Here is a 114431-nt window from a genome sequence, read left to right as displayed (position 1 = left end):
TAGAAAGAAAACCTAAAACTATTCTGAAGTGGCCTTCTGTGTTTCTTTAACACAGGAATACACTTACTGGCAGTTCAGGTGCACCAGGTGTGCCTAGTGAAGTGGCCAGTGAGTGGATCGTAAATCCTAAAAGCACAACACTAATCAGCCATAATGAGACATTGAAGGAACATAGAAAAAGAACCATGAAACGGAACATGAACAGATTAAAAATTACCTCAAAAAGACAAAAAAAAATCCAAAGAAGAAATGCACAAAATATGATGCAAAAATTACCTAAATGAGAGAAAAGCACAAATGAATGAGGTATAAAACACCCATAAAGAGTTGTAAAGGGTTGTAAAATGAACAAAAGACTCCAGGTGTTCTACATGTGAAAAAATAAATACTACAGAATAGTTGTAAATGAATAATGATAAAAGCAAGAAAATGTGACTGAAATCTGTCAAAATAAAACGCTACTGGCAGTAACTGGTGCCACATTTTTAGGATGAGTCTTTGCCTTTTAGTTTGGGTCCAGACACCTATTCTTTTATAATCTGTCCAGCCAGTTTTGAGATAGAAAGAAATATGAGTTTGCAGCAAAATGGCAATTACGTCAAAACAAAATGCTGTTTACACCTCTGATGACACTCCAAACTGCCATTCCACCCAAGTGACACTATAAATAAGATTCCTACAGCAAAACTGAGGTGATTTTAACCTTAACAAATTTTCACTAAAACTGTTTGCTCAGGCATCTTTTTCTGGCTGCTGCCATCTTGTTATAAGTGCTTAAAAGTTGGCTACATAATGGTGCTCCAACAGCTGTCAGCAGACACGAAATAAGGAGAGTTCATGGCCTCGTCTTCTAACCAAAGCTGTTGTTTGACTTTATTTATACGTGGCATTTACCTGGGCTGCTGGACCGATGTTTCATGAACCGACAGATTTTGTAAGACAGTTGCAATCAAAATGATTCAACCCCCACTGCAAATTAGGTTTATTGGCAAAATGTAAAAACTGGAAGCTGTTTGCAATAAACAAATCAAATAAGAACAATTGAAATAGCTCAACCCAACTAATATTACAAGTGGTTTCTCTGAATACAACACAAAATGCAACTTTTAATGACCACTGCCGACTGAAAATTATTCAATCCCTCCATGACAAGCATCTTTACGACTTAGTAGAGCACCCTTTTGCTCTTATGACCTGCTGCAAACGTGATGCATAGCCAGACACCAGCTTCTGGCAGCGTTCCTGGGGAATCTTAGCCCATTCTTCATGGGCAAAGTTCTCCGTTTCACTAATGTTCTTGGGTTTGCGTGGTGCAACCGCCTTTTTCAAATCCCACCAGAGATTTTCATGGGGGTTTAAATCAGGTGACTGCGATGTCCACTCATATCTTCCAGGACTTCTTCTGAAACCAGGCCTTGATGGACTTTGCTGCATGCTTGGGATCATTATCCTGATGGAAGGTCCAAGCTGCACCTTTATCACAGAGGGACATTTACTCCCAGGATTTTCCGATACTCGACTGAATCATCATGCCCTCCACACGCTGCAGGTTTCCAGTGCCGGAGGAGGCAAAGCAGCCCCAGAGCATCACTGAGCCACTGCCATGCTTCACTGTAGGCAGGGTGTTTTTTTCAGCGTATGCTTCATTTTATTCTCCTCCAGACACACCGCTGATCCATAGGTCTGCAAAGTTTTGTTTTATCGCTCCACAGAACAGAATCCCCAAATCTCTTTGGCTTATTTATATAGTTTTTTTTTAGCAAACTAGAGTGGATTCTTTTTATGCTTTTGGGTCAGTAGCTGTGTACATCTTGAAGTTCGGGCATAGAGCCCTTGGCCTTACTGTGGAAACTGAAACCTCAGTGCCTTTTGCCACCAAGTCTTGCTGTCAGTCGAGGGTTTTTGACCACCTCCCTCCTCAGGACTCTGGTAGCAGCTTAGGATTAGCTTAAGATAGCTTCCTCTTCCTGCCATGTCCAGGTAAAGTAGCCACTGTTCCTGTAACTTTAAACTTGGGAACTATGCTTCCAACTGTATCTCTAGGAACATTCAGTGCTTTTGCTATCTGTTTGTATCCTTTTCCCTGTTTATGCAATGCAATGATCTCTCCTCGGAATTGTTTGGACAATTCTCTTTGCGTAGCCATATCGCTAACATGCAATCCAACCTTACCATAAACAAACTTGGTAATTGAGGTGTTCTATCTCAAGCGCACCTGATACAACTAATGCAGACCTTGATTGGTTACATCAGGGGCCTGTACTACGAAGCGGGATTTGGGGTTAGCGAGGTAACTTCAGGTTTAACCCTGGGTTTTCAGGACTACGACGGTGGTTCACTTCTTATCGGGGTATATCGCCATGGTAACTTATGCTGAACAGCTAACCTGCTCCGGAGCAGGTTATGTTCGAAATACAGATCGCTGGGTATAAAAGCACCGCCCACTGACCAATCAGCTCTCTTGGAAAATGGCATGCCCTTTCGAAGAGAATCCAGTGGAGCTCGGTGCGCGGATCGTGAGAGGATCCCTCCGATCTTCTTCTTGTAATTTTTTTTTCTGTTTGCTGCAAGTAATGTCAATGCTATTTCATTGTGCTTTTGTATACTGATATCATCCTAAAACAGAGAGTGATAGAAACACTAAAGCCTTGTACTTGTTGTACTTCTAAGATATGAAAGTGAGCCTACTTACCGCTTTGAATTATGTTTTTATATTTATTTTTTATTTGCTCCCATGTGCGTTTCACTCCGCTGGGGTTGCAGCTGAAGGAATGAGGCTACAATTGTCATACACGCCATACGAATACATCTAAGCAACACATGCATTTAACAGAATAGACAACTGTAATTATAGTCAGATCTACTTATGCCCTAATGATGGGGCAGTGATGTTTATATCCCTATGAACTTACGCATTTATACAGTGAGCGATCTTTTGCCAGCTGTCTTTCCTGCATTTTGCAGCTGCAACTGTGTTGCTTTTTGCCTGTATTATATGCCTATATTCATCATATTTCCGTAAAATTATTGTTTGCTCTTCGCTACTGAAATAAGCGGCTCTGACAGCGGACTTCTCCATGCTTGCGATTGGTCATGCGCTGAAAACACCGCCCCTTTTATGTGCACGCGCTCATATCCAGATTGGAGAAACCTGGGTTGATATACCGAGTTGATAACCACCGTCGTGTGACCGCTTAGCGTGATTGCAATTGTCCGGGTTAGTGAATCTGGATAAGGAAAAGATATCCTGGGTATGTTGAACTTGCTTCGTAGTACAGGCCCCTGGTTTGCTTGGGACCACACCTGATTGGCAAATGTTTGCTCTTGAGAGGAATGTTATTTAGGGGGGTTTGGAGATGGCAGTGATCATTAAAATTGGCATTTTGTGTTGAATTCAGAGAAACCCCTTGTCGCATTAGTTGTTTAGAACTGTTCCAATTTTTCTTATTTGATTTGATTATTTCAAACAGCTTCCAGTTTGTACATTTTGCCTATAAACCTGATTTGCAGTGGGGGTTGAATCATTTTGATTGCAACTGTAAACGACAGAACTATGTGTGGTGGATCTTTTCCAGCCAGGACACACTTGAAAAAGAGTGTCCTGGCCAAGACAGTCACCAGTTAAGAGCACAAGAGTTGCAAAACACATATGATAACAACAAAATATAATATATATAATAAGATATTCAAAAATACTTTATTAATCCCGAAGGAAAATACGAAACACCAACAATGTAATAAAAGACTGCCAACAACAAGGTCTGCAATTACTACTTATTTTAGACCTTTAAAGGTTTCAACGGTCATTGTTATCAGCAACGAGAAGTGGATGTATGTAGAATATTCAAATTACTTTTAAAATCGTGAAATGAAACCAGATTCTTAAGGTGTGTGCCTACATATTAAGTGTACAAGGTGTATCCAATAAAGTGGCCAGTGATTGCATACTAACATTTTATAAGGTTCAAAGTTAATTTGAATTGATCCATAAAGCCATAAAAGATAGAATGACTAAAAAGTTCTAAGAGGTCATGCACATTAGAAATAAAAAAAAATCTCATCATCTGTCAAACAAAATCAGTCTATCTGAAACACAAAAGAGTAAGATTCAGATTCAGATTCAGATTACTTTATAAATCCGTTTGGGAGGTTCCCTCAGGGAAATTGACATCTCCATCTCACACACACAGCACTGTCATTTACAGATCAAACACCCCAAAAGCCAAACACCCATATAAAGATAAAAAAATAAAAATAAAGATAAAAAATAGAAATAAAAGGTAAAAACGAAAATAAAAATAAAAATTGCAGTGCCATAAAATAATTATATGGCTAGAAAAAGTGTTGTGTAATTTTGCACAAGTTATTGCACTGTCCTGGTTATTGCACACTGACTGAACCCCCACATAATTAACCAATTATATCAAATATCCTCACAATCTAGAGCTGTGCTCTTTTTTCCGTTCTCTGTGAAATACAGATGGTTATATATGGAGAAGCAGATATTCCCTTTTCTTTGGCTGATTTATTTTACCTCTTTTCTTATCATTTTATTTCATTGTATTTGTTATTTAATGTTTAATGAGTCTTGCTGTTTTGAATGTTGATGTAAAGCACTTTGAATTACCTTGTGTGGAATTGTGCTATACAAATAAACTTGCCTTGAATGAATGAATGAATGAATGAATGAATGAATGAATGAATGAATGAATGAATGAATGAATGAAAGCTTTATTCCGAACATGAGAAAACATAAAAACAACACACAAGTCAAAATAGACAAAACAACAAAAAAAACAATGTTACCATGTCTGAAAAGGAGTAGAAAGAAGCATGTGCTTATTTAATCCTACCCCTTCTCCCTTCTCAGTAATTATCAATCCTCAGTTGATTTCAATATCCTGTCTTAACACATTCACAAACTACTGCATTTATTGTGTGCCAACACCTCATGAATACACATAGTTACATATTTACATTACATATGTACATATTTACAAACAAAGAAAATGAATAATGTAAGTAAACAAGTGACTAAATGATCTGTGGAAAGACCGTGTGATTGTCAAATCCCTTCATCCTCCCTGTACCCTGTGAAAACCATCTTTTTGTACCGCTGTTTGAACCGGCTCATGCTTGGACATTGCTTGAGCTCCGCACCCAAATTGTTCCACAACTTCACTCCACATATGGAAATGGTAAATGTCTTTAGTGTTGTGCGGACACAAAGATGTTTTAAATTGTTCTCCCCTCTCAAATTATAATCCCCATCTCTGTTAAAAAAACAACAATTTTTGAATATATCGCAATCGATAAGATAAGGATAATTTAATAGCATTTAATAGAGCGGTGTAATAACGTATAAATAATAAAAATCAAAAAATAGTCTGATAGACTGTTTAATATACAACACATGACTTAATTTGGAATACAAAGAACCAACTTGACTATGACTATGCTATGTAAAATGTGAATTAACTTTTATTAGTAACTTTGGTAAGTTTAAGATTTCAATTCATAAATAACATCGATGGAGGGGGGCCCAAAAATCACAGTCTGCCTAGTGTAGTCCATTTATTTAATCCGGCAAAGTGTAATACTTTCTTGGAATAATGCCTTTTAGTTGACTTTGCATCAGCCAATCTGTACTGTCATGAAACTGTACCTGATCCTATGCAATTCTTCTAATAAATTCTTCAATCCACGGTGAATTGAAGAATTTAAATCAGGGGGGATGGTGGATTATCCACCATCCCCCCTGATTTTCTTTTACAACTCGAGTACTGCTTGTCACCCTTGCCTCGCCGTGACCTCCGTGGTCGGGGTAGGACGTGCAGCTGGCCCCGCCCCCCGCCCCTAAGCCCCGCCCCCGGGCTACGTCACGGCTGTATCTGGTGTGGTTGTGTGCGGTCTGGCTGTGGTTTGTTCCAGGTCTGGCCGCCTTGATAACGACACACTTCGGACGCAATTTCACCGCGCAGAGATGGGAATTACGCCGACATGGCTCTGAAACAAACCGCCCTCACGCTGCTCGCCCTGCTGGGGTCGGCGGCCGTCGGCCACGGTGAGTGTTGACGGCGGCAGCCGGGCTGCTTTTGTCTCGCCGCCTTTCCCCGGACCGGGCTGAGCCTGTTGTCGCCTAAAGGCTGATTTATGGTTCCGCGTAGGGTTACGGCGTAGGGTACGCGGCGACGCGCACCGTACGGCGTAGGCTCTGCGTTGGTGTAACGCGGGACCATAAATCAGCCTTAATCGTCATGGCGGTGTGTGTGTGTATGTATTGCCGCGTTCCATTTGTCCTCGGAAGTGGGGATTTCCTAGTTCCCAGTTGGATTTTTCAACTGGAACGCCCCTCGAAGTGGGATTTCCCACTGGGAAAGTGGGAGAGTCTTCACCATCCCCGAGTTCACATTCCAAGATGGCTGCCCCGGTTGTAAACAGTAGAAGAGAGCTCTGTAAAAATTCGTAGCACTTCATTCTAGTTTTGGTCACACTAAATCAGTCGTATACAAGTATTGTTCGGCATATATATGCTGCTATAGTGTAATTTACATTTTTCATGTGGTATATGCGAACTACAAACTTGTTTACCTACTTTGTAACTGGAACGCTGATAACTCGGCTGTGACGTCATTCCCAGTTCCGAGTTCCGACTTCCGAGGTAAATGGAACGCAGCATATGTATGTGTGTGTGTCGGAGGTTTGGGCTAGCTCAAAACCACCAAAACCAAAAGCCACTTCCAGTTTGTTATTAATTTTGATTTATGTCGAGTAACAAACCGAAGCGAGGCAGCAGTGAGCAGCTAAACTACAACAGCACGGCGGTGTTATTGTGTGTGTTTCCAGCAGCTAACGCCTGCTAGCCGACTAGATCAAGTTAATGCTGTTGTTTTGACTGGTTGAGGTGTTGATATATACCGATTTACAGTTCTCGTTTGATGCTGGAGTTAATCTTTGGGCGGCTGATATGGAAACATATTTACAAAACAGTAACAGCGCTGGCCTGTGTTATCGCTGCTCTGGGACGGCGTGTGATGATGATGAAGATGATGATGATGGTGGCTGCTTCAGCACACGCAGTGAGAGCAGTCAGTGCTTTAAAAACCCCCGTGTAAACGGGCCTCTGAATGAATATCCATCCTGCTTTGTGCATGAAATGTGTTTTTTTTATTTGATTTTGATTTGATCTTTATTCATCTTGAACAAAACAATAAAAAAAAACACACCATACATCAACAACATTAATAAAGCACAACCAGTTTTGTTCAAGAAGGGACAGGAAGAAGCAAATGCTTATCTAGTCCGGCCGCTTCTTGCAATATAAGAATATCCGATATATAAAAGAATAATAATAGCAATTACAATAATAATAATAACAACAATAATACATATATTCAGTATATACCCTTCTTCTTGACATATAAAAGTATGTCAATATAAAAGTAATAAAAGACAAGTGAGTCAATAATAAAAGTAGCTAAAACGAAAGGCATCAAGCACAGTAGAGAAGAAAAAAAGTCAATGAAAAAAACAAAAACAATAACCATAATAAAAGTACCGGTAGCTGAAAAAGAAAGAAAAGCATCATGCACAGAAGAAAAAAAGACAATGAAAAAAATAAAAAATCATGGTCATTATAACATCAAATGTTGGTAGTTCAGTATGAGAATCTGCTTATAGCAGCGTTTGAATAGCCCGATGTTCTTGCAGACCTTCACACTTTCATCAAGATTGTTCCAGAGTGTTATACCATACACTGAAATGCACATCTTTTTCAATGTAGTATGAGCCATTGTCTGTTTAAAAGTGTGTTTATTCCGTAAATCATGAATACTTGAGGGTAAACACTGGCAGCTTTTGCCATCGCTGCCCATTTACAAGGAGAGAAAAGGCTGCTCACTGGCCTCCAGCTGAAAGTGAATGCTGGCACAGGGAGTCAGCAGCCGCTCATTCAGCCGCCCAGACACAAGTCAGAGTTGAAGTCTGGGTTCATTGTGATGGAAATGTCTAGTGGGGTCTTTTCACGAGCCGGTTATGGGTCCTGCTTCAGTCTGAATCTTCACACCCCCCACCACCCCTCCATCTGCTCACAGCAGCTGATACCTGATTCTGCACTGCATCCTCACATTGTTCCATATTAAATCTCTTGTTTAGATGTGATTCACGTTTATTATATACACACACACGTGACGAATTAGACAGGTTTTGCCCTTATCTTATCTCAACCTGCCACAAATAAACTTAGGCAAGGCAAGTTTATTCATATTGCACAATTCAACACAAGGTAATTCAAAGTGCTTTACATCAACATTAAAAGCGGCAAGAGATTATCAATCAATCAATTACTTTATTTGTCCCCAAGGTGGTGATTAGACAGTAAATAACAAATAAAATGAAATAAAATTATGAGAAAAGAAGGTCAAATAATAAAAAGCACAAGTTGCTGAAAACTAAGGGCAGTAGAGTACCGCAGGTACACATCTCATTCGCGGTTTTCAGAAAGTATTTAATTTAAGAGTTCGCTTAAATACCAAATAAATTAAATTAAATGATAAGAAAAGAGGTAAAATAATAAAAAGCACAAGTTGTTAAAAATAAGGGAAATAGAGTACAGCAGGTAAGTATTTAATTTACGAGTATGTTTCAGTAAACAGTAATGTTTTTAGGCCTGATTTAAAGGAGCTGACAGTTGGAGCAGGAAGTTTGTTCCACAGGTGAGGAGCAGAATAACTGAACGCTGCCTCACCTTGCTTGGTTCTGGTTCTTGGGAACCACAACAAACCAGATCCAGATGAACCTCAGGGGTCTGGGTGCTTCATAGGGAACTAACAGATCCAGCATGTATTTTGGTCATAGTAACCTAACTTTCAAAAATATCTGGATTGTATGGTCATCCTTTAAACTGTTTTTTTTTTTTAACCGTTGAGTCATCCTTCCAATAACCCTACAAAATATATTCCTCCTCTGCTTAGTTTAGAAAAGAGTGTAGTTCACCAAGGTTGGTCTGGTCATATAAGTCATGGTGTGAAAATGATAACACCTGGGTGGCTTGTTTGTTTGACTGGGTGACTCCAGCTTTAACAGTGATATGCGAGGGTGAGAGTGGGGGTGGGTTTGAGGGGAAACCGACAGAGGGTGATGATGGATTTGTCCAGCTGGTGGGTGTCTGTTGTGTGAGGGGCCCACGAGTCTGTCTCAAGTCATAGTTTCACACCGCATAATAGGACGCACCGTGCAAGGGCTGAAACCAGACTAACCTGAATGTTGCTGAGCAGATTCCAGGCCTCGTACCAGTGTTTTTATGAGAATATGGTTTGATAAATCTGTCACGTGTTGTTGACTCCATGCGGATTAGTTCTCGTTGGTGTTATGGGCGTTGCAGGCCTGTCCTGTGTGACACAGCCTATGTGAATTGAATACATCAGCAATGTGATATGGGCACTGTCAACTACCTTGCTGCAAGGTAGCGTGCTATCCTCCTTTTCTCTCTCCATTCTATATCTGTCTTGTATAAAAGGCCTAGTGCTTTGTCAGAATTGAATCTGCACTTTATCCGTGGTTCCAGTTCTGCTTTCATTTACACTTTGCCTCCAGGGTGCTGAACAAAGCATTAGGTTGGGTTGCTTCTCATCCCTAGGTTGAAGGGAAAGGTCTGTGTGCATGGATCTCTGCTATCTCTTGAATGTAGCCCACTAGTTCAGAGTTTTGTCATTCCCTAATGTTTCTTCTGTGTAAACAAAACTCAGGCTGAACACAAGTCCATTTTCTTTTCAATTCATACAAGGGCCTCGGTTTTGGAGAAATAAAATTCCCAGTAGGTGCAATTTAATGGTAGATTTGATATGAAACTGTTTATATGGTGAAAGTGTGAGATAGTCAGATTGGAACATGTGCACACCTGCCCATTAAGTCAGAGCCAAGGGAATGTACAAAGAGAGTGTAACGCATTGGGTTCAAAGGTGTGTGTCTGTAAGCAAAAGAGTTTGGGCAGGTTTGAAATGAGGAATTTGTATCGCTGTTTGCCTTAAGGTAGAAAATTGTTGTTTTTTTTTCGCGGTTTCTCTATTTTCACATGGATAGATGTTTGGCTGCTCCAGCCCTGTAGCTAAATTGTGGTTAAAATTAATTTCGAGCACAATTTCTGTAAATGTTATAATGCATCGTGGCCCAGGCACCTTTTTTTTGGTTTGTTGACCAAGACTTTCTATAATATAGTTGAACCAGTTGGGGTCAGGTTGAGTCTGGGGTTTTCCCTCCATAATGACCGGTATTGTTAATGACCTTTGTTGGCCTGGAGGCACATAGCCCTAATTGCTACAGCAGACTGCATAGCCTCCAACTGACCCAGCTTTGTCATTACCAATGTTAGACCACGGTTAATTACTGCCAACTGACAGACTACCCTCTTCGCCATTCATTTATTTTAAAGGTTGTTTTTTTTATCAGTAGAAAATAATTTTAGTACCATATTTTAAATGTACATTTAACTAGTTTTAGTAGACTTTGTAGCTAATTATGTTCATGTTTGTGGGACTAAACCGTAAACATCTGTTTTGGTTTTGATTAGTTTTGCCCTAGAATATTCATTTTATGTGCTCAGTTTGCCAATACTTCATTGTGCTTTGATTAGTGTTGTTAAGGGTTTGTCTGGACATCCATCCTAATTTTTCTCCTCATCATTACAAACAATTACTGTTGTTAATCTGGATCCAATGTTTGCTTTCCAAGGACCAACACCAATTGACACAGAAGAAACTGACTCTGTGCACCATTGGATAAGCGTTCAACCAAACAGAGAAATAAAGCACGTGGCAGCTGCTAACTTGGTTGTTTAGGGTAGTGGCATTTGGACACCCTTGTATGCGTCGTAGTATATACCCCACACTGATCCGCTGTGATTGATTTGATGCTTAAAAAATAGTTTGGAATGGAAGCGGTACCAAATTAATTTAATTAAAGAGAGATTCTTCACAAAGGCAAATGGGTGTGACTGACCAGGCTAATCTTGGGTAGAGCTGCTGGTTAGAGCGAGATGGAGTTTAAGTAACTAAGAGATTCCAGAAAGTAGTGACAGAGAAAAGTAGCAGTCAAGAGCCCAAACGAGAGTTAATCGAGAACAGGCGGCCAGACCTGGAACACAAGTGTAAGTGGCTTAACTTCCACTCATACATGGGGAACTCCTATGAGCCAAAAATTTGTAAAAGTTCCTATGTGCCACTAGGTTTAAAGAATTTTAGTTGCCAGATATATTTTGCTGCAAGTACATTTGATGAAGTTTACAATAAAATAATAAAACAATCGATGGACTGGCCTTGTTGGTATAATATGCCAATAAAGAGGTCCAGCTGGGGGCTTTCTCTCAATCACTACCATTGTGATGTATGTTTAAAAAAAGAAACAAAAACACAAGTAGCATCCCTTATGCTTACCTATTGGGGGGTCTTTGTTTGCTGTTCCTGTCTGGTGAGTATACCCCGAACTCTCCCTAATGGAAATACACCCATTAGTTCAGCCTGAATTTGTTGTTGTCATGAGCAAAGACATCTGAATGTGGAGAATTTCTCCATTTTGAGTTATAAAGGCATGTATATTTGGATAGTATTTCATTAGTAGTTAAATGTTGTAAATTCAACCTCACTTTTAAAATGTGGCATAATTGTTTTTTATCTTTTCAGTCATAATAATAATAAATATGTCCTAACTTTCATATAAGCCATCAATGGTGGGTTGTGTTACCATAAGCATTAACATAAATCACTTATAATAATAATTTTACTTCAGTTTGGAACACTTACATTAATTTGTTCGCAACAAAATAATGTTGAAGTATGATAGCTCATTTGTCAGAAGTTTTGTCAAACAGCTTTTATACTAAAGTTAAATGGTAGCTGCATTGATTTGTTGAACTGCAATATGAACTTAAGCATCACGGAGGCAGCAGCTTTGATCAATTGAGCACCTGCAGCAAGTCCAAAATAACCCCACACTCTCCTTTGTTTGCCTTTGATCCCATCCACGACAACAGACAGACAGGATGGGACGTAGCCTACAGGGTGGTGGTTGTTAGATATTGTAGAAGCAGCTTCATCCCCAGGGACTTCACTTTAGAATCAGATCAGTAATATGACCCTGAGATGCAGACAAAGGTAATGACTTTCCTCCTTCCCCTTGCATTGATTAGGACACGGCTGTGGTGTGTGCTTGTTGGAGTTGGCCTGTGTGTGTTACGCTCGCACTGTCTGGTGGCGTCTGCTTGTCTTGATCAGCTCTCAGTCTGGTATCTGTATGGATCTAATTTCAGCGAGTGCATTTTGGTAATGGTGCTCTCCCCCCATACATAAGCACGCACTGACAGTCTCAGACTGCTCACTCACCCACATGAAACATTTGTGTAATCTGCTGTGATACTGCAACCAAGTTCAGTGTATTTTTCTGTAGATTTTATGACGTTATCTTACTTAAAAAGTTCACCGTTGTTTTGACAGGGCTGCTCTGCATGAGTACGTTTTGAACAATTGGCGAACACTTTCATCAAACTTACTGGGTCAAGTTGTTTGTAATGGGACTATGATGTGGTTTTTCTTTGGTCCAAGTTAAGGCGATGCTGTTAAAGGCAACAATGTTTTATTAATCCTGTCCTCACAATGTCTGCCGTTTCCTGTTCCAACATGAAAGGAATGATAGGAACTTAATAGTAGCAGCTCATTCGAAGTGCTCCATTTCCCGTGTTTTCTCCGTCTTTCCTCCTCCCTCTTGTAAGTCAAAGTCTAGACTGGGTTTTAATGACGATCACAGCTGGTCACTTGGGTATGCTGGAATCACTGCTGGGGAGGGGGTTGAGTCCTACTCGTTACCCCTTTCCCTGCACCTCCCCTGTATTGTCATGACTTGATGGGGGGAGCACCAGCCCCCAATTCTGTCTGGCTCAGCAGTCCCCAAATATTGGTGGTGGTACTGGTAAACCCAGACTGTCCCCTGTGCTTCCCCCATCCCCCAGCGCCGCTCCATGCAGAAGTGCAATCTGCTCTTTGTTCCTGGAGGGCCAGTCCAATCCCTCCTCATGTCGCCGTAATCTCCAAACAAAGGACCAGTGTAAAGACCACCAGTTATGTGGATACAAGAGCAGAGTTCGCTGAAAACTACACACGCTTGGCATCAACTCATCGGTGTGTACTTAGGATTGATGTTCTTTCAAGTCTAGCTTTGCAACACTTTAGCTCTGAATCCAGAGAGATATGCAGAGCAGTGTGCAAACGCATGACATTTGAATAAATGCTGGTGACCCATGAGTTCCTGTTTGATTCAGTTATGTACCAGAGCCCTGTTATGCATGACTTTCATTTTGATTTTATTTGAGGTCTCATTTTCACATCATCTTATCCTTTTTCCTTCTTTTTAAGCCTATGTTGTACTATACACACATACATACACACACACTCACTCACAGCATGGGGTTACACATACACACACCAGTCAATGTTTGGACCCCTTTTAATTCCTCATTCTGTAAAGTGTTGAAAATAATCCTTGGATATCTTGACCTAACTTTGCACAAGATCATGTGGCCTTTTGAAGTCAAAGCATAACAGAGCCGAGCTTTCAAGTGTTGTTTTTTTTTTTTTTTGGTCAAATTTTGAACTATTTTGAACAACTTCAGAACAGGACGACCACAAAAAGAAACAAAAAACAAAGTAAAAATATTTAGTTTTGATGGCGAGAAGGAACCCCAAGCGACACAGAAATGTTGATGGTTGCAAACATAAGTGTTGTAGGGGTACTGGTGTTGTATGTGATCTGTATTATGATTAACGGCATTGATCAAACTGTACTAACTTTGCATCTGAAAAGAATTTCCCTATTTTATGCAGTTTGTCTGGGAATGCCTTGGAGGTATCAGTCTTTGTAAATCGTGTTTATGAAAAGACGTTAAAGAACCAATTAGATTAGCTGGTTAAGAAGACTCCCTCCCTAACCTGAGCTTGTAGATGCGGCAGCAGCGCTGTCGTCACATCTATTGCCACAGCAACAAGAGACAACTTGTCCTCCACCCCATCTAGTCTCACTCTGACCTAGTTGTCAACGTATCTACACACAGTCGAGCTAACACTCTGTGCTAACCACAACAAACTCTTTCTCTCTGTCGAGGTGCACATAATACATGTGTGCCAGGCAAAGGCAGGCAACGGTGCCAAGTAGTGAGAAGTATGCTGCTTTATGAAATGCTATTTTCTACAGGGCTAAAATTCTGAATGTCCAGTCTACACCCCCACATTCATTCAAGCACATTCAGTTATGTCAGTGAGAGATGTTGCAACAGCAGTTGGAACTTGTAGTCTTCTGCAGAGGGAGATGGGCTCACCAGACATGGTCTTTTTCACCAGACATGGTCTCCACACCAGAAACGTGTCTTTTGCTGGGTTTTGCTGCATTTTTACCTTCATTCCACACTGGGATGAGTTGATTTAGATGCATTTCATTTATACGGCTGCAAATTGCATTTTTTTTTTCCCGCATTATAGTTTACATTAGAGGTGGGTGCAATTAATCGATGTGTCGATGCATCGCGGTGCGTCACGTGACGATTTGTAACCGATTATGGTCCAGTAAAAAAAAAAAATATTATTATTTTTTTTTTTTTTAAGTATCCTATCCAGATTCCAGACTGAATAAGCTGCGGAATCATTTCATTTTCAAGAATGCACATTTCTTATTATTAACTTGAAATATGGCAGATATGTTCACACTAAATAAATTTGATGGAAGTACATATCTTGTTTACTTGAATTAATGAACTCATTAAATCCAGGGCTTGACAGTTTTCAGTGTTTTCCGCCAATAGAGGGGGCTCTCATGCAAGTGCAGCTTTCCCTGGTCAAAGTTAAGTAAGTCAAAGAGCACATGTTTACATAGTCATAAAATAAATTATTTTGTGTCTTTGAAAAATACATGTCAAATGTTCAAAAAACCTTGTTATTTACTTAATGAGTGTTGTTAGAGGAACTGAGTTAATTGATTGGCTATTTATTTACAAATGTAGCCACAGATGAAGACAAAATCAATCTTGTATGGAAAAAAAGCATTGAAAATCACAATAATCGAAGAATCGTGGCACCAATAATCGAATCGAATCGACAATCGTTATAATCGAAGAATCGAAGAATCGAAGCTCCAATAATCGAAATCGAATCGAATCGTGAGGTACCCTTGTTTGCACACCCCTAGTTTACGTTTGCCGGAAGTTATGCACAATCACAAGATGAAATTCCTGTCCTGCCTTTTAATGAAAAGATAGATTTGCAATAAACCCACGTCTTGGTACCATTCATGGCAGGGTTGATAATCAAATGTGTCTGTTTTCAGACATGTTTGGTTTCCTTCCGAAGCTTCTGTCTCGGTCTGTGGACCATCTGTCTTGCCACACACTGTCTTCATGGTGGAAGTGCTGGATTGTTGATTTCAGATGGTGTTCCTCTCACAACAGAAAAACCAATGCCACACATTGGTGCAATATGCTTGTCAAAAGAATTCAAATTAAAGCTTTCTGTGGTTGGCTGTAATGTTGGCTGTAAGTCTTTGGAGGAGAAAAACTTTCTCCCAAACACGTTTCTTTTTAAACGTGTCTCTCTCTCTCTCTCTCTCTCTCTCTCTCTCTCTCTCTCTCTCTCTCTCTCTCTCTCTCTCTCTCTCTCGTGAGGATGGATTTATCAAAACTACTTGTGTCTCGAGTCACTTTCTATTGATTGATGTGTTCCTGAGGAGAAGACAGAGTACCAAAGAAGGGGCCTTCTAGAAAGACGTTACCAAGAAAAAACATAACTCAACATTGTAACTTACGGCTGTTCTCCCGCCATCCGTTTTATTTATCTGAACCATTTTGCTCCATTAACTCAGAAGATTAGTGTGATGTGGCACAGCCGGGACTTGTTTTTCTGTCTTTATCAGGCCCGGCCTGCCTCACCTCTGTAATCTCCAGGAAATTCCTTCTGCATGCGAGCTTTAGTGAATTTGGACACACTTAAAGTTCCTGCCACTTTCCCGCTCGCCTCCTGAGAAACAAGTCAAGCATTCAAACGCTGAACAGATGACAAATATTACCTCAAGTATTCCACATTTCCAGGCACTATCAGTGAACAAGCATAGACACATCAGCGTACACGCCATATCAAAAAAATGCTCCCACGCAGAATAGACCCATATGTGGTAAAGTTTGACGTAAGACTCCTATGACACCAGAGTTTGTGGTTTTGGCCATTTGGATCTGACTTGCCGATGAGTCCATCAGCATATCGGTCAGTTTGAGAATTATAAATATAGAATCGTGCTGACAGTGCTGTTTAAAAATGTGTCTAAATGTGCTGATAGTTTTTACAGTGGGCCAAATTGAATCAAAAGGAACATTGGTGAGCTAATCTGTTCAAAGGAGCCCTTAGCATAAAAGACTATGGATTAGTGGAATCTTGCCACTTTTAAAATCCTTTGTTTCCTCCTGGCCATGCGTTGTCAGTGGTTCAACCAGTGTTGGAAGTTTTTTTGTTTTTATGGGGGGTTTTTTGGAGAAGAATGATTGAAATTCCTCTCTTTTCTCCTTGTGTGTGTGTGTGTTGTTATTTTGTTCTCCATACAGCAGCCTTGCCTTTTGCTTAAATCCACACTGATTAGTCTAGAGTGCTCTAGCTTTGTTTCCACCAAGGATCAATTCCTGGCCTGACAGACCTCATTCACAGCCCCGTTGTAAGAGATTTTTCTCATGTTTTAAAAGGTAAAAGTGACTCTAATGTACCGTGGTAGCAGCGAACCTCAAGAGGAAGCCCTCATGCTGACCGTCCCCTAAATAAGAAGCATGTGTGCTATGACTCAAAATCACATTTCACTCCAAATCTAATCAGTTTGCCGTTTCTTGCTCTGAGTTGTCCAACCACCTCTGGTTCTGTTTTTCTATGTGGCGTATGTGTGCAGACTTCCTGGCACTGACCTCATTTAAATGTGTAGATGGACCACCACAGTTCAGTGGTTCCATTGTGCTATTTTCTTTTTATTTTTTATGGCTCCCTGTGCAGGAGTGCGCTATGTTTTAAATAAAACTTCTGTCTTATTAGCTTGAAAGGTGGTGGCTGTGTGTGTGGCTGTTAGGAACACAGGAGAGAGGAATGAAGCAGAATGCTGCATTGGGGATTTGGCAGGAGCCGGCGACCCTTGTTGGGTTTCACTTGGTGTGTCCCACTGGGCAGGTCTGTCTCCACCCTGCATGTTTGGGTTCATCTGCAGTGAGAGATCTGGTTTCAGGGCCGCCGGGGCATCTGACTGCTCTTGTCGAACTCGTAGGGTCTGTGTCTACACATCATGAAATGCCTTCATTTGAACTTGACACGCTTTGTGTTCAAACTGTAGGGTAAGCTCGCCCCCTGCTGGACAGAAGTGGGTCTGCACATATGCTTGTTTCTTTTTTGTTTGTTTTTTTCTTCTAGCTCAGGGGTCGGCAACCCGCGGCTCTTTAGTGCTGCCCTAGTGGCTCCTGGAGCTTTTTCAATAATTTTTCACCTTTTTTTTCCTTTTTTTCCCCTTTTTCTTCTTTTTTGCTTCTTTTTTTTCTTCCTTTTTTTCTCTTTCTTTTCTCTTTTTTTTCTCTAGTTTTCCTTTTTTTCTTTCTTTTCTTGTTTTTTTTTGTTGCTTTTTTCTTCTTTTTTTCCTTTTTTTTTCCCTTTTTTCTTTTTTTCTTCCTTTTTTTTCTCTTTCTTTGTCTTTATTTTCTCCTTTTTTCTCAGTTTTCTCTTTTTTTCCTTTTTTTTTCTTTCTTTTCTTGTTTTTTTTTCTTTTTTCTTCTTTCTTTCCTTTTTCCACTTTTTTTTCTTCCTTTTTCCTTTCCTTTTTAATCTCGACATTTCCACTTTTTTCTCAACATTTGAACTTTTTTCTCGAGATTGTACTTCAACATTAATCTCAACATTTTGACTTTTTTCTCTAAATTTTGACTTTTTTCTCCACATTTTGACTTTTTTTTCGACATTTCTCCTTTCACCATTTGTCTTCATTCTAAGGCTTTAATTTTTTACGGCTCCAGACATATTCGTTTTTTGTGTTTTTGGTCCAATATGGCTCTTTCAACATTTTGGGTTGCCGACCCCTGTTCTAGCTGATGTCAGTTATCCAATGACTAATTTACATAACATGTCTTCTGTTTCAGCTTTACGTTGTAACTGTACAACCTGTGAGAAGGCGGGCTATGAGTGTGAAACAGATGGCGCCTGCATGGCGTCGACTTACTACCACCAGGGGAAGGAGCAGCACATGCGCATCTGCATCAACCAGGACAACCTCGTCCCCCCCGGACAGCCGTTCTACTGTCTAAGTGCTGAAGGCTTCTTCAACACCCACTGCTGCTACGTAGATTACTGCAACAGTATTGACCTGAAAGTCCCAGGTGAAGAGCACTCGCCAAACATCAGTAGCAACGTCTTTCAGTCTGTTGATTGTGAATTAATGAGCTTTGCTCTCGTTGTTTCTTGTTTGCCTTTTAGTTCCGACGAAGGTTGGGAACTGGTCAGGCCCGGGAAGCAACTGGGGACCAGTGGAGCTGGTGGCGGTCATCGCAGGGCCCGTGTTCCTGCTCTTTGTGCTGCTGATGGTCGGCGTGTTCCTGTTCCAGTATCACCAGAGGGCCTACAGCCACAGACAGAGGCTGGAGGTGGAAGACCCCTCCTGCGACCATCTGTATTTGGCAAAGGACAAGACGCTGCAAGATCTTATTTATGACATGTCCACCTCAGGGTCCGGCTCAGGTCAGTACATGGTGCCTGCCTAACGTGTCAGAATGAAATTGTTATTTTTATTTCCCCTTTAATTTCTCATGTTTCATCTAGTGATGCACCGAATGTTCGGTAACCGAAATTGTTCGGCCGAAAATAGCAAAAAAAACACTTTGGGTGTTCGGTGGAATAAGTGGGGAAAAAACGAACAATTTATAACGGTAATATATAATAAGCAAACATGTCAGCACGTCAGATCATTAGTTGGATGTGGTGAAAAAACAGAGGACACGAGAAATGATCCAGGCTGAGTTGGATTTGGAAAAGCCGCTTGGTGATGGAGACGTCACGGGACGCACAGCCCAGGAGATCGGGGAGAGAGCGCAGAGAAAAGGGCCCGTACTACCGATGCAGTGGCGAACCCTCACTGTCTGATATGACGAGATCCTCCAAGAAAATAACCCAGATTTTTACAATTATTATACAAGGCTTCAAATTGTGGAGATCAGCCCCACCGCGACCCGATTAACTGGATTTGAACGTGAGAAAATGAAAAAGGATTATGAGAAAAAATACAATAAGTACAGTAAGACAAATTGTGACTGACGGGTATTTCACTGCACATTTATTTGATTTATGCAATGGTGAAAAAATTGGCAAAATATATGAAAAACTGCGAAGAACCATTGTTCGGTATTATTCGGTCAAGTGTTTATTATTATTTTCGGTTTCGGCCACAAATTTTCATTTCGGTGCATCACTAGTTTCATCAGAAGAAAAGATAATCGAGCGTGCGTTTTACTCATTTACACATTTCTGTATCTTTGCTGTTCCCTGCAGGATTGCCCCTGTTCGTGCAGCGGACGGTGGCCAGGACCATTGTGCTGCAGGAGATCATAGGAAAGGGTCGTTTTGGTGAGGTTTGGCGAGGGAAGTGGAGGGGAGGTGATGTGGCAGTGAAGATCTTCTCATCCAGAGAGGAACGCTCCTGGTTCCGAGAGGCGGAGATCTACCAGACAATCATGCTTCGGCACGAGAACATTCTGGGATTCATTGCAGCTGACAACAAAGGTGAGGAGGATCGGGATGATTGTCACCTTTCACATTTATCTCTTTTCAATCCAGTACGTCTATATTCTATATGACAAGTTGAAGTAAGTTTGGTTAAAATTATACTAAAAAGTTTCAGGTAGATGGAGACTAACGCTGTTTGACTCTGCTTATAAAAAGTTAAAGTAAATTGTTCATTAATCAAGAGTCAATTTTTTTTTCTCTCTTCTCCTAAGACAACGGCACATGGACGCAGCTGTGGCTGGTGTCAGACTATCATGAGCACGGCTCTCTCTTTGACTACCTGAACCGCTACTCCGTCACCATCGAGGGCATGATCAAACTTGCACTTTCAGCTGCAAGTGGCCTGGCACATTTACACATGGAGATCCTCGGCACTCAGGGTGAGATGAACTGACTACATAACTGGAATGAAACAGACGCTGCAGCAACTCGCTCCTGATGCAGGTGTAATGTTTTATCTTTTTCCCCTGCAGGTAAGCCAGGCATTGCTCATCGTGACCTGAAATCTAAAAATATTCTCGTCAAGAAGAACGGCACATGTGCCATAGCTGACCTGGGACTGGCAGTCCGCCACGAGTCCATCACAGACACGATCGATATAGCACCGAACCAGCGCGTGGGCACCAAGAGGTAAGTGTTTCCGTTCTCATTATATCATTGTGGATCTGAAGGTTCTCCCCCAAGTCGTGCAAGGTTAACCTGTTTATTAAGTATTTTTCTGTAAAAAAAAGACAAAAATCAGTAGTCAATAGCTTCCAATTTATTTATGTATATATAAATTGATGGTTCTTTGCAAGTTTTGGGCATTACTCAGATACAGGAATGTCTGCGCTGTTTCTGATTTGTTACTATTCCATCCATCCAGGTATATGGCCCCAGAAGTCCTAGATGAAACCATCAACATGAAACACTTTGATTCCTTCAAGTGTGCTGACATTTATGCTCTGGGCCTGGTGTACTGGGAGATTGCCCGTCGCTGCAACGCAGGAGGTAAGATTACAACCGGTAGCGATGGATGAATCCGTCTAATGAACACAAACGTGAATTCAGAGACTCAGGAGGCTTCTCCTTCTCGTACCGCAGGTATCCACGAGGAGTACCAGCTGCCCTACTATGACCTGGTGCCGTCCGATCCTTCCATAGAGGAAATGAGGAAGGTTGTGTGTGACCAGAAACTGAGGCCTAATGTGCCAAACTGGTGGCAGAGCTACGAGGTATTTCACGCCATGTATATCGACAGCTGTACTGGTAGTTTTCTAAAAATATGTTCATGGGTTATATAGGGAATCTGTTGGGCCTAATTCATCTGGCAGTACAGGATGTTCTGAGTACAAACGGTTTATTTCTAAACCCGTGTTGTAGTGGAGAATGAAAAGTCTTGCGTTGTTATAATTGAATGTTCCTTTATTGGTTCAGATGTCGGAAAAAGATTAAGGAAAATTCTTCTTCTTTTTTTTTTTTTTTTTTTACTTCCAGTAACATAAAAAAGCTTAAATCCTTAAAGCAGCCAAATGTAACTTTCAGCTTTTGTTGAGTTTGGCGGCTCCTTTGGACAAAAGCGGTACTGCTTTACCAGTAGTGTGGAAGGGTTCCTACTAGGGCTGGGCGATATGGACCAAAAGTCATATCTCGATATTTTCTAGCTGAATGGCGATACTCGATATATATCTCGATATTTTTTCTGTGCCATAATTGGGGTTTCCACCAAAGCATTATAGCATAGCATCTCTGTTAGCTTCATTTTTTTCTGAGGCAAACCCTTAAAAAAACAGTCAGTTTTAATACAAAGCCTCGTGCCAAATGTCACACAGGTACCTTTATTAACAGAGGTCTGCACAATATCAAAATGTATAAAACAAATGAAATAAAAATAAACTGCCTGAGTATATAGAATAAAAATGCTTCTTGAATAAAATAAAACAAATATCCCTTTCCTGCACAACAAGTAAATGAAAATACACTGTACAATAACAGGAAGACTTTTCAACTGAGGTTGATAGTTGTGCAAATAACAAAACATTTGTGCAAATCTCAAATAAAACATTCAAGTAAATTTGTCACAAAATAAGCTATATCAAAATCATAATTATTTTTTTTTTTTAAATCGATATAAACAATATTTTCTCGTACCATATCGCGTTTGAAAATATATCGATATATATTAAAATCTCGATATATCGCCCAGCCCTAGTTCCTACCATCCACCTCAAAGTTACATAGTGCCAGTGAAGGCTATACAGACCCCTCAGACCATGACAGAGGTGTCATTAAACCTGTTGGAAGTTGATGTACCATCACAATGACTCTGGAAATATTATATTAAGGTGAAAAAGTTACATTGTGCTGCTTTAACCCCAGAAACACCTTTCTTGCATAGAAGCAGCTTGAAATGAAATGTACGTTTTCCCGTTTCATTAACCTGCTCCACGTGCTCTGTGCAGTCGCTGCGTGTGATGGGGAAGATCATGCGGGAGTGCTGGTACGCCAACGGAGCGGCCAGACTGACAGCTCTGCGCATCAAGAAGACTCTGTCTCAGCTCAGCGTGGAGGAGGACATCAAGATGTGAGCGGCCAGGCGACGCTGGAGACGCACAACCTGACCACACTCCCATAGGAAAGAAATACTAAAGACAGACTGCAAATGAAAACCCTGCCAGTTTTAAAGCCACACTCCAAGTTGTGACAAGGCCTACCTCACCTTTTTAGCCAAAACTACTGAAAATCACCCCTCCCCGTCCTGACATCGCCCCCCCCCCCCCGACTCCCTTTGCTCCTTGTCTCTCCTCTCTGTTGTTCTGACCCCCCTCCTTCTCCACGGGCCACAACACACTTCAGCACTACCACTGTTAATATCATGACACCCTCTTATTTCCCAGGGCAGGAATCACCACTATTGTACAGTGACAGAATTATTATTGGTGTTATTTTTTACTTTGTTCCATGCCAGTCTAAACTTCCCTAAAAGTCCGGCGTGGTGTGGTTTTGAAGCATATGAATAATGCTTCACCTTCTGTTGGCCATGCAACATCTCGCCATCGCTGCAAGTGTGTGTGGGAGGGGAGGGGAAGGGAGGGCGGGGGAAACGAGGCTGAAGCACTGTTTCTATACATGTCCGTGTGTGTAAAGGTGTCTGAACTACTAGCATGTTTCTAAGACGCCAACATGTGATCTGGTATGGGCTAGTTCATTAGACAAAAAAAAATACAAAATACAAAAAAAACAGGGGGGAGGGTCTCATTTGAAGCATGAACAGCCATTGTGCTTTTTTCTTTTCTTTTCTTTTTTTTTTTTTGTTGAAACACTCCCCCCTCCTGAATATCCTACATACAGAAATGAGTTGCACTCAACTGTAACTTCCGCATGTGTGAGATCTGCAGGTATCACATGATGGATGTGGTGAAGTCTTGGCGTTACGTTTGAAATGTGGCAGGGATAATGTTTGGGATGGTTTTATTTTAATTTATTTGTTCATAGTTTATATTTCGTATTGATGAACACTGTGAGACGAGATGCGACAAACCAGAATCCTGATATATTTAAAAAAGAAAAAAAAAAAATTTTGGTGTTGTAGTTCAGTCCGAGTCCTGACCCTCTTTCAGACGTTAGATTAAAGGGTTGTTGCATTCATGTAGTGAAATACTCAGTTTAAATATGAATGTAGCCGTGACCCCGTCGGTGACAGGCAACAACATTGTGAACACTAAGCAAATACGAGGCAAATGAAATCGCAATGAAAAATAGTTTTGGGTTTTTTTTTACGTTTATGTAAAGACATGATGGGTTTTCTTCTGACTTCAACATTAAGACACTACTGATGATGGGTACATATGATTTGTATATAAAACATGCAATTATTTTTATTTTTTTTTGTCCCTTGTATGCCACAAGCACGCGTGTGACATTTGAATGGAAAGTTTGATTGGATGGTACTTTTTCAGAGGTCTGTTTTTAATCCGTCTGCATGGTTTCCAACTGTGCCAGAAAATCTGCTGGAATGTGTTTTTCACTTGCTCCTCTCATGGCAATTTGGTGGTACTACTGATCCCAGAACCTTTTTGCTACAACCTCTGTTTATTTTATTGTGTTTTTTCTTTCTTTCCTTTTTATAAATATTATGTATAGATTGTTGGAATTGCTTAGCGAGCTCTTTTTAGAGCTCACCAATGCAGGTATGTTTCTACATTTGTCCTCTGGGTGTGAACTCCTCATCGACACTGGAATACACAAGAGCATCATGTAAACCTTGAATCTTAATACTGCCACTGGCTATTTATCCAGGAATCCAAACAACCGTTGACAACTCGCAGAGAGAACAGTTCGCTGTGAATCATAGCCAAGACGTTCTTGCAAAAATGACGCTGCATGTTTCCATTTTTTTTTTTTTTTTATATCGTCTGCAGCTTCGAGTCTTTGTGCAGACTGGACTATGAAGGTATTACACTGATATTTGTCAGCTTTTGAGCTCCACACTGTTGCGTCCACATGCCTGTTAGTTCATGTTAGGTAAGCCATCACTTGATCCACAATCCATGTGTCATATTTAGTATCCATTTTGCATGCTGTCTCAAACACTGGGTCCTCTGCACTGAGGTCGATTAACTTAAAGAGAAGTGTTAATTTTTCTTTTCTTTTGTTTTCCTTTGGCTGTGTACCCCAGAAATGTTGATCCTACTGTTGACTTGGTTATTGGTTCAGCAGGCAGAGTGTAGCTTGGAACAGGGAAGGTCGGGGATGTAGGAGGCTACACTCAGTTACACCAAAATTGTCACAACACTCCTGTCCATGCTTGGTTTGTTACCATGGATATGTGACCATCACGTTCATATATGATACTTCAAAGATAATGTAATTTTTATTTCTTTTTCTTTCTCCCTGGATAAGTTCAAAGGTGTATATAGATATACAATAAATTCCTCTTTTTCTTACCTGTGATTTCATCTGCTGTTCATTCTCGACTTCGTGGGTGTAGTTACAGAACGATGACCCAGGTATAAACGGGTTTTGTTTTTCTCTGAGACCTGTTGTGAAGATTGATGCATTCAATTTGAACAAGATATTAAAGTTGGGACCACGCAAGGGACGTTATTAACTTTTTATATTCCACATGTTCACTTTTTACTCATGTTTTCCCTGGATTCAGCTTTTTACAGCATTTTTGTGTTTTTCCTTTTGGAACAAGTAAACATGAAGTTGACAAACATGAATAGTTTAAAAACATATAGTCCTTTTAAAAGTTATTATAGCCACGGCCACTTCATTAGTCTTTCCATGTAAGTTCAACGATGCATCAAATGACCACGCTCCTTTCGCAAACCAGGTAATCTTGGCTGTATCGACACGAGCAGAGGATGGAAGATGTTCACCTTAGCAGCATTTTTATCTACAGATGGAAGATGCCAGTAGCTTATTTAATCCACTATGAGATCAAGAGTTCAGAATGTATTTGTAACAATTTCCTGTGACCATGCAACTAAAGAAAAGAATTTCAAAGTAATAGCATTTATCCATACAGTTCACCTGCCTGATGTCTTAACCCTGTGATGCCTGATCTATGAAATAATGCAATGGGAAATATATATATATGTGTGTATATTATACATTGATATTATAAAAAAAACACCCCCAGTATTTATTTCTAAGCTCTGCCAATTTATTTTCCAAATTTTTAATTGTATAAAACTTGTTAATTATGTGGTGCTGCAAAGGTCTCAAATGTATCAAATATACATCAGGCACAAAGGTGCTATGGTATTCGGTGTTTTCATAGACACCATTTATTAATCCTTTCACGGGTTCGGACCAGGTTTACTCATCACCAGACTCAAGTACGAGGGCAGGAGAAGAAGAAAAAAAAGTATTTAAAATGCATTTTATTTTCCTTTCCAAGAAACAAAAAGCAGACAAAGAAATAAGATGAAGGGCAAAGGGATTGGGAAACCAGTATATAAAGAGATGCTACCTCTGGCATCCTGAAAAAAAATATGTACAATTCAAAAGAATATCCATACAAAACATGCCACATACAATAAAAAGGATCATATTTATTCATATTCCCTAAAAGTATCTCTGCTGTACAGATGCAACATCTTTTTTTTCTTTTTCTTTAAAAAGGTGAGGTTAAAAAAAACCTTCAATTTGAGCAAACTTTATTAAATTATAAGATATGCAGAGAACTTAAATTAAGATTTAGCGAAGTTAAAAATCATTTAGATTAAAATCCAGTGAGCGTCATAATGTCTCGTCATGGTCTTCCCTTGAAATAGAAACATATCAAAAAATATATATATTTATATATATATATATATTTATATATCACTGTTTCGGATACTTGATCAATATCTACCACTTTAGAGAAGTTCTCTGTTATACTATGAGAGTGCAATTCATTACCAGGTTAAGTATGGGATTAACTTTAAGTATTACATCATAACATATATTAGGCCAAGTAACCATTTCACAAGGTTTACCAACACATTCACTTCTATAGGGAAGATATTCAAAAAGCAAACCACTAACAATATCGTAGGGAATTCAAGATTTTCCATTCAAGACTATATTTATCCAATTGTGACCGATTAAGGGACAGGTTTTGGTAATCAACAAGCAGTAGCATAAATAAAACAAAAAATAAACACAAACAATATTACATAAATACAAATGCTATGCACCATTGTACTGCTTTATGCAAGAAGTGATTTTTTTTATTTTTTGTTTTTTAAGTCTAATTAATGACTCTCCACATAAATCCAAAACAGTCCAGTAATCACTTCAGCTCCTCGTCGTGATTGATTGGAGAACCCCAGACGTTGTCCTCTTGCCTATTTCAACATACTTGTCTCTGAGAGCTTATAGCAAAAAACACTAATAGAAAAACAGGTAAATGCAAAACACTCTGGTTCTTATACATAAAGATATTAGTTTACCATTTTACATATATTTATATTTATGTACAGCTTTTTATTTGTGTTAAAATGATATCCAGTGGTTGATTTTTTTTTCCTCTGCCTACTTTTTTATCTGCACTTTTGATTACAAAGGGGCTGGATAAAGAGTTGCTGTCCCCTAATGCATATGCTATATTTACAGTTTATACAACTTTGCATTTTTAAAAATCATATGAGGTCTTAGGTTAGGGGGGAGGGGAAACATAGTAGTATGGGAAGTTGGAGTTTTAGTAAAGCTCCCTTTAAAGACTTCTGTTTTCTTTTTTTATTTTTCAATCATCTTATACAGAAATGAAAACAAATGCCCTTTTTTTCCAATGAGTCTTTCCCTGCCACCAGTTCAGCCACTTATAGACAGTACCAGCACTAGAAAAAGCACACTACTGAGGAAGTAGAAACACTGTAGCCTGTGCTCTGGCAGAAAGAAGGCTTTACTACAGTAAAGATAAACAACAGTCCATTAAATATGAGAGGAAGAGGCATGATGAAAAGTTTTAGGTTGAGTCGGGGGGGGGATAAAAAGCATTACGTGGGATAGTAGTCGTGCATCCACTAGCTCCTTTTCAACAAAACCACCATCTGACAGATACTTGGGTTCATTTTGTTCTTCATAATTTTCTTCAAATATTAAACAATCCTTGAGCCAGTCGTTTAAGACTGTTACTGTCTCACAAAAAAACCCAAAATGTCGGATGGTGTTGTGCTTCCACACAGCTAAACAGCATGATTCTGAGATGTATAAGAAGAAAAAGAGAGAAGAAACAAAAAAAACAAAAAAAAAATGTTACATCAACATCCAGGATGACTCGGTGACATGATGCCCAGTAAGCTTCTGATTGTGATTTTAATGCAATATCTTATCAAAACTGTTTCTACATTTCCTCTGTATAAATAATTCATGTGTAATAATTAGGTTGGCTCATTATTGTAAATCATCACCAGCATAGAGTAGATAGAGCAAACCTGCTGCTTTAGATTCCCTGCTCGTCCGAGAGGGCTAAGCCCAGAAACCCCCCCTGCCCCCCCACAGAGTAAATCCACAGTAGCAGTTAACAGTTTTTTTTCCTCTCGTTTCTCTTTTTGTATTTTTTTTTTTTCCTATTTTTTTTTTTTTTTTTGGTGTATGTTTTTGTTTTAATACAAAGCAGTCACTTCCCGCTAAATCAGTGAGGTAGACTGGGTCAACATAACCCACCTTGGGACTCTGAACAGTCAGAACATCTGGTGCCATTGGAGCCACAGACGTATAGCATCTCAGATTTTAGATCACTTTGAATCTTTTTCTTTTTCCTCCATTGATCATGTGTGGTTCTTAACGCCGAACCACACCGAGATTGTCTAGCTACCCAATATCCATGTTGTCGTCATGATTTATCAATGACTCGATGGGGAAAAGTGCCGTTTCTGGGAGGTGGGAGGGAGGGGGGAGGGTGTGGTTGGGTGGGACGGGAAATAGGTCCAAGTCAAAACATAAATATGCATCCTTAGATCATTCTTAGTATTTTAACATGGCTTTTCTGTTGAAGCTCCGGGTGAGCTCTGTACTAACAAGTACTGATATTAGAGGGTCAGAATCATTTGGTTGATGTTCAGAATTGTTTTCCAGCCACTGCAAGCTTATTGACAGTAAAACAGTCAGAAGGGGAAAAGGGTTTTGGCTGAGGAAAAGGTGATTCACTAGTCCAAGCATGAAAGTTAATCCCACCATCAATCTGCTGTTGATGTGAGGTGGTCTCTTCTTTTTTTGTATTGATTAATGCTCTTCAGACCTTTGGCTACAGGTGTCAACACTTTAGTCTTCCAATAGCGGAGGACAGCCTTCCTCCATGTCTTTCAAAACAGCTTATGCACTGGCTATTGTAGGATTCAAAGGCTTTGGCGCAGGAGTGTTCTGGTACCAGTGAGGGCAGTTCTCCAGTTTTCCTTTCTCCTGGTTAATTCATCCACTTCCGGCAATTCCAGGCTCCACAATGGCAAGGGATCTTGTGCTGATCATCCTCAAAATCGAACTGGTAGTCATAAGTCAGCTGGAATAAGGAAACGGGGACAGTTAAAAGCTGCTAACTTTCAGACAGATGTATTATAAGTGGCACAAAAAGCAGTTTGCAGTTTCTTGTCCCACAGCACCTCTTCTCCCTTGGGGATTCGGCGGCTGGAAATGATGATGATCTTGTCTTCTTTGTCAAATGTTACAACCTCAGCAACACAGTTAGGGGCACAGGAATGGTTGACATAGCTTGGAAAGGAGAGGGGGAAAAAAAGGTTTGAATAAAATCTTACAAACACAAAATTAAAAATCTGGAAAGCGTTCACTAATCAATACTTACCGAGCCGGGCCACCTGTTAGAGTGGCATCAATCACTTGCTCGTTGTTGATGCGGAACATATAGATCCCACGGTTCTACGAGAAAGAGATTTATACACACTTTTTAGTGTTTGTGTACACACAAAACTAGGGCTGCAGCTATCAAATATTTTAGTAATCGAGTATTCTACAGAAAATTCCATCGATTAATCGGATAAAACATATTTTTGTTAGCAATTATAAATATACATAAGATGTTAGATGTTAATTGACATCACTAAGACTAAATTATATAATACAGTAGGGTCATGGCTGTGCGTTTTAAAAACCCTGAACTTACAACAGTTGACCAAATTCACTGCCTTCACTTCAAACTAAGGATCTTACCAAGAAATGTTCTTATTTCTAACCTAAAAATGCCACTACACCTGATAACACACATAACTTAAAAGGTTAGGTGTTTTTCCCACGTGTTTCAATTGAACTTTCATTTGTGTCAAGCAAATTTTAAGTTCTAGTTACGGTAAGTTTTAAGTTAAAGTCTTTAAGATTTGGAGTTTTGGCAGTGTTCAAAATAAAATTATGAGACTGCTGTATTGGAGCACATTTTCTTTTAGTTAAAACTGTAGCAGGAACAGATGTTTAGAGGAACCTATGCATGTACCGGGTGAAGGCTGATTTATGGTTCCGCGTTACACCCTACGGCGTAGGCTCTGCGTCGATTTAACGCGGAACCATAAATCAGGCTTTAGAGGGGGAACATATAGGAGAACGGACCAGAAGAATATAGACTGGATTAAAAATAAAAGTTTAGCACAGAGCTACATGTGTCTCCCGTCTGGGTCCTTGCAGACTGTCTGAGCATGGCGTGTTACAAAAACCAAACATATCCGCCGCCTCTTTCTTCTTCCTTTACGTGCGCGGCGTCAGCGCGTTGTGCCGCATTAAATGTAGTCCGGGCGAAATACCAGCTTTGAGCTGGCAAAATTAAACAACTCCTCGAGGCAGAGAAAATTCCTCGATCATTTTTTGTAATCGAATTACTCGAATTATTCGAGGAATCGTTTCAGCCCTACACAAAACTCATTTCTTTTTTCTCCTCAACCCCGTGGGACGTTTGTGCTTCTCTGTACCTGGGACTCGTAGATCTTCTCGCGGCGGTTGGCCACCTCGTTGCGTATGACCGTACCGATGTACTCGATGACCATGGTGTGCTTCTCCAGGTCCTTGGCGGCGTACAGCCCCAGGCCCTGGATGCGAGAGCGTGCCAGATACACGTTGTTCTTCCACTCGGTCTTCAGACGGCGATACTGGGAGGACTTGGAGTGGACAAACTGCTTGCTGTAGGGCGTGTTGAGCTCTCCGGTGAAGGTGCTCTGGTAGGCCTTTGACACACTGGTGCTGTTTAGCGTGTGAGGCCTTGAGACGGAGAAAGAAACACTCCAGCTGTGGTTACATTAAAAAGAGTTATATATTTGCATCAGATATGTTCATGAATCTTTTCTAAACTCCATATTGGAACATGTAGAGCTGTTCTCCTTTAAACTCAATAACTTCACAGGTGTTTTCATATGTAAATCAACGGTTCTCTTCAGTAACACTGATTATTGATAAAATAGCCCTTTACCTCTTGCACTGTGTGGGGACCTTGGGCTCAGATCGAGCACAGCCGGTGGGATTAATCATGAGAGGGAGCTCCATCAGAGGATGTCGGCCATATCGGAACTGGTAGTTCTGGCAGTTCTCCACTCCAGGCAGCTAAAAGACAACAACATCCCTTTAGTGTCTAATATATGTTTTCTAAATGATGCAATTTCACTCAAATGAACAAGGACGTATGAATAAATACTTACAGACTCAGTGATTCGCATGACGGCATGAACTGTGAGTCCGTACATCTCCTCCCCCTTCACATTTTCAGTGAACAGCTTCAACATGGATGATTCATCCCGGAGCATCGCCACCTGCTGAACAATCCTGGTCCAGATCCCTAAAGACCAAGTGGCAGACGGTTAGTGAGTCATTAGGCAACAGTTTTGTTTTCCAACCACAACGTTAAAAGATATTGTAGCAGAGATGGGGAGAGCAGAGTTCCTACCGTCTGGAGTCGGGTCGCGGTACTGCAGATCCTCCATGCCGTGCTCCAGCACGCGCACTTCAAACAGCGGGCGGCTCTCGTCCTCGCTGATGCGGCAGCGGTAGCGGCATCGCTTGTTCGGCACCCGGGTGCTCCAGTAGATGCGTGTGGCTTCGTAGCCGACGGGAAAGATGGCGGTGGGCGAGTGGAAGTTGGCCATTTGAGAGGGGAGTAACTGGCCGATGGCGTGAAAGATGAGACCCCCGACGCGGAACAGGTGGATACGGTCACCTCGCTGTAAGATGCTGGCGATCTGCTTCACCTCGTCACGTTCGATGTAAACACGGCGCAAAACCGCAAATGTGCTGAGTTCGTCGTCACTGGGGCCCTTCAGCTTATGCTGCGTGCACAACATGGTCTTATCCTTGAAGAACATGCACCGTGCCCGGATGGCACAGGCGAAGTGGTACACGTTTGGGCAGCGTAATCTATTGCAGCTGTTGGTGGCGCCAGTCTTCTGGCAATATGCACAAAGAGTCCGAAGTCCACGACGCAGGGCGACCTCCACGTTGATGAGGGCGCCCCCCTGTGTCTCGTACACCTCTGTGGACCACAGAGCACAGTTAAGGTGCACCCAGAGATCCACGTCGATGTTGAGCAGACGTGCGGGCCCGTCTGTGGCTCCGTCCCCTTCGTCGTGGCAGAAGCAGCACTTGCGTTTGTCCCGAGGCAGCTTTTCAGGCCGAAGAGTAATCCGCAGGCGTTCCATCAACTCAGACACCTCTCGGCTGTTCTCTTTCTTTGACCCGCCCTTGCGTATCGTCAGGACAATCTGAAGACGCTTCCAGCGAATCCCTTTCCATTTTTTCACCTTGGGTTGAACAATCTCTTCGTCAGGTGAGAGAGGCCTGCGCTGCTTGATAGCCTTAAGGGAAGACTCAATGGTGCTGAGACTGTCTTTAGGAGATGGGGTTAGCACAATGATAGTTTCCTCCTCCTTAATAGTAAGAGTTGGAAGATCCTCAGCAGATGCAGAAGAGTCAGGATGTGCAGCAGTGACGGCCTCTGTACATTCTGATCCTGGATCAGCAGCTAACTCCTCAGCAGGAACTTCAGGCTCTGGGACATTTGCTGGTTGAGGGACTTCAATGGGAGTATCAGCTTCCTGTTCACGCTTGATCTTCATCTTGGCCTCAATGGGACTGGAGGGAGGGGGCGTCGGAGATGCTGGCTTTTTGGAAGACTCAGACCCGCTCGCTGTTGCAGGTAAAGACGGGGGAGGCTGAGGAGGCAACGGGGATGGGGGTGGAGACTCTTCTACTGGTATGATAGGAAGGTGGCGTACATCCAAATCGCTTACATTGGTTGTGTAACAGTGCTGCACTGGCTTTTCCTCGTTCTCTGGGAATTCCTGCGTTAACAACAAATAATTATATGGTTTGTAATTAAAAAAAAACAAAAAGAAAGAAAAATACCGTATTTTCTGGACTATAAGCCGCTACTTTTTTCATAGGTTTTGAACCATGCGGCTTATACAAAGGTGCAGCTATTCTGTGGATTTTTTCTTCCATCGCTAGGGGGAGTGCTAACCGGAATTAGAATAAAAGCTAAGACAAAATAAATGCAAAGAAGAATACGCTACTTCTTCTTTAGCAGATAGAAGTAGAAGCAGATTTCAAACAGATAAATAGATAAATAAATAGCGGTTATTTTCTCTTGGTTCTGTCCACTTTTAATCAGCAAAGTTGCTGCCGTGTTAAAAGACACTGTTATGAAAGGATCTATCTAGGTACAAACATGTACATCATTTACAGTTCAAAATCCTTCTGTACATGTAATAAATATCTAATCTAACAACATAAATATTTGCGGCTTGCATATCTTTTTTTTTTTTTAAATAGAGCGGATGCGGCTTATATACAGGTGCGGCTTATAGTCCAGAAAATACGGTAATTGTTCAAGAGACCCACAACTACTAACCTGTTTGACAAGTGACAAAATGTCCACTTGTTTCTTGAGTGTACAGCCTGGTAGAGAGACATCAAACTGCCTGAGCCACTCGTCCTGACTGGGTGAAGCACCATCTTTAGCGCAAAGTGTTCCTAGAAAAAAAAAAAAGAAGCACATAAACATTAGTCTGAAACCACTTTCACACAGCAGTCCCTTATAAAGCTGCACCGATGATCCTCTCTTCATTTGGCCAGCTCTGCATTCACAGTGATACCACAAAGGTGCAATATTCCCTCCCCGTGTGTGCCCTCTCAACACACACAGCCCCTTTCCTCTACTTTGTGCTCCACAGTCAACAACAACAACCAGTTGTGCCTTTCAGCATTGCCAGTTGATATCGCTTTCCTTTTGGCTGCATTACGGCTCCGTTATTCCCCCCCAAGGTGGACCAGGGTCATAAGAGTGGTCAAACCAAATGTTAAGCCTTTCCTCCTCTGTGTAAGTTACCCAGCACTGGGCGGATTAAAGGTGAAACAGGGACGGGACGAACGGGCGGTATTATGGATCGGGCCTTTGTTTGATAGGATAAAGTCACAGTGATCACTACTCCAGATACAAAAATGTGCTCCTGAACTGCTCAACTAAAAAGGCTCACACATGACTTGGTGAGACAGGCTGTCACAAAAAGTGTCTACACAGATTTGCTCTCTGAATAATAACTTAACTATTACACACTGCTGCACAAACACTGAAATAGACATCATTATCATTTTTCATCATTACATTACAACTTTTGGTTATTTTTTTGTTTATCCCCAAAAAAGGAATGTTTTTTTGGACACGAGAATAACTGGTGCCATGTTTTTGCCTTTAAATATGTTTAAAGGTATGAAAACATTAAAGTGTAAGGTTATAATTGCATAAATTGTCTATATTTCATTACTTTATATACTGTCTTGGGGTTACATTTGCAAAAAATGCTAAAAACCAAATGCTCAAAAATTAAAAACCAAAATAGACCAAAAATGGAACAAATAAAAACGGAATGTGGGAAAAAATAAAACCGATTTCATCCGTCTCTGTTTCCTCCCTGGAACTGTTTGGTAATTCTAACCCACGATGTTTCTGAAAGCAGTTCTATCAGCATTCTGGGAGCTGATTGGTCCTTACAGCATCATTAGCTGCCAATACTTGCTGTTGAATCTCAATATAATACTAGTATTAATATGTTGCATAACTACAGTCATATAATTCATGCAACAGCTCAAAAAACATTTTTTAATAACACTAACAAATCAATATCAGAATCGAAATCGAATCAAATCTTGATAATCGATTCTGAATCGAATAGATTATTGACATTTGAATCGATCCCCAGCCCTACACTGAAACAATCGCAACATGCCCACCTGATTGACCAGGTCCTTTTTCCGGCCCATCCACTCCAGGCATGTCAGGGTTTTGGGGAGGAAATGTGACCTCGTAGGAACCTGGCATCCGAATGTTCAGCAGCTGGGCCATTGCCATCATTACGTGGTTAAGTTTCTGGGAAGAGAGATGTCAGTTTATTGTTGTGCTAATATGCATGGCGGTAGGATTAAAAACGGCATAATGACATTGCGGCTCGGTACCTTGGCTGCAGCAGAAGACATTGTGAAGGTAACAGACACCTCATTGCTTTTAGTTTTGTCCCAGTGGTTGGCTGTGGAAACCGCCTTGCCGTCGAGTGCTTCAAATGGTTTATTTTCCGGGAATGCTGTTGGAGAAAAAAGGCGTAGATGACATTTTCATTAACCGGTAGTGACCGAAAAAACAAAAAAAAACAACAAAAGGGTTTAAAATAAAACGATACTTCAACAGCTGAGGGAAAAACAACACATGCTATTGTGGTGATGCGTCCTCGTAACTCAGCAATCACTGGGAAAGTTCAAATGATGTCCACAAAAATGTTATGGTCAGGTCTGGGACATACAATGAGAATGTTGTGACGTACCTGGTATGGCAGTGCGAGGAATAAGGGGTATGATGGGAGATATCGCTCTGTCTGTCTCCTCCTCCTTAGGCTCCCGCAGGTGAGGGAAACGTGGCACTTCTCCTACATTACTTTCAGGTGATGATGCTGGAATGATGCTTTCTGAAGCATCCTCGTCATCACTTTCCATCCTGTTAAAGAAAAGTTCTTTATTTCCAGCAATGTTGAATAAAATGAATATATTGTGCATGACAGAAAGCTCGGGACACTTGTTTTAATGTACCTGATGTCCTCGTTCTGGTTATGTGGTGGGGTGGGGAGCGCTGCTAGAATGTCTACACTCTTGACCTCCTCTGTAACAGAATCTGCAAATAAATTGTAGTGTTATAATGGATCTAAAATACTGGATGTTTGAGAATATTTAAGCTGCAGTTATACAAAGAAATTCACCCATTGGCTCCTCTGCTGTCTCTGCGTCTTTCTGACCCTCAGAAAGATCCTCCCCAGGAGTCACTCCATTCAGCAGCTTGTGCTGTACAGACGGTGGTGGAGTCGGTGGCAGGGAAGACGGGGGTGTTGGGGGGTTGCTAAGGTTGCTCTGGAAAAGATACAATTTACAAACTATTTGTCCACCAGACTTTTTACACTTTTTTTAAGGCTTAGTATTAAAAGTGGTATTGGTCCGAATGGCTCGACATTGTTGAAGAAATATACGCCATGGAAAAATTGACTTTTTGTTTGAGAATTAGAGGAAGGGATTTTGCTCAAAAGTGGCAAAAATGGTGTACATTTAAGGTCAAATCCCAGCCATGCCCTTAAAGGGAAAGAAAAGAATGGCAAAATATTACATCTCCCCCAGGTAGTTATGTTATGATTGTTACTATCATTTTTTATTTTTATTATTATTAATTTTTTTTTCTCTTTCCTCTCTGTGTAACTTGAAAAAGACAAAATAAAAAGTATTAAAAAAAAAAGTGGTATTGGTCCAAAACAAAATGTGATGATCCAATTATACCTTTGTGAGTAGCTGAGAGTAGTAGTCTGGGATATTGTCCAGCACTGCATTTCCAAACGATCCTTTGAGCTGAGCTTTGCCGTTAGCGGGGCTGCTTCCGAAAGGAGCAAACAGATCCAGACTGGCAGTGATTGAAGGCTCCATCAAGGGGAGCAAAGAGAGGCCCTGCAAAATAAATGTCCGTTAGTCTACTTGATAAACAACTACTTTACAGAACATCAGTGGCAAAGGAAGAGAAATACATCTCGGATATCTTTTCACCTGTTTGAGTTGCTTTATTAGGGCTTCAGCACTCTTTCCAACCTCCTCCTTCTTATTTTTCTTCCTTGAGTTAGTCCCTCTGTCTCCATTTGCCTTATTTGTACGCTTTGGCTTTTGTACAGGAGGCCTTTTTGTTATGGACTGTAAATCCTGTGAAAGTTAAGACAAATGAGGGTTTTTAGGCCACAAACGACATTAAGGTTAGATAAAGTAAAAACACCTAAGAAAAAACATACCTCCATATTTCGTGGAGTCCCTTGAAGTTTCTGTTCAAGCATTGCCAGTTTGCTGTTGATGTGTCCATTGATCTCATTGTGGATGCCTTCAGTGGGTCTTTGTGCACCAAGTTGAAGATTCTTGGTTTTCAGAAGTTTTTGTAGCAGTTGCTGTCCAGTCTCAGATCTAGGACCTTGGGTCTCGTTTCCAGTATTGATAAAGCTAGTGTTGTTCCCAGTACCAACCGTTTCGCCCGTCGCTTCTCGTTTTACAGCTTCAGGATGGGCCTCTGCCGCACCATCACACTGAACTTCCCTTGGCTCCTGTTTTATGTTCTGTATCGTCAGCTTGCAAAACTCCCCTTGTTGTGTATGAGGAAACTGGCTTTCTGTAACCTGCTGCAACTGCTGCTGAACATTCACACCTTTCTCCGGCCCATTGGGGATAACTGAAGTAGACTCGGACGTTTCACTTCCTGGTGTCTGAGTTTCTATTTTCAGACCTGGACATTCAAGTGGAGTCTTGGCTCGAGGTGACCTGAGTGGGGATGCCTTGGCTTGGCTGTACGGACTCCCCCTTCCCGCTCTACTGTCGGCCATGGAAGGGGAAGACACGTGGGATGAGTGGGGTGAGGCTGGGTGGGCTGGGCTCATGCCGAAAGGAACTCTGGGGGAATATGCGTGGGAGGGAGAGCCCTGCACACGGCCCGCTGCAGCTGCCATTAGTGCTTGTTGGTTGTGATTAGGGGTGGGTGGACGCATGACTTGGTTCACTGTGTGCCGTGGATCCCCAGGAGAATTGGGTAATGGTTGACGTGGAGATACCGACCTCACCATGCGGCCCTGGTCCATAGGGGAACGTGGCATTGGGGCTTGATCTCTCATTATATGCTGCTGCATCATCTCCCCCGCTTGTGACGGTTGCCGGCCGGGGGTTATCATCTCCTGCTGTGCATGAGGAGCAATACCAGATTGCTGGGTAAACATGGCTGACTGTTGCTGACTGGCCACGGCTCCTGGTTTCCCCATGCCTCCATACGTTATGTGACGGCCGTCCATAGCCATCATCTGCTGCACAACCTGTGGTGCTTGTGGTCTCAGCTGATTGGGCTGGCCTTGGCCGACCGGCATCCGCAACATCTGTCCCTGGTGCAGATGCCTCTGTGCAATCATCGCTTGAATGTGCTGTATCTGCTGGTTTGGAGGGAGATTACGAAGCTGAGGATTCTGAGCAATAATAGCCTGGATGTTGATGGGGGTACGGATCTGTCCGAGTGGAACCCCAGGTCTCTGTTGCATCATCCCTTGCTGCTGAGCTCTCATCATGCCCATCATTGCCTGTTGTTTCTGCTGCTGGGCCATGTGGGCTTGCTGCTGGGGATTAAGCCCCATCGCAGCAGGTTGTGGCTGGCCGGGATGGTTCTGGATTATAATTTGCTGCTGCATGGTGGGATCTTGAGACTGCTGTGTGGCATCTTGAGCCGTTTGCTGTTGAGCAACATAATCAGCGGATTTCCCCTCCTCTTTAATAGACATCAAGATGGGTTTGTCAGCAGGGAGAGAACCCTTCCTCTGGAGAGCAAGTTGATGCTGTTGCTCCTGGGCCACAGCAGTTTGCTGGTTTACAGTCAAGCCTGTTTGTTGCTCATGAGAATGAGGATTTGACAAGTGATGCTGTGTTAAATACAGCTGGCTTTTATGCTGCTGCTGTTGTAGCTGTTGTTGTTTTGCAAGCTCAGCCTGATGATCATTTACTGAGCCTTGTTGGGGAACCTGATTGGGGGTAGGGGGTCCACTTTGCTGTGGAGGAGTTCTTGAATCGGGGCTTAGGATTCCACCCTCTTTGGGTCCTGAGTTTTGACTGTCTGTAGATCCCTGTGGTTGAGGTGTATTACTTCCTGCTGAGGGTGGGGAACTCATCTGTGGGGTGGAGGGTTGGGAAAGTTGCTCTTGGCTAGACTGAGTGATCATCTGTGTTGGGTGTCTTTGCTGTGCCATCTGCTGCTGCTGAAGGTGGCTTAAATTCTTTGCAGCATTCTGCTGCTGCTGAGATGCAAGCATGCGTTGGGCTAGGATGCTCTGTTGTTGTGGAGTCAGCTGAGCGTGGGGTCCCCTGAGTCCTGGGTGACCTGGAGATCCAACCACTCCCTGCTGAGCCATTATCAGCTGAGGCCTCTGTTGCTGTGCTGACTGGTTCCCCATCATACCTGGTTGAGCAGCCATCATGGCTTGAGGATGGTTGACCGGCTGACCCACAACAAGGTTTTGCTGTGGCGGAGCCCCAGTTTGACCCCCAACCATTCCCTGTGGGATCTGCACCATGCCCTGCTGATTAGTCTGATTGGCTAGCATTGCCTGTTGAGTGTTTGCTTGCTGTTGGGCTATAAGTTGGTTCCCCATCAAGCCAGGCTGTGGCTGCGTGATTAAACCAGGCTGTTGATTCGGGTGTGGCATTGGTTGCTGACCCATCATCACCTGTTGTTGCTGCTGCTGCTGCTGCTGCTGCTGGAGCTTTGCCATCTGCATCCTATGCTGAAACTGCCTTTCCTGAAGAAGCCTGGGGTCTGCACCTTGCATTCCAGGTCCCTGTGGGAAGAATCCTGCCGGGGCCCCAGGAGGACCCGGGACCCTGGGAACATTGGCTCCAAGAGTAGCAGGAAGTTGAGGTTGTGCTCCTCCAACAAAAGGCTGCCCTTGGGGCATTCTTATAGTCATTCCACCATGGGGCATCATGTTAGGGTGCTGGCCCATTACAGGAGCTGCCTGCTGGCCCATCATCATCTGAGCAGGCATCTTTGGAAACATGTGAGAAGATCCTCCTTGAGCAGAATGACCAGGAGCAAGAAGACCTGAGCCTTGCTGATGCTGCTGCTGCTTGCTTCTGTACTCAGCGATAAGATTGGTGTGTTCCTTCTGCTGCTTGCGTACCTACAACGCAATAATTAGGAATGGTTAATTGCATGTCAATGTGCCAGGTGATGACATCTGCCTCTGTAAGGGTTTTGGAGTTGTCTTCAAATAAATACACACCTGGTCAAGCTGTTTCTGAATTTTGCTTTGCTCCTCGGTAACGTGCTTTAGTTTTTCTGCATCCGCCTCCGCAAACTCCCTTCCAGCTTTCTTTGCAGTGCGTTGCTTTGCACACAGTGCCTTGCGTGATTTTCGGTGAACTCCTATCTGTTCCTCCAAAAATTTCAACTGCATTTGTAGTAATTGCTGGGTATGAAGAAGCCATTCTTCATATTGGTGTTGTTCTGCGTCATCTGAAACAGAGGGGAAAAATGTAAAACATCTTCAAAACAGAACGGTGAAACATTATAACATTTACAAGTTACTCAATGCATTTCTAACAAGGGGCAGCATGGGTAAGACCTACTGATGATTCCTTGCACGAACTGAGGAGGGTTAGGTCTTGACTGGGAATGATCACTTGTTTCTCCCTCCTGAAAAACAGAAGGAGAGTGTTTAACTATAATAAGCCTTTGTCTGTTTAAACTAAAATCAAATCACATTCAAGTAAAGATAGCAAACCTTTGCTGGTCCAGGTGGAACTTGCACCTGATCTGTGCCTGGGGCAGAGGCCAGCCGCTGAGCGAGCAGAGAAACTTGTTGCCTGAAGAAAAATTAAACAGAACTAAATATACATGAGGTATAAATCACAGCGGCAAGAATCATGCATTCTGTTATAAATTACTACTAATATTACCATCAAATGTACACACGTTCACTTGTAAAAATCTTTTCATTTCCTAAATGACCTGGGCTACACACTGCCCCCTCTGCGCAGCTGGGGCGCCAGATGGGGTGGGAGGATCTGGCCGGAATAACGTGATCCTTCCACGCGCTACGTCCGGCCAGAGAAAACCCACCCTGTCAGGTGAAAAAAAGCGGACTGCTCACTCCTCAGGTTAAGGAGGAGACCTGAGCTCAGTGCAGGAACTCCCGGGGTTGGTAGAGGGATTAATGCCCAGGACTGACTTGGGTAGGACCACTGGGCGATAAAAATATATTTTAAAAATAAAGGAAGGATTATATTACACTAAAGTTTTGGAGCATCTTGCTGTAGTCAGGATTTCTTATTAATATAGTGTTTCAGGTTAACAACAGAGTTGGTCAGTGAAGACATTCAACATCCTTTCCTTTTTACTTGTGACTGTTAAAACCAAATAGCAAAATAGCAAATTTACAATTGTTTCCCCATTTCAGAAAACTGTCCTGGATACAGGGTTTATACTGTATATTGTCAGTTCAATATTTACATTTGATTTCAATTTTCTGCATCTCCCACTGGGCCCTTGTGATAACAATATGAATTCCCCAACAGAAGACCATGGATGGGCTACAAAAACTGATATTTGATAAAGACTGTCTAATGCCCTCATTATGAATTTTAGTAAGTAATGCAGGAAACAAATGTTACTAATACAAGACATTCACCAAGAGAGGCATTTTTATAATTTCAGATGCAGAAGAGAGATCTTTCAGTCTGTCCCTCTCTCTGTGTGCGTGTGTGTGAGGGAGCTCCTTCTGACCTCTGTTGGCCTGGTATTAAACATCTGTCCTGAGTGATCTTATCATGAGGACAACCTTAAGTACAGGTCTAAATGCACCCATGTCACATCTAAGGAAACACCAGGATTCGCTCACTAAAACCTCATTCAGGTGGTCCAGGCCACATATGGCAGCGCAAACACAATGCATCCTGGGCCACACTGAAGCATCACCTACACAGCTACATCCTCTGTGTTTAAGCAAAAAGATGTACCTATTTGCACAGCACCGGCATCACATACGAGAAAAACAACAATTGCTCACATATTACCAGGACCTCAAACATCTCACTCAACTTGGTCTACCCTCTGTCATTTTGATTCGCCTCACAAGTTAACCTTTCTAATTTTACTCAGACAAGAGTGGTTGTTGCTGTTTTCCAAGTGACAGGACACAAGTTAGTGCATTGCTGCCCCTCACAGGTTGATAAAAGACCTTTAAAAATCTAAAATCTCATTTTTCTATGAGGTGAAGTAGTGAGATGTGATCACTCAGGTTGGGCACTAACACAGGTTTACAAGTCCGTCACAGTGACAACAGTGGAGACAACATTAAAATTGTGTACAAATTCCTTTGTGTTAAAGCTGAAAATGATGTTTTCATGAGTACTTTAACGAGCGGCGGGGCTGTGAGTCTGTATTCCACAAAAAGTAGCTAGGTTTTCATTTTAAAAAATTGCTAGATTTTCATATGGCACATTTTTGAAGGGAAAGGAGGTTCTTCATCTCAAGACAAAACCCAGGACTGGTAACAGTTACTTGTCAGCAAGTCTTCCTCCCATACACGTTCTTGTTTTTTTTGTATAGTTGGGCATGAAGAGAAGAGGAATCAATATACTGTTTGTGTGTGTGCAAACACTGAAACATACTTTAATGTTTCAAGACCTGAAGTGAAACTGTCAAGACATTTAAGCTGAATGAAATATTTCAAGTTGGACAAAGTGGCAAAGCTGAGCAAACTAGGGGATTTAAATCTTTCTCTGTTGTATGTGCGGTTGATTTCCAACCTAGGCCAGGGAGGGGAAGTGACTGATTTGGTTGGTTGGCTTGTTTGACTTGTTTGTTAGTGATAAACATATCTGCATGGTTTTCTTTTTAAACCAGAAGTAATGCATGGCGCAATTTTGAAATGTTCAACTTCCATGGTCATCCTGGACCCAGGGATGTTTTAATCAAGCATCGGTGTAGCTGCTCAATCTCTGAGTGTTGTTCTTTATAAGTGTTTTTTATTATTTCCTTTATTTAACCAGGCAAGCAAATTAAGAACAAATTTCTTATTTTCAAGTGCAGCCTAGGGGGGTAAGGGGAGGGGGGAGCTAAGATGAAAAAGAATTCAACTTAAAAATGTGAATTAAGTTTGACGTCGAACAAAAGTACCTGTTTATGCCGGGGGCAACAACCATTGGATCCTGTGTCAGCACTCTCTTAATACCCTTGAGTGCGACCATCTTTGCCTTGGCAATGGGATCCATAATGTCATCAGCAGCAAATTTGTCCAAATCTGCCACAAGAAAATATTTTGCAGATAAAGTAAGAAAAACATAAATGATGAGATATTTCAATAACAATGATGAGCCACTGTGCTTACCTTTATCTGGGAAGAAACTGTTAGCAAGAGGTGACTGTTTAATCACTGGCTGTGGTTGGTGAGCGAGGCCTGTGTGGAGACCGGGCTGCCCTGCCCTCATCAAGGCTTGCTGCTGAGCCATGGCCATGTGAGGCTGCGGTACCATCCCAGCTCCCATGAGCCTTTGCTGTTGCTGCAACATGTGCGGAGCACGAGGTACTAGTCCTGATTGTGGCATCATTCCTTGGTGTGGCGGACGATGCTGGTGTTGCATCATTAGTTGACCAGGTGCCTGTGAGTTTGGATGTTGATTTGGAAGACCAGGGAAGTGAGGAGCCATGCCTCCCTGATGGAGGGAACTCAGCTGCTGCTGTTTCTGCTGTTCTTTCTTCTCATGTTCCAGAAGATCCTGTATTAGCAGTGGCAATTCACCATCTAAAGAGCTCTCGACCTTTGCCAAGTCTACTGCCGGAGAGTCCTGGCCTCCTACATCAGGTAGCCCCAGTGGATCGTCACCAATATCGCCATGTGGGGCAGCTGGAGGAAAAGGGTCAGCTTGGCCTGGCAAGGGGTATGAAAGTCCACCTAATCGAACAGAGCTGAGTGAGGCTGACTGTTTTTCTGTTTGTGCTGATTTGGCTGATGGTGCAGTCCCACCAAGAATCATTGTAACAGCCTCCCCCATCTCATCTTTCTCCACAGTCTGCCCTGACTGAAGCTGAGGGCCCAGACCATTGTCCTCGACTTTGACTTTGGAAATGTCAGCAATTTCTTCAGAGGGCAGCAACCTGGCGGGGGATTGATGTACAGCATCATTGACTTTTCTTAAACACCTCTGCCCTGACTCAACTTTGCCCTTTTCTTCCAGTTTAATGTGAGCAGATCCTGATAAAGATGAAGGTGCTTCACTTTCTGCTTCCACTAGCCGCAGCTGATCTGAGAAGACATCTTTAGGGTCACCTTGGTCCAGTTCAGGGTCGGTGTAAGCCAACAGGTCGAACTCATCACTGTTAAGCAAGTCATCGAGATGTGGATCGTTGGTTTCAAGGTTGTCCAGGTTCCCCAAGTCGTCATCTCCTTTGTCAGGATCTAAGTCAAGAGCCAAATCATCTTCATCCTCCACACCTCCATCCCCTGGGGCATCGCCAAGTCCCTCGAGATCAGGCTCTGGCAGTTCCTCAGTACTCACCATAGCTGCGGACTGAGGTTCTGTCACCAAGCCTGGCTGTGCATGTCGATGCTGCTCCGTACTCGGAGTGCTTGAGTGGGAAATAGCTGTTTGAGGCTGCAACTGAGGTTGTTGTGACACGGAGCCTGTAGACGGCTGAGGCAATAAAACTGACAGCCCTTCTCGCCCTAACCCCAGTTGGGATTCACCACCTCCCTCTGTCTGGCTGCCACCAGCTTGTGCTATAGAGTGCTGCTGAACGTAAGGTGCAGCCATGTCTTGTTGTGGGACAAAGAGACGAGGTCTTAGCTGGGGTCCACGAGGCATGAACTGCGGCCGTAGCGGTAACCTTTGTGAGTTGTGTCGTAACTCAATGAACTGTGGAGGGGGCCCTTGACCAAGTGGCTGCATAGTCTCTCCTCCATGTCCTGGCAAAATGGTGTGAGGGTTCCCCATGCCATCCATACCCTGGATGTTGAGAGCAGGGTTAAGATTGTGCCTCATGCCCATGGCCTCCATGCCAGGTTGAGGGAACCTCCTTTGACCTGGAGCCTGGCCCTGCCACTGAGGAGGGAATGGTGGACGCGGAAACATGCCCTGAGGTCTAGTGTGCCCGGGTAGCCTGAAGTAGAAAAGTGCAAATCAGATGAGAAAGTCCTTACTGTGCATTATAAAAGAAATGATGGAGGAGTGAGACTAACTGTGCTCCTCAGCTCATTACGTAACAGAACCATTACTGAGGCATCTACTTCATGCAAGGTCTTGCCTTAGTGCACCAGGATCCACAATAGCAGCTGGTCCTGTCGATGGCCCTGGTGGTCGAATGAGCTTGTCATCGATGACCCCTAAATCTCCAGGCATCTTCCCCGCAACAGAAACCTGAGCTCCCGAAGTAGCAGCAGCAACACGATCCTAAAAGAAGCAAAACAATAACCCCAAAAGAAAAAAAGAAAAAAAAAGGAAACATTAAACATTTCTTTTATTTTTAATTCTTCTGATACTGCAATTCTGGTCCTTAAGGTACAGTGTCCTGCATGTTTTACACGTTTCCCTGCTTCAAAATACACTGATACAACTGACTATGTCATTAACAGACTTGTGCAGACCATACCGACTGATAATCACCATTAATTAGAATCAGGTGTGTTATCTCTTAAAGCTCACGCAGCACGTATCCATGGCGCCTGCACATCCTTGGTAAATTGCTGTGTGAATAATAAACCACACTCCTTCGATGGACATCCTGTGGTCGTGTGTTTATAGTACACACATCTTCCAGCTTTACAAAATGCCTTTATGCATCGTTTCACTTGTCATCTAGTCAAAGTTAAGAATTATTTTATATCACTATTTTTTCCTAGAAAATTGGAAGCATCAATAATTGTGCAGAACTATTTGTGCAGAAGTTATTTTTGTTAATTAAAACAAGCTAAGTGAACTTTGAATCATGGCATATTTTATTGACGTTATCCCAGCTTGCACCCTGCAGAAACTAATTATCATGGAGGAGAACAGCGCTGAAGTCCCGGAAAACAAAATCAAACACAGCTGTGAATGGTGAAGGGATGAACGGTATTATATCTCAAAAAGGAGATATTTCGTTTGAAGAGGAAAGGTGGAACAGCGGGGAGAAGACCACCCACCTGCTGCGCTACTTCTCAAACATTATAAGTTTTGTAGCTCTCATAATTTGATCATAGAAATCCATGAGTCAAATATAAATATGTTTTTATCCTTTCAATATAGTTATGTAGAGCCAGCTCAGAGCTAACTTTGGTGGCACTGAGTCTCAGATAAATATGCAGGAGGGAGAAGACAGCTGACGATCTGGGAGCCGAAAATCATATTCTTGAATGCATATTGTGCTGTTTAACTCTGTGGTGAAATGGAAATCATGGCAATTTTCAACACAATGAATGGACAAAAAAAAATTATGAAAATCTAGAGTTTTTTATATTCTTGTAGCAATACTAAAATAATTGTATGTGACCAAAGTGCTGAGAAGCTGGGACAATGTTGTATAAGGTTCACAGCAGGAAGACTGAGCTGTCAGAAAGGAGAAGACTCATCTTTTCATCCCGATTCAAAGTAAGCAGTTTCATTGGTTTACCAGCTAATAATGAACACCTGCCAAAAAGGACCATTAATTGTTTTTTTTTATTATCATTATTATAGTAAGGACCAAACAGATGATGAGTCCTCTGTTGGAACAGACACCGCCCAAGATGTGGGAGAATTTGTATTTAAGTTATTTAGAAAGATGGATCTCTGTTTATGTTTGTGAGAGGAAAAATATATCATTACAATCTCAAATATTTTTTTCTTCTTCTGAGGTTTGTGTATATAGTTGGTTGATAGTATTACAAGTATAAAAAAAAAAAAAAGTATTAGTTGGGTATTACATTTTAACGTGACACCCCCATTCGTTTATCCTGGATAGACGTTTTTTTTCAGTGGCATGAATAGACAAGCTTTGAGACACTCTTGCAGAATATCATGTCTTGACATAAAAATCTACTTGAAAATTAAAGGAGTTATATATGCTTTATATATTGATTTCAGACACGTATAATATATATTTTTTTTAAAGTTTCCAGGTTTAGAATGAATATTTTTCACATTTCAAGCTTTGATCTCAGTTTTTGTGTGTGTGATAGGAAGTTAAATCTAAAATAAATTCTATCCGAATTTAAAAAAATGTAGGGAACCTTTTGCTCTGGGGTGTTTATACAGTTGGTGAGAATGAAAAAAATTATTTTATTAGATTGCCTAGGATGTGCTGAAAAAAAGGACATAAGATAAAATCCACATTGCACTTTCTTATAGCTTCTGTATATATGTTTTAACATAATCATGGAAAAAAGCAATTGAAATGCTGAGTTCTAAGGGTTAAAGCAGGGAAACATCTAAAACATGCACGACAGAAAATAGTAAGTAAGATAAAATTATGCAAAACTAACTTAGTCCATGCTACTTGTTTCTAGCATTGAACTGAGGGCAAACCATCAGTTGTTATTTAAGACAAACTTACAAGAAGTCTGTCTGATACAACATTTACCTTGACACAAAAAGGGCAGGTGAAAGAGGCAATCCTCTCTCTGCACACCAACTACAGATCTATCACAAGGCTATTCATAACTGTCGCTATCAGCCTCCGTCAGCAAACAGGACTTTGAGAAAAGGCAACCGTTTTGCCACAAACCAATGCTCTGTTCTGCATCTCAGAGAGCAGCAGAAAAAAGAAAATACTTCCAATTGTGGAAAAAATGCAGGCAAAGGGGGACTTATTCTCTGGTATTTGGATAGTTAATATAATGGTTATGACTAAAATAAAAAGTAAATGTGTTCTTTCATATTCATTTTCAGTGGGCATACAATCTACCAAATCATTTTGTTCTTCCAGAAAGTTTTTTCTTTTTTTATATCACTGGAAAATAAAATAAATTCAGTTAATGATTTCATGTAGCTCTTTACCAACTTAATACAAAGACACCTTTCAAATTACTGTCACAATATTGGCAAGAAGAACAATTTGTAATGTCCATGATATACCACCAAAAAGGTACCTGTGGATAAGGTGGCGGCGCTCTGTGGGCTTTATCCTGTTGAAAGGGTCCCATCTCTCCTCCAGACCAGCCAGGGGATGCACCTCCAGCAGCAGCAGCAGCGGCGGCGGCAGCGGCAGCAGCAGCAGCCGCCTCCTTCTCTTGCCTGATTGAATTTCTCTGCATCTGTTGTCTGATTAAAAATTCCCTCAGTTTTTGGCGCTAAAAAAAAAAAAAAGAAAAAAAGATGAGCACAAAGCAGTAATTAGAAAACATTTTAGACGTGCACAGACTGAGTGTTGAATCGCTATGTTTAATACCTGTCTGTGTTTCTCCAGCTCAGATGGGCTAAGTCCAACTAAGGAAGGGTCCTGTACTGCTGAGATGTCGGGCATTTCTTGAGTGACTGGCAAAGATGGTTGATGAGCCAAGTCTGGAGAGTTAACAGCAGGTAGTTCTTGAGATCCAGAAAGGGGTGGCCCCTTGGAGCCGAGGTTGCCTCCTCCCAACGTCAGCTGAACTTGTGGCTGTTGTTGCTGAGGCTGACCCTGAACCATCTGAGTCTGCTGTTGCGTCATTTGAAAGTTTCCTGTGCTGGGGCTGCGGCTGAATGTGGAGGGAGCTGACGGGTTGACAGAGAGAGGATCCCCCGTAGACATGTTGGGTGGGTGTGCAGGAGGTGGCTGGTTAGGATGAGGTGAGGTTTTGTAACTTCCAGTTCCCTCTGGAGTAAGAGATGGAGTGCAAGGGGGTTTGTGGTAAGTAGCAAAAGGGTCTCTGGATTGCGGTCTTGACGGTGGCTGAGAACAAGTGTCTGGAGATTGGAAACGAGGGGTTGCAGGGGACTTGACAGAGTAAGCATCGTTGGACAGGCCACCGGGAGTGTGGGGAGACTGAGAATTACCTGACTGTGGACTTAGGGATACTCTAGGACATCCTTGATCTTGTTGAGCTACTTGGTGTCTCTGGGGCCCAAGAGAACAATTATCAGGCTGTGGTCTGGGAGTTAGTGATGGATGAGCATGTGGGTCAGATAATGAATGAGAGGGAGACTGTCTGTAGCTCTCAGAAGGATGACTAGGAGAGGCTCCAGGATGAAGTGTCCCACTCTCTCCTTGGTGCATTCGTGGCGTCATAGGTGCCTTGAATAAACCATCTCCAGACTCCAGCATCCCAGCAGGGGAGCCAGTGGAAAGCTCAGGTCTTCCAACAGCAGAGGAACATGGAGAAGGTGCACCCATATCAGCCCTGTATTGTCCTGTATTTGCAGGCGAGGAAGGTACTCCAGAGGGTGATGGGGATGAACCATATTCAGGACGTCCCATTCCCTGCTTGTTTCTAAAAGAGTCCCCATAGTGGGTATTGTGGGGTGGTGAGAAGATGGGTGAGTCCCCAAGCCCAGGACCTCTTGAATGGGGACTTTCAGGAGGTCCTAAGGACTCCTGAGAGCCTTGCTGTGATTGTGGTAAATGACCCTGTTGTTGCTGCAGTTGTGATCTGAAGTAGGGGTCAACCTGCTGAGCCCGTCTGGGAGTTCCAGGAGTTCCTGGTTGCATGTCATAAGGGCCAAAACTGGCTGGCCGTCCCTGAGGAGGACCCTGTGGGCCGGAAGTGGAATAACCTGAGGAAGAGGCCTGTAAAGGGCTGGCCCCTGCGTGAGAAAAAGGTGTGGTTGGATGTGAGTGAGAATGGGGTGACTGAGGAGGAAGTTTAGCCAAGGGATCTGTCCGGATTTCAGCTGACAATGGGGTCTTAATAGGTCCATCTGAGAAAAAGACAGAAGATGATCCTGAATCTGGAGGAAAGGGAAACGGGCTTTCCGCAGAGCTCGGTTGGGAAGAAATTGATGTAGAGCCCGAAGGTGGGGGAATCTGGAGATGCAAGTTTGGCCGCTCTCCCTTCGTACGACCTGGTTCTGTCTTGACTGGCCTGCACACCTGACTCTCTGCTTGCTATGAGAAAGAAAGAGTACAAAGGAAATATTAACAACACACAGAATTAAGATGAAGTCATTCTTAAATCTAACTTGATAGAACAAACAGTTAATGATGGTGTTGTTTCTCACCTTCTGTGCCTTGTTGATTCTCTGAGCTGCCCGGTTATCTTTGGCCTTTTGCTGTAATACGAAATAAAATACATGTAAATATTTTTTACATTTCTAACTTGTAACAGACAGACATTTTTTTAGGAAAAAAAAAATGATAGTTATCTGAATTTTGATAGAGAGGGATGTTTTACATTATATCCGTATAAAAATGCACCCACAGTTGATATTCTACATTTTTAATGATTTCATCAAACATGAAATTATAAATGAAGAGAAAATCCGAAGTGCTCAGGGAATTGTTCAGAAAAAATCTTGAAGGTGCTCTTTGGTGTTGGGGAAAAAACAATATCTGGTCAAAAAAGGGAGTCCAAGGCACTCTTCTTGTGGAAAAATATTAAAAAGCCTTTATTGAAACATGGCTAATAAGTATAAAAACATGGGAGCAGAGACCCACACGTTTCGGCGCAAGCCTTCTTCAGGGGAGAAGAAGCACAAGCCTGAAGAAGGCTTGCGCCGAAACGAGTGGGTCTCTGCTCCCATGTTTTTATACTTATTAGCCATGTTTCAATAAAGGCTTTTTAATATTTTTCCACAAGAAGAGTGCCTTGGACTCCCTTTTTTGACCATGAAATTATAAATGTTTTTAAGGGATGAAAAAAAAAAAAAAAAAAAAAAAAAAAAACACAACCACCAAACAACTCAACAATAACGGGGAAAAAAAACCAATACCCACCAGATAGGGAACCTTGTCCGCCGCCGACACCTTCCTCCAGATCTTCATGATTTGCTTACAGCGACTTGACCAATCTGCAGCAGAAACAATGTTTACCAGCTACTCCACAACAATAACATAAACCTCAGGCTGAACATGCATGACCTGTAATTCATAAGAGGTTATGTATGTAGGTGTGACATTTCTTCCGCTCTGACCTGGATAGTCCTGTTTAAGAGTAGGGAAGTTGGTATTGGCATAAAGAACTGGGGAAATGGTTGAAAGCTCTCCAAGCTCTTCATCTTTTTCCCAGCGCTGGAGACTGCGCTGGTTGTACGACAGCCCATCACCTTCTACTTCTGTGGGGGTTGGTGGGGAGGAAGGAGTTGCAGGGGTAGAAGGAGTGGCCCAAGGGCTCTCCTCGCCCCCATCTGGACTGAACAGTCCCCCTCTGTCCCTGTACACGGTGAGAGGATATCGTCTTTTGTAAATATTGCACTTACATGTTTAAGTCTTAACTGGGGAAAAAAAATTATTATTATGCACCTACGGCAAACTACATAATATAAGGTACTGCAGAGTGAAATGCATTAAGCACTTGAGTGGCCCTACCGCATCTCAAAGAATGCTGACTGAGAGAGGCCAGGAAATGCATCCATCATTCCAGCTGAGGGCAGGGATCCTGCAAGCAAAAAAAAAAAAAGTTTGAATCACAAAGCAAGCCTCACTTGAAACTTACTTCAGTACTTTTGCTCAAAACATGAAGTTGTTTTTTGTACAGTGAAAATCTAGTATTCACTCTTTAACTTGGCCTAACGTTGGTGTTGTTTATAAATCAAATCTGCTATAGAATTTTTATAGAAAGAAGAAGAGTTTTATCAGTTCAAAAATAACTATTTAAAAAGCTTTAATACGATATGAATATCTTCAGGCAGGCCCTGTTCACACCTGAGAGGAGAGCTCTCTGTGGCAGAGAGCTGCAATTTGGTTCTCCTTTACTTCCATCCAAGATGGGCTTCATGCTCCCCAAGGAAGAGCCATCTGGTACGCCAAGAACCTTCCTGAAGAACTGCTCGGAGTCCTGGCTATCCACAGCCTGCGGAAGACCTGTCACACATGAACAGCATGAGAGTCAGGATGCGAAAAATCAGGTATTTAACTTTTCTCTAAAGTCTTCTTGTGTACTCGACATAGTAAAGTACCCTCTGAAAGGATTACCTTCACTTTTTTCTGGATCAGAGTCATGGGGATCAGCTGACACCTGTTCCTTTGCTGATGAGGATGGTGTAGAAATTCCTAAAATTGCAAAACTTTGTCAACCTGGAGTTACCATGAGACAGAAATGAGCCAATGGATTCAGTCTACACAGACACTTACCTGCACAATCTCCCTGAGCATGGGGGGTTTCACCCGCCTCTTGCTTAAGAGAAATATTTCCTCCTCCAATCCAATCCTTGACTTCAGCTGGTACAAAAAAGAAAAGAAGAAAAGCACTTCAATCACTGCACTCACTATCTCTACATCTTTGCAGCATCACAAACAATTTGCAGGTTGTGTCGTTGGTGAAGTCAGTGCTCTTACTCTCTGGGGTTGTAGTCTTGACCCCAGCTGGTGCTGGTAATGAAGGTCTGACATGGCAGGCACCTGGCCTCTGCCCTGGGGCTATCGTTACAGCCTTCTTACTCAAGTCTATTAGTGTCTTCCCAAAGAATGCCTCCTGTAGTTTATTAAAATATTTTACATGTGAAAATTACACCACTGAAATCTTTGAATAATAAGCTTTTTATTGGAATGACCATAGTGACAGAACAGAAACCTGGAGATAGGCTGGAAACATGTCCTCGAGTCTGCTCTTCTTTCGGCCCCGCCGTTTCTTGGCCTGCTCCTCACCTTCTGCTGGTTTAGGATCCATTATATTATCCGTGTCAGGGTGGGGCCCTAAATATGTGAAACATGAAATGAATTAGTCAAATTTACAGTCCTAAGAGATAATACATGGCCCTGTGCTGCATTTAGTTATGCATTAATAATGAGGACATCCTACCAACTAGCAGCAGTCATGTTTTAAAAAGCAATGTGCTGTGTAACACATCTCTGTCAATTATTAGATGGCATCAAGTATAAACTTTTTGGGGATCTGCTTGTACAAACAGTCCCTTTTGACATTTCTGTGTTTTGTCAGAGGCTTAAAATAACAATTTATGATGACGTAACTCTGTTGCCTTCTGTGATGACATTGAGTGGAGTTTAACTCAAAACGAAAAACTGCTTTGTTTCACATTGTTTTGGTCTGTATAATCTAAGTTTACGCTCATTACTCTCTAATAATGAATGTGGAGTTGTTTCAACTCTGGAACATGCCTTTAAATGAAAATGTATCAAGTCATGTGAATTAGGTACAAGTTAAGCCACTATCAAACGTTCTTCCTTCTTCTGAAGGAAGAACGTTTTTATTTTATTTTTTCAAACTCAAACCAAGAGGCTTCAATAAAATGGGAAAAAAAACAACTCAGTTTTGTCAAGCAACATTCACGTCAGTATGAATGGATCCATATCCAAAAGAAATCAAGAACAAGGTCTGATGTTTCATGATGTGACAAATTCTTTCAAAATCCACCCAAAGCTCCACATGCAGTTAGTGAGTAATAATTATGCAATAACTACATTTGTATATTTATTAAAATGTCTAAAGTGAATGAAATGGAATTCAAAACTAGTTGTCACCAACCTTCTTCGATGGTTCGCTCTATGGGTTGGCCATCTAATGTGGTCTCTCCAGCCAGCTGGGCAAAGAACTCCTTTTTCAACCGTGTGTGACACTTCCTCTGTCGCACCATGAAGCCTCCAATCCCTACCACATTTTATGAAAAAGATTATTACCATTTTGCAATTGTGAAGAAATGTATCTGGATATTATAAAGTTCTAACAGTGGAGGTGGCATACCAGGCCTGTAAGGCTTCCGCTTCCTCTTTTTGCCATCATCAGTTTCTTCTAATCCCCCTTTGAGACCGTCACAGTCAGCAATTCCTTCAGGGCCTAGTTCTGCCCCTCCATCCCTCTCACCACCGTCTCTGTCAGGGCTCCCCGGGTGCTCCATTTTGGAGTCACAGTCCATGGGCTCCCCACAGCCTAGTTATACAGAACAACACTCAAAACCACTGAAACATTGTTCATGCACCAATAGATGGGAGAAAGGTGTGCCAACCTTTTCCGTCATCTCCATCTCCTTCGACCTCCCTCAGATCCATTCCATCAGGACCTCCTTCACAACAGAGTGTGCCGAGACGAGAGCGACGCTGCCGCCTCTTGTGCAGAGGAGACATCGAGATGCTACGAAGCAGGGACATGCCTGACTCTGTCAGCCACACACCCTCCAACCGGTAGAACTGGGGTTCTGTGCAATGACATTTAAAATCAGAGTGACTTGCAAGAAGACAAACAAATCATTGTCCCGCAGCATGCACTTGGAAAACCCACTCACCTGGCTCTTTGATCTTTATTGAAGCCATAATGGCTGACTCCACTGCAATTGTACAAAGGAAAAAAGCAGGGAGAGAAAGAAACCAACAATGGTGCCATCAGTACATTAAAGATGACCCTGAGGTCAGAATCTTTTTTTTTTTCTTCCTCAGTTTTAAATGGTGTATTTTGAGACTCACCTGCAGGTTTTGGAACATACGGAGTGCACGATGTGCATGCAAAGCCCTCATCAGAGGCTTGTTCTACTTCATCCTCTGTGTACAGACTCTCACAAACAGCATGGACCCATCTGCAGATACATACATATGCATCCATGATAATTATTCAACAAATCACAAATCAAATCAAAAATGGTGTGGGATCATTTACAATGTAAAACTGTATAATCGATGTCTTGCTTGTTGTCAATAGCTGCTGTGTCATGAATACTGTCTGAGATGCACCAATCCCCTCACTTTGGGCTCCATACTCCACACTTTGCTCATATGCATTTCTTCCTGATCAACTCCTTCCTTTTAACTGAACCAAAGCAGACAAAGTCAACAAAGCATATAAGGCTCTACAGAGGTTTTTGAAAGGACATGATCAGAGACAATCATTTGCCCAGTGTTCATTTGGCTACCCAAATTGAATGAAATGGTCTTTTTACTCCTGAAAGGGTTATCAGAAAAAAATAACATAACTTCTCATTTCCCACCACAGGATGTTATTCAGTAGGGCTAGACTAATAAAATAAAATTAATCAAAACTGAGAATCAGGACCTGTAACTGTTGTCACTTGAATTTCCCTGGGGATTAATAAAGTATCTATCTATCTAATCTTCTCCACGTCAGCCATTTCAATGTTTTTCTTTCATCAGTTATTACTTCCCCCACTGTGACAGTTCATGTATTGTTCCCTTAAAAACATACTACAGGATGTGTCGTCACACCCTGTAGCAAGTCCTGTCCACGACACAGGGGGCAACATGTATGACAACTCAAACATAGAGACAACTGAGAAACTCCAACAGCTTCCACTGAAGGAAATAGTGTCCATCTCTGAGACATATTCTGGGTTTTCTGAAGATAGTACTGAACAAGAACTAATAGAACTGAAAAGCAAACGCTGCAGAAAAACTGTTTCGGTGACTAATGGTAAAACTATCAATCTGTTTCAACACACTCCCATTTCTGAATATGAACAACGCATGGCTAAATAAGAGCGAGAGGCTGTGTCTGAAATCAACCTGACTCACTATTATGTACTAGTGCGCTACACAGAGTAGTCACCATTTTCCAGCGCTGCCCGAATATGAAACATCTGATTTCACCATTTTAAACGGCATGAAATACGTAAAACAGCAGCAAGCAAATTCTACACTCTGGTTTCCAAATGGAAAGTTTTGCAACATAATAAAAATAAAAAAATACATTAGACAGACTCAATCAGATACACACTCAAAATACAGGCCAATATAATAAACACAGAGCAATTGAATGTCGCAAAATGTAGCAGACTGCTTTGTGTACATAGCTCATATGGAGGATCAGGATAAGGACTGAAGACATCAGTGCAATATCCAATACATAAATGACATTGGCATCTAAACCAAACCAAGACACTGGTGTATGTGTGTGTAATGTTAGGAGCACCACCCACCGATCGCAGTACTGACACTGCAGTAGCAGCTCTTCTTCCATGAAGTTTTCTCTGCAAACTGGACAGATGATGAGGCTGGCACAAGGGCCACAGTGTGTGTAGTTGTTTTGCCACTCACAGTGGAAACCCGGCGAGTTTGAACCACACTGGACGCAGTACACACACCTGGGCAGAAGAAGCATAAAACCATTCTAACATTTATCACGCTGAAATGCATTTTAAAAAACAAGACAATTGAGGAAGTGTAATTTTATTTTCGGCTACACAGACAAAAGGCAGAGCTTCTGAATTGCAAATGCAGAGCCGAGATACCAGTGTTCCAGTATTTTACATAATATGTAAATGTGCATGTATGAATTTCCCTTTGACCTGATTCAATGTAATGAAACTGAAGCTTTTCTTTTTTTTTTACCATTTGCACTTCCAACCACCCTTTGGTACAGTGTGCAGGGGTGGGTCCAAGCAGTAGGTATGGTAACTGACGTCGCAGTCGTCACACAGCAGCAAACGAGAGGGGTCTGAGGCCTTTCCACACACCTCGCAAACAATACATTCCAAACATCGCCAGCCCTTACGCAGCATCGTCTTGGTGATCTGCAGAAAATACGTCATTCAATTTATCCGCTTATACAAAGTGCAATCCTGAAAACATCATTTAAAGACAACTTTGTTCTTACTTTACTGTTCACACAGTAGGGATGGTAACACTGGGCACACTGAGCACAAGCCAGCAACTGCCCCTCCACACCCTTTCCAAAGCTGCCACACACAACACACATATCCTGAAACAGAGGAGAGAACGCAGGAGTCAAATGAAGAGCCAATTTGCATCACATTTAAAAGTGGGTGCAGTTCTTAGCATAAAAAAAAAAAATGGACAGCGGGTAATTGAAGATGTCAAAACAAAAGCTGTACCTGGAGTAGAACAAATTTATCAGTGTTTGAGAAAAGAACCACTGTGTTCTGCATGGTGTCATCTTCCTCCTCCTCTTCCTCTTTATTTACTCCAGTGTCTGTGGTCATGCTTAGCTGTGAAAAAGATCATCTTTATGCTAAAACTTATAATAACATGAGAAATATAAGATATGGCGATCTTGGATTCTTACATTATGCAAATTAATTTAAATAAATAAATACATAAATAAATAAATGTGGTTGTGCACAAAGCTCACCAAGAAGGCATCGATGCAGGAAGCCATAGCTTTGAGGCGTGACCTTCCACCGCGGCCTCTCCCTCCGCCACCCCCTCGAGGTCTACGCTTCCCAGGAAAACCACTGTTTCGCCCCTTTAAAACAAAAGACAAAATGTAATTGGGAAAAAAAATGTCCTAGCAAAAGAAATCATATGCTGCAGTTTGCCCTTTTGCTTTCACAGTAACATCGTCTTCGGGGTGTAAAAAAATGCAATATTTTGAAACCCATTTGTGAGTCCTGTGACAACAGTGACCTCACGGTTGCACTTCACACAAGCTCATTACATTTCACTTGAAGTAGCGAGGCACGAGTAGGACAATGACAACAACAATGGTGGTTTGTGTGGTGCTAAATATGCAGAGATATTAACACAGCTTCTTCATAGAACACTACCTTTATCTAGAAGTGTGGTGGTTTCCAATGGTGCGATATCACAAAGTTAATACCGACCCCCTACACCGTTTTTCTCTCATCTTTACAAATGTGTGTGCATTAGGATTGTTCTCTGTCATTGCATAAATGTAAGGAAAAATTACTTCTGCATTTTTGGCTGACAAACTGTCTTTAAAAAAGGCGCCAGCGACATTTCCAATAAAACACAGAATAATGTCAGCCATTATGTAATAAAAACAAAGCAGGGTAATGTTAACAGAAACAGTATGGGATGAGCTCACCTGTTTGACCCTTGAGCGGCCTGGAGATCCTCTACGTTTCTTCTCTCCGTCACTTCTGAGGGGTTCGAAGGGAAGTGAGTCGTCAGTCTCAGTGAGCAAGCTGTCAGTGTGAGAGCGACCAGCAGGTACGAGGCCGAACTCCATTGAGAGCTGAGGATCTGTTTCTCCTGGAGAGCCCAGGAAGCCACTGCTGCTCTCATCCCCGTGGCTCATATTGGACATTTCATCAAGCAGATATTCTGGCTTGACCTCTTGCATCTCCTGCTTTATGTCCACATGGTGTCCCTTCACTGACTCGTCATCCTCCTCTTCATCCTCTTCCTCAGAGGGAGGAATCAACCTATTCTCCATGTCCACAGCAGAAAGGGTGTCTTGTGTGTCTGCTGACGGAGAAAGTGTAGGAGAATGGGGGTCCTGGCATGGACTTCTTTCCATCTTATCATCAATGAACAAAGGTTCTGTTTTGACCACACAGAGAGGTGAAGCTGGTGACCTGAGCGGACCTTTCCTTAATGGTTCCACAACAGCCATGTCACTAGATCTAGTCTTTAACAACTTTTCTGAGGTTTCTTGTTCAGCTGAGGGAACAGCATCTTCCTTTTCCTCCTCTTTCTCCATCTCCATGCTTTCAGGGCTTTGATGAGACACTTGTGTATGTTCTAATGTAGATTTGTTGTTAGATGGTGTCTCTGTGGTGAGATCCTTGGAAGGGGCCGCTTGAGTCATCTGGCCGAGTGCCTGCTTTGGTATCTCTACATCAGCAGGAAGACAAAGGCTCTCCTCTTCTGTTGTTGTACACTCTACTATTGAGATGAAAGAATATGTGATTATCAGCCTCATCAAACTCTATGTGTATCATTAGTTACGGCACAAAAATAAGGTAATGCTTTGTGGTTATTTTTAATTATGGATTTACACAGTGTTTTGAGTTCACCTGGAGATATAATTGGAGGGGTTGGCGCCTTACAAGTGGATCCTTCTGTTGCAACCTGCAGCTCTCCCTTCATGGTTTTCTCCTCCGTGCCTGCTGTCTGATCAAATCCAGACTCGAGCCCTAAAAAGAGGAAAAAATACATACAGTATATATATATATATATCAAATAAGCACACACTTTTCAGTCATGAAATGACACATACAAACACATTCTTACAACAGAACTGCCTAGAAAATTTGGCCTTATATTATGTGCAAATTCAAACCTACCGGTGTCCATACGCGTTTCCTCTTCAGGTACCTCAGCAGACTGATTTCTCACCGAAGTACCTTTCTCTGCTGGTGTCACCTCTACTAACTCTGCCTGCTTTTCTGTGACGATGTCAACATCCATTTGGATTGTCATCTCCTCCCTGGTCTGTGTTTCCACTTGTGTTTTAAACACAGACTGCTGCTGATCCTCCTTGCAAAGTAGGCAAATGACCTTGGTTTCTGGAAGCTCCTTCGATGAACCACACTCACTGTGCATCCATCTGAGACAATCACAATGATAAAAATTTTTTTATATTTTATATTTATATATATATATATATATATATATATATATATATATATATATATACACACAGACAGTATATTAGATTACAATTACAGTGAGTGGACCACACATCACAGCATCCTCCATTGTGTGTTTAGAAAAAGGAAAAAAGAACTAACCTATGGCACATGGTGCAACATTGGAGACCAACTGATGGACTGGCAATTTTGCTGCACACGCAACACACTGAGCTGCGGTTCTGCTGGCATCCTTCGCAAACAGTATAATTATCAAACCACTGGGTCGTCCCTGGTAGCACCAATCCACGGACACCACACTCCAAACATACACGACACCTCTGACAGAATGCAAATAATAAAAGTTAAAAGGAAGCTCACTGATTAATGATGAAAGTGTGAAAGAAAATGTCACAAATGTGTTGCAAAATGAAAAATCTTTCTCAAAGTAAAAAAAAAAAAATTTTTGTTCTGTTTAAAAATGTAAAAAAATGAGTATGTGCTCAAAGGAATCTCTGATTTACCCTGCATTTCCAACCGTCAGAGGGAAGAGAATCCATGGCTGGCTGGAGACAGAAGGTGTGGTATCCCTTATCACAAGCATCGCATACCAACATTTTAAAATCTTCCCCTGGTTGTCTAGGAAAAAGAAAAAATAAAGTCAATAAAGAAAAGACAATACGTGGGGAAAGAGGAAAATAGGAAAGAAATTATTAATTAAAGCTATAATCCTTTAATTTGTGTTAGATTATGCAAAACTTTGAGAACTTCATCTTTAGAAGTGCAGTTTGACTCAGAACAATGAACTTACCTGCATGTCTGGCACACTTTACACTCTGGGCACTGCCATCCTGCCCGATGGAAGGGTGTGGCACCAATATCCAGACAGGTTGCATGATAATGTAGGCCACAGCCAGTGCAGAAAAGCAAATCTGTGAGTTCCCCCACTGAGTCACATACTGGACACCAAGACTCCTCACCAGCTGTAAACAAAATAGTAAAAAAAAATAAATTAAAAAGACATTACAAAAACACCAATGCATTAATGGTAAAAAGTCAAATTTGGGCATCACTGTAATGTGTCCATCACCAAGCCTTAAATTGTGAGCATGCCCAAACTCATAAAAACATCCACATTTTCCTAGGTGTGTCTTGTCCTCTTACCCAACTCCTCTGCTTTCTGTATGTGCTCTGGACAGAGGAGGATCAACTGCTTCATGGACTGGAAGGATCCACTTGCTGCCGAGCACGGGAAGTGGTAAAATCGCGAGCAGCCATCTACGTGGCATCGTATGGTTGCACCCAGCCTTTTGCAATATTCGCAAACCTAAGCCAACCAATTACAGAATATGGTATTAAATTGTATGAAATTAAGATATTTTAAACTCTAACCATTTAATTTAATTAGACCACAATGAAGAGTACACGTACTTGCTGTGTCCCTGAGATAACAGCCTTTTCAACATTCTCCAGCTCCTCAGCCTGTGTCTGCTTTACTCCCTCAGACCACATTGCACACCAGTGGTGAACCCAACACCCTCCTATTGATTATAAAGTCAAACATTAGGAAAAACAACAAAACTTTTATTATACAATTCGTGCATCATATATCCAGTAGATGTTAACAATTAACAATTCTTAATATATACACATACATAATGACTAAATAATAGCCATATCTTGAGTTTAACCTGAGTCATCAAGGAGTGCTGTCAGACAAGAGGAGTCAGAAAATCCAATGGAAGACAGGTCATCATTTCCAGGCGCTGGCAGTAAAGGATCTGATGGTTTGAGGTCCGAACACTCAGATGACAATCTGAAGTGTCTCAGTTCTCGCTGTCCATGCAAGCTCCGCTCCACGCAGTTACAAAGCGCACAAGCATGCATTCTCTCCCTGTGAAGTTGGAATTGCAAAAAACACACATGCACAAAAAGGAAAGTTCAAAACATTACTAAGTCAATTTTGTATTTGCCAAGAACCACCTAAATACCCTTGAGATAAAGTAGAAACTATTTAAGCTTTCAGATAATGAATGGAAAAAAAAAAAAAAAACTTACACAGGTGTGCTGGAAGAGGTTGCATTAACATCCGACTCATTCTGAGCTGCAAAAGAGGCCTTGGATGACTCCTTGGATGACTCCTCAGATGAGACGGACTTCTTTGGAGTGGCAGCACTGTCATCAGCTGATAAATTAAGGAAAGAAAAATAAAATAATATGGGGAAAAAAATCATGAGGGACATCACAACATTGCTTTAAACTGTATTGAGTATGCTGAAAATTATAGATCTCTATTAAGGGAACATGAACCTTTCATAAATAAAATAGTTAATGTATGTTCCCTTAAACAAAAAAAAAGTACAAGATAGAAAGAATACCTTACCTGTTGGTTCAGACTCATTTTCTTCGCAGTTTGATTTCTGCTCGTCCATTCCCTGTACTGATTTTGACCTCCTTGACAGAGATCTATAAATTAAAAATATGTATAACATCAATTTGTGCACACTAATAATAGTGCTTCAACCAAAATTATTGTGAATATGAAAAACAAGCTTATTATTATATTTAAAAAGTGTTTTTTAGCACAGTCATGAACATCAAATTGGACATTGCCTCTTTATGATTGAGGAAATCAGATCTGATACTGATAAATAATGATAAAAATAATAAAAAAATACACAAGATTTACAAGTTTTCTCAATAAAGTGCAGGCTCTGCAATAGTCATTTTTAAAAATGCTGTATTCTCTATTCAACTTATGAAAACTCGTTTATTTTTCTTAATGAAAATAAACTCTCAAAATGCATCTCCCTATAGCAGGACACAACACACACGGACCTCCCTTTTAATCCTAAAGTGTTTTCAACGTGAAAACTTACAGCCAAAATACTGATAGTAAACTAATACTGCTGCATGTTTACTGTATATTGTGTCCGGTGTTAATGTGACAGCGTTAGTAGCAACGCAGTCGACTTTTTACGCAAACTCGTGAAATTTAGCGCCAAGGTTGTGATAGATCAATCGGAAACGGCTTTAACGATTCAACCTATTTACCAAGCAATGCATAATCCAAATCGACGAACCCTCCGTGGCCAAGGAGCGCGGAATGTTACAACTAAAATGGTGTTTTGCTAAATAAAACAACTACATATCGGGATACACAAAGAAAATACAACTTCCGTATGTATTGTTTCCTGTTGCAGCGGGGCTTATTTCGTGCAGAACCTTGTTCCCCGAAACATAGTTCCGCTTTGAGATTCACACCATTGACAAAACGAACACGAAAAATAAAGTAGTCATTCTGTTTTATCCATATCCTATACAATAAACTATATTTTTTTTACGTTTTCAACATACGAGGTCATTAACAGTTCATGTCACAAGATACGGGATATAACAAGATTAGGTTTCGATTCGCACGACATATGTTATGCTGAATTGCAGTCTCGTCAATGTTTATTCATATAATGGTGAACTCCACATGTTAAAAGAAAAACAAAGAACAGTCAGTGACGCCATTCCGTCCTGATCCAACCAGCACCAGAGACTACAAATATGACCATTATCTTTAAAATGCAGGGCTATAACAACTGCTTCTGTTTTTCGTGCATTACAAAACAATTATTGAGCCATAACACTTAAAAAAAAACAACCTTCCTGTGAGCAAACTGCTTAAACACGCATTTCGTAATGTTTCCTTTTCCTTTTCTGTCAGAGAGATCCTAATATGCGGACAGGTGAGCTTTCCCAGTGATTCAGACTAAAGAGCAGAAGTCAAAAGCATAATCAGGAGGATAAACAGCGCCTGAGTGTATTGGGATGGGGAAACAACAGAAAGATGGTCCGATTTTCAATTAAAATGAAAACATCCAACTACAAAATATCAAGAAAAACCGAGAAAAGTATATTCTTATTTGATGCAGGAAATAAGAAAAAGAGGGAAAGTGATGATGTGGAAAAAATATTAGGGTTTTTTAATAATAATAATAATAATAATAATAATAATAATTATATATATATATATATATATATATATATATATATATATATATATATATATATATATATAAAATATAATATATATAATATAATAATAATAATAATAATAACACTCGTGAAATAAATAAACCATTGGTAATGCTGAACTATTAAAGCCTGGAGGAAGGTGCACAACTTGCCTTAGGAAGCCAAAGTAGACAAAAGCACACATTTGCATCACATGCAACAGTAAGAAATCCCACAATTAACCAGCGTGCTTTTAGTTTGCCCACCTAATCAAACCTCCCACGACTAAGAATTGCCAAAAACAAAACAAAACAAAACAAATCAACAGTAGGGTGAAGTTAAACTAACTTCCAATATGAGCAAATTGTCAAACAAAGGCTTTGCTATTGATCCCCAATGAACAAAATCGTTTGTACAAGTGTTAACATCGCATCTCTGGAATACCCAGTAACAATTCATACGCACTGTTTCCCAACGACATACTGAAGCCAGGTCCGAGTAACCCATACATAAGACGCTTTGAACCACAAAACATGAAGATATTGCTTACTCTCTTAAAAAAAGAAGGAAAGAAAGAAAGAAATACAGTTGTCCCAAGAGCGGAGCAAAAGTAATGGCATGATGGCCAAGTCTCAACCTCCAAGGCTGATTTATGGTCCGCGTTACACCAACGCAGAGCCTACGGCGTACGGTGCGCGTCGCCGCGTAGCTTACGCCGTAAGCTCTGCGTCGATTAAACGCGGGACCATAAATCAGGCTTTACTGTTGCAGTTCTGTGGACATGTTCCTTAGTCTGTGATGTTGATCAAACAATCATCATAAACATATGTTGCAGTGTCCCAGCAAATTAAACTATTGCGATTTTTAAAGATTGCTTAAAATGCAGCTTTAAAGCACAATTGCTCAATGTAAAAACATTTACTTTAAACTGTTTAGCTCCGTCCAGCTAATAGACGTGTCCGTATCACTTGGTTGATGCACAGAAACAACTACAACAACATATAGCGACGTCGCAGCAAAGCCTCTCTAAATGAAAGAGGGGGGGAAATGCAAACTGTCGTTTGGTTTCAAACGTGGATCACAACGAAGAAGAAACAATCGATGTATAACAACTCAAAGTGGGCAACCCACCAGGTGACATGGCTTAGCTCTCCAGCAATTAGACCCCCCCCCTATCCATCTGGTCCGGGCGAGCAGCTACATGCTACACTAGCCGGTCTAATGCCGCGTTCCATTTGTCCTCGGAAGTCGGAATTTCCTAGTTCCCAGTCGGAATTTTCAACTGGAACGCCCCTCGAAGTGGGATTTCCTACTGGGAAAGTGGGAGAAGCTTCACCACCCCCGACACCACCTCACTCCCTCACTTCAAATCCAAACTGAAAACCCACCTGTTCAGAACTGCCTTCTCCCTCTGACCCCACTTGCACTGTGTCGTTGTTGTGGTTTTTTTTTAAAACTTAATCTGAGTATTTGTTTACCCCCTAGCTTTTATTATTGTGTTACACTGTTTTTAACCATTGTACGGCACCCCTTGAGTGTTTAGAAAGGCGCCTTCAAATAAAATGTATTATTATTATCAGTACTCGAGTTGTAAAAAACAATCAGGGGGGATGGTGGATTTTATCATATGGAGACAGATCATTTGTGCTGCTTACAAATAATATAATATATTACAAATAATAGCAGTGACCAAAACACCTGCAGAAATACTGCAGGAATGACATAGCAGCAGTTAAATGCAGCCTTCTGTAAGCTTTAAATATCCACTGGGCTTACATCAAATACATCAAAACACAAAAATAAAAAACAGTTTTCTGAACTTATCAATATGACTCTGTCCTTCACAGGATAAGTAAAATGGATCACTGCAAAAACTCAAAATCTTAACAAGAATATTTGTCTTATTTCTAGTTAAAATGTCTCATTTTAGTAAAAGAATCTCATTACACTTAAAACAAGACTCATCACTGGAAAAGACAACCATTTTCACCTGTTTCAAGTAGATTTTCACTTGAAATAAGTAGAAAAATCTGCCAGTGGAACAAGATTTTTTTGCTTGTAATAAGAAGATAAATCTTGTCCCACTGGCAGATGTTCCTACTCATTTCAAGTGAAAATTTAGTTGAAACAGGTGAAAATTGTCAAATAAGTTATTTTTCTGGTGATGACTCTAAATGTTGAAATAGCAGTAAAACCACATTAATTGATGAAATGACATAAGGGATGGAAAGTTAGATGGCAGTTTTACTGGGGGGATGATTTTGACCGTTTTTATTTCAGGGGGGATGCCACCCCCTCTCATCCCCCCTCAACTCCAGTACTGATTATTATTATTAGTTACCATTCCAAGATGGCTGCCATTCCCAGTTCCTAGTTCCGATTTCCGAGGTAAATGGAACGCAGCATAAGGTCAGCGCTGCTGCTGCTGCTGCTTCTAGTGCTGCTGCAAGAGCTCCAGCAACAAAAACAGGGGCTTATAAGTACAAGTGAAACAGCTTACCTCACATAAACAATATATTCCCCATATGCATCAGCAAATCCCAAAAAAGAGCCATGCAATGTCCGAAACTGCGGACGGTCGCTTCATCCTTCTGCAGCCCGGGCAGCTAGCTGCAGCTAGCCGCGTCCCTGTGCAGGAATCCCCGCTGGCGGAGCCGAGGTCGTCCGTCCGCTGCAACTTTCACCAGAAAAAAACGGTGAATCCCGGAGTTTTACGGCCCCCCAAAACTTTGCCGGCCACGCCAAAAAAGTGCGGGTTTTCTCGTGTTTCTCAGCGCCACTGTGTACTTTTTCGCTCGACGTAGATGCGCGGCTCAACTTGGCAAGCCGTGTTTGGGTCGCCAGCATCGTCTCCACTTGGAGCCGGAATTATGGTTCTGCGTTAAAGTGACGCAGAGGTACGCAGCGACGCGCACCCGTACGTTATAGGATCTGCGTTGGTGTAACGCGGTACTATAAATCAGCCTTTAAACTGCGTCCTCGCTCCGCTAGCCGCCGCTAGCTCCGCCGGCTCACACAGCTACGTCAAGGCTTTAATTCATGCAAACCAAAGAGCCGGGTTTGTATTTTAGTATCACGAATAAGCAAATTCGTTGTTTTATTGGTTGGAAAAGCTAATATAGCACGCAATGGTCGGTTTTTATTCTGAAAAACCGATGCGAGCGATGGAATATGGTGGATATTAGATATTAGGTCATTAGATTCTCGGATCTAAGGGAGCCATTTTTGCATTAGATTGATATGATTGTAACACTAGATCGGCACCATTAATGCTGATGAGTGGTGGATAAACAAGCATCTGATTTTATTTTTAATATAATTCTTATTTTAGTCCAAGTGAACCAAAAACTGTACGTGCTGTTGCACTTTATCATGGCTCATTTACAAACATAGTTTCGCTTTGAGATTCACACCATTGACAAAATGTTGGCACACGAAAAATAAAAGTAGTCATTCTGTTTTATTCATATCCTATACAATAATCTATATATTTTTTTACGTTTTCAACATACGAGGTCATTAACAGTTCATGTCACAAGATACGGGATATAACAAGATTAGGTTTCGATTCGCACGATTTATGTTGTGCTGAATTGCAGTCTCGTCAATGTTTATTCATATAATGGTGAACTCCACATGTTAAAAGAAAAACAAAGAACAGTCAGTGACGCCATTCCGTCCTGATCCAACCAGCACCAGAGACTACAAATATGACCATTATCTTTAAAATGCAGGGCTATAACAACTGCTTCTGTTTTTCGTGCATTACAAAACAATTATTGAGCCATAACACTTAAAAAAAAAAATCAACCTTCCTGTGAGCAAACTGCTTAAACACGCATTTCGTAATGTTTCCTTTTCCTTTTCTGTCAGAGAGATCCTAATATGCGGACAGGTGAGTTTTTCCAGTGATTCCGACTGAAGAGCAGAAGTCAAAAGCACAATCAGGAGGATAAACAGCGCCTGAGTGTATTGGGATGGGGAATTTATCTTCTGCCTCTTTGTTCTTTTTTTAAGAACTACAGCTTAAAAAATCTGTATCCGTCAATATGTCAAAACAAATATCGGATTCAATTTTTACCAGCCAACCAATATTGTCCCCGAGTGCAACCAATGATTATGATAATCCAGGCGACATGGCGAATGCATGATAAATGCTGACGTTGAAATACAAGAACCCTCAAATAAACCTCATCCATCCAGCAGACACTCGCAACTCTTCTCTGATGACTCTGAGAGAGAGATATTTCATTAGAAAAAGTAGAAAATTGAGTTTACTGATCACGTAATGTAAATTTAAATTTAATTTGTATATAAAGTTAACAAGCAATGAAGTCACAGATAGTATTAGGGGAGGGCTCAAGTTGTTTATCACTGTGAGAAAATTAGAGGTAAGCCTTGGAAGGAGATGTTAAAAAAAAGATAGTTTTGAATGTTAAAATCCAGGTAAAGTTGACACCTCAGCAGAACATATACTGACTAGAACCACAGTTGTGATGCTTTTATCTACCTGTTTTTCCATAAAGTGTGGAATGAGTCAAGGTCTGCTAAAAAAACTTTTTTTTTTTTTTTTTTGCTTCTGTTGACCGTGAATCAAAACGGTCAGATTTTGTATGCGCACGATTCTTGAGTTTGTGGCTGACCCTCGGTCCTAGCATTGACCTTCTTGTCCCATCCATTCTCAAACCCACCCTGAAACTCCAAGAGCCTGGGGCGGTACATACGATAAAGCTCTAATGTCATTGGGATGATCCTGTGAACTTACAGAAAATGAGGTTGGGTAACAGTCTGTCCCATTGTGAGAAGGTCACTGGTTTAATCCACAGCAGCTCCTGGCCTACCTTAGAGAAGAACACTCAATTTGCCGGTAACTGTAGCCGAGACAACAGTCACTGCTAAATGTTTAAAATGTGAAGCAAATGTACAAAATGAGTCTATGAATGTTTCAATGTAATTGTGTATTAATGAGCACACAATGCAGCACATTGTTTTCTCCTTTGGGCAGTGAGCAGTCCCCTGCTGCAGGAGGGTGATCTGTAGTTGACCCTGCAGTGGGAGATTTTTGTTCTCGTGCATATACACTTAGGATTCTAAAACCCTCAGGGCTCCTGTGAAACCACTTGGGAGAGAAATGTTGCATGTGAATGCACTTAATACAATAAACACTTAGAACTAGCTCCAGATTGTCCATCCGTATTTTGATTGTGATAAAACTAAGTATTTATCAGTGTATGAAATAGTCATCTCTAATGTACACCCAACATTTTGACTTGAAAGCTATTAGAAAACCAGTTACTCTATTAATAATTGCTGAGAGTGGTTTGCATAGGAAAGAGACGAGAACCTAATTTAAAAAATCATAATCACTTCTAAGTTGAGTCACTTATAGTAAAATGTTTATGCAAATCTGTCAATAACTCTTGAAGTGATCATCCAAACAAACAGACAAACAAGTTAAACCAAACACATATCCTCCCTGGAGGAGGTAATAACTGAACAGGTGGAAGTAGGTATGGTCAGTAGCAGATTTATCACATATTCAAGCCCCCTCCAACACATACTTCTGCCCTACTGAAAGATATTCCAAATATTGCGATTTAAAGATATGCCATTTTTGTTTGACATATTTAATGGTTCCGGTAACAAATGTTAATATTTCATGCAGTGAATGTTTGAGTTGCACTCTGCCTGGATGTGGGGTGAGCATGTTTTCATTTTGAAAATAGGTTATTACTGGTCCCACTGACAGGATTAGTTAACTCCCCATTCAGCTTTAGCAAAATTGGATTAGATTTTGGGGGGCTGAGACTGGTTGGAAAACAGTAACTGATTGGTGGATGAATGTAAATAGAGGGTGGTATTAGGACACCGGGCTGCTCCTATTGGCTAGTCGGGGAAGCCAGTGCTCTCCCATCTGGCTCCTGTGTTTTAAGGATAATCCCCTGGAATACCTTCACAGATGTTTACAACAGAATATAAATCAGAAGAGGAGAATGTAGTTTCAGTATTCAGTGTGCTTGGAGACAACAAACATTTTTTTTATTTTTTTTTATTGATAACGGTTATAATTTCCATAGCAACATTAATTAATGAAAAAAAGCATAGCAGAAATTATTTTGTGTGCGGTTTATTCTCTTACACACAATTCATTATTCTAGCATTATACTTTTGAATGCAAATATTTCCATTATAGTAAGAGGTCTAAGACATTACTTTAAAAGTAGCTACAAAAATCTGTGTCATTATTTTTAAATGATCACCAATAGACACCCACATGTAGTTCCACAACTAATGGTATAAATGAGCTCAATGTTTGTTAAATTTCTGTTTATTGATCAGATCTGTAAATATGTTTGAGGAAGTTTAGCAGATAACTCCCGATAACGTTTACATGGATGTTATTAATTCTTCCACAAGAGGGTGCAAAATCTCATGTTACCTCTCCCGACTCCAGCCTTTAACTCTCTGAGAGTTGTTTTTTAATATAAACATGTTGTAAGGGAATGTTTCCTAGTAGTGAGTAGAATAAATTCAGGGGAAGTCTTTGCACTACACATTAGTGGACTGTGTCTGTCGGTGTACTGAAAGCTTTTATATAAAAAGAAAGAAGAGAAGTGTAAACAGGGCACAGTACAATAAATAGACACAGTACCTCTGAGCAATGCAGCATGAACAATGAAGTGTCTTTTATTATATTCCTCGAAACCTCGAAGCAACAGTTGAGGTGAGCAGGTCTGTAATAAAGTCCAAGTGGTGGCACGGTGTGCAGAATATTAAGTACGCCTGGGCTTCTCATTAACCCGACAGCCTACATTTAAGTTCCACATGGAAACTGCTGCAAACTTTGACATACATGAAGCTCAATTGTGACCCTGGGAAACAATCTTTTCCATATGGCATGTCTGTTTTTCACACAAAGCAATGAATATTTGCTTTACAAGTAAAAGGTAAATAATCTTAAAAGTCATAACCTGCCCCCAGGATTTAAAAATCACACAAGTGTTTGTTTTCCTAAATTTTATTTTTATTTGTTTTATAATATGACACCAACTCAGTGCATACAATACAAGTAGGGGAATTATTATAATAAAATGCAACATTTATATATTATGATTCAGAAAGTACAAAAATAGAGATTCTGTTTTCCAGGGAATTCATTCCTATAACATTTGAATAACGTGTATATTTTTACATTTTTAAATGAAATAATTAAAAGAAACGACAAGATGTACAAATAGATTATGATACAGTAATTTGGGTATCAACCTGTTTAATTTTTGACAGTGTTAGCATGTTTATCATGGTGATTCAGAATACAAACAATAGTGTAAAATACAAACAAGCCATTTCAGTATCGTTGTTTTGGTTTTTTAACTTACTGGAAAAAAAAAGAAGGGTTTAGTATATATGTTTGAAATATCCAGTGTGGCATATAGTCCAGTACAATATATGTTTGTAGTTTCAGCTTTTCAAGCATGGAATGAGTTGGAGTCTAAAAAGACACAAGCAAATCTGTATAAAAGTCTGGCATACCAGTGAACGTCCGATTTCTGTCTCTGCAAGGAGTGCTTTTCACGAACCCCGGAAGCGCAAGGTTCCCCAAGATTGTCTTGTTCATTTAAAGTATCGTTGTGTACATTTATATTTGCTTTGTCCTTTGGTGTCAAAATGCTCAAATGTGTCTCAGTGAGAGCTTCTTGAAAGTCGGCGGTCTCCCCCCAGAGCAGCTGTTTCAGTGAATAGAATAGTCGCAGAGGTCCAAAAGCCCAGTGTGCGAGTCTGTGGTCCTCCACCAGCGCATAACTGGACGCCAGCACCCCGTCAACAAACAAAGTTCCAGCTTCTGTCAAGGGCGCGTACACTCCCATGCTTTCTTTAACCGAAACTGAGATGATTTGAGATGGCCACACTTGACCTGCTGCTGTACTCAGCAGGACGCACTCTCCTGGTTTGGCTCTGCTAGAAAACCGAGGCTGGTACTCACGGCTGTCGTGTCTGCAGTCGGGGGCTAAAAAGACCAAGTGGTGTGGCGTAAGGGTCAGCGTGTACCCATCTTTTGTCTCCAGAGACAGAAAGGTGGACGAGGTTTCTCGGTCCCGGTGCAGAAACAAGAGGACTTGGCTGTACACGACCTGCCCTGTCGCAGACAGAGCCATGACTCTTTCACCAGGAGCCAGTGATGCAAGACTCTTCTGCCTCCCTCCTGCAACAGTTACCCGGGCCCAGCCTGGGAAACAGCCCCCTCTCTCCACCGCAACAGAGTGATCTTCAGGAGGAAAAATAGCCAGCATTTATAAAAAACAGACTGTGTTCTGCACTACACAAACTGAAATGATGTTCCTTAACAAATTTACCAGCATAATTCTGCATTAAGAAAAAAAAAACCCTCATGATTCTTACCAGCTTTGACTGAGCAGTGAATGTGATACTTGGACTCGTAGTGGACCCAGTCAAAGCCCGCCTCCACAGCAAGCTGGGCTAGAAGGCCGTACTTCTCTGTGTCCCGGTCATCGGTGGTTATGTCCACAGCCCGGCCTTCATAGTGCAGGGAGCCTTGAGGGTGGTGGCCATCTTCATCCCAGGCTTCTGTCACACGCAGGTGTATTCCTGGCCACTGGTTCATCACTGCGATGGCCAACCTGTTCAGACAGTCCTTACATCGCTGGAGCAGAAGGAGACACAGGGCTAGTTTTACTTGGAGCATAGTAAACACCGTGCTTAGGAAGAATATGATTATCACAAATATATCAGCACACACTGTTTCAAATCAGTGCATCTATCAGATCTTTTGACACCTTAAAAAATGTTGTTCAATACATTTTGTTTGAACTCTTAAATCATAGAATTTGTGTCATCATCATTTGTATTTTTTCAGTAAAAATGAGAGTGACTAACAGAGCCTTTTGTGTGGTAAAATCTATGAATATGTTTACGTTAGCATTTGAATCTATTTTCTTGAAGTGACTAATTCAGCATGATATGAGGAAAGGTCGGTTGCTAGGGAAGGGTTTATTTACGTGAATATTTTCTTTTGTGTGTTTGAACATTCTTTTGAATGCTTTTCTGTTTATTTAAGAACAATATATTTATTTTTAGTCACTCTATCCAAAGGAAATACTATATGCAATGTCTGAGCGAAGCTGGAAGAACTGGCAGACACTTGTAATTGTTTATTAACAGTAACAATTCTGCTTGAGAGCGCAACAGGCAAGAACAGTATGCGAGTGAAAACCTCAGCGCTCAGACTGATTTTAGAGCAACTAAAGCAGAAAACAGTCCCAGCTCTTCAAGAACGTCACTGCCTCCCAGGTTATGATTGTTTGGCAGCTGGCATCGCCACACAGTTGCTCCTCTGCTCTGCTAAAGGCCATCTCAACCTTGTTCAAACAATCAGAGTGCAAGAACAAACCTACTGTAGCCAGTTTGGCACATTCTTTGGCCTTTTCAACAGAGTGTCGGAATAATCAAGGCCATTCTTCCTTTCCAGATTGTTCCAGGCTTGAGTTAGTCGCTTTCATCCCTGAGACATTTGATCAAATATGCGAACAGTGACTCTTAACACCCCCATGGGCCATAATGTTACAGACTGTGTCAGCATTGTGGCAAAATAGCAAGCTGGAAAGGGGAAAAACAAAAAGGACGTCAGCATCTGAGGTGGAAAGCTCATTATCATCTCTCAAATGCATAACGCGTTTGCGATGTAGCAGGTCTTGTGGCCTAATAAACTGTATAAACCTAACTTGCCGTAAGAGAATATACAGTTGAGGGAGGAAGAGGCAGAAAGGGATGCGAGTGTGAGCAGGGGCTTGGGTGAGAAGAAAGCAGGGTAAAAGAGGGCTGAGACGAAAGAAGAGGGCAGAGGGGAAGAATGTATGGGCACGGACTTGGGAATGTGACAGCAAGAGTGAGAAAGAGTGAGGGACAGAAAACAAACTGGGTACATTTCTCTCGCAATGTCATTGAAGAGAGGCGCTTCATTGTCACAACTACAATAGTTGCTTTTCCGACGGTGCCATTACTTCAGCAGGCGGGAATTTTGTATAGGCGACCCTTCTGAGTGTCCAAATGACGCACAAAGAGCGTCTTTCACATCTGGGCAAAAAAAGGGGGCACATGCACACATACACATGCTGAAACTGGGTATCAGGAGGGCACACACGTTTGACCGCAGATTTCCACCACATACAATCACTCTGGGAGGGCAAGGAACACAGATTTATATCCAACAATCACAGCCATATCTCAGTCTTAATGGGTCCTAGATTATCCTTTGAGGGCATTATGAATTTGGTGAATTATTCCCAGCAAACAAAACTAAACACAAGAATATATTTTCACATGTCGTCACACAGAGAGTCTTTCATATGAAGAATTTTATTTCCACCGACGAAGACTGAAGTTAAAGATTAAAAGGAGGTGTTCCTGTAGGGGGAACTCGGCCTCTTAAGAGGTAGTGTTGAATTACATCCTGATATTCTTATCTCACAAAAGAGGGAAGAGATATATGGGTTAAAACTAAAACACAGTCTGTTTAACATTTGTCTATATATTAGGTAGTGTAGAGTTCAGTAAAAATAAATTAGATTATATGATTTGATTTAAAGGCGCCATGATGGAGTGGAAGACCAAAAGTAGTAAACTGCAGTCAGCACCTTCCTGAAAAGGGATTTTGGTGGATCAAACAGGGAGATTGTATAGAGAGGAAAGAGCAGACAGAGCATCCCTCAACCAGTCTGCACTGTTTAATCCCTCTGGGTGATATATTCAACTTCACAAGTCTCACCTTAGTCATGAAGCGGTCTGCGTTGGTGTTCTCCTCATCTTTGAAGACAATGTCTGGGTTGTAGTTGCACACAAGTTCATTGAAGCGCTCAGAGTTGCGTGTGATCTTGCCCTCTGCTCTCCCGCTGGCCCCTAGGTTGTTTTCTGAGAAGTTTGGGAAAAACTGCTTGAGGTGCATAGGTGTGAGCTTCCTGTGCCTGGGGCGCATGCCATACCCGGGGCCTGGTCCGCAACCCTGGACCAGCCATATGCAGGTCCACACAGCGAGCAGGCCCAGCTGTGCAAGGCGGGCCCACCAGAATGGCTTCATTGGGGAGAGTTGGGGCTCCCAGGACTCAGCGGCTCACGGTGCTTCTCAGTGGTAGCCCAGTTCCAGGTGGAAGAACTGAATGAGGGTCAAATCGTGGTCCATTCCAAATCATGGATTTATTAAAAATATGCTGATATTTTATAGTCATACAGCTTTCAGTTTCAAGTTCTTATAGGCTTGATCCAAAAAAATGAGCTCTAAACTATAAAACAGATTTTCTTTTCTTTACTGTTTTGATGACAGAGAAAAAGCTGTCCAGAAGGGATCTGATAGATTGAAGTCTGCTGTTTGACAAGTTTGGCATCAGTTATTCAAAGAGAAAGTCATCTTCCCGGGTTCTGAAGAGGTGCCTCTTGCGACGCAGGTGTTTCTTTGGTGAGTTTTTCTGCTCACTTACCGCCTCTCTTTACGCAGGTGTTTCTTTGGTGAGTTTCTGCTCACTTACCGCCTCTCTTTACGCAGCTCCGCACGGACGCGCACCAAAAGCCGCACGGCTCCGCGTCTCAGCGCAACTCCTGTGGACGCTCCTGTGGCGCTCTCATCCTCTTCCTACATGCAGATACATCTGGGCCGAAACTTTTTTTTTCGCCCCCCTTCTCCTCCTCTCTCTTGTCCGCCGCCTTCTGTCGCTTTTCAGCGCTCCTGGCCACCTTGCGACAGCCATTGGGTCTTATTAGTGTCCGGACCAGATTGCCCTCCCTTCCTATGCGCGCTCCCACCGCCGCAGCACACGCCTCCAATTCACTCATACAATGACTATATGGTGTTAACACAATGACCTCAACCCCGTCCACATTCACTGTTTGAGATTAACCTTTTTATAGATGAAAACTTTTTTTTCTCAAGTCTGAAACTCCAATATTAAACCAAAGATCCCCAAAATATCCCTGTTATTTGTTAATCTGAGGGATTATACTTCAAACAAAATTAACTGTAACATTTATAGAGCTATATAGAGCGCTATCTCATGTTACTTTGAACTTGTATGCCCTTGCTTTTGTATGCATCTCCCACCCACCACAGAAACACTGCGCCTGTGTTATTAATAGGCAGAGTTGAAGGTGAGGACCGAAGATGGAGCACAAGTGTCCAGCCTTGACACATCTGACCCCGACTTACAGTGCCGCCTTCCTGTGTTTGGGGAGCCAGCATCACCACCCCCACCCCCCATCCTTGATACCCAGTAACCCCCAAGACCTCTTTACTGGAAACACCCCTTGGTTAAATTGTCAGGTTATTATTTTTATCCATTTTAGAACAATAGCTGGGAGACTCATAAAATGTGTCCGATAATTGTAAAGAGGGAGCAGAAACAGGAATAATGTGATGCCTCCACAATATGATGTATGTAATCGCACTGGGAATCTTAAATTAATGGCAGATTAACGGTCAACGTGTCACTGTGCTATCTCTGCTTTCCTGAAATAAAAGGACCTGATGTATTTTGGCTTTGTTCTCCATTGTCAATCGCAGCAGTGCGCCCTGGGTTTGGACATCTTTATGATTTCTTATGACTCAAGATGAAAAGTAAGTGGATTGAATGCTTCGTACTTGGCCAGCCTTCCACAGGTCACTGAGCTCCACACAGAATCAGGACAGACATCCCTGGTGGGGAAGTTTCTAGATGATCCCCAGGATGTTGTGGGGAGGGGTTGTAAGGCAAAGCTGCATCTTCCTGTCTTTATGGTAAACATGGAGGAAGGCTCACGTCTGGCCCAAGCAGCACAGATGAGAGACATCAGCCTTCATAACAAATGCAGGGAATGACTCAATCAAAAAAAGCAACAAACACCTTCATATCTACAATTATCCACATTGATGTTTCTCTTCAAAGCCATCCAAGAAGAAAAAAAAAACTATTTCCATCAGGCATGAAAGGGAAAGGAAGGAAACAAACATCTGTGGGTTGGAGATGGAAATAAAAGTCATTATTAGTTTTTATTTTGGTGCCCCCATCCTCCTGCCTCCCCCTGCCTCTTAGCATTTAACTCCCCCATTTCAGGATGGGAGTACATGGCTTGGTGAATGGTTTAGTTTCCTGCTAAGCCACAGCACAGAAAACGAGATCTTTCCTGCTTGGGTTGGCCTACCCTACTTTCGTTTGCAAATGTTTTCACCTGAGCCAGGGGACAAATGACCTACGTTACCGCTGGTTAGTTTTTACTTTATTTAAGAGGCTTACAAACACAAACAACTGACTCACGGATAGTGGTTGTCCGCAAGTGCACTAAAGCACGAACACATTCCAAATTGTGTTTTTGATTAAATGCTTGCTTTGACATCTAAAGTGTTTTCTCTTCTCTTAAGAGCTGAATAAACAGTCTGCAGGATCCACTTCCTCTGATGGAGGCCATTATAAGGGATGGTGGGGAAAGGAAAGTCAAGGAACTGCCATCAGCCACCTTCGTCACCTCTCCCAATCGCTCTCACTCACACAAACACACAGCCACACCACCCACTCCACTGTCTCTTTCACTATGTTATCAGTGCAGGAAGAGGCAGGGTAGTGCATTCTGATGTAGCTGCACACGCCGGACGATTCTTGGCTTTTGTGTTATAGTTTGGGGTTGGACTACAATACACCGTTCATTTCTTGCTTGTGTTAAATTTTGTTTGATCCTGTGCAGTGATGTAAGTTGTATGTATATATTCTTCCTATGGTAATGCATGCTTTGCTCAACCCTCATACATCCTATAAAAGAAAAAAACAAGAGCACCGGTGAGATGAGGTTGAGATGATGCTGCACTTTAAGTTGACAATAGAGAGAGAGGGGTGGAACTTCCTGGTAGCAGACACGCAGGCCAAAAGGTCAGATATGATGTACGACGTTATATAAACATGACCTGAAAAATAATGAACGTGCACAGATTACACGTTGCATACCTAAGAGTTCGGTGTAGATCTGAATTAAACTGAGATACCGTTTCTTTCTCCTCCCCGAGATGAGAAAACAAAAGCCTGTGCCAGATAAGTGTGTGAAGAGAGCGTGCCGTGAGCATGCACACAGGATGGCGGGCTGCTATGGTAAACGGACAGTGTGGCCCTTTATCAGTTGATTAGCAAGCAAGTCTCGCCTTTTCCTGAGTGATTTCTGTATGCAAGTGTAGAAAAGGGGGAACAACAGGCCTTAATGCACTTTGGCACAAACTTCAAACGTCAGACTGTCAGGAAAGCTAATCTTTCTTTTTCCCCCCTTCATTCTTATGTTTTGACAATAAAGATAGCCTATCTCATCCCATTACAAGCTGCCCCCCCCCCCCCCCCCCCCCCCAACATCTAGTCCTATAGAGTCTGTTACCCAGTGGGACACTTTGAACTTCATTTGACCTTCATGTGACAGCGAATAGTGCCTTACAAGTGTTTCACCAACTAAACCAAAGGTTGAAGATGGTTTTATGCTGCATATATGTACAAATGAAATGAATTAAAATCAGGTGTTGCATTTGCTCCCAGAAAAGCCTAGAAAGAGAGATTATAGCACCAGTGGACTAACTTTTGCATTTCTTCCAGCTGGGTTACATTGTGGGATCTAGATAGACTTTCAGTAGCATCCATGCGTGGGCACAGACTAAATATTCTTATTAAAGAGGGAGTTTGTCATCAATATTCAAGAATTGTCATGAATATAGAGTTACTGTAAAAAAAATACAGTTGCATTTCCACTGTGCTGGAGAACTGAATCAAGACATTATGGATTTACTAAACATTTAACACATTGAAAAAGCTCTTCTTTCCTCCTGAGTCTGTCAGACTCCTTTAATCTGGCTTGTGTGTCACTTCCTCAGAGCAACCAGCCTCCAGGTGTGCCACTAATGTTACAGCGACACTTTAGTTCATTTCCTCTCAGTGAAAGGAAGCACAGCGCAAAACAAAAGCTAAACCAAATAAGCTTAATTAAAACATCCAAAAAAACCCAAAACAAGAAATGCCAAAACAAAAATCAAGAGGGCGAAATTAATCAGAGCTGGGGCTGTCTTGAACAGACTTCAGAAAAACGAGGAGAGGAAATGAACAATAGCCAAGGAAAAGGAATAGAAGAAAGGAGGTGGGTGGTTGAGACGTCAAGGAGAATGTGAGTAAATGTCCCTTCTACTGATTTGCAGAGTTTTTAATCTGGCATTTGCATCGAAGCGGGGAAAGCGTGGGCTACGGCTGTAGTGGCGTCGTGGGTGGACGTCGCTGACAGACGGGTCAAAATATGGCTTTCTTCTGCTGCTGATTAAAGAAGTGCAACAAGAGGGTGGAGGGACGCAGAGGACAGATGACCTTACCAGACACATACACCCACCGATGGACACAGCAGAGCGTCACACTTTTGCAACACTTCATAAAATGTAACAGCATCAAAGAAATGGCTGAGAGTTTAAAAAAAAAATTTACCCACAAATTAAAAACTCAAAACATTTTAATGTTTTCTGGTCACAACAACAAAATCCTGATATTTAAAAATGAAATATCAGTTTTATGGAAATGTTAAACCAGAGTAAAAATGAACAATAAACCTCTTTTTCATCTTTGAGAACAATTTTGAATATTATTTCATCTCAAATGCATCAAAATGGACCAACTATACCGCCCAAAGAGAAATTAATCAAAATGTTAAGAATGGATCCCAAAATGCCCATAAATAATAAAAACAAACACATAATAAACTTTTTTTTTTCAAAAACCAAAAGACACCCCCCCCAAAAAAACAAAAAAAAACCCCACCCACCCACAACAAAAGGAAAACTAAAAGTGTTCAATGTAAAATACATATTATAATTAACCTGAGAGAAAAAGAACATTACACAACACAGAGGATGGTGTTGGATTTAAGAGACAGTGTCCCCTGCTGGTTAAACCAGCTGCAAATAACCTGCTGATACAGCAGCATAAGCAAACGGTGACACATGATCACCAACACCCAGTGGAGGATGAGATACTGCTGATAATATGAAACTGATATTACTAATGTAAAAGTGATGCTGGTAGAAACTGCACACCTGACACATCAGATATTCTGAAACTGTTCTAGCTTTCACCAAACCCAGATGAGATGAAAACCTTACCGACTACTAATGTATAAGATAAAGAAACATTTAGTGAACTTTTGGTAAAAGTTAAAAGTGTGCTTTTGCATAATATTGCACTTCCCCCAAAGAACTCTTGATTCACAGTCTGATTGGCTAAGGCATTTGTTCCTCTTGAGTGTCACATGGCATTCAAAGGTATTACGTAGGACAATACCTAAAGCTTTTAGATGGGTTCAGTAAATCTCAGAACTCAGATTCAGCATGCTTACTGTTTAAAAACCCAGCTTTGATTTTTAATCACCCTAGAAAACACCTTTCTTCCAGGTTTCAAAAGGAGCTGCAACACTGACACTATAACATCAATCTTATATTCCCTGTGTAACCTCTAGATCCACAGATAACAAGGTGCTGTGTCCTGTTTGCTCGCATTAACAACCTCTGCTTATTAACCAACATAACACTGGTGCAAAATGAACCAACACATACATGTAAGCAGAAGATTCCCAGTCTAAAAACAACTGGTACAACTTTAGAGAAAGGCATAGGGAGTACTTAGTTATCCTGAAAAGGAACAGGAAATTACATCAGCTATAATGTAATATTTCAAAATAACTCTGCTGACTTTCACATGTGTCAACAGAGCAGCTGTCCAAGGATCCTCTTTTTTTTTTTTTGTGAAAGGCATTATTTTTGCAGGGAGGTTGCTCCATTGTTCAATACTACAACATGGCTTGAATCCCTTTTCCTCTTGTTCCAGTCGTCCTCATGATGACTCAGTGGAAGCAGTCAAATATGGGCACAAACCTGGACCCAAATATATTAGCCCTTAAAAGATGGCATCAAGGTGTGCTCCCACTTAATACAGCGCAGACGCACTTACTCCATTCACCCCTCTCGAGTTAATAAGACTCGATTTTCGTATCAACCCAGCTATGGGATTGAATTTATAAGACTTTCTCTTTACTCCAAGTGTGCATCTATGGCTCAGTTTCTCAATGTTAGGAAAGGCAGGAATGAGGACAAAGACGATCACTGGATTTTCGACAGTCCACTGGCCAGGAGGAGTCTGAAGGGTACTGTGGACCGTGACATGGTTAAAGGTAGCCTGTGGAGTCCTGCAGGGGAACCAAACAAAGAAAATAGATTACCATCATTCATAATCACAAAGTAGAGCACCCAATCTGTAAAACTAGGGAAAATACAGATTAAAGGTGAAATAAAAGTATTAATCACTGAGCAAAAGTAAGCCAGGAACCACTAGGAAAAATGCAGGAGAGCTGCCATGGTGCAGAGATGCTATCTGTACTGAGGAAGGGGATTGCGTGTATGTGTGCGCATTTGGCGTGCCCATGTTCCGAGTGCTTGTTTGTGTTGGGTGGGGTTTTTAGAGGGTGTGTGTGCTGCAAGGGGTCTAGGGTGGTGTGCCTGAAGGTCCCCCAAGGGGACCGACTCTCCTCTTGTCCCTTTAAAACTTCCTGAAAGAATTGTATTCTTTCTATCTGAGGAAGAGAGACCAGCCCGTCGGGAAACGGGGCCAAAGGTGGGGGAACTAATGTCACAGCTATCAGAGTGCAATGAATTTCAGGCCAGCACAAAATAATTCACTTTTATATTCAAAATGGAAGGGGACTGACCAAAGGCACGGATGAGCTCTCTCTGTACGGCCCAGGTGACTGTCTTTATCAGCGAGGCAGAGGTGAGACCAGCAAACAGCATGTTGTAAAGGAAGACGATGTAGAAGTTCCCAAGCCAATTATATCGACCAAAGTCTCCCAGTAAATCGAAGCGGGTGATTCCTGAAGTTATGAAAAAGAAGCAAAAAGCACTGTTACTCACACAAATCAGCTTCTTAAACCGGTATTTGAGCAAGAATACTGTGGGGGATAGAATTTATTATATGCATACGACCTCTTGTGGACATTATTAAAATTGCAAGTACATTGATTATTTAACAGCTCCTCAAATGTCATAGCTGGCATGTCCAACTTTCACCCAATTCATACCAATAATACACTTTCTGGTATGCATTGGTTGTTTTTTCCCCACCTATGTAAATATAGACATCAAAAGAGAGAATAGGACTATATTAAACCCTTTTCTTGTTTGTATATGTTGCATTATCCTTCAGCAGTTTAACCAAGGTCTGCAATAATTATAAGTCCTATAGGCAAGTATTTTATTCTGACATTTCAGCTACTGTCAACTAACTAGGCTCATACTGGAGAGCAGAATGTCATATTATTGCCATTTGTTCTCCACAACATCCGGCAAGTTGGCAGGCCTCTGTAGCCAGAACCTGCAGTATGTGAAGACCTGGTTCAAGTGCTACACAAAACTCACTGAAAGTACAGAGTAACACACACACACACACACAACCAGCTGTAGTGCAACTTGATGGAATTGGGTCAGCCCCAACCAAGCTGCTTGGTGTGCGCAAAACATTTTGATTTTAATTTTTGCTCCCGTGTTTATAAGCTGGAGCACATTATAAGGTTAGGTGTCTTGTGCCCTGTTAAATTTGGACATGTTCTTCTTGCATTCAGCAAAATGAATTCTAAATTTGTGTCCAGTACTAGGTGTGTTATGCCACTAATGTACAGACAGTAGACTCTAGAGAAGCAGTGAGGCTGGGCAATTAATCAAAACTGACATTCAGAACAGGTACCTGATGAAAATCTTGACCATGTCATTTATGAAAACTTTTCTTTAATTCTGTTATCCCTTTACCCACTACTGGTTCATGCTCAACACTTATTTTAAAATAATGAAGATATGTACTCTTGTCAGAAAAAATGTAATAGTTGAGCATATTTACAGCAAGAACCATGTCCTTGTGAGAGCAAAAAATAAAAGTTGTTCAATAACTGGAAATGAGGCAGTATTCAATTAGTTGTGATACTTATTTGAGGTCATACACTGGTCAGCAGCCTGGATGAATGTATGCAGCTGCAACAGTTTAGCAATGAACCGGTGGTGCACACACCATGCAGCTGGTGAGAAGAAAGATTTGTAGAGTCTGTCGTAACATGAGATTTACTGGCTAAGTATTTGTGGAGACTGAAATAACAATGGCTTGTTTGGTGTACAGGTAGGACATGTTGAGACAGGGCTAACTGGTTGGTAGCAACTGAACTCTCAAAATAAAAACAGACTGTTATAGGTGACGACAATGCTCTAGAATATAGTTGCCACATGGACGCATTGTTGCGATTTATGCCATGTTCTTACCAAGCGTGCGTGAAAAGACTGGCAGTGCAGAGCTCAGGATAAGCAGTGAAACACAGTTTGCAATTATCTGGAAGAAATGTAAACATTTAGGAAAAACAAAAAAACACAAGGTTACTATGATTGCTTTGAAAGCAAAAGGCATCATCAGTTTCAGATACATCTTACTGTGAGGTGAAATACATGTAGCAGCTAACTGCAAGATACCTGTGTAAGGTTGGTGTCCTTTGCACGGGGCAGGAGGCCACAGAAGAGCGAGGAACTATAGAAACCCACCACTGAGGACAGCATTAGGTAGCTAAAATTCATTTTAAGGACAAGAGCAGTTGACATGGAACACGGATGGTAAATACTTGCTGAGCGCATCAGAACATAACTTTAATGTGTGAAGGCAGCAGCGTGATTCACCCGTACTGACTGAACACTAAAATCTGTTTGTGAGTGGCTGTGTCAGAGCTAACTGTTGATGACTGTGTATCATCAACAGTCATTCCGCATTTTCATTTTGTTGAACTGTACTTGTTGACATGTCAGCAAGATTACACAAACTACCAAGACTAATGTGAATAAACTTGGAGTGATCAAACACTGCCACAAAAGGGCACATTAAATGTTGGTGAATAGATTCAAACTTGAACGATAGGGTGATGGCTTTGATGGAAAACTGCACTTGATGTTGGTTAATGGAATGAAAGGATACAGAATGAGGAGTACTTGAACTGCAGCACCCAGTAAGCCAAACATGGAGAAGGAGGCCATCCCCAGGTGAGGGTCCTGCAATTCAAACAAAACAATTATAAAAACACACAGATCACCAGCTGTGGCACGCCATGCATGAAATGTCCGCAATGTCTTTAAAGCAACTCTCACCTCCATTCCTCTGGGCAAAGCTGTCTCATCAAGCAACAACTCCAGTACATTGAAACAGACCATCAGTACACACATCACCTGAAGGCACAAACAGCAGTGACAATCTGTGTTACTAAATGAAAGATTAAAGCAGAAAATTAATAGTTTAAATCATGTGTACCGTTAGTGCAAGGAGCATAATCATTGCAAGGGGATACCCAAGGTTTCGTTGCCACGGGGACGCTTTCCGACGCATCTCTGTGGGGGAAGAAAAAAAAAAAACAGAAAGGAACAGGAATAAATGAGTGTCTATTGTTGTCACATTGGAAGAAACTCTGCAGAAAGGAGCTTCTTCAGTCAGCGCCACCTTACCCAGTGCAACACGCTTGCTCCTGACTGTCTGGTACTCTCTCCTCATAGCCTCCATGTTGAGCTTGACCCAACATGACGGTTTGCCACCTCCAGTCACATATATGATAAAGACAAAACTGTCAGGCATCTTGAAAATGAACCGTTAGCAAAAAAAGAAGAGTGGCATTAGTCAAACCCCTTACAGTTGAGTTTCCTGTAGAGGGAGTCTTCCTCAAATGCGGTGCAGTTTAGAGTATCTTCTACATCTTCCAGCAGCTGCAAAGGACAGGATTAACACATGATAAAATCATAACCCATTCAAAATTGGAATAGAATTCTTTCATTTCTTTAACGCATTAATTTCAACTGCAGAGTACATCAACAATATGAATATTACAATATTGAACATGCATACAGTTGGTTTTTGGTATGTTTTATTTGGTAACATTTATTGGTTAAACACACAACCAAAACAGTTTAATATCACTATAGTACATCGGTTCTGAAACTCACTCAGCAAACTCATGATTAGGCTGTAGATATTTACATCTTATTTTCTTTGTTCTAGTTTCATTTTGTGACTCACCCGTGGTTTGACTAGCAGGCTGCCTGTAACACTGAACATTCGAGACAGCCCGAAGGGGGTACAGACTAGGAAATGGAAAAAACAAAAACAAATTCATATGTGAAAGTCACAAAGTACAGTTTTAAAACCTTAAAAAAAATTGTGGCTGAGATATACTAACACAAGAGCAGCAGCACTCCACACAGAGAGATGCCCGAGTACAGGTAGGGAAGGTAATACTCCCACATGTCTGCAAATCAAAGAAAGAATATAAGAACATTTCAAAAACTACTTGTAATACCATGCGAAACCTGTGGATATAATCAAGTGACTCACCATATAGACTCTTTCTGGCTATGTTGTCATGGAGGAAAGCTGACGCCACCCACACAATGCCCAGCACAAGCAGAGCCAGCAGCAGCAGCAGCACAACTGCCTCGTACACTCGCGCCATAACTCCCTACAAAAACACAGAACAGGTTTGCTGATCAGTATAAATCCAATTTCTGTGAACTTATAGTAAGTGGGCTTTTTTTTGTTAAATTTCTTGAGAATTTTGAGCTGCTATCTGAAAGCTAATGAGAAACCTGATACCTTTTTGGACCCAGCAAATCCCTCAGACTCGGTGAAGAAATAAGCAAAGGGCATGAGGAAGACCAGGGACAAATTGGAAAAAAGAAAGACTAGGTTCCACAAGCCTGTCGAGAGAGGAAAATTAATTCAGAACATTTATGCAAACGTTAATTAGTGCTTGAATTGCAATAAAGAACAGTACCACTATCCACCACTGAGAGGCATAACCCCTCCAACAGTGTAGTATGACAAGAAAGACTGACAGAAGAGAACTGCTATGTTTAAAAAACAATCCTAGTAATGGTAAAAGATGATTGGCATAATAAATTCTCCATGCATGACAGACACTACATTACTTATTTACTTCAGGACTTCACTGTCATCTATTCAACAGCAACTGTCAAACTTTTCTGAAATAAATAGCTGCTGTACCTTTTTATTTATTTATTTTAAAAACCCAGTTTACTAAGCATACTACGAGGTCAAAACTATCTGAATTAATAATAATTATTATCCGTGTGGACACAGGCCCATGTCGCATTGGCCAGATTTACCGTGGATGAGAGATCCATTGAGCCACTGCATGTAGTAGCTCTGTGGGAAGGTGAGCAGCACCTCATTTGACAGAATGGAGATGGGGAGAAGCAGCACCGCACACACTGCAACAGACAGGGTGAATGTGCACAGCCAAAGCCTGGGAGGAAGAGAAAGACAGTTTGAGTATAACAACATGCATGTCTATGTATGTGTGTATGTCCTCAGTGACACTAATCAGCCTTGGTCAAGGGCCAAGGTGACCAAGGGAGAAAAAAAAAAAAAAAAAAAGTGCCAGCGTTAAAAGGCAAAGTACAAAGTGACAGTGAAGTCATATAAACCACATCCACAACACAAGGGAATAAATCTAGAGATAAACAAGCCCTTTGATCACTACAATTGTTGAACAGTATGGGAAATGATTGACTGTTATTGAGGACAGATTGCATTTGACTTATAAATCAGAGGTTTTTACTTACGCAATTTTATTGACAGTGGCATCTTCAATGTCATCTGGGGAAAGAAAAATATGAAGTCAATTAAGTTTATTGCGAAAGCAACGATTTTCTGGTTTTGCATGCATATATCTGACTTCACTGAAGTAAGGTTTGACCTGGTGTGCTTATTTGTAAAGATGTTTCCTCATAACACAGCTTACAGATGCCTGCAGCAGCATATGAGTGTACTGTATACACATGCTGTACTGTAGGTAAACAAGGGTGATCTGCAGTAGTGGAGGACCAAGTCTACATGAAGATGAAGAAAGTACGAGTCTCCCAGGGTTCAGAGAGGGGTGTGAGTGGGGGGCCAAGCATGTTTGGAACATTTTGTACTCACAGAACCAAGAAGAACCCAATTACATATAAGCAGAAATTTTTAAGCGTGTACACCCTTCATTTTAAAAATGTGACAGAGGAACACAGGAAAAACAGTTCAATGTCACACATCTACATCTTAAATGGATGAGTTATTGTCAGTTTAGTCCTATGTAAATATGTCACAGCAGTTGATTTGTAGTAGGAGAGCGAGAGCAAGAACCAGTTCTTGAATGGGGACATAACTGTCATTTGGCTCCAGGACACAACAGTGCTTCTGCTGTTGATGCACATAATAAGAGGTGAGCCCAATTCATGGAATGTTTATCACTTAGAAAAACGCTCCAGGCTCCAGCCCAGTCACACTGGAGCACGGACCTGGCTATCCCAACAGCCTACATCTGCTTTCAATAGTGCAAAAACCTACTGCATATATCATTCACCGATGAGCACAAAGCAAGCCTTTGAACAAAGATTTTCTAAACAGTACCCGTGTTTGCTTGAAAAGTGTTGCCAACATAATCTGTGGCAAGAAATTCCAAAACCCCAACGTAATCAGTACGCTTGTCAATATTGCTGCTTTCCCTCAAGGCAATTTTCCCCAAGCACTTGATGGACTGCTTTCTCACAGATCTTTATGGAGGCCTATTTACACATGTATAACACTTTAAGACTCACCTGTGACAAACTCTGCAGTCTTCTTGAAGTGTGTGAGAATGAGGTAGCACACCATGTAAAGGCACGTGAACAGGAGGACACATATCTGCAGAGGGGACACAGGAGTTTTGTCATTTCTCTATATATTTATGCAAAGACACAATGTTTAACTTCCACAAAAAAAAAAACAAAAAAAAAAACTGTCTTGCCAACAATCTGTCAAATACTGCTGCTAAAAGATGCATTTTAGTTCAAATCATTAAATAGATGGTCTAAAAACAATATTGGTTTATCCATCTATCTTGAAAAAAACAAAGCAAAAGACAAAAGGAGGCAAAACAAGAGATAGGGTGTTGGATACGGTGGATAAAAAAAAAAAACCTAACAACAAAAACCCCTATTGACCATTTCATTTTGCATGAGCAAACAAGGCAGATGGAGGTCAAGGATTACCCCCTTTCTCCAAATGGAATGGGGTCATAGTGAGATGGGCTGAGATGGATTAAGAGTGTAGGAGATAAGGGTTAATATGAGTAAGGGAAAGGCTGATATATAAATTCAAATTTAGGTTAAACCTACCGGTACATTCATTCACTAAACCGGTTGTTTGGCAAAACACTCAACATTTCAACTAAAAAAAAAAATTGTTAAAATATCTGTTATACACCAAACAATAGAAATGATTAAACAACAAGGTATTTTTGATAGTTTAGACTTTGGCACAAAACAAAAAAACAAAAGAAAACTTGCTGGGTCTGTATCATAAACCTTGCTAGAAAGTTGTATTCATGGGACATTAATAAAATAAGATATCTTGGGCAATAATGTCAGTGATAAATGGTGTCAGTGCATTTAATTCATGCATCATAATGGCATCAATAACCAACAGATGCTGGCCCTCCCCCCCAGCCTGGTCAACCATAACAACTCACTTTGTTACAACTTCACTCACATGAGCATTCACCAGCATTCCTACTCCACGTTTTAGATATTTTTGAATACTCATCTACCAAGATCAAATCCTTTTTCCCGATTATGGCTGTATAACTATCCAGTAGAGTCAAAGTCAGACCCAGATGAATCAGTTTAATTCTTTGTATTAACAGAATTAGGATGGCTGGCCAGGCTAATGCCACTCAGCATGTGCGCAGGTTGATTCATGACAACAACAACAGAAATTAACACTACTGGAGAAATGTTAATTGTATGCTCAAACCTACATGATGCTTTTCAAACTTCCATGTATCCAAGTTTAGTTACAATAGTCTAATCCTCCTAATTTATTGTGTATATCATGAATACTGTAAACCAAAACGATATAAAAAAAGGACACATTAAACCATCCATGGTGAAAGTTCACATCAACACTGGTGCTTCTACTATGCTAAATAAAAAATTAAATTAAAACATACAAAAAAAAAAAATTGAATTTATGTCCATGGCGCAGCTTGTGTAGTTCACACACACATTCATGTTCATCTGTTTACAAATATGCAGCATTTTACTAAGTAGGAATGATCGCCAGTAACATAACAGCTGCATCATGCCAACAAAGGACTGCGTACAACAACTAATCAGCTCAGTCGGTAAAATTGTTGCAGCATAATTTGGCTTGGCTAATCCAAAAGAAAAGCAGGGAACAAAGGATGGGTATTTGGTGAGAAATAAGTGAGGGCTAGAATAAAACCTGTTTGGTCCACGTGTTAATTGGTGGTGTCAAGAGGTGAGAGCACCAAGCAGGCCAATTAAAAAGGAGCGTTTCAACATTCTCAGCATGTGCACAAATTTGAACACAAAGCCCAAGTAGAATTCAATATGAAATTCACAATTTATTCTATACACTTTGGTAATAATGCAAAAGGTATTAAAAAAAAGTTTTACAATATAGCTAAGTATTGTCTCCCCCCCCCCATGAGAATATCTCATGCTGCCTGAACCAGGCAGAAACTGGTCAGCAGGTGGAAGGACCTCTCATGCATAAGACTTTTTTCCCCTTCTGATGACACCTTTAATCTGCAACTTCAAAAATCACATTACCATATTTTGTCGACCATAAGACGCACCGACAATAAGGTACAATATCAATGAAAGGGGCTATTTTCATACATTAGGCACGCCGGGTTATAAGACGCATGATAAAACATATATAAAGCGAAACATAAGAGTCATGTTAGTCGAACTTTATTCAACTCATTCACAATAACTCAGTATATTATTCAGTGGTAACAAATACAGAAAATTACAGTCGCATTTTAAATCATACGTTTTCCACAAATAAAAAGTGGTGGAGGTCCCCTGAAGTTAGTGTAAGGTTGGAACAACGTATTCCAACATTTGATTATGATTAAATTGTGATGATTTGAAAAATTGGTTTACGCTAAAAACCTAATGTTGGCTTAACGTTTAATTGCAGTAAGGTAACATGGAGTAGATGTTGGTTGCTTCCCAGCACTTAATAGTTATCTAACGTTGCAACCCGTATCAAACCAAGGACCGACTTTAATGTGTCAGGTGAATGGTCCGACAATCAATCAAGTGGAGCGGCTTCGCCGCTTACCAAAGTCGCACTAAAACATTTTGACAGATTTTTTGAGCGCAGTGTACTATAAATTGTTTCGAGGTCAGTAAGCACAACAAAATTCACAAATAAGGTACACTTGATTATAGGTCGCACTGTCAGTTTTTTAATCAAAAATTAAGGAAAATAAAGTAGTACGGAAAATATGGTATCCGCAAGAATATTATAACTTGCTCATGATTCTCTTATTGTGCTTTCAACATTGGACACAAATATGATATAATAGTGATCACTATGTCCTACTTTCTCTCAACAATCCTAAAAAACAGTCACTCCCAACGAAACACCCCACAATAAACTGGCAAGTTTTTCCCAGTCTGACTTGACCAGCACTTTTATGAATAATGCTCTCTCTCACAACCGTTCTTAAGTTGACTAGACATCTTAATACACGCTGATGCTGGGTGCCCCACTTCTTCAATCCAAGATCCTCTTGTGACCTTATATTCTGCTGCACATTTATCCTTTCTGATCCCTCTAGGCTCAGCAGGCATGTGTATACTCCCCTGTTCGACCGTTGACAATTTCTCAAAGATGATTGCATTTATGAAAATTATTCCCGTTGTGGCTTAGTTGATTTACAACAGCACATCAACTACAGGGAAGGCAGAAATCTGGCAGGAATCAAACTTTCCCATTACATATGTGGTTTGTTTTAGGGCATGTTTGTACCTGAAACCAATACTGCTAAGCAGTAATAAAGACATGGGAAGTGAATGTATTAATTATGCGGTAATTCTTCATTTTTATTATGGATAACAGCACAATCCTTTACATCTAATCAGCATTTGTAAAGAGTGATTGTTGACAGCTTCCATGCATTGGTTTCCATGTCTTTCAGTGCAATAAAAACAACCGTGCTTTTTATCTAAATACATTTCTCAGCTTTAACATTTGCTAGGTTTCATTGTATCATGTTCAAATACCGGTAAATGTAATGTTTTTATGAACTGTATTCTGTTTTCATACATATAACATCCAGCATTTTTTTTTTTTAATTTCCAGCCTTCTTTCTTTCAAAAGATCCCAAGTTACATGAAATACCATTTAGTAAGAAAATTAAACTGTATTACAAGTGACTTGCATGTGACGTACAGAGACTTTATAAACAGTTTTTAACTTTTGGAAAATACACAACACAAAGCTGAATACCCTTGAATTTACACATCTACCCTACATTTATCATTTTAAAATGATCTGATGGATTCATATCCTTGGCCTAAACCCTTTCAGTGCTGGAGCAGCTGACAAGCATGAGAGGGAGCACAGTGTAGAGGTGGTAAGCCGTCCACCTGAGGCTCACTAATAGCATTAGGTCTCAAGTTAAAAGGGTCAAAGACAAAACAAGGGCATTTGCATACATACATGCACTTAATGTTACTGCAAAAAAGAAAAACTGACATTACACCATGTCCTTGGGGAAAGTAGAAAAAACAACTATGAAAAAACTTGCCAACAAGCACAAGCATTGTTTCCATGGGAATTAAGAGTGTAACAAATAGTTGCTGATAATCACATGCACTTGATTATTAGCAGGTGTGGCCGTTTTCTATACAAGTAGATGTTTTGAACGTTTGCTGAATTGGACCCCTTACACATGTATTAACACAATGACAAGGAGGAAATGCATCAGCAATGATCTTAGAGAAGCAATTGTTGTAGTCCACCAATATAAGAGGGATTATAAACAGGGGTGCACACAAGCCGGGACTCCAGGGCTAGTCTACTGCATGTTTTAGATGTTTCCCTGTCTTCAACACAGCTGATTCTAATCACTGGTCGTCATCAACATGTCATCAAGGTTTACACAACTCTGTTTGTGACACAGCCTTGTCTATCAGGGTTGTGTTGAGGCAGGGAAACATCTAAAAAGTGCAGTAGACTGGCCCTCGAGTCCCAGCTTGTGTGCACCCATGATTATAAAGATGATTATAAAGCCATATCCCAACTATCTGGGTCCATCACTCTACAATGAGAAAGCTTATTCTAAAGTGAAAAGAGAGAGGTCAATCTTGCCAGCAAGTTTACATCAACTGGGAGAAAACCCATGCAGGCAGGGGAAGAATATGTATTGCAAACTAAATTCAGACAACATTTTTTGGGTCGTGGTGACAGTGTAAACCAGCACATCATCTTGCCGCCCGTTACATTTCGTAAGATGACAATCAGGAAAAGACTCCACAAGTAGGGCTTGCTTCAAATGGGTGACAAGAGAAAACTATTGCTATGTCTGAAATCTCCCCATCCTCACTATCTATTATCCACTATAAAGGGGAGTTCTGTATAGGGGACTATAAAGTGAGCTCATCAAGATACAATACTCACTATGTGGCAGGTTTACAGTAAGTGTGCAGCAATACAGGGAGTAGGGGATAATTTCTTGCTAAAAAACACATGGTTAACAGACTTGGGTTTGTAAAAGATGCATCTGACAAACCCCAAGACTTCTGTAACAATATGCTTTAAACAGAAGAGACCAAAGTAGAAAAAGTGTCACTTTTTGCAAAAAGCAAGTACAACATAGCTTCAACACATAAGAAATGCAAAGCATGGTGGACCACAGATGATAATTTGGTCTTATTTATTTACAGCCGCATATCTTAAAATAAGCCATGTGGCTTATTTTGAGTCCGTTTTCTATTTTAAAAACAAAACTGAACAACATCTCCATTAGCAGTTGAACTCTGTAAAAAGGTTGCTAAACTGTTGAACAACGTCTTACTTACAGTAGCTACTTCATGTCAAGTTAGAAAGTATATCATATATCAGAGAAAATAACTGATACAGAGGACAACTCAGCATGTTTAGGCGTGGCTACCTGTCACCTTTGAGTGACAGTTTCATGATATAGGCCTGGTAAATCAGGGAAGGTAACATATGATCAGTCATACTGATAAATCAGTCAGTGATTTTTTTTTTTTAAACCATATAAACAGCATTTATGTTTAAAATTAAATTGCCCAAGTGAAAATGTATCTGAGGTCTCTGTCATGAAATCCGCCGAAAGTACTCTAAAGTTAAATGTGAAGCCTCTAAGGAAAAAAATAAAATAATAATAATGCCTGTAAACCTCAATGAATAGATCCAACGTTGTGAAAAAGAGTAGATCAAAAGAAGTCCACACTGAAGTGTCATACAGACACAGCTCCTTCAAACCGTTTCTGTATTTTGGATTAACCTGTGTTAATTAATATTAGCATGAGGTAATAAATGGGGTTTTGTTATTTACCGTATATAAAGTTTTACTTAAATGTTATGAAAAAAGGTTGGATAGGATTATTTTCTGTATTTTAAGATCTGGGAAGGCCCAGATATTTTAATTTATCCATTACCGGTAATCTGTTTTTAGCAGCACAGAAGAACTTCTCCAACTTTTGTATGTGGTTCCCCATGCAGTCGTTTTTAAGATGCAAAGATTTTCTTGTTTGGTCTATTGCTTAGTCACTCATCTTCTCTTCAGTCATTACTTTCTATAACCTTGTGAGTTTCTCTGCCATGATTTCTACTTAAGACTCTGTTAGCTAGTTTCTTTGGTGATATTTGGCATAACACCATAAAGTAACAGGCAGTTCTTCCAAACAAATGGCTGAGATGTAAGTTCATTGTTACTTTGCTGGTTTGTGTCAATGGTAGTGATGAAAATATGAATGCTAGACTACTACTATGACGCTTTTATCCAAAGCGACTTACATCTGAGAGAAGAAACACACCAGTTCACCCGGGGAGTAATTAGGGTTAAGGGCCTTTCTCAGTGGCCCAGGGTGGTTCATCTTGGTTCCCATTCCAGACCCTCGCCGACCTCTGTAGCCACTAGACTACCACTCCCACAGACAATACTTTCTAAAGCATTAAAATATCCTTTCAAAAGGAAACAAACTGACATTTAACATGAAATCAAGTCTTTTGGTCCGCTTAAATTTTTATGCCATGATTCACCAAACCTTAAAATGGTGCTTCAAGTGGGAAATTCTGTGATTTTCAAGCAAAGCTGACCCATTTTGCTACCAACCGTACACTCACACAGCAACTTCTACGGTGGTGCTTCTAACGTACCATGAACCCTTAAATTTCTTTGTGCTCGCTACACAAATAACCAGGTACTTTGAAACTGTCCCACCCCTGCGTATGTTTTTAATTGTCTAGCACTAGCAGTGTAGCCGCAATTGAATTGGCTGATGCTTGTGTGGAAGCATTAAAAGTTGAAAATTCCATAACTTCCAAAGTGAGCAATGCTCTGTCCGCAACCAAACCACCAATTCAGTGCTGCAAGACTTGACGTCACCCCATTCAATTTGCTCGGGATGCAAACGTGTGATTATACTTTAATGCAATTTGAAGGCAGATTTAATAAACATCTCCAATAACTTCAAAATGGAAAAATCTTAAGGTGTCATTTCAGAATATAAATATTATTGAGGCTTTTTGCCCCCCTCTTCTAAAATGATCTTACTTTTTATGTTATTACCATGGAAAACAATAACTTTTTACCAAGATTTGACTTGTTGATGGACAATTTTAACCAATCACATTAATACTGCCTAGAACTAAATCTAAGCCATTTGAGCTGCAGAACCAACACCCTAGGGATGGGCGGTATGGACTAAAAAATGTATCACGATAATTTCTGGCATTTATCCCGATAACGATAAAAATGACGATAAAAAAATACCAATTCAACTCCACCTTTGTAACTATAAATCTATCACCACATTCAGTCTTTGGAGCCCCCAAAACACTGCTCTAAAATAATACTGAATACTACTAAACGTCATCAATGGGAATTTATCTTCCTTCCTTCCTTCCTTCCTGCTTTCTCTTTCCTTCTTCCCTTCCTTCCTTCCTTCCTTCCTTCCTTCCTTCCTTCCTTCCTTCCTTCCTTCCTTCCTTCCTTCCTTCCTTCCTTCCTTCCTTCCTTCCTTCCTTCCTTCCTTCCTTCCTTCCTTCCTTCCTTCCTTCCTTCCTTCCCGTACGTTGTGCGTGGATTTAACGCAGAACCATAAATCAGCTTTACACAAAAACATCATCAACGGGAATTTATCGTTTTTACCACGAGATGACAAATTCTTATCGTGAGGAATTTTTTTGACGGTTTATCGTGAATGGTAAAATATCGCCCATTCCTACAACACCCACATAAAAAAAATAAATAATAAATCAGTTACCCCAGTGATTTTTGTGTTATGGCATGTACAACTGAAATTAATCTGCACTACCTGTTTGCTGCAGCAGTTTATCAGCCTCCCTCGCTGGATCATTAAATAGCCATAAACAGGTTTGCTGGGTTGTGGATACACAGATGTGGCTCATCTTTGCTGCTGGTTCTAATATATTTACAACGTTCTTATCCACTGATATTGAGTGAACCAAAACAATGTGCTACGTCAACACTGTTTCATAAACATGCAGCATAAAAATGTTAACACACTGCTTGAAGACACCCTGTATCAGCAATTCGTCAGTCACAGGAGGGACAGGTATGGGCGATTCCACAAGGGTTTTTTCAGGGTTAAAGGTCAGTAACATCTGCCTTGCTGGAACTGAACTGATCATTCAGTCAAGTCTGAAGTTCAACAGACTATTAGTTTTACACAAACTCCACCAAAGCTCTGAAAGAACAATGCAGGTTAAATCAGTAAATAAGCAAAAATACCCTATATACAAGTTGAAGACCAGACTATGCACTATATTTTCCAGCAGCATATGGGCTGCAGTAAAGTGAGACGAAACAAAGCAGAAAGTGGGGAAAGAAACACTAACGAGTTTTGTTTTATGTCGAGATGGTAAACTTTTACAACTACATAGTGCGAAACAAACGTTGCTGAAAGACGGCGTGAATGTTTAAAAGTGGTTTAAAAAGTATACTGCATTGTTTGTGGTGAGTCCTCCCACTAAAGCCTGAAATCGACGCAGAACCTACGGCGTAAGGTACGCGGCGACGCGCACCATACGCCGTAGGCACTGCGTTGGTGTAACGCAGAACCATAAATCGCCTTAACTCGCTCCGAGTCACTTACTATAGTCTCCCGGACGCGGTTGTGGAAAAGTTGCTCTCTAACCGACACGTCGTCTGTTTCCATTCTCCGAAACCATGCCAGTATCCTCAGGCTTAAAAGCGCTGAGAAAGGGGAATTGTTAAAATGTTAAAAGACGGGGCATCTTCTTCACACAACGGCGGATGCGTCCATCCGTTAGCTGGGCTGAGTTTAAAAAGCTAATCTGCTGCATCGCTGATGAAAACCAGACCAGCAGGAGGGGTCGCTGGGGGCGGGGCTTAACCGCGGGGGCAGCCCGGCCACTGGCTCAGATAACTGTCAATCATAATTAAGTTGTTTTTATGAATGAATGAATGAATGAATGAATGAATGAATGAATGAATGAATGAATGAATGAATGAATGAATGAATGAATGAATGAATAAATAATTTAATTCGACACTCATTAAAAAAAAGTTGTTTTTCTTACGTTTCTCTCAACGCAGATAAAGTACAGAAGAGTATTAGGGCCAGGCAGGATAAAAATAAAAATAATATTTTAGAGGAGGAAGATTTTGTTTTCATTATGCACTTCGAGAAAAAAAGTCGAAATATGGAGAAAAAAGTCAAAAAAAATCGAGATTAATGTTGAAGTGGAATTTCGAGAAAAAAGTCGAAATGTTGAGAATAAAGTCGAAATGTCGAGAAAAAAGTCGAAGTGTTGAGAAAAAAGTCGAAATGTCGAGAAAAAAGTCGAAATGTCGAGAAAAAAGTCGAAAAGCAGAGATTAATGTTGAAGTACAATTTCGAGAAAAAGGTCGAAATGTTGAGAAAAAAGTCGAAATGTTGAGGAAAAAAGTCAAAATTTCGTAAATAAAGTTGAAATGTTGAGAAAAAAGGCGAAATTTCGACTTTTTTCTTGACATTACGACTTTTTACTCGAAGTGCACAATAAAAAAAAATCTTCCCCTCTCACATTTTTTTTCTCTTGCATGGCCCTAATACTCTTCCGAAGATAAAGTAATTATGACACGTAATGACAACTAGAATCAGAATCAAAATCAGAAAGAAGTTTATTTCCAAGTAGTTTAACACACACACAAGGAATTTGTTGTGGTGATTGGTGCAAGGCAAGGCAAATTTATTTATATAGCACAATTCAACACAAGGTAATTCAAAGTGCTTTACATTGACATTAAAAGCAGCAAGACATAATTAGACAGTAAATAACAAATAAGATTAAAAAAAATTACGAATAAGATGATGAGAAAAGAAGTAAAATAATAAAAAGCACAAGCTGTTAAAAATAAGGGCAGTAGAATACAGCAGGTAAGTTTACAATACAAAAGAACAAATAGGCCTAATATTACAGGAAAAAATGTACAAGTTGGTTCTAAAGTGCCAGAGTAATGAGTCTGTCGGGAAAAAAAATTTACATGAGGTGAACTGGGATGTGCGTTAATGTGATGCATAAGGTCAGGAGTGGAGTCTTTACTTTACTTTACTTTACTTTAATGTAATGTAGAGTGGGGTGGGGGGGCAGTCTGTGGTAGACTAAGACACTAAGAAAGGCTTTGCCTTTGCCTTCATCACGAAGGTACTCTTTATTTTCATCATTTTTTTATTATCTCATTCTGTACACCAGTGAACTTAAGAGGAAACTACTTTAACTCAACTTAGTTCACTTAGTTCACAAGAATCTATAAAGTACAACAGAAATAGATTCAAAACAAAATGAAATGCTTCTATCATAATAATGTATCAATAATAATAACAACTAAAGTGCACAACTGTTCTTACATTTGATGATTAAAGATTTTTTCTTAATAAAAATCAACTTAAAAAAAGGTTTAATAGCAACACTTTCTTTTTAAGATATATATTTTACACTTTTATGTTTTTGTTTTTCTATTGCAGAAACTGAGAGTCAATCAAAGCATTAAACTCAATATCATGATTCTCTCAACCCTACAGACATTTTCCTTATCCTATGCGGTTATAGGATCTAGGGCCGATGTTGTGCATTCTGCCTTGAGACTGCTGCGCAATTTAACTGTCATGATCCAAAGTCCAGCTGTTGCAACATGTACCAACTTCAACTGCGGAAAACATGAGAAAGAATCTCCCGGGATAAAGATTTAGAATTAACTGTGAAGTAAGTAACTCTGTTTTTATTACATAAAGTAAAATGTACAAATGTGCAAGAATAGCAGATGATGTAATTTCATAGAAAATGTTCTGTGCTATCTAGTTCGGTTTCTCATTGGTTGTAAGGCCAGTTAAATGATAATTCCTACCATGAGCGGAAATAAATTCCTCTTATATAATAGATTATTTAACCAGCAAAGTGGATCGCAGAGATTAAAAATCCCTTAGAGTCATGACCAAAATGATATGAGTAGTTGCGAGATGACGGAGGAAGCATGCAATAATAATGTTTAATAATAGAATTGTGTAATCACATAACAAAGGGAAACAATCACGAAGTGTAATCACATTTTCATTAAATCAAATTTAAAAGTCTAACTAAACATTGATATTTAGATGTGTAATAAATTGTTATTTCCTTTTTTTCTGTTTTTTACACCATTCCAGATAGTCATCAAGGATGACTGCTCACCTGTGGAGATATTAATTCCCAGAGGCAACAGGATGGCAAAAAGTATGCTAGTAGCCTACGCCCTGTGGGCAGTAGGTGGGCCCTTTGGCCTTCATCATCTCTATTTAGGAAGAGACAGCCATGCTCTGCTCTGGATGCTAACTCTGGGAGGATTTGGGTTTGGCTGGGTCAGAGAGTTCATGCGTATTCCTGCATATGTCAGTCAAGCCAATGAAGATGTAGAGAAAGAAAGAAGAAGATCTCACAACATGATGCTCCCCCCTGTCGGCCCTGTCAGATTTGCTGGACAGGTGTGTGTTGGGATCTATTTTGGCACTGTGGCTCTAATAGGACTAAAATCTCTCAATTACTTCTACTTGATCGTTCTGCCTTTAAGTGTGGGTGCAGGAGTACACCTGGTGTCCAATGTTGGCCAGCAGACCTCGAATCTCCAAAAAACCTTGACTGCTTGTCTCGTAACCTCCCCAATATTTTATGGCAGCACCGTCTCACCTCTTCCCATAAGTTTAGCTGCTAGTGTCACTGCCATACAGCATCGCAGGTTCAAACCTCCACGGACACCAGGCACCACACAGAAATTTGGTAAGCTGAAAAAACTATCTAATTCATTTTACACACTGGTAATATCACTTCTCTATGAGTTTTTTGTAAAAACCTTACCAAGATTACATGATTACCATTTTTCATTCAGGTCCACGACTGTATAAGCTCACCCTGGCCTGGTTGGCCTTCTCTGCTCCACTAGGCTACTGCATTTTTCACAACACCACAGCCACACTGTATTACTTGTCTGACTGCATAGCAGCACTGCTGGATATTTTTTGGTTCCTGCCTTGGCTCAGAGGTGTGATAGAGTATGTTTTTTTAATGCCATATCGGATCCTATGTGCTCTCACTGGAGGAGGGTACCAGGATGAGGCTTGGAGAAGGGTGCTAGAAATATTGCTGAGAGACTACACCGAGAAAGAAAGAGAGGCACTGCAGGTGAGTTGGCTGTGAGAGGTAAATAAAAGCATGTATATGTAGTGGAATCTGTCACGGAGTAACCAGGGAGTTATGTGGGTAAAATATATTGCTAAAAAAAAAAAGTCTCCATCTCATGTCAGATGGCTTCTCATTTACCCCTGGAATGCTCTGATTCATGGTTGACTGAATGAATGCAAGGTGTCCAGGTCCTGTGGCTGCAAAATTTCCCCAAATCATTACTCCTCCGCCACCATGCTTGACAGTGGGTATGAGGCGTTTCTGTGTTAACATTAAGTGTTGGCCATTACGGCTGAACAAATCTCATCTATCGGGAACCCTACATATATTTTAATGATCTTTAAGACAGAAGGGTTTTTCTTCTAGCAGCTCTTCCAGACAAGCTGTATTTGTTAAGTCCTCATGCCCCATGCATGCAGGCTAAGAGAGAACGAAAGCGAGAGAGCAGGATTATGTTGTGTAGACTGGGGGATGAGAAACAAAAACACTTTGTAAAGACCTTTGTTTAACACTGAGAAGCTTAAAAGAGTGCTATATAGGTGCAGACGAATAAACATGTTTTATTTAAAGAAAAATTACCATCTGATTTGAATATTTTTATGTTGCAGGTATTGTCACTAGAGGCAGGAGCATCTCTTGATGAGATAGCTCGAAGCTATAGAGAGCTTGCCAAGACATGGCATCCAGACCACAATCCCAGCAAGGACGCTGAGCCAATGTTCATGAAGATCCAAGAGGCTTATGATGTCCTTCTCAGGTGGCACAAGCCCAATCGATTTAAATAGTCATGATGTGTCCCTTACTGGTTTGACTGTAATGTTTTTCCTGTCATGTCCTTGGGGCAAGTTGTTTGCTGCACAATAATAAACCAATTGCACAGAGATATCGTCTGTGTGTATAAGATATGAACACCATCACCTGTGATTACTAACATTTTTTCTTGTGAAACATTCTGACTGTATGATTGTTCGTGTCAAACAATTTGCTGCCACCTTGTGGCGCCAGAGAGGTAGTACCAGAATAAACCATTTGATGACAGCAATTTTTACCAGCTTTAATAGCTAATGTCAGGTGTTTTATGTGCATAGATACATCTCTATGAGTTCTTAGCCATAATCTAAACTAAAATACATGTTGCATTCATAGACAAATTTCAATATATACACAACACCTGAAGGGCTATTGTCGAGTTGGAGTCCGTAGCCTGTGTTTCAAAACATTTTTCATTTCGCAGCAGCTTTCTGTGCTGTTCTTTCGAGCCTGTGTTGTTCTTAAAGGCATTAATACCTCCACATTTTTATTTATTACTTGTCATATATCGATGCATTCGATAATCACTTGATCAAGAGCTCTGTTGTTTGGTCTGCATCCCAGCATGGGCCCGGAAGTTCTTTGGCAGGTAGGGGGGAAAAAAAAAATCCCGGAGATGCTGTCGTCGCCTGGGAAAACAAACAGCCATCCAGACAATTAAGGAGGCACCGATCGGTCGCCAGGTAAGGAGGAGGATTGTGGACTTGACCTGCGGCATCACTTCGTGAGACATCGGCATCGATCTGGAGGTGAGGCATGTTTTGGAATAGTTTAGGGTGAATGCCATTTGTCGTGTGGTCGGGTGCCATAGCAACGGCTCGTCGGAAACACTGTAACCGACCGCGCAGGCCAGTTTGATGCGCTCGGTGTCGGGCGACAGCTGCGTTCATCCGGACGATTCAGACAACCGCAACTCCTGCAACAAACAGCCGTCTTGTCTGGCCGCTGTCTGGATCGTTCAGGGGCTTGATTTGTGTCACAGTGTGGACCAAATCCACCGAGCAACGAAAAAAACAAGTCGCCGCGGATGTAAGGGGAGGCACGGTCATTATTTTGGAAATATATCTGATTAAACGTAAGGTCGACCTTTTAAGGACAGAAAAGGGACTGTCAAGCTAACGCTGGCGCTGGTGTGCGTCCTCTTTTATTTATTTATTTATTTTCACCGCCGTGCCCCGGTGTGACTGGCGCGTCTGCATCAGCGCCTGTTGCGCACCGGGCGCGCGCGGCGCGGCCACTACAAAGATATGCATTTTCCCTCTGATGTCTCCGCCCACCGCGCGCGCCGGAGTCCGCTGCTGCCAGCCGTCTGATCACAGATGCAGAGGTGCCACAGCAAACATCTGTCTGGTTCCGCTCGGTCTCTTCCGGTAATATTAACTAAACCACAAAGGACAGTTTAGTCGGAATGATAGTTAGGGCCGGGTATAACTATATACAAATATCTTACTTGGCTGGTGGTGTATAACCGTTTTATGTAGCTATTTCTGATAATTATCAGTCAGTTGCAGATATGCAGGAGCTGGATGATAATGTAATATAATATAATATAATATAATATAATATAATATAATATAATATAATATAATATAATATAATATAATATAACAATGTACTGTAATGTAATATAACATAACATAACATAACATAACATAACATAACATAATATAATATGACATAACATAACAACATAACGTAACGTAATATAATATAATATAATATAATATAATATAATATAATATAATGTAATGTAATGTAATATAATATAATATAATATACTATAATGTGACGTGACATAACGTAACGTAACGTAATATAATATATTATTATATTATATTACAGAACATAACATGATATAATGTAATGTAGTATAATATAATATATAACGTAATATAATATAATATAATGCAATATAATATAATATGACATAACATAACATCATATAATGTAATATAATGTAATGTTATATAATATAATATAACATAACATAACATCATATAATGTAATATAATATAATATAATATAATGTAATATAATATAATATAATATAATATAGTATAATACAATATAATATAATATAATATAATATAATATAATATAATATAATATAATATAATATAATATAATATAATATAAATGTTCAATGGGTGCATACTTTCTGATAGTATTTCCCTGAACTGATCTCGAGTGAAATGTATACTACGCACTGTTTTTGTTCTTTTTTTGGACTCCTCCTTCAAAACTCTTGGCTACCCGTTTCCTATAAATGTGAAGTGTCTCATACTCATTTTTCTGACAGAGTGGAGAGGCATCTTCAGCATTCAGATATAGCAAGACAAGACAGAACCCAGGTTTTCTCTAGACTATTCTAATTCATTTCTGTACTTAAGTGAACTTGTTGTTAGACAGCTGTGCCTGGGCCCTGGCCTTATTACAACTACAAGCTGAATATCCTATTTTATATGAATGGTATCAAATGTATACATTCTTAAATTTTGAGTCTGTATAGTTTTATCATGAAATTAAATAAGTGATATTTATAATCCGTCCTTAATTATATGTTTTTTACAGGCATCTGATGAGAGAATGAATGCTGATGACTGCAATGGACGTTCATATTCACAAGGTGTGAATGTTTTTATGGTATAGTATATTTGTGTGCGCTATCTCCAGATGTTAATGTTCATCTTAATAACACAGTCATATTTATGTTTTAGGTAATGGAGGAGAATCAGCAGCAGAACAGAATTTTTATGGCAGGCTGCCGGGCCCTTCCACGATATCTCCCAACAGCCAGCACTCTTCGCCCCATCGCTCTCTCAGTGGTCAGCTGTAAATCATTTGTTACATAACGACCGTATAGTTTATGTACAACACATAATTCATATCATGCATGGAAGAAAACATGTTTTTCCTCTATTATCTACATAGCAAACTCCATCAAGATTGAGATGTGCAGCGATGATGAGTCATCAGGTATCCCCCAGTCAGAGAGCAAAGAGGCTGTGAGGGCTGACGGCGGGAAGGACTGCAGAGGGGACCCCGTGAAAGAAGGAGGTGTAGAGATTGCTCTGGCTGGATTAGACAGACAGAGCATTTATAATGAGACAACCACTTCTAACCCTGCTTCACCTGGACCTATCCGGCTGCCCAATGGAAAGCTCCAGTGTGAGGTGTGTGGAATGATCTGCATTGGACCCAATGTGCTGATGGTCCACAAGCGCAGCCACACAGGTGAGAACCTGCCAGAAAAAAGAATTGGTAATGAGAATTGACAAAAGTGACTAACTTCCTTATCACAAATTATATACATTTATCCCACTTGAAATGATTAGGCTCGTGCATCCCTTGTCCATCCATGTGTTTGTAGGTGAACGTCCATTTCAGTGCAACCAGTGTGGAGCTTCATTCACCCAGAAGGGAAACTTGTTGCGCCACATCAAGTTGCATTCAGGAGAGAAACCTTTCAAATGTCCGGTTTGCAATTATGCTTGCCGCCGAAGAGATGCCCTCGCTGGTCATCTACGCACACATGCAGGTAAATCAGTGAGGTACACGACTGCAAAGCAATTCTGCCAGGAACCAGAGACAGAGTATTTGTTTTTCTCCTGTGCCAATATATCTCTGACCCGTAAGCATCATGACTGTCAGGTGCTACAGCTACATGTAACAATTTTGGAGTGCACAGACACGTTGGTTGACTGACACAGGTAGAGAAGAGTTAGGCTCTAAGTGCAAAACAACAGCTTCTATCACATAAATCATTTTCCGTGAGGAAAATTCTTCTGCAGGGATTTATGTCAGCAGCAAATTTGATTGATGTTGCAAAACAGCACAATCTCATGTTGTCAACGAGCATAGTCTGTGAAACAGAGGTGAAAGCAGTAAAGATGGGGCGTCATTGGAATGGTCCATGTACCCTTTCTTTGAAACTCAAGAGGAAATAGGTCTTCAGCATGAGAATTTTCTGTAAAAACATGACAAAATATGACATTTAACAGTAAAAACAGGAAATCCTGTTGGTGTGCTTTCAATTTGTGAACACGCACATGTGAATAACAGGTGTGCACCTAGGTAGGGCTTTTGGTTGATGGCTGATTTTCAGAGAAAAGATTAATGCGCACTGGATTTCGCTGAACTGACGTCAGCCGTTCCGACCGCTCAGTAAGGTGGAACTTTGCGGTGAAGGTTTAGGCGTCTTTCTTCTATTACTGTCAAACGACATAGATCAATTTCAGGAATTCCAGGTCAAGGGGAACTCCATCATCTTAATATTACGTTGTTTTTTTTCTTATTAAAAACCCCCTTCGATAAACAAATAAGCAACATCTGATATGTATATCTGTGGATTTATGCGTGGTCCTCTCAAGCAACAAGTAATTGCCATTGTCCATCAGACAAGGTAAAATATCTCTTGGCGAAATACACTGATTGAACAGATTTTTTCTCTGATTTCAGTTTCCTCTCCGGCGGTGGGGAAACCTTTCAAGTGCAGCTACTGTAGTCGCAGCTACAAACAGCAGAGCACACTTGAGGAACATCTGGAGCGCTGCCATAGTTATCTGAAGACTCTGGACCCCCAGACTGCCATCAATACCCAAACAGCAGAGGGTAATACATCACACTGCCAAGAAACCGAGAAGATAAATGCTCTGATATACAAAAAAAAAAATGAATGTGTCAAAAGATTAATCTTTTACTGCGATTCTTTTTGCATTGGTAAAGAATCAGCGAATATGGAGCCAGCTACTAAACCTCGACTGCAGCCATCCAGTGAGAAAATCCAGTTTGTGGATAGACTACCTGTTAGCATAACCAAACGCAAAAGGTCAACACCACAGAAGTTTTTGGGTGAGTTTTCTTTTTCTTTTTTAATAATTCATTATGTATTTTGTGTATTTTACCAGTTTTATTTTTATAATCACAAAAACATAGTCTTGTTGACAACGCTTCATTGGAAACTTTGGAGAGACTGTTACATTAAGCCTTCTCGTTTAACTGTAAATTATCGATGATATGATCTCTTTGTAGGTGAGAAGCACATGCACCTTGACCCACCAGAAGCACCTTATGAACTGTCGTCTGGCTCTGAGAAGGATGGGGACCTCATGAGCTCCCATTCTGCTGGGGAATCAGCTGGGCTGGGTGGCTCGCACCTCCACTATCCCCGGAGAAAAGGCGTGAACCATGACTCTGCTGCTCTTTCTCAACTCCATCCAGGCTTTGCGGCAGGGCTCCGCACAGTTGTGGGCTCCATCAACAGCAACATGACTCCTCAGGGCCCCCGAGGCCACGGTGGAGGAGGGCTGGCAGCAATATCTCTCGGCCTGCCTGGGCGGGAGACCGGAGAGAGCCGTGATGATCAGCCCTCAGCACAGAGTCACACCGCCTCACCTAACGGCTGTCCCGACTCTACGGACACGGAGAGCACAGCAGAGGAGCACAGCACAAGGGCTGCAGCCCCTACAAGTACCTCCAACAACCACCACCTCCACTACCAAACTCCAGCACTGCCCCGCAGCCATCCCACCTCCAGCCCCATGCAGGCCAAAGACTTGGACGCAGAATGGGAGAGAGGGGGTCCGGCGCCCCCCACTGTAGTAAAGAGGAGCCCTGGCTCACCTATTTCTTCCAGGGACCCTTTGCAGGTGTTAGACAGGGCTGGCAGGCCCGTGCGCTCCTTCTACTGCCAGTACTGCCGCATCCTCTTTCTGGACCACGTCATGTTCACCATCCACATGGGCTGTCACGGCTTCCGACAACCATTTGAGTGCAACATCTGCGGTCACCCCAGCCAGGATCGCTATGAATTCTCATCTCACATCAGCCGTGGAGAGCACCAGGTGGGCTGAGGACAGGAGATCACGGTTGCATGACGAGAGGCATCTATTGCTCTCTAAAATTGTGGGCTCACGTTTGTTCTGCACCAGATTAGTTACTTTAAATCCCTATTATATGGAAAATGATTTTTGATTTTACTACAAGAGTATATACTATATTAAGGCAGATGTGAGTGGAAAGGTTTTTTTTTCAGACCAGTCTAATTTTAGTGGAGGCAAATTACATTCTATGATTGAGTGCACTCCAATATTAAATCATATTGCAAAGCTATGAGTTTTGCTTTAAAAGTGCCTTCTTTGGGGATTTCCTCTCAACAAGAAAAGAAAAAAAAAGGAGCGAACTGGTGCTCAAGAATCTTGACTAGCCATCTTTTCCTAAGTGATTTTTAAGTAGTAGTCACAATTAGGAGATCATATTCACATGCAGTTTTGGAAAGCATGTTGATTTAAAACAATTTTATTACCTTGTGCGCACTAAGAGTTTTGCTTTTTTTGGTGGAGGAGGGTATTTTATGTAGTGTGTCAGCTAAGCTTTATATGCACTGAGAGCTTTGTGCCTCTGGGTGTGGGAAGAGCTTTTGTCACAGACGAAGCACAGACATGGATTGCCTTAACTTCTGCAGTGGTACACTACTGTACGAATGCATACTGTTTACAGCATGATTTAACATTGTTTGAAGTCAGCTTTGAGAAAAGATTATTCAGGATAAAGCAAAATCATGGGGGAAATGAGGGTGAAATAGGGCTCAAACCTAAAATTAGATGTTGGATATTAAAGTGAGTTTTAGAATACTGGTGCAGATCAGACCATGAGCCAGCTCGCATGTTAAAAGCCTGACTGATTGAGCCCAGGGTGCTGTACCTCCCTACAGGATTGCACTTTTAGGTTCCCTGCCTGTATATGAACGTCTATGCTGAAGCACTTCATGGCTTTAAAAAAAACAACAAAAAAAAAAGTTTTTTTTTGTGATTGTTCTACTGCACTGATAAATGGCTTAATACTTACAATAACTGAACATCTAATTAGCAACAAAAGAGTATTTTTAACGGAGCCGGCCTTCTACAGTGTCCCACTGCGTTGCAAAGGGAATACGGTCTGCACTCGAGTTTGCTGCAATTTGTGACTGTGAAATAAATGTTAGTTCAACTAAAACAATTCTTTTGTGGTTTTGCACTCAGCAGTTGCGGATAAATTTTAAACAATTTCCATATTATAAGTGTGTTATAAGAAATTATTTAAATATTAATTGACTACAAATCGGTTTGGATCTATTCATTTATCACTTGTGATTATCGGTTTAGTGTTGTTTGTTTCAGCCTTGGTGTATTTAATCAGCTATATTCCAAATCTTATCCAGCATATTCCTCAAGTCCATGAAATGTTACCTCCTGCTTCTTTATAGCACCCAAATACCTTATTGCTACTGTACGGTGAGTTATTTGATAATATTAATGTTGGGAACATGAATGAGACCAAACTCAGTATTCTTACTTATTATTGTGGATTTGCTGCTTCATAGTTCAACTTGATTTCCTTAAATAGCAAGCAAAATGTACTTGAAACAGTTTGGGGGGGAAAAAAATCTAAAATGCACTTGGGTTTGAAAAATAAAGAAGTGTGTGTGTGTGGCTGGATGAGTAAGCGTGTGTATGTGTGTGTAGCATGTGTGCTCGTCATTTTACCTGAGTCGTGAATTATTTTTGAAAAGTGAAGTAATTCTAAGAAGTGGAAATGAGGCATGGGTTTTTGTCTCCTTGTGTGAACTCAATGTTCTAAAATATTTTGTGAATGACATGACAAAACACTTTACCTCAAAGTTCAAGATGTACAACTGCCTCATTAGTTCAAAAGTCATGTTGCTTTTCAAGATGTTCTTGCAGTTACAAATGTGTGCCCCTTGATATTTTCAAAACTTTTTACTGTCAATAAAGTTACATTTATTGTAAAAGTGACTCCCTCCATTTTCATCGATACATCTTTCCCACAAAATACAGTTGGTCAATGCACACATGATGGAAGTTCAAATATTAAAGTATAATATTTCCCCAAAAACAGCAATATTTTTCATCACAGCTTGACAGGGACTGACAGGATATTTCTTTATAGATAAACACTGATTTGACAACATTTCTGTGGCCGTGCTTTTTTTTTTTTTTAATTTATTTTATTTAATAGGGACAATGCAGGTTTACATGTGATCACATTCACTCATTACAAACAAGCCAATGTGACTGATGTTCTGCATACAGAGAGTATAGCTATTGCTAGTTTCCCTCTCCTGTCCCTAGTTAGGCTTTTAGTAAAAGAAAATGAAAGAAAGGAGAAAAAGAATACAAAAATACATTCAATTTTCAACATGCAAAGCTATATCCTATTTACAATTCTCAGCTTGCAAGAGAACACCCTATTAGCGGTTACAGGTGATTAAAAATGCGTACATTTCTGATTTTGCTTCAACCAGTCTTTGACATTTTTAGTAAAAACCTTAAAATCTTGAGTTGTTTTTATCTCAGTTGGCAGTGTGTTCCACATTTGCGAGCCCTTTATAGAGAACGCTGACTGCCCAAAGGAGGTCTTACGGCGTTCAACCTTACAGTTACCACTTGTTGTTCCCCTGGTGATCCTACCACTATTCTGCCTGCTAACTAACTTACATAAAACATCTGGTGCTAGGTTCTGTAGACACTTAAAAACCAGTTTGAGTGTAGAAAACTTTAAGAAATTATCAAAACTAAGCATGTTGTACTGTTTCAATATGTGACAGTGATGCCATCTCATCGGTTTTTTATCCATTATTTTTAAGGCTTGATTATATAGAGATGAGATAGGCTTAATCACAGTTACACAAGTTTGGCTCCACACTGTAACACAATATGACATATGGGAGAAAATCCTTCCATGCATATAAAGCTGTGCTGCTTTATATGAGATCTGATGTCTGATCAATTTAAAACAGTTTAGATTACTTTTTATTGTTTTTGATATTTTTTTTACATGTTTACTAAATGTAAGTTTTGAATCCAGTACCACACCCAAGAATTTAAATTCATTTACCTTCTCAATTTCTTCTCCCTGCATTGTCACTCTGAGATTTTCTGATTGTGATGTTTTTTTAATAGAAAAACACATAGAAACTGTCTTTTTCATATTCAGAGTAAGCCTGTTTTGGTGAAGCCAGTGACAGACCCTGTTCATATATGAGGATAGTATCTCAGATGCCTCAGTTGGTGTCTTAGCAGATGCATATATGACTGTGTCGTCCGCGTAAAGCTGACAACCAGCCCCCACACAGCTTTCAGGCACCTTGGGTACCAACTTCAGAATTTCTTTTGGTTTATAATTCCAACTGAAATAACAGTTTCTTATCCATAACGGCCAACACATTCATGTCAGATAAATTGTGAACAATTGGAAATATTGCTGTTATTCTGTATGGTTGTGTGGTTTGTTACAATTGAATGGAACCGTTATTATAACAGATGGAACAAACATTTAAGTCTTAATAAATGTTTTATGTCTGTGACAAGTATTCACTTATTTGAGAGAGAAAAAATTTAAACTCCTTCTGTTCTCAGATATTTTATTTCATTGCTGATCTAAATCCTCTTTGGCATGGGGTTTAAACATAACTGAAGTCTTAAGAGCAGCATATTGCAAAAAAAATCTACTTTTATTGAAGCGCTCACATTCATCAATTCAGTTATTTAAGAGGCTTTTTTTCTAGGTTTTGTTTCTGCATTTTTGAATAGTTTTTGTTTGGTAAGCCCATGTTCTATGTAATTTGTTGTTCATCTAAAGGTCTGATAAGGACCAAATCATTTATTATCATAGGCTGATGCGTAAAATCTTAAAAGTAAAATCTTACATCTGAAAGAGTGTTTTACATGACTGTACATAATGACATAACACAAACAATTTATTTCCATCCAATAGTTATAAAGTCATTGGTTTTATCACTAAGGAAAGTAGCATTTCAGAAAGCTGATATGTTTTTCTGAAAAGTAAGGTTGAATAAAGTGTGCAGCCTTCAACGTGAGCACACATTCATTAATAAGTACTGTGTGCTGCTTATCAAAGACTTACAGCACATGAATGAGAACTAAAGAATAGTGATTACTTATATTACTTATAATAGCTATTTCAATTCCCTGTTCGCATCAAAATTTTTAAAAATTATGATTGAATATTTCCAAGTGATTTAAATGGAAAAAAGTGAATACATTGTTTGAGCCATCATCATTTCTTTGTAGAAACAAGTCTGACTTTGGTCAGTATCCATGTTTTTCATAGCAAATGTCAAACAAGTGTTTGTGTAAGCAGTTAACGGCATCGACCTGAAACCTAAGTGCTCTGTGTTCGTGTGACCTTTATGCCTACATGACAGACGTTTGTTGTGTCTGTTCTATGTTAGGGTTGACCTTTCCTATTTTTAGCTATGGAAAATCCTTTTTTGGGGCTGCTCCTACATACAAATTCCAGGTATGATTCAAAAACGTAGACATAAACAAAGTTGAACGTTACATTTGACGACGATATTCAAAATTGGAAAATCAACCAATGTGCAAATTAGCGTCGAAACGTTAACATGAGATACCAAAATGAAATTCCCGTTTCCTGTTAGAGGTAATAACGTCTTTATTTTGGTTTGATTTGATTGTCACAATTGTATTTTCTAAACAAATTTGTATGATTACTGGTCTGATGTTAAATTCTTTTTACTTGTGAATTGTTAAGCTTGAATTAACGAACTTAGCAAATAGAAACTACGCTGTATGTAAAAGTGACTGATGTCCCGACAGTGCACCTATTACCATCACTTTGAAGAAAGCTTTGTATAATAATGTGTTCTGTAATTTATTTTTGCGAAACACTGTGTATCTGTGGTATCTGCGGCTTTTACTATTCTGAGAAAATAATCTGCTGGTGATCCTGTCTGAAGATGTCGAGTTTTAGTTGAGAATTTACAAAGAATTGCCACTTCTCTTCAACAGGAAGCTGTGAGACGGCGTGCTGTACTGCCTGCATCTATATTTATAATATGCATTTGTAACCTGATTTACAAAATCAAAATGCTAACTTACTTTCTTCCAAACAAGTTTAACCATTTGGTAATTAATTGTCTCAATGTTTAATGCAACCACAAGTTTCCTCTAATACCATTATACTAAATTCATCATCACAGAACCCTGAAAGCAATTTAATGAACATCATTAGTGGATACAGTTATCTCACATTATTGTTGATACTACAAAAAAAATCTACTTTTGTTTCCTAATTTTGACAAGATTGCTTCCTGTGCACTCAAACTGACTGTGTTTGATGAAGACAAAAAAATGTTTACTCCCAGCAAGGACAAATAAAATAGTCTACGTTCCACTTCCTATGACATGCTTCAAGTGAGAGGCTTTATGCTTAAAAAAAATTGCAGTTTTGAGACTAATGGATGTAATTTATTTGTAATAACAACTGTTGAGTTAATTCCTAGTAAGTTGATTTGGCATTTTCACTATTGTTGTGGTTGTCCTTCCTTCTGCTGACTGGTACAAGGAAGCGTGAACAGATCATCCCTGTCTTGGCTTACCTGCATTTGCTCCCCATTCATTTTAGAATTTAGTTTAAAGTTTTACTTATGGTTTCTAAGGATCTAAATGGGCGGGCCGCTGCTTATATCACTGACCTTCTTCAGTTCCAGTCAGCCACCATATCCCTGAGGTCCTCTTAGTCAAGGAAAACTACATGTGGTCACGGCTGAAAGTGAAAGGTGATAGGGTCTTTGCTGTGGCTGCTCGCCGACTGCGGAACCAGTTACCCTCAGACCTTTGATGTGCCCTCACTATTTCCACCTTTAAGTCTAGATTAAAATCTCACCTCTATTCACTAGCTTTCCCAGTCCTCTGTCATTTCTTGCTGTGTTTTAAGTCAAAATTTGGATTTATTTGTTGTCACTGAATGTTCTTTTTTTATTATTATCATGTACAGTTTGTACAGTACACTTTGGTCACTAATATGTCTGTTTTAAATGTGCTTTATAAATAATTTTACTAATACTTACTGATAATTATCTGTTTTCCAACTTTATACATAAGAATTTATTTATGTGTCATGTTACCGGAGACTGTCTATAAAAGTGGGAGAATTTCCACTCCAATGACCTCCAGTTGCTTCAGGCAAGTCATTGTCCTCCCTCATAAAACTCCACATTTAATTGAGGTAAAATATTGTGCTGCAATTCGGTGTAAATATCACCTGCCCAATCAACATTCATTTTCAAGATATTAGCAGTTCACAGTCAGAATAATCATAGCTGGAAAAATAATGAATGAGCATTTTTACATTTTTTTTTTAATACTTTTTATTTTGTCTTTTTCAAGTTACACAGAAAGGAAAGAGAAAAAAAATAATAATAATGAAAATAAAAAATGATAGTAACAATCATAACATAACTTCCTGGGGGAGATGTAATATTTTGCCATTCTTTTCTTTCCCTTCTTTAAGGGCATGGCTGGGATTTGACCTTAAATGTAGACTATTTTTGCCACTTTTGAGCAAAATCCCTTCCTCTAATTCTCAAACAAAAAGAGTCTTGTCAGGGCCTTCTTAGCAGCAACAGTCAATATTTTGAAGAGGTAGATGTCTCTCTTTCCAATTACTTCAACAGGCATAAGTCCCAGATATACAGTCCTTGGATCTTTAGGTATTCTTAGATTTAGAATTTCCTACATTGTTTGGATAACATTATGCCAGAATAATTGTATTTTTGGACATGTCCAAAAGATATGAGAATGATTGGCTACTACATGATCACACCCTCGCCAACAATTCTGTTGTTGTTGTGTTTGTTTAGTCTTAATGTGTGGAGTGATAAAAAAGTGTATGAGATTTTTCCATCCGAATTCTCGCCATCTTCTCGAATCAGTTGAAGATTGCTGTGTGTTGCACATGGAAAGCCAATCACTCTATGACAATACAACATTGAATTCTTGTTCCCATTTTGATTTGATATATAATGAGTTTCTTCCATTACTTTTTTGGAGACAGCTATACAGTTTTGATACAGTCTTTGAGGGGGTTCTTTTATATGCGCCCATCAAAAATACAATCATCTCATTAGTCTCCGCTGATAAGTGCCTATTCACTTCCTTGTCATAAAAGTTACGTAGCTGTAAATAACGGATCTCTGTTTTCAAGTTTAAACTCCCGTTTGAGTTTATCAAAGTTCTTAAAAGTTTTTCCTTCCACAAGTGTACATATTGCTGTTATGCCCCTCTCTGACCACCTAATAAACGTGTCATCTAATAACTTGGGGCCAAAGTCGGGTGAATGAGAGGGCCATATCAATAATTTACTGTCCCCCTCCATTTTGTTTTTCTTAACAATCTCAAACTATGTTTTCAAAGTGTTTCTTAAGATTGTATTATCTTCCTTTTGATCTATATATTCTTTCCCCCCTAATCTAGCAGCGGGTGGCACTTTATCTAGTTTACATTCAATATTTTTCAATTTGGCTTGATATTCTGGGGAACACCAGTTGCATCCACAACTTGAGCCGCCACATCGACAATGGAGGCAGAGAACATGGTCCACTCCACTCGGACTCAATTTCCCCCGCTTCCCCCGGGATCTGAGAGAAGCTCTCTCGGAGGTGAGAGTTGAAGATGTCCCTGACAGAGGGCTCAGCCAGACGTTCCCAACAGACCCTCACAATCCGTTTGGGTCTGCCCGGTCTGTCCAACCTCCTCCTCCGCCAGCGCATCCAACTCACCACCAGGTGGTGATCAGTTGACAGCTCAGCCTCTCTCTTCACCCGAGTGTCCAAGACATGCGGCCGAAGGTCAGATGAGACGACAACAAAGTCGATCATTGACCTCCGGCCTAGGGTGTCCTGGTGCCACGTGCACTGATGGACACCCTTATGCTTGAATATGGTGTTCGTTATGGACAAGCTGTGGCTAGCACAGAAGTCCAACAACAAAACACCGTTCGGGTTCAGATCGGGGAGGCCGTTTCTCCCAATCACGCCTCTCCAGGTATCACTGTCATTGCCCACGTGAGCGTTGAAGTCCCCCAGTAGAACAATGGAGTCCCCAGTTGGAGCACTATCCAGTACTCCTCCCAGGGACTCCAAGAAGGTCGGGTACTCCGCACTGCTGTTCGGCCCGTAGGCACAAACAACAGTGAGAGACCTTTCCCCAACCCGAAGGCGCAGGGAAGCGACCCTCTCGTTCACCGGGGTGAACTCCAACACATGGCGACTGAGCTGGGGGGCTATAAACAAGCCCACACCAGCCCGTTGCCTCTCACCCTGGGCAACTCCAGAGTAGTGGAGGGTCCAGCCCCTTTCAAGGAGCTGGGTTCCAGAGCCCAAGCTATGTGTGGAGGTGAGCCCAACTATCTTTAGTCGGCATCTCTCAACCTCACACACAAGCTCCGGCTCCTTCCCCGCCAGCGAGGTGACATTCCATGTCCCTACTGAGAGGGTTTTAGTCCGGGGATTGGGTCGTCGAGGCACCCCGCCACGACTGCTACCCAGCCCACATTGCACCAGCCTCTCACGGTCCTTCCTGCGGGTGGTGGGCCTACAGGAAGGCGGGCCCATGTCGCCGTTTCGGGCTGAGCCCGGCCGGGTCCCACGGGCTAAGACCCGGCCACCAGACGCTCGCCTACGGGCCCCAACCCCAGGCCTGGCTCCAGGGAGGCCCCGGTGACGCCGATCCGGGCAACGTAACGGTCCTTTGGTTTTTCTCTTCCATGATTGGATTGTGAACCGCTCTTAGTCTGGCCCGTCACCTAGGACCTGTTTGCCATGGGAGACCCTACCAGGGGCATAATGCCCCCGACTACATAGCTCCTAGGATCACTCAGGCAACACAAACCCCTCCACCCCAGTAAGGTGGCGGTTCAAGGAGGGGAGCCACAACTCCATAAATGAAAAAAACAACAACCCTAAAACAACACAAAAATATGGTTGATAATAATGTTTACACACCTGATTCAAATTACTGGTCGTCACCAGCTTGCCATCAAGGTCTGGACAACTCTGTTGGTGACACAGCTACTTTTATCACGGTGTGCTGAAGCAGGGAAACATCTAAAACCTGCAGGACACCGGCCCTCGAGGACCGACTTTGGACACCCCTTGTTTAGACTCTAGAGCAGGGGTGGCCAACCCTGGTCCTCGAGAGCCACACTCCTGCATGTTTTAGATGTTACCCTGCTTCAACACACCATGATACAAGTACCTGTGTCATCAACAAAATTGTGCAGACCTTGATGACAAGCTAATTAGGACCATTAATTAGAATCAGGTGTGCTGAAGCAG

The 114431-nt window shown here is 40.9% G+C and overlaps 6 protein-coding genes across 11 annotated transcripts; 3 read left to right on the top strand and 3 right to left on the bottom strand.

The window, feature by feature from the left end:
• Positions 1-5896: 5896 nt before the first annotated feature.
• On the top strand, positions 5897-24742 carry acvr1ba (activin A receptor type 1Ba). Its single transcript, XM_061736148.1, has 9 exons — positions 5897-6064; positions 18182-18418; positions 18516-18776; positions 19584-19814; positions 20030-20197; positions 20291-20447; positions 20683-20807; positions 20901-21031; positions 22259-24742. The coding sequence occupies exons 1-9, from the start codon at positions 6001-6003 to the stop codon at positions 22382-22384; spliced, it is 1500 nt and encodes a 499-aa protein (XP_061592132.1). The 5' UTR covers positions 5897-6000; the 3' UTR covers positions 22385-24742.
• A 930-nt stretch (positions 24743-25672) lies between these two features.
• kmt2d (lysine (K)-specific methyltransferase 2D) lies at positions 25673-65480 on the bottom strand. Of its 5 annotated transcripts, none has more exons than XM_061736143.1 (55): positions 65131-65480; positions 61009-61091; positions 60684-60810; positions 60317-60519; positions 60057-60166; positions 59790-59952; positions 59437-59608; positions 59150-59264; positions 58788-58966; positions 58341-58603; positions 58071-58190; positions 57137-57939; positions 56441-56554; positions 56184-56297; positions 55946-56050; positions 55681-55862; positions 55269-55433; positions 53806-53915; positions 53628-53669; positions 53352-53540; positions 53090-53275; positions 52874-52996; positions 51962-52083; positions 51727-51862; positions 51523-51609; positions 51364-51441; positions 51094-51252; positions 50758-50827; positions 50364-50602; positions 50167-50240; positions 49452-49502; positions 47707-49338; positions 47408-47608; positions 44608-44753; positions 42695-44463; positions 42484-42607; positions 40088-40169; positions 39933-39999; positions 39587-39819; positions 36578-39484; positions 36342-36491; positions 36081-36245; positions 35516-35663; positions 35349-35430; positions 35087-35256; positions 34725-34849; positions 34503-34638; positions 33124-33245; positions 31165-32554; positions 30920-31056; positions 30694-30824; positions 30200-30512; positions 29089-29162; positions 28889-28997; positions 25673-28788 (listed from the first exon to the last, which is right to left on the bottom strand). In XM_061736143.1, the coding sequence occupies exons 2-55, from the start codon at positions 61055-61057 to the stop codon at positions 28696-28698; spliced, it is 15156 nt and encodes a 5051-aa protein (XP_061592127.1). In that variant the 5' UTR covers positions 61058-61091; positions 65131-65480; the 3' UTR covers positions 25673-28695. The 5 variants fall into 5 exon arrangements, with proteins under 5 accessions (XP_061592127.1, XP_061592131.1, XP_061592130.1 ...); XM_061736147.1 differs by having other exon boundaries at positions 30200-30485; XM_061736146.1 differs by having other exon boundaries at positions 57137-57936.
• Positions 65481-69402: 3922 nt separating this feature from the next.
• dhh (desert hedgehog signaling molecule) lies at positions 69403-74352 on the bottom strand. The gene is made up of 4 exons (XM_061734964.1): positions 74168-74352; positions 73414-73797; positions 71031-71292; positions 69403-70896 (listed from the first exon to the last, which is right to left on the bottom strand). Exons 2-4 carry the CDS (start codon positions 73720-73722, stop codon positions 70100-70102), a joined length of 1368 nt encoding a protein of 455 aa, XP_061590948.1. The 5' UTR covers positions 73723-73797; positions 74168-74352; the 3' UTR covers positions 69403-70099.
• A 3834-nt stretch (positions 74353-78186) lies between these two features.
• Positions 78187-95093, bottom strand: lmbr1l (limb development membrane protein 1-like). The gene is made up of 17 exons (XM_061736142.1): positions 94900-95093; positions 86329-86413; positions 85315-85348; positions 84856-84995; positions 84323-84426; positions 84065-84188; positions 83910-83978; positions 83750-83814; positions 83367-83439; positions 83185-83271; positions 82994-83070; positions 82834-82911; positions 82664-82737; positions 82171-82261; positions 81967-82033; positions 80373-80534; positions 78187-79853 (listed from the first exon to the last, which is right to left on the bottom strand). Exons 1-17 carry the CDS (start codon positions 94960-94962, stop codon positions 79768-79770), a joined length of 1479 nt encoding a protein of 492 aa, XP_061592126.1. The 5' UTR covers positions 94963-95093; the 3' UTR covers positions 78187-79767.
• Positions 95094-96911: 1818 nt separating this feature from the next.
• On the top strand, positions 96912-99500 carry dnajc22 (DnaJ (Hsp40) homolog, subfamily C, member 22). Its single transcript, XM_061736140.1, has 4 exons — positions 96912-97012; positions 97453-98059; positions 98169-98461; positions 99070-99500. The coding sequence occupies exons 2-4, from the start codon at positions 97510-97512 to the stop codon at positions 99244-99246; spliced, it is 1020 nt and encodes a 339-aa protein (XP_061592124.1). The 5' UTR covers positions 96912-97012; positions 97453-97509; the 3' UTR covers positions 99247-99500.
• Positions 99501-99871: 371 nt separating this feature from the next.
• Positions 99872-107017, top strand: ikzf4 (IKAROS family zinc finger 4). Of its 2 annotated transcripts, none has more exons than XM_061736139.1 (8): positions 99872-100020; positions 101843-101897; positions 101989-102096; positions 102203-102505; positions 102642-102809; positions 103730-103882; positions 103997-104122; positions 104303-107017. In XM_061736139.1, exons 2-8 carry the CDS (start codon positions 101858-101860, stop codon positions 105121-105123), a joined length of 1719 nt encoding a protein of 572 aa, XP_061592123.1. In that variant the 5' UTR covers positions 99872-100020; positions 101843-101857; the 3' UTR covers positions 105124-107017. The 2 variants fall into 2 exon arrangements, with proteins under 2 accessions (XP_061592123.1, XP_061592122.1); XM_061736138.1 differs by lacking the exon at positions 99872-100020 and adding an exon at positions 100562-100641.
• Positions 107018-114431: the final 7414 nt, after the last annotated feature.

Source organism: Cololabis saira, chromosome 12 (assembly GCF_033807715.1).
Source record: "Cololabis saira isolate AMF1-May2022 chromosome 12, fColSai1.1, whole genome shotgun sequence".
Classification (NCBI taxonomy): domain Eukaryota; kingdom Metazoa; phylum Chordata; class Actinopteri; order Beloniformes; family Belonidae; genus Cololabis; species Cololabis saira.
This window is presented reverse-complemented; position numbering and strand designations above follow the sequence as displayed.

Coding starts and splice junctions, on each gene's coding strand:
- ikzf4 (XM_061736138.1), top strand. CDS start 100,591: ATGCAGAGGTGCCACAGCAAACATCTGTCTGGTTCCGCTCGGTCTCTT. Junction 103,883..103,996: donor CAATACCCAAACAGCAGAGG/GTAATACATCAC, acceptor GCATTGGTAAAG/AATCAGCGAATATGGAGCCA. Junction 104,123..104,302: donor AACACCACAGAAGTTTTTGG/GTGAGTTTTCTT, acceptor ATCTCTTTGTAG/GTGAGAAGCACATGCACCTT.
- dnajc22 (XM_061736140.1), top strand. CDS start 97,510: ATGGCAAAAAGTATGCTAGTAGCCTACGCCCTGTGGGCAGTAGGTGGG. Junction 98,060..98,168: donor AGGCACCACACAGAAATTTG/GTAAGCTGAAAA, acceptor TTTTTCATTCAG/GTCCACGACTGTATAAGCTC. Junction 98,462..99,069: donor AAGAAAGAGAGGCACTGCAG/GTGAGTTGGCTG, acceptor TTTATGTTGCAG/GTATTGTCACTAGAGGCAGG.
- lmbr1l (XM_061736142.1), bottom strand. CDS start 94,962: ATGGAAACAGACGACGTGTCGGTTAGAGAGCAACTTTTCCACAACCGC. Junction 84,427..84,855: donor CAATGGATCTCTCATCCACG/GTAAATCTGGCC, acceptor CTCTCTCGACAG/GCTTGTGGAACCTAGTCTTT. Junction 80,535..81,966: donor AGTCTTTTCACGCACGCTTG/GTAAGAACATGG, acceptor TCATAACTTCAG/GAATCACCCGCTTCGATTTA.
- dhh (XM_061734964.1), bottom strand. CDS start 73,722: ATGAAGCCATTCTGGTGGGCCCGCCTTGCACAGCTGGGCCTGCTCGCT. Junction 71,293..73,413: donor CAGACCGCTTCATGACTAAG/GTGAGACTTGTG, acceptor CTTCTGCTCCAG/CGATGTAAGGACTGTCTGAA. Junction 70,897..71,030: donor TCACTGCTCAGTCAAAGCTG/GTAAGAATCATG, acceptor TTCCTCCTGAAG/ATCACTCTGTTGCGGTGGAG.
- kmt2d (XM_061736143.1), bottom strand. CDS start 61,057: ATGGACGAGCAGAAATCAAACTGCGAAGAAAATGAGTCTGAACCAACA. Junction 50,603..50,757: donor TCAGCATTCTTTGAGATGCG/GTAGGGCCACTC, acceptor CACCGTGTACAG/GGACAGAGGGGGACTGTTCA. Junction 44,754..47,407: donor CGCCGCCACCTTATCCACAG/GTACCTTTTTGG, acceptor TGCTTCTTTTAG/GATCGTGTTGCTGCTGCTAC.
- acvr1ba (XM_061736148.1), top strand. CDS start 6,001: ATGGCTCTGAAACAAACCGCCCTCACGCTGCTCGCCCTGCTGGGGTCG. Junction 20,198..20,290: donor GGAGATCCTCGGCACTCAGG/GTGAGATGAACT, acceptor TTTCCCCTGCAG/GTAAGCCAGGCATTGCTCAT. Junction 21,032..22,258: donor ACTGGTGGCAGAGCTACGAG/GTATTTCACGCC, acceptor TGCTCTGTGCAG/TCGCTGCGTGTGATGGGGAA.